The 144,179-nt window shown below is 35.7% G+C and overlaps 1 protein-coding gene and 2 pseudogenes across 1 annotated transcript in view; 1 reads left to right on the top strand and 2 right to left on the bottom strand.

Annotated features, from left to right (window-relative positions):
* The window catches only part of LOC131027005 (L-ascorbate oxidase-like), a 946-nt gene extending 375 nt beyond the window's left edge, over positions 1–571 (bottom strand). Inside the window, exons 1-2 of the mRNA XM_057957007.2 lie at positions 275–571; positions 1–86 (exon numbers count right to left, since the gene is read on the bottom strand). The exon at positions 1–86 is cut by the window's left edge and continues 7 nt beyond it. Of these exons, the coding sequence (XP_057812990.2) occupies positions 1–86; positions 275–550 (362 nt within the window). The 5' untranslated portion in view covers positions 551–571. The remainder of the gene's footprint in view (positions 87–274) is intronic.
* Positions 572–18,997: 18,426 nt separating this feature from the next.
* Positions 18,998–21,213, bottom strand: LOC131027036 (L-ascorbate oxidase-like; annotated as a pseudogene).
* Positions 21,214–29,226: 8,013 nt separating this feature from the next.
* On the top strand, positions 29,227–130,786 carry LOC131027006 (L-ascorbate oxidase-like; annotated as a pseudogene).
* The last annotated feature ends 13,393 nt before the right edge of the window (positions 130,787–144,179 follow it).

The following is a 144,179-nucleotide window of genomic DNA, read 5'->3' as shown; positions in this document are numbered from 1 at the left end:
ACAACGAAGGTATAGTTGTAAGTCTCGCCGGCGAAGATGGGACATTGTGATACGGACGCCGTTCCGTCGTTCCATGGAGTTCCAATCTGCACATCGGCTATTGTTAGCATTCACCGACTAGCAGTGACATAATTTCCAAGAGATACCCTACAGACATTAGGCAACGTCTAGCGAGCACCCAAAATTTACCATTGACCATGTTTAATAATTAGTTGAAAAAAAAAACTTGTTTTAACATAGACAATGGCTTGTGCCGAACTTAGAAGCAGCTTACCTGATGAATGCCATGCCAGTGAATGACCACATTCTCTGTTGGCAATAGATTCTCCACTTCCACTACAATGATGTCCCCCACTTGGGCTTTGATTGCCGGTCCTGGGTACTGCCCGTTTATGGCGATCGCCGTCTCTTTCACACAGTCAGGTGACCACTCCAGGTAATCGATCTTCCACTTATGGCTGTGCACTGAATGTGCTTCACTACCCCTCGCTGATATAAATAACATCACCTGCAATCCCATAAACACAAGCCATCCCATACCCAAATCCATATTCAAATTTCACGGTGTGGCCGATAGCTAATACCGCTTCCTTTACCTCACGGCAGCTCACTATTGACCACCCGCTTTCCTCATTCCTATTCATTCAAACCTCCCACTCTTTTTATAGGCCTTGTAAAACCAACCTGAGATATTTGTTCAGGCAGTCAAACTTTCGAGTTCAAGGACTCTTTGAACCTCCCATGAATTACAGGCAATTGACTAGGAGAATCTTGCTCATGTGCCTGCCTTGTATTGGGCGTCTACCACTTCCAGCTGTGTGCATCGATTCCCCACTTTTGTCTCACGTTACAAACAAACTGGAATCATTAATGCTTCGCCCAGTTCAAAAGCTACCCCAGTGAATCGCTCCGTTTGTGCATTTCAAACCTTGACCCGCTAGCTACTGCACTGGCTTCTTCAAACCTTTTTCTTCTTCTGTGTGGTCGTTCGCCGTTTTGCCATGTGGCAGTGAGCACTGACCAGTTCCCACCATCCGCACCCAAATGTATTGTCATGGCATCTGCCCTTTGCGATAACTCTTACTACTTCCGTCAAATTTATACTAAGCACCGCCAAACGTGACTTTTAGAGACAATAAACCTTGTTTCCTAATTTGGGTTTAGACATCGCCACCGAATCCCTAATCAAAGAGGTTGCGGTGGTTCGATGTTTGACAGCCATTCGCATACAATTCTTTAAAAAATAAATTAATCAGGAAAGAAGTAATCGTAAAGCGAGTTCATTTAGATTTATATGTTTAAGTTGAATGTTTTGAAAGATTGATTGCGGCTTACTGTTTAAGTTGAATGTTTTGAACTATTGATTGCGGCTTACTTTCCTTTTAAAATGAGTGTCCATATTATTAGGCTGCGGTTGAACCAGTTTCAAAACTGCAGGACGTCAATGATACGAAAAAAAAATTATTATTATACGAGAGGCGTAATACTCCATTGACATCCATCCATCTTTTTTATCAGTATAATTTTAATGACTAGAAATTTAGAAATATTTTAAAGACTAAAATCTAAATTAAAAAGAAACTTTCAATTATTATTATTTATTATGACTAGAGGGGATAATTTAAAAATAAGTTAAAGACTTATTTAAACTAAAAAGCAACTGTCTATTATTATTATTATTTATTAAATACAAAAAAAATTTAAATCTAGATTTAAAAGAAACAAATCTAAATTATAAAGCAACTTATTATTATTTATTAAATTAAAAAATTATATTTTTAAATCTACATTAAAAAAAAACTTATAATTTTATTAAACAAAAAAAATCTAATTTAAAAAATTATGTTTTTAAATGTAGATTTTAAAGAAACCTCTATTTTTTATTTTTTTAAAATCTAAAATTAAAGGGAACTTGTAATTTAAAAGAAACTTCTATTTTTTTTTTCCAAACAAATCATTTCATATTCTAAAATAAGACTGAATTCTAATAAAAATTTACGATACAAAACTAATTAATCTATGTTAAAAGGTAAGACTAAATTCTAATAAATATTTAACCATATGAGATTAATTAATGTGTGCTAAAGGTGAAATTTTTTTAAATTTGATATCTCTCGACGTCCTTGCACAAATTTCATTTATAAAATATAAGTATACTAGTTAAATAGAAACAATGTTATATACATCCAATAATAATAAAGGTGGGCGACAAAGGAAAGAGTTCTTATTTTTATTTATGAGTTTCAATAGGAGATATGCTATTATTATATGTATATGGTTTTTGCTAAATCGCTATATAAATGTGACTCAATATATGACTTTAATATTAATGGGAAAGGGAATAAGTTTATTTAATATGATTTTGGTATAGATTGTTAGTTAGAGAGCATGTAAAAAGGAAGGTTGTGTGTTTATGAGTGTTACATTTTTGAGTGAATGTTGGTAAAAAGTTGGAGTCTAGTTTGATTCTCTCTTCAATAATCTGAAGAATATGAACTCAACATACATTTTGTCATTTTTCTTACTTGGGTCATCTTCATGCAAATAAACAAACTTGGTCTAAATATGCTTGATACACAAATGACCTTAAATATTTCTTAATGCACAAAACGTGATCATTTATGCATTAGAATGTTGTATAAAATGGCAAGCCATAAGTCATTATCTACCATCCATAAGTCAAGAGAGAACCATATTAAACATTGCATTATTTTTAAAGGATAATGTGTGAGTGTGATATTGGCATAAAAATTCCTTAGGCATATTGCACAATGTGTTGTTGTGTCTTCGATCTTTGATATAAAAGATTTAAATCAAACCTTTTTGTTTCACACAAGGAGAGGATCCTCAACTAACAATATCCATAAGGAATGTGTGACTACTATTATTTTTAGACACAAATTCAATATCAAGATGAATAAAATGTTGCACCATGAAAATTAAAATCTATCCCTTATTGTTAATGTTTAAGCTATGTTTATAGCCCACTATTTCTAATTGATTAGAAATACTTGACACAATAGGATCCACTAATACCCTACTCAATCTCAAGCCATGTTATTGTACTTATATATTTTGCAAGATTTTATCGTTTTTATCTAACTTTAATATTGCAAGGTATTGCAACTTCCTTATTTTTATAGATATTTGTATATGTCATGTTTTATATATTGATCTTTGAGTATCATGTGCTTTATTTTTCCATGGTTATGCATCTAATGTCATAATCACTAGTTTTATCTTGACAAGAGTTTCATTTTGATATTTTTTCATCTTGTAGAATATTGAAATTAGAAGATTATATCTTGAAACATACTATCAAGAGTTGATTCAAGTGTTAAAGCTATGTTTGGAAATTTTTTGGTTTAGAATTTTTATTTGAAAATAAAATCTAAATTTAGAATTAAAAGATATACATACAAACATGTAAATGAGAAATCTACCAACCTAGGAACAAAGAAAATTATCTCTCATGGAATGAGGAGAAAAAAAAATATTAAAGAGGTTACTTGATGTTTGTACCCATTCTCAAGAATATTTTCTAGTCATCCATTCCATGTGAAAACAAAATATAAAATTGAAAGGAGAAAAAAATTAACACCTTCAAGAAACATGGACCCATATCGAAATGGGTATATGTTTGTAATGCACACCTATTTAGTAATGTTAAATCAAACCATTATTATTACCCATTTAGTAAAGATGCAAATCTAGGTTTGGGATTACATTGCTAAACTAGTACCTATTTTTAATAAATTGGCTATTGGTTACTAGCAATATTTTCCTTCCTTGCAAGACTTCCACTAAAAGTGTACTCAATTTATTACTCCCACAAGCTATTAATATGTGTTTCAAATTTTATCTTTCTTTATTTTATTTATTGAATTTCTAGAGAATATATTAAATATATGTATATAGATATAATTTTAGTGCATAAATATGGTTCATTTGTATTCTTAAGGCTACATTAATTTTCATGTTGTTGTGTTTAATAGCTATCAATCACATGAAATTATAAACCTATTTTAATCTTTACCAAGAAAATACATTTCTAATACATATTATGGGCTTATCATCTTCAATTATGAATCTTTAAATTATTCATGTAATTGAAAGTTTATACTATATAATGGTATGCATTAGTCTGGTAATCAAAAAAAGATTGTGGACTTGATGTGTACATTTATTTTGTGTAGCATTGTATCTGTTTACAATTTCACACTCACATTGGACCCATTTTGGTGGTTGTGGTTAATTAATTTTTTATTGTACTTAATTTTGGGACTATGTTTGGTAACTTGGTCCAATCTCCTAGTCACGACCTTTTTTCTACTTGAAGCTACTAGTACTTGGGTACCCAACACCCTTGTCATTGATTAGGGTTCCTAGTGCCCATGTCCAAGTAGATTGGAACCAAATTTTGAATTATGAATATCATCTATGCAAGTAACATGAAGTTGTCCTCCCATATCAACATTCCCCAAAAACTAAATTTGGAAAGGTGTAAGTTGGATATAAATACAAGCCCATCTCTCATTTTAACTCTAAGGATTTGCAATTGAGCATTCAATCATGTATAAGAAAGGAACTTAAGCATAGATAGATAATCAATGAGACAACAATTAAAGTCTACATCTTTGTTTTAATAATCATAATAAATTATCCCATGTTCCTCCATGATGAACACATGCATTAACTTTATTCAATCAACATTAAGCCTTATTTTAGACTACAAGTAAATGGTTTCATATCTAATCTAATACTTCTCAATTCAAGAATTTCCATTAAGGTTTCAACCTCTATCCTTTGTGAGGATAAGTTCTCTTGTCATCCAACATTGTTATAGTAGAGGTGGGAACACCAAGATAGAGTTTGACTTAGCCAAACCCCTATACAAAACAATATTTTTCCCATTCGTGTGTGCAAGTTTATATCTAACAAATGAGAGTGCTATAAGTGTGAAGAGTAGACAATGACAAATGATCCTATATTTAGAACAAGTAAAAGCACCTAAATTAGGGAACCTTTCAATTTTATTAAATACTCTTCACCTAAATTTTATAGAGAAAAAATTATAAGGTCTCCTAATCGACAATTCATAACTCTGTGCTAACACATACACCCTCAAATTGGGGTGCCCTCCAACCATGTCTAGAATTTTTAGGCCCAAATTGTAGCTATAGGTTCCTTTATGTCTCCTATTTCTATATCTAAGTTATCACGTTGGTTTTTTTATTTGTATTTAATTGTTATTAAAAATCATCATTTTATTATTTAACTTAGGTTATTTACACACACTTTAAAATCTCAATCCATTGCAACAAAATGAAACATAAATCCACAAGTGTTTAGCTCTCCTTTTAGGACTAAAGAAGAACCTATTTAGGTTCCTAATGAAATTGTGAGAATTCACCAAGAGCAAGGGCACAATGCAAAGAACAAATAAGAGAGACAATAGTTTGACAAGAAGAAACTGTATTCTCATCAATATGCAAATATAATCAACTGGATAATTTAATACAATGAAGATGAGCCTGTTTATATTTGCAAGGACAAATGGATATGTGAGCACATAATCATGACATGTGGCTCAATGAGAAATAAGGGTAGGTAAGAATATGTAGGGGTAGGTAGGAGAAATAATATAATATTCCACAAGAGATGGATCATTCACTGAATGTGGAATGTAACAACAAGATAAGACAAGAAAAGGTGGAATTTCTCCTACAAGCACCATCCCTATGTAGACACCTCCCTAAGTGTCTGATATCCAATCAAAGATGTGTTGGCATTTTGATGATGTTTTTGATTGTCATTGATGGACACACACTTTCTTGTTGTATGGTTTATGCTCAACTAGTAATTTCTCCAACCGGTATTGTATATTATTGAATGTATAGTTTTTAGACTATCAGTGTTTTGCAGAAAATGTTTACCGGTCATAGATTGACTGAAGAACTCAAGTAGTATGGAGACCCCAAGCAGTTCAAGGATCACAAATGGTTTGAGGATGCTAAGCGATATGAAGGACCCAAGCGGTAGTTAACATTTTCCAGTCTTCATTTTTTTCAAACCCGTATTACTCCATGATGAGTTACCAACCGGTAATATTATATTAACCAGTATTACTCTGTGATGAGTTACCAACTTTTATTTCTATACTGTGTGATGAGTTATCATCCACCCACACTTTAGCAGTAATTTTGTGTCGTGTTACCAAATGTGTCCAGATGCACTGAACCTAGGAACTTGTAATCTAATCCTATTGGACCGATATGAAATCAGATTATTTTATAAGGACATCATGTCTAGGGTTTGCATGTATGAGAGAATGTATGTGAGGTTATGTGCGATCATTGAAGAGAAGATTAAGTCTATGTGAAGAGATAGAGTGTGGAGATATTGAAGACTGAAGTAATGCTAAAATGCATTAGCAATGAGCTATCAAGGATCTAATTAAGTAGACTATGCTATTAGCTAGATCACTCACTCGTTGATTACTCACATCTTCGAGAAGTCTGAAACCCTTAACCAAGTAGGCCTAGCAAATCCTTTGTAAATCCTCTAACAAGGTGGTTCACAACTATGGATTTGAAATCCTCTTGCAAGGTAGTCTTTAACAGGACTTATCTCCTAATAGAGATCTAGATTCTTAACAGGATTTGTTCTAGTGAAGAACATTGTATGACCTTAACCAGTCTAGTTTCTATTCTACAGATAGTTACTTGTGAGTTTCTGCTCACCGTGGTTTTTCCCATTTGGGTTTCCACATCAAATATCTTGTGTTATGGTGATTGTGCTCTTGTGGGTGAATTCTTTGTTTGCTATTTTGTTTGCTTTTTTCTTAATCGGTTTATTAGTAAGTTTGTTGTACCGGTTATCTGCTAAATTGTTTAAGGGTTTGTTTACAGTATTTTTTGGTATGCTAATTCATTAGAGGGGGAGAAAATAGATTCACCGATAGTGGATAAGGAATATAAGGAAAAGGACACTGAACCGATAATAGTTTCCCTAGCAAAACATTTGGCAATTGACACTTCTCAAGTTGAGAAGAAATCAATTATAGAGATGAGTCCCACGGAGCTAATGATGATGGCTACTCAAAAGCTAATGAAGGAGGGATCTGCAGACAAAGGGATAATAAACCAATCAATAACGGTTTTGCATAAATTGATTCTTGATTGTATTATTGAAAATGAAGCAAGCCCTTCTGACAAGCTTAAGGCACTAACAGAGCATATATTTAAAAACTTTCAATCATTGCAGTAGATTTCTGACAAGAAGGCACTTGAAAGATTTACTCTAGCCAACAAAGATGCTTTTGACCATATTATTGAGACAAAGAAGAGGAAAGTTGAAGAGAAACTTGTACTCATTGAAAATTATTTGTAATAGTGTACTAACATCTACAGGGTCTATTGTAATATACAAATTCTTACAACTAATGTAGATCAGAGGTTAAAGGAATTACATGAAAAGATAGCTAATATTGTTAATTTTTTTGATGGACTAACTTCACTTACAACTTCCATTGATGGACAAATTTTGACTTTGGAGAACCAAGTTTTTTTCTTTTGAAAAGGAAAGAGAAAAGATCGTTCGGAGTGCAAGGCGTCTTAGAGGTTTGGTGAGTCCAAAATTGGATCACTTGGTGTACATAAGAAAGAATTTATGGATATGATTGCAAATCCCACACCGACAAAAGTCACTGAGAAAGAAACACTAGCACATTTACTAAGTGGACTTGTATCCATATCTAGAACACTTAAAACCGGTTGGGATACCCTATGTAAAATAATCTATAATTATTCTTTCAATTCTTTCACCTGTCTTTGACATTGATGCCAAAGGGGAAGTATATGTATGTGAAAAATATGTATGTAATCCTAAGGGAGGATAGGCATAGTATATTGCTAACAGGGTCAATCAGCTTAGGCGGAGCATGATTCATTTTCAGTTGAACTGACAGGGAATCCATTTTTCACATGAGTGTTGCCATCAATGCCAAAGGGGGAGATTGTTGGCAATTGACACTCATTGGAATCATATGTTGTCATTGATGGCAATAAGATTCTATTGAAGGTACATACTGGCATTGGGTATTCAGGGTCATCACTGGTACCGGCACTGGCATCCAGCATTTCAATGAAGTCGACATCAGTCTAGATCCAAATATTTTTATTGTAAAATCATTATGTAATTATTGTGTAAGGCCGACATGGAATATCTTTTGTACTATAAGCCGACATAAGGCATATTGTTTGTAAGGGTATATAAGTCAGTTTGTTGGGTCTTTTTGATGAAGATACAATAGGACATTGTATATGACATGGTAGCAGAACTGTGTGATGCAAAGGATATGTATGTAGGTCATTTTGTAGGCAAATGTAATAGCATGCTATGATTAGTAGATAGGTTGTAAAGCATTCTTGGAGGAAGAGGAGATACTGGTAGAATGTTAAGGGTTTATGAACTAGTACAGGACAAAGTTTTAACTGGAACTCTTTTTGACATTGTAGATGCACTTTGTGAGTTCACCAATACTGTCTTATTTCAGTAGAAGCTTGTAGTTAGTGAGACTCTTTTGTGTTGATCAGTGTGCCTTCCTCCATGTGCAGGCCCCCATGCTATGTATTATCTTTCATATGGCCAGTGAATTGATATTATGGGTCATAAATTCCACTGTGGTTTTTCCTCTTTGAGGTTTTCCACGTATAAATTCAATGTGTTATGGTGTTCATCCATGTGGCTGGTTTATTTACTTCAAGTTATATGTTTCTTTATTTACCAGTTTATATGTGTATATTATAAAAGGTTAAAATCTTGTGTTACTGGCAAAAGATTGATTCAACCCTCCATCTCAATGTTCTTGGGTTCATTGTTTTCCAACACTTACTGCAAAAGTATTATCTAACTATGGGTAGGCTTCCCATAGTGGTTTTTCCCTTTACCGGGTTTTGCATGTACAAATCTTGGTGTTGTGTAGATGGTTTTTATTTTGTGATTATTGTTTATGCTTAATTGATTAGTTGCTATTCCGATATTTTTATTTTGGGTTCTGGTATTAAAGTTTAATTGCAGAATGTTGTTGTAATCTCTAACAACTGATTCACCCCCTCCCTCTTTGTTGTCTTCTGGTTATGTGAACTATCTAACAGTTTGGTTTAGAGCTTCATTGCTATATCATTTTATGGGAGATTCTTGGTTGTCTTCCATAGGGAGAGACTTGTTTGGTATTTCTTAGCACTTGGATGTTATTCACATCTAGTGTTGCCATCAATGCCAAAGGGAGAGATTGTTGGCAATTCGGAGAAATTGATTATTTGTTGCATTGATGTTTTATCATTGATGGCAACACCAATTGTTTTGGTTGTTTACTAGTTTCCAGGTTGGTTCAGGTAGAGTGGTTAGATTATGATATTGATCCAGTATGCTCCGGTATGCTTTGGTTTGTTGAATTGATTTGGATCTTTCATTCCTACTATTCACATGCATATCATAATTAGTTGGTTCAGGATTTGATGACTCATATACTATAATTTTTTCTACTAAGCCTTTTGGTCACTGGTAAGGGCTTTACTGACAGAGCTTTTCTGAATTTCTTTTGAAGCATGTGATCAGTGGTGCTGCTGTGGATTCTAAATGGCTTTCAAGATGCTGTTGGTTATCATGTTTGTGATCCTGTTGATCGATGGTGTTGGATTGGGTCCGAACCTAATGATGTCTTATTCTACTAGGTTATGGATGGGCTTATGTAATGTGTTTATGGGTGATCCCATTGCATTACCTGATGGATTCATTGATTGGATTATGTTGTTTTAGTCTTAGGTTGACTTGGTTGGTCATTGGATTGCAGGTTTTATGTTATGAATTTATTGTATTATCTTTTAGGTGGCTGACCTAATTTTTAGGTCTCGGATTGGTATAAATGTGATGTAAGATCTCTTTGTAGACCATGGGATTATGTTTGCGGGCTGGTTATGTGATTACCTATGTGCGAATAATATTGCAATCATATGCAATATTTTTTGTTGATCATAGGTGATCAAATTGGGTTGGTAAGAGAGGTTTAAGACCTCTAGTACTGAGCTTAACCAAAACTGTACTCAGACATAGGAGATGTTATCTTTACAGTTCACTCTTATTTTTGGATTGTACTCTAGATTTATTTTGTAGTCAGTGAGGCTACTTTTGTGATGAGCAGTACGCTTTAGGCTATTGGACTTCCTGCATGTGCAGGCCCCTCATTTTGTAATCACATACTTATTGCAGAAGTATTATCTGACTGTGGGTAGGCTTCCCACCGTGGTTTTTCCCTTTACCGAGTTTTCCACGTACAAATATTGGTGTCATGTGTTCTGGATGGATGGTATCTATTCTGTGATTTATGTTTATGTCTAATTGCTATATTAGTTATTCTAGTATTTAGTTTATGCATTCCAAGATTGGGTTTATGTGTTCTGGTACTAAGGATTTGAATGCTTTAAGTTTTGTAATTTGTTGACAACTAATTCAGCCCCCCCCTCTTAGTTGTCCTTTGGTTATTTGAGTTGTCTAACAGGCCTCACTATAAATTGTTGACCAGCACTTTAGGGAGTATTAGTTATGTTTAATAAAGGGATCGATCTGGCAAGTTGTATTATGCTAGAAGATTGAAATGAGTCATATGGATAGCAATGGCTAGCAAGTTGCATTATGCTATATTATCCATAGATCATCAATGTTTCAAGGGATCAAACTAGTAAGCTATGCTACACCAAATTATCAAAACAAAGTTTATATTCCATGAAAGTTAGTAGAGATGGATTGGTAACCACACCTTAGGGGCATTATGCAACACAACAATACCATTTTGGGGGTACATCAATCAACATTATAGGAAATAAGGAGGCCTTAAATTCCCCCTCTTAAGATGTAAGAATATTGTCATGTTATATCTTAAGGAAGAGAAAGATCCATGTCAAGGATAAACAACTTCATTAGCAAGGTGGACCTTCTTTTCTTTATATCTTGCATTATAAGCTTTCACCAATTTCAAATCCTAAAGACATTTTTGTTTATCGAAGACCTTTGCACAACTAACATCTTATCAAGCTTATCTGAACTTATTTTAACTTTATCTTCTTATTTCCTTGATTACTGAAGATCCACTTTTAGAGTTGTGAATTCTTGTTCAAGCTTTCATTTTCTGATTTGCTCTCTTAATTTTTTGATGCATTCATTTGCCAATTGGAAATTTTCTTTTAGATTTTTATTTTCATTTTCAACATTCTCAAGGTCTTCAAGAGTAGTTATAAGTTCTCCATTTAAATCAAGGTATCTATAATGATCCAAAGTAGATCTAGGCACCATATGTCCAACTTTTTGGATCTCCTTCAAGTTATTAGACTTTTCTAAAGGACATTGCTCTAATACCAATTGTTGAACATCTATAATACTGAGAGGGGAGGGATGAATCAATATTTCCCTTACTCTATTAGAACTTTTAAAAAACCATCAACATAACATAACTAATATGCATGATTGAGATGATCAATAAACAAAATTACAATACACCACATAACACTAGAATTTATACGTGGAAAACCAAAGATAGGAAAAACCATAGAGAGGATCATGGGTACGTGCAGGATCATGGTGGGCCAAACAAGCCCTTAAGTGGCAATGAAAATAAGAAAAACAGAGTTAGGAAACTTGACATAAAAATTTGAATAAGTTACCAATATTATTTCAATAATACGTAAGAATTTAATTTATATCAAATTGAATTTAGTTTCTAAGCTACTAGTTGTGATTTGAAAATAAATAAATCTATTTGATGAAAACTTGAAATTTCAATGCAGTAGTACTAAAATTTTAGGAAAAAGATAAGAAGCAAGTGTGTGTCTGACCACCCTAACCACAATCAAATCATAATATTTTTTATAAGATTTTAGATATAAGTAGAAGTCTCATGTCCAGATGTGAAACAATTTTTTTTGTATGTTTTTTTAAATAAGTAATTAATTATGATTTTTTTACTACAACTGTTTAAAAATTTTAAAAACTCGTATGTCTGAGCACCATAACTTGGTCAAAAATTTATAAAATTCAATTTTATTTTTTTAATCCTATAATAGATGAAGCATAGAATGTGATGCTTTTTTTGGTTTCAAAAAATGTGATACCGTTCGAAAGTTATAGATATTTTTCAATTAGCCCATGAATCAGGATATCGCCACTTTTTGGCCCCTCATGATCCTGCACATACCCTCATCTCTCAATATTATGTAACTAGTTACAAAATACAAGGGTGGATCACTATTAGAGGACTCACTGCCCAAAATATGATGGCTCATTATCGGAGGATGTCTTAAAATCAATATTATTAAATTTGAACTATTAAGATTGCATCTATCATATGCACATTGAGATATAGTTCTAGTGAAGTACATAATCACTTTCACATTCATTGTACATAATCACTTTCACATTCACTATGCATAATCCCTTTCACATTCACTATACATAATCACTATAGATTGCATGATATGATCAAAAGATCAGAGTACCTATCCTTTGCAAAGCAACTGTATATATACCAAACTGAGTCTTTTTCAAGTTAGCTCAACCGGAAGAAGGGTAAGACCAAAAAGTCTTTATAAATTGTGGCTCAATTATTCTTCCCATACCAGATAAGTCGGCCAAAATAGAGAAGAACTTCTCCACAATCCACAGAATAGGTGAAAAAAATTGAACTAACATACAACTGATGATTCTAGAGAAGACCAGATTAAACCCTTCACACTGCACTATGCTGGTAAGCAAGGTATACTATTGCGAGACCCAAAATTGTGTCACAACAGAACATTATCATCTGAAATCGGATATCTAGATGGTATGCCAAGTACAAAACCTGCTCTCAAAATCTTACAGAGGTATCTAGCAATGTGGACCCAAAAGGATATATGCCAGACTCAAATATATGTCGAAGCCTATCAAATTCATACCAGAGTATGTCAGACTCATGTTGCTGGATCACAAAAACCATCAATGACAATATTCTAACAAACCTTTGAAGATATCTCCCTCTTAGGTAGCTTCTTTAGGGATAAACTGGGTTTCAATTGATATTTTAATTTATTTTTTGCATTAATATCCCACCTATAGTTGGTTGTTTCATTTTTATTATAGGATTGCTACCCTACAAGTTTGTTGGTGTGTTGTTTTGATCCTTTGTGTGTTTTTCTCTATTTTTGGTTACCCCTTTTGTAACCTCCTTATTTTTTCTAGGGTTTGGAACTTATCAAACCCACCTTAACATAATCAAAACCATTTATGCACAAAAAATCTCTTTGATATTTATTTAAATATATCAAAGACATTAAAAGTCCAAAAACACTACTATTTTAAGATTTTGTTGTAACTTAGGCCAATTTTTAGACATATTGATTATGTGTTTCTATTCAAACATGAAGATTATCTTTAATAGGTATACTTTCCCTTTTAATACAACATTTATAGAAAATTAGTCTAATATTAAACTATATAAATTTTATATTTCATTCATTTAAATTAAAATGAAACTATTATTTAAATAATTACAAAAGATGCTATATTTTTACATGACTATATTCAATGTTATGAAACCCCTTGAATATTGCAAAAATATTCTCAACAATAGAGTACATATTTCTACTCTTTCTTTAATTTTGATAAAGGATAAGTAGTTAATACTAATTAAGTATAAATAAAAAATAATAGAAATTTTTCTAAATAGAAATAATTATGATTATAGCTTGAAGGGAAAAATTAAGGGAGGTTTACCAAATACTAAATTTACCAAACATGATTAAACTAAATAAATAAAAAATAAATAGATTTAATAAAGGATTAGAATTACTAGATTGTCTGAAGACAAGAGATCTCCTTCTATAACAATTCAATTATGAAAATATTAGAGGTTAATTTAACCAGTTAGTTTGCAATGACTTTTCATTATATAAGAATATGAACAAAAGAGATACAATTAATGATTATTAAAGGGAAAATAATATTTTTTTTGTAAAATATGCCAACCTCCAAGAATATTCATGAGATCTTCATTATTCATAAGTGATACTTAAATCATGGATCTCCTATCATAACTCACCTTCATGCAATATAGTTCATTGTCTTTCTACATATCCACAAGGGTAGTTAGGATTAAGGTTCCACCTACCTTGTAAATCTCATGACATGGTTCCAACATCCATGGAAAGTAACCTAAGGCACTTAGGATGAATTGGGAAAATAATTTGTAATATTTAATTCTCACCATTATTTGTAATACATTCATAAGGGGTGAAGGGTTTCACTAGCAGCAGTTCAAGTGGGTTGTGAATACAATTATTTAATATTGTTTTCTACGCTTATGGATGTTTAGAGTATAAGATATTTAATTATTTAATAGAGTGGAAAAAGAGTGACCTATGGGCTTCTCCAAGTGGGAGCATGGAAGAGGCAATAGGTTTCTCTTGGTTTCTGCTCATTTGCTACATATAATGTAATATTTGTCTTGCAAGTATATGATGAGACCATAAATCATCTCATATTTAACCCATTAAAGTCATCTATTTCTTCTTAGTGTATTGTCATTATGGTAAAGTTAATTAATAATGTATAGTTCTTTAGCCTATTTAAGGTAGACTGTAAAGTGAATATTTTGTTTATTTTTAGTGAATAAATGAGATCCAAATTGCTTTTTTATGTCTCTATGAGTGTGCCAGATGTTACAATGCAGCTTAATGATTTATTAAATAACTCATGGAAAGAAGAAGATAAAATAATTGTTGTTCCAGAGAGCTCCAGACATAAATTCCAAACAACTACAAAAAAGGCTCTGAAGACATTATGAGAAGGTAGGTAAGACTCCTCTAGAATCCCAACATATTCCAATATTCTTTCAAAATCACGAAGCATCGTTCATTTCTAAATCAATGGACAAAGTACCTCTTTCATGCAAGTTACAGTTATAGACTACACTACAATGTCTTACTCCAACAACGATAACTCAATTTACCAAAGCACTCTAATGCAATTTTATGATTGTATCATATTTTCATGATGATATACCATGACTTTTTTGATTGAACTGAAGAATAATTTTTTCATTCATGTTGAGAGCTTGAAGACTTCCTAACAATCAGGCACCGAATTTTTTTGAAAAATGCAGTCTTAGTAAAAAAGTGATATCTCCCCTATTTCTCAATCAAATTTAAAATTTAAAAATAATCTGGAAAGTAGAATTCAAGGGCTAAAAACCTTTTGAGTGTTTAGAAATATTAACAATAGGGAAGGAGGAGCTAGGGATAGAAAATGACTAATACAAAGATGGTGTGTGAAGGATAGTAGTTTTAGTTTTCTCTAAGTTTTGTAAATGACCCCTTAAAAATAGGACCATGGATCCACATTCTTAGTGGATTGGGTGGTAGATATGAAATTATAATTATATAATATTATAATTAATCGAGCAAAACGGGGAATAAGAAATTCTTGTTTCAACTTGAGGAAATAGGATAGATCCAGTTTCATTTTTAATAATATATTGTAATCTAGTCTCTTGATTTGTGTGCCTCTTTTCTATCTCTCTTCCCTTCCTTTATATTGTGCTTGGTCTGTAGCTGCATACATCTTATTTGATTTATTTGGCTCTCACTATCCTGATGATGGATCACAAAGTGTGATCCAAAATTTTGATGCAAAAATATTATACACAATTGAATCTAATAACTACTTTTGCTATTTATTATGGATTGTGGAAATATCATAACATTAAATAATGTATTTTCCAAATTTATTAGAGTAAATTTAATTTGAAGCAAGATTTTCATTTGCAGCAAGAGTGAATTAGATTACATTTTTTCCTTTCCTGCAAGTATAAGATAGCTTAGAATTTCATTTCATGCAAGTGTTATTTAGATTAGCTATCCTTTTCTACAAGTGTGTTCTATAATAGATTGTCAAACAAGTTTTCTTCATTCTCTTTTGTATATAGCCATGGACATCATCTCGATTGATAGATTGAAAGATGAGAATTACAAAGACCCCAACATTTGTATCCTCATCATTTAAGCTATATTTTCTTACTAATACACATCAAATAGATATCCCAAGACACCAAAAGTGTAGAGGTAGAACCAAGAGGACCTCAAAAAATAGACCAAAATTTAAATAAAGAATTTCCAATAATAAGGTAATGATTCTAGATATGCCACTACTATCACAAAAGACTCTTAACAAAATAATAGTAGAGAAAAAGATCATCAATACACTCCCTATAACCTAACAAAAATACATACAGGATGACCTTTTAGTGGCCTCTTTCTTAAGTTTCCCTAGGTAAGATATTTGATATAAATGAATTACTTGAGTAAAAATATTGTATACTCTCATTTATAAGTAGTTTGTAACAAGTCAACCTTTATAACTCTCACCTAGCTTTATCCCCCTCTGGTGTAGTACCTTCTATTGTGGCAGGTCTACCTATGATCCAAATCTGATTGTTGATCTTAGTGATACCCATTCTAATTCTAGGAAATAGATTATGCCTCACTCTAGCTCTAAAATTTCCACTAGGAAAAATCCTACTAGAATGGCAAAATTCAAGGCCATTACTACTACCAAAAAGGATCAGGATGTGGGTGTCTAGTTTCAGATGCAACAAGATGTGGTTAATGAGATTGTTGATGATTTTGGTTCTGAGTCTCAATCCTTGGAGGATTCAAACTCTTCAGATACTCTGGGATCAGTCTGGTTCCCTACTAAAAATGGAGGAAACCCTAGCCCTCCCCCTTAAAGCCTCCCTTCCCTGATCACTCCAACTCTCAGGGTACTACTTTGGCTCTAGTAAAATTTGTGAAGGACTTGCACAAAGATGCCTAAAGACAAGAAGAGTTGATAAAATATCTCTTCACGTAAATGAATGTGGCTATCAAGAAGATCATTCGGTTGGAGATGGTAGTTGAGGTTGAGGCTATGGTCAGGTTAAAGAGTTACATGTATGCTAAAAGTGGAGAGTTAGAGTTAAGTTAGGGCATACTACCTTGTAAGTGAAAATATGATATTAAGTGGAAGATATGTAAAGATTGGGAGGCATAATAGGAAACTTGGACTGATGGGGAATCACATTTTTGTATAGAGGAAACAAAGTCAGTGTAGATATGTTTACATATAAATATAATATATTACTAATTTTTTGGCATACTATGAGATAACATGAATGTTTCCTCTCATCATTTTCTATTATAGTGATTTTGAATAATAATACATAATTAGTCTATATTTTTCTAAGGTGTTTAATCAATTAATACATAATTAGTCTACATTTGTATAGTGTACTTGGTTTGTTTCTCTATAGTAAAAAGATATCACATAATATTTGGAAAGCAATTAGTTAATAGAGGTTGAAGGTGTTTACATCAACATTGATATTGGCACATAAGCTAGAGAAAGAAATCACATATTGGCCAACAATACTTATCCCAAGGGCCAAGAATAAGATCCTTCCAATGATGAATATGACTTGATTTTTCACTAAGAAAGAAAATTTCAACTTTGTCACCTTAGACAACCAAACATCCATTTAATATTAGTCAAAGTGAGTAAAAAGGGAAAGAATGTTAGAATTAGGGGACAAAAAACCACATGAATCTATTTCAAAAAGAGCATTGTGGCTTGATTTTACAATCTAAAAGAGTGGCTAGTAAATAAGTGAAGTATCCCATTTTAGTAGTATTTTGAATTATTAAAGTTCAATCTATATGATCAAAACCAAAAAATTAGACTTTAAATTCGTTTAATATCTAATTATTCATGTGATTCTAATAGAACATCTAGAAGATCATTATTTAATATATCCCATAATTTGTGATAGACTTAAATAGGAAAGCTATCAAGATAGGGAGACTTTCCTTTTTGCATTTGAGAGATAATATTTTTTTAACTCCTTAAAATTAATAGGCTACATAAGAAGACCATTCGCTTCTTTACGAACCAAAGAGGGAATACTATATTTTCCTTAAACGAGGAAGAGAAACTAGGAACCACTTTCTTTTTAATCTTTCAAGACAAAGAAAGATGTGTTCCTTGGGAAGATGTGATAGATGATATGACATTACTAATTCTTCTTTCTCTAAATTAGAACTATTGAAAAATGAGGTATTTTGATCTCCCTCTTAAAGACAGCTAATCCTAAATTTATGCTTCCAAAAATCTTACCTTGGATTTTCATTTTGTGAAAATCTTTAGATGAAGATGACTTAACCTTAATTCTTTGCCTGGTCATACACAATTCTCTAATACAAAATGCAATGCTATTTAGTCTTTCCTTCTTTCAAAATAAATATTATAAAAAAAAAATGTATTCTATTCTTTAACACTAAACAAGCTAAATCATTTTAAGTAATGAGCATACAACATTGTGGGCTTTCCCTCCAACCACTTTAATACTATATTTTCACATATAACCCAATTATGAAGCCAAACCAGCTTAAACTTGAATGAGTTTCTTTAAGGTGAAGAAAAGAGATGAACATAGCTTTAATGGCTAGTTACATATATTCTTTACTAGTAAAATGTCAATGGAAATTTCTAAACTACTAGTGAAAAGCTAAAAGTAGAACATGTTAAAATTTGCTCCTCAAAAGAGTAGAGTTTCCTAAAAGGAAAATAATATTACGCTTGCGAAATATAATAAGATTTCTAACAGCTTCTTGTCAATGGATGTTTCTGAAAATGATTATATTTATTACATAAGAATGAATGATCCTATTTAATTATATTTGGTTTGTAATAAAGTCCTATATATATTTAATATAAACTAACATAATTTAAAAAATAAAACTTAATCATCTCTACTTCATTTCTACAATTTAAATGGCAGAAAAATCAGTGTTAGAAACACAAAACTTGGAATATCATTACTCATATCCGGAAGAGAACAAGATACAGAGGCAAAATGAGGAAATGCTAGGCTTTGTCTAGTATTTAGATTCTTTCGTGAGACCACATCCCATGGTGGATGTCGGTATTGTCCCGACTTTGTCTATACCCTCTGCAAAGATGATGCCCATACCCATAAACAAATGGGCCTCCAAATGGCAATGGAAAAGCCATGCACCAGGATTATCCGCTACAAATCGGACGGCCGTCCATCCGTATGGAAACAAGGGCACTGTGTTACGAAGGGGAGGATTGACAAGGTTGAATGTTTGGGGATCCTTCCGAGGATCGAATGCGCCTTCTCCGTAGCCAAGAATCCAGAAGTCGTGGCCATGCATATGCCATGGATGGACCTCGGAGTGATTGGGAAGAGGGTATTGGCGTTCTGCAGAATCACATCCACAACGGAGCTTAAATTGAAGACGTAGGCGCCATTCCCCGCATTGGCGTTAGTGTTGGGAGGAGGAAGAAAAATGTTGTAGCTGGTAGCGTCGTAGCTTTCGGGTGGCGGGGCAGTGTCGTAGGCACCCTTGATATTGTATTTCATGGCGACCAAATAGGGAGTGGGAGGAGGCACGAGCGAAATGTTGTTGATCGCCCACTTTATAGCCCCGTTTATGTAGTTCTGTGTGTTCAGTAAGAGCAGCTGCCTGTCCAATCGCAGAGGGGGAGGCTTTTCCATTCCTTTGAGCGCCACATATTTTTTGGCCAGATCTTTGCTGTAGGTAAAGTCGTTCCAGGGTGGGCTTGAGGGAGGCGCACCAACGGGGAGCTTGGTGGAGGGGTTGGGAACATAGTTGAGGATCGACAGTCCGGTGGGCGTCATGGGCACCCTGCTTCTCACGTTCACTCCTGACCAGTAGTTGCGAGAAGGGTCCTGGTTTGCTTTTAGCAGAACGGAATATGATTCTCCGGAATACACGTCCAGGTTGTCCACCTCGACGGGTTCCACATAATGCCCGTCTGCCTCTACCACCGTCATCTTGTGACCCTGTAATTGTATCATTCATCATCATCATCATCATATTCAAAAGCAGGCGATGGCGATGGATGAGAAAGAGAAGAAGCACAGAATTCTTTGTTTTACCTGAATGATGAAGTTGAGCGACGACAAGGATGCCACGCTGGCAATGCGTAGACGGTACGTGCTGCCGCTGTTCACTGGAAGAAGGGTTGGCGAGCATTGTGGATTGCTGGGGTTGCAGTCTCCTCTTCCTGGCTTCGAGCAATTGAATTTTCCTCTTCCCTCCATTAGGAGAGACTGGCATTTGTGGAACTCAAATCAATTCAGCATAAGGGAGGAGAAAATAAAATGTCAAATGCGTAACTGAGAATAAGGTGCAGTTGAAATACCTGAGGCTCCCCGACCCAGTGCATGGGGCGGGAAGAGAGACCATATGATTGCTCGTACACGCTCTGGTGCCACTGATCATTCAACAGTATTCTCAGCTCTCCATCGTAGGAGAAAGGTTCCTTCTCCGCCGCATCCACTATCAACCATCCATACAGACCAGCCGTCCGCTGCAGCCCATAGTGGCCATGATAGAAGTACGTCCCCGGCTGCATTACATCCAATATTAATATCACCAAGCTGGGCCTTTAATTAACACTCAAAATCATTATTAAAACGAAAGCATTCACATTTACTGCTATACCATGTCTACAACGAAGGTATAGTTGTAAGTCTCGCCGGCGAAGATGGGACATTGTGATACGGACGCCGTTCCGTCATTCCATGGAGTTCCAATCTGCACATCGGCTATTGTTAGCATTCACCGACTAGTAGTGACATAATTTCCAAGAGATGCCCTATAGACATTAGGCAACGTCTAGCGAGCACCCAAAATTTACCATTGACCATGTTTAATAATTAGTTGAAAAAAAAAACTTGTTTTAACATAGACAACGGCTTGTGCCGAACTTAGAAGCAGCTTACCTGATGAATGCCATGCCAGTGAATGACCACATTCTCTGTTGGCAATAGATTCTCCACTTCCACTACAATGGTGTCCCCCACTTGGGCTTTGATTGCCGGTCCTGGGTACTGCCCGTTTATGGCGATCGCCGTCTCTTTCACACAGTCAGGTGACCACTCCAGGTAATCGATCTTCCACTTATGGCTGTGCACTGAATGTGCTTCACTACCCCTCGCTGATATAAATAACATCACCTGCAATCCCATAAACACAAGCCATCCCATACCCAAATCCATATTCAAATTTCACGGTGTGGCCGATAGCTAATACCGCTTCCTTTACCTCACGGCAGCTCACTATTGACCACCCGCTTTCCTCATTCCTATTCATTCAAACCTCCCACTCTTTTTATAGGCCTTGTAAAACCAACCTGAGATATTTGTTCAGGCAGTCAAACTTTCAAGTTCAAGGACTCTTTGAACCTCCCATGAATTACAGGCAATTGACTAGGAGAATCTTGCTCATGTGCCTGCCTTGTATTGGGCGTCTACCACTTCCAGCTGTGTGCATCGATCCCCCACTTTTGTCTCACCTTACAAACAAACTGGAATCATTAATGCTTCGCCCAGTTCAAAAGCTACCCCAGTGAATCGCTCCGTTTGTGCATTTCAAACCTTGACCCGCTAGCTACTGCACTGGCTTCTTCAAACCTTTTTCTTCTTCTGTGTGGTTGTTCGCCGTTTTGCCATGTGGCAGTGAGCACTGACCAGTTCCCACCATCCGCACCCAAATGTATTGTTATGCCATCTGCCCTTTGCGATAACTCTTACTACTTCCATCAAATTTATACCAAGCACCGCCAAACGTGACTTTTAGAGACAACAAACCTTGTTTCCTAATTTGGGTTTAGACATCGCCACCGAATCCATAATCAAAGTGGTTGCGGTGGTTCAATGTTTGACAGCCATTCGCAAACAATTCTTTAAAAATAAATTAATCAGGAAAGAAGTAATCGTAAAGAGAGTTCATTTAGATTTATATGTTTAAGTTGAATGTTTTGAAAGATTGACTGCGGCTTACTTTCCATTTAAAATGAGTGTCCATATTATTAGGCTGCGGTTGAACCAGTTTCAAAACTGCAGGACGTCAATAATACGAAAAACAAATTATTATTACACGAGAGGCATAATACTACATTGACATCCATTTATCTATTTTATCCGTGTAATTTTAATGACTAGAAATTTAGAAATATTTTAAAGGCTAAAATCTAAATTAAAAAGAAACTTTCGATTATTATTATTTACTATGACTAGAGGGGATAATTTAAAAATAAGTTAAAGACTAATCTAAACTAAAAAGCAACTCTCTATTATTATAAAAAATTTAAATCTAGATTTAAAAGAAACAAATCTAAATTAAAAAGCAACTTATTATTATTGATTAAATTAAAAAATTATATTTTTAAATCTACATTTAAAAAAAACTTCTAATTTTATTAAACAAAAAAAATCTAATTTAAAAAATTATGTTTTTAAATCTAGATTTAAAAGAAACCTCTATTTTTTATTTTTTTAAAATCTAAAAATAAAGGGATCTTGTAATTTAAAAGAAACTTCTATTTTTTTTTCGAAACAAATCATTTCATATTCTAAAATAAGACTGAATTCTAATAAAAATTTCTTAATGCACATAAACGAACTTGGTCTAAATATGCTTGATACATAAATGACCTTAAATATTTCTTAATGCACAAAACGTGATCATTTATGTGTTAGAATGTTGTATAAAATGGCAAGCCATAAGTCATTATCTACCATCCATAAGTCAAGAGAGAACCATATTAAACATTGCATTATTTTTAAAGGATAATGTGTGAGTGTGACATTGGCACAAAAATTCCTTAGGCATATTGCACAATGTGTTGTTGTGTCTTCGATCTTTGATATAAAAGATTTAAATCAAACCTTTTTGTTTCACACAAAGAGAGGATCCTCAACTAACAATATCCATAAGGAATGTGTGACTACTATTATTTTTAGACGCAAATTCAATATCAAGATGAATAAAATGTTGCACCACGAAAATTAAAATCTATCCCTTATTGTTAATGTTTAAGCTTTGTTTATAGCCCACTATTTCTAATTGATTAGAAATACTTGACACAATAGGATCCCCTAATACCCTACTCAAGCTCAAGCCATGTTATTGTTCTTATATATTTTGCAAGATTTTATGGTTTTTATCTAACTTTAATATTGCAAGGTATTGCAACTTCCTTATTTTTATAGATATTTGTATATGTCATGTTTTATATATTGATCTTTGAGTATCATGTGCTTTATTTTTCCATGGTTATGCATCTAATGTCATAATCACTAGTTTTATCTTGACAAGAGTTTCATTTTGATATTTTTTCATCTCGTAGAATATTGAAATTAGAAGTTTATATCTTGAAACATACAATCAAGAGTTGATTCAAGTGTTAAAGCTATGTTTGGAAATTTTTTGGTTTAGAATTTTTATTTGAAAATAAAATCTAAATTTAGAATTAAAAGATATACATACAAACATGTAAATGAGAAATCTACCAACCTAGGAACAAAGAAAATTATCTCTCATGGAATGAGGAGAAAAAAAAATATTAAAGAGTTTACTTGATGTTTGTACCCATTCTCAAGAATATTTTCTAGTCATCCATTCCATGTGAAAACAAAATATAAAATTGAAAGGAGAAAAAAATTAACACCTTCAAGAAACATGGACCCATATTGAAATGGGTATATGTTTGTAATGCACACCTATTTAGTAATGTTAAATCAAACCATTATTATTACCCATTTGATAAGTATGCAAATCTAGGTTTGGGATCACATTCCTAAACTAGTACCTATTTTTAACAAATTGGATACTAGTTACTAGCAATATTTTCCTTCCTTGCAAGACTTCCACTAAAAATGGACTCAATTTATTACTCCCACCAAATATTAATATGTGTTTCAAATTTTATCTTTCTTTGTTTTATTTATTGAATTTCTAGAGAATATATTAAATATATGTATAAAGATATAATTTTAGTGCATAAATATAGTTCAATTGTATTCTTAAGGGTACATTAATTTTCATGTTGTTGTGTTTAATAGCTACCAATCACATGAAATTATAAACCTATTTTAATCTTTACCAAAAAAATACATTTCTAATACATATTATGGGCTTATCATCTTCAATTATGAATCTTTAAATTATTCATGTAATTGAAAGTTTATACTATATAATGGTATGCATTAGTCTGGTAATCAAAAAAAGATTGTGGACTTGATGTGTACAATTATGTTATGTAGTATTGTATCCGTTTACAATTTCACACTCACATTGGACCCATTTTGGTGGTTATGGCTAATTCATTTTTTATGGTACTCAATTTTTGGACTATATTTGGTAACTTGGTCCAATCTCCTAGTTACGACACTTTTTCTACCTGAAGCTACTAGTACTTGGGTACCCAACACCCTTGTCATCGAATAGGGTTCCTAGTGCCCATGTCCAAGTAGATTGACACCAAATTTTGAATTATGAATATCATCTATGCAAGTAACATGAAGTTGTCCTCCCATATCAACATTCCCCAAAAACTAAATTTGGAAAGGTGTAAGCTGCATATAAATACAAGCCCATCTCTCATTTTAACTCTAAGTATTTGCAATTGAGCATTCAATCATGTATAAGAAAGGAACTTAAGCATAGATAGATAATCAATAAGACAAAAATTAAAGTCTTCATCTTTGTTTCAATAATCATAATAAATTATCCCATGTTCCTCCATTATGAACTCATGCATTATCTTCATTCAAGCAACATTAAGCCTTATTTTAGACTACAAGTAAATGGTTTCATATCTAAGCTAATATTTCTTAATTCAAGAATTTCCATTAAGGTTTCAACCTATATCCTTTGTGAGGATAAATTCTCTTTTCTTCCAACATTGTTATAGTGGAGGTGGGAACACCAAGATAGAGTTTGACTTAGCCAAACCCGTATACAAAACAATATTTTTCCCATTCGTGTGTGCAAGTTTATATCTTAAAAATGAGAGTGCTATAAGTTTGAAGAGTAGACAATGACAAATGATCCTAAATTTAGAACAAGTAAAAGCACCTAAATTAGGGCACCTTTCAATTGTATTAAATACTCTTCACCTAAATTTTATAGAGAAAAATTTATAAGGTCTCCTAATCGAGAATTCATAAGTCTGTGCTAACAAATACACCCTCAAATTGGGGTGCCCTCCAACCATGTCTAGAATTTTTAGGCCCAAATTGTAGCTATAGGTTCCTTTATGTCTCCTATTTCTTGATCTAGGTTATCACGTTGGTTTTTTTATTTGTATTTTAATGTTATTAAAAATCATCATTTTATTATTTAACTTAGGTTATTTACACACACTTTAAAATCTCAATCCATTGCAACAAAATGAAACATAAATCCACAAGTGTTTAGCTCTCCTATTAGGACTATAGCAGAACCTATTTAGGTTCCTAATGAAATTGTGAGAATTTGCCAAGATCAAGGGCACAATGCAAAGAACAAATAAGAGAGACAATAGTTTTACAAGAAGAAACTGTATTCTCATCAATATGCAAATATAATCAACTAGATAATCCAATACAATGAAGATGAGCCTGTTTATATAGGCGAGGCCAAATGGAAATGTGACCACATAATCATGACATGTGGCTCAATGAGAAATAAGGGTAGGTAAGAATATGTAGGGGTGGGTATGAGAAATAATATAATATTCCACAAGAGATGGATCATTCACCGAATGTGGAATGTAACAACAAGATAAGACCACAAAAGGTGAAATTTCTCGTACATGCATCATCCCTATGTAGACACTTCCCTAAGTGTCTGATATCCAATCAAAGATGTGTTGGCATTTTGATAATGTTTTTGATTGTCATTGATGGACACACACTTTCTTGTTGTATGGGTTACAATCAACCAGTAATTGCTCCAACCGGTATTGTGTATTATTGAATGTATAGTCTTTAGACTATCAATGTTTTGCAGAAGATGTTTACCGGTCACAGATTGATTGAAGAACTCAAGCGGTATGGAGACCCCAAGCGGTTCAAGGATCACAAACAGTTTGAGGATCCCAAGCGGTAGTTAGCATTTTGCAGTCTTCATTTTTGTTGAACTGGTATTATTCTGTGATGAGTTACCAACCGGTAATATTATATCAACTGGCATTACTCTATGATGAGTTACCAACTGGTATTTCTATAATGTGTGATGAGTTATTATCCACCCACACTTTGGCGGTGATTTTGTGTCATGTTACCAAATGTGTCCAGATGCACTAAACCTAGGAACTTGTAATCTAATCCTATTGGACCGACATGAAATTAGATTCTTTTATAAGGACATCATGTCTAGGGTTTGCATGTATGAGAGACTGTATGTGAGGTTATGTGTGATCATTGAAGAGAAGATTAAGCCTATGTGAAGAGATAGAGTGTGGAGATATTGAAGACTGAAGTAATGTTGAAATACATTAGCAATGAGCTATTAAGGATCTAATTAAGCAGATTGTGCTATTAGCTAGATCACTCACTTGTTCATTACTCACATCTTTGACTAGTCTGAAACCCTTAACCAGGTAGGCCTAGCAAAGCCTTTGTAAATCCTCTAACAAGGTGATTCACAACTGTGGATCTGAAATCCTCTAGCAAGGTAGTCTTTAACAGGACTTATCTCCTAATAGAGATCTAGATTCCTAATAGGATCTCTTTTGGCAAAGAACATTGTATGACCTCTATTCTACAGATAGTTACTTGTGAGTTTCTGCTCACTGTGGTTTTTCCCATTTGGGTTTCCACATCAAATATCTTGTGTTATGGTGATTGCGCTCTTGTGGGTGAATGCTTTGTTTGGTATTTGGTTAGCATTTATCTAAACTAGTTTATTAGTAAGTCTGTTGTACTGGTTATCTGCTAAACTGTTTAAGGGTTTGTTTATCTAGTATTTTTTGGTATACTAATTCACCCCCCCCTCTTAGTATTCATCAATTGGTATCAAAGCCAACCTTTCTATAAGTCTAACCACTTGGAAGGAGATATAGGGGAATACAATGTGAGAGAACTTACTCATCATCTCACTCAGACTGAGAGAGCCTATGATGAACTCAAAGTCAAGTATAAAGCCTCTTTGGCCAAAAGAAGAGAGCATGCTGAGAAACTGATGGAACTTACTGAAAAATAGCTCTTCTGATGAATTTGACATGGATGCCCTGGTTGAAGAAGTTGAAAAATTAAATGAATCTAATGCCAACCTGAGCAGGGAGTTGGAAGGATTGACTATAAGAATGTGTCAAGAGCTTGAGAACAAAAGGAAAGTTGAAGATCTGGTAAAAGACAAAGATCATGAGATCTCCAAATTGAGGCAAGAAATTAGTACCCTTACCACTCATCTCCAAGAGAGTAAAGTAGAAAAAGAAGAAATGCAAGGTGAACTAAACATGACTATTTCTTAGAATGCAACCTTGAAGGAATCCAATGCTGCTATTTCGAAGGAACTTACTGAGTCAAAGGAGATACTTGCCAAATTCAATCAGAGTATTGCTAAGCTAGAACAAAAGCTAGAATTGGCAAAACTGGTAAACAATACCACTGGACTTGGTTTCTCTGGGTATGAGGAAGGTGAGACATCTTGAACAAAAGCTAAAGCATCAAAGAAGCAACCAACATCCAAGCATAAAGGTAAGAAAAAATTTAAACCTGTTTGCTTTAATTGTCTCAAAGAAGGACATAATGCTAATGTGTGTAGAAGCAAGGCCTACAAATTTTTTTCTTATTTTCTAAACAATAAGCCTAGATCCAATAGATTCAATGGAAACTACTATGCATGCAACAAGTTTGGGAATATAGAGCATTTGAATGCAGGTCAGTTTTGCACAACACTGGGAGATATCCTCCAAGGACTTAAGGAGTTATCTCGAAACCCTCTGTGAACCTGAATCCCAATCGGTATAATACCTATGACCATCGGTCAAGTGGTTATCAAGAGAAAACCAGTTGGAGAGAAATTGGTTTGATCTGTCATGGTAGCGGTCACACTGCTGCAACATGCAGAAGGAAGAATGGACAATGGACCATGGAGAACACCTGGAAGGGTATGCTATCATTGCAACAAACTGGGACACACTGCCAGAACTTGCAGACTGAGAAAGAACCTATTGGATGATATACCGATCAATCTAGAAGGGAAGATTGATGTTGAAACTGTTCAAAAAAAAATGAATAAAACTTGGAAGAAGAAATTAGAAGAAGTGTCACAGGATGAATAGGTTTCTGCACCTAGTGTGGAAGTCTCTGAATCGGCAAACTGAGCTTCGAAAATCTTAGGGGGAACACATTGGTGAAATGTTTTGAACCCCCGGTTTATATTGGTAAAGACCTTAACCAGTATATGTTACCTATCAATTCGGTAGAAGACTAGAAGCGGTAAAAGGAAAAGTTAGGGTTTGTGCCCTAACGATGATGCATTTATTATGGTAGGTCAAAAGTCTGTTTAAAAGGATTTTTGGTCATCATTTTCACTTATCTATTTTTGAGCGAAGAATTTTCAAGAGCAGAGCGACAAAGAGCAATTTGTCTAGAGATTTAAAGTGAATTCAACATCTTGCAGAGGAATCCAGTTACCTCTTTCAATCTATCAGTGAAGAACACTAAAGCGGTAATCAAGCAATTGAAGTGGTGTATTGTGGGAGACATTGGAAAACCCTAAATTTCAGATTGTGAAGGTATTTCTTGAGTCTCTTTCTTATCATGGCTTCTGCATTGCACTCTAGTTCTAGTGCACTTGTAGATTTAGTTGAATTTATTCAAAGGCAATGAAATACAATGCCCTATCCCAAATACCCGTCGGAGTTATCATTGAGGAAGATGTTTCAGGGTATATTGACTACCAACTGGAAGACCTAGGATCCCTAGTGATTCATTCCCAGTTAAGCTTGTTCTGTGAGGATGATAAGAAGATCAAACCTAAATTTAATATCCTTGAGAAGAAGAAACTGCACAATGCGGTATATTTTCTGGAAGAGTTCATAGAAGAACACATCCGCATCATCCTGAGCAGAGTACATGGTGATAAGATGTATCTTAAGAGGATGCATGACATTACACCAGAAGCAATTCATGTTGTAACTAGTTTCTATAACATTGGAGAGGTGCCAGCTCTAAGGAAGATCACCAAAATCGAAATGACTAAACTCACCAGTTCTTTGAGCGACCAACGGGCGATGACCGTCAACACCATCAAATATGATCTAGTGAAGTATGCTTGCATGGTGTTTGGTTACCAGATATTCTATGCCAGCAGGATGAATTTTGTCCCTGCTGTTGCAGTAAATGCTGCTTACAGAATGATCATGGAAAATGCTACATTTGACCTATGTACCTGTTTACAGAAGCAGTTATTGTTGAACCTAAAATTCATCAAATAGGATAGTGATTTAAGGTTCAGGTTTGGACAACTTCCAGTCAGCTTATTCTTCTACTTTCAAGGTTATTTCTCTATAGTAGGTGATGTGCAATGGTCTGCTGACCTACCGGTCTTGAGACAAATCAAGGAAAGCCTACAAATAGTGGGAACTGGATATCCTGAGGTTCTTAAAAAGTACTTTGATGAATTCAGGAAGAAAATAAACCTGAGAATGAGGATATCAGATGATATTGTGAAGAAGTATGAAGATGATATTTTCTTCACAATAAAGGTAGATGAATCTATAATGGAAGCGGTGGAACCAAGAAATGAAGTTGTTGAACCTATGGGTTATGAAGTGGTGAATGACATGTTGATCTGGTATGCCTCTACCCTACTTGCCTCACTGCTAGATTCTAAGAAGAAGAGAACCAACACTTACTTGGAGAGGGTAACACTGGTTGAAGAACCAAAACAAAAAAAGGATAAAGCAGTGCCATCGATATCTGCACTGGTTACCTCTGCCAGTCCAAAAGTGACCAAGCGGTTACTTGCTAAAAGTCTTTGAGAGGAAGCAGAAAGCCAAAACCAGCTCACTGGAGTCAAAGGATACTAAACCAAAAATTCAACCTAAGAAGACAAGACAATCAAGAAAGAAGGAAAAATCTACCGGTAATGCACCTGCAACCTCAACATCGATAAATATAGATATTTCCTCTTATAAACCGATGACACATTGTCAAAGGACTATTAAGAATATTAGGAGAAAAGTGCTTGATGATCTCAAGGAGTATTTTGATGATTTTAATGATAATAAGAAAGAAGAAGTAGAGCAGGAAATCATTAAATATTTATGTGTTAATGATCGGTCGCCATCAAAAAGTAGATCAGTTACAACAAATTCTTTATATAATTCTTTAGATAATAAATGGCGCATTGCCATTGAGAAAGAACAGGAGATCAGGGAGAAAATTTTTGTACAATATTTTCCTAATGCTTCAAATTCAGAATTATTTGAGATAATGGATAAAAACAAAGGCCTCTTTTTCATGAGAAGGAGAAGACTCAGACTGCTAGAAGGAAGAGCTTCTGAAGTAGAGAAGGACACACATTTACATGCTAAAGTTGTTGTTAGATTACACCAAGTTTCTGAGGCCAATAGGAAGGCTGAACAAGAACCTGACCTATCCTCAGCCAAACTGGATGAGGTATTTGACAATGAAGGGGAAAGAGTGACAAAGCAAATTGACACCATTGATGTTGATGCCTTGGATGTTGAGGATGTCACTCTTGAAAAAGAAACAACTGAGAAAGAGAAACAAGACAAGGAGAAGAAAGAGGAAGAGAAGAAGAAAGAGGAAGAGAAGAGAAAAGAAGAAAAGAAGAGGAGAAGAGGAAAGAAGAGGAGAAGAGGAAATAGGAAGAGGAAAAGAGGAAACAAGAAGAAGACAAGAAGAAGGAAGAATAAAGGAAGAAGGAGGAAGAAAAGAAAAAATAGGAAGAAGAGCAAAGGAAGAAAGAAGAGGAAAAGAAAAGAGAAGAAAAGGAGAAGGAAGAAGAAAAGAACAAACAAGCGGTGACTCCAAAGGCAACCGGTGACCAAACCAAACAGGTTGACACTGCCAGTCTAGTTGATCTTCAAACAATAGATGAGTATGAGCTACTTCAAAGCATAAAACTTGCACAGGAGAGACTAGAAGCATTGCGGAGGAAGAAGGAACAGAGTGTCATACAAACTGTTGTTGACACCCTTACCAATCTGATTCCTAGTACTAACCTCCCCAGTACTGATTCCTCTCTAGTCAAGCTTAAGCTTCTTTGTACCATAGTGGAGGACTAGGTAAAATGCCTAGAAGATGTTGTTGTAGCCACTGCGAAGAAGAATCATGAAAAGGAACTCAACACTAACTTCATCAAGAAAATGAATGAGCTTCAGTCACAACTTATAAAATAGCAGAAGGATATCAGTGTTGCTATGGATGAGGGCAAATTACTGTTAAGTAAAATTTGCCAACCCCATCTATTTTGAGATGATGTGCTTAAACAAAAAGATAAACTCCAATCAGAGTTACAAGAATATATAAGCAACTTCATGATGCCATATGATTCATTCACTACATATGGGAAAACAATTCATCAGTATCAACTTCAAACTGCCATAATGGAATCAAAAATCTGCAACCAGACCAAATATTTGTAGGAGCTTCAACTGGTCGTATTGCCAAGACTGTAGATTCTTCAGAAATGTTTTCTTAACCTAGAAGCCATCACGGTAACTCAAGAAATGAGTACCATTGATGTAATGGAAGAACTGGTATTCCAAATGCAGACTGAAAGTGAGGTTGCTACCTCATTACTTAAGTCATGGACATTGGCCATGAAAACTCTTATGCAGGACTTTAAATCTATTTTTGATAAGTTTCATTCTTTATTGTCATAAATATTTACTCTATTTTTATATATAAGGAAACAGGGGTTATTCTGTATTACTTTGTCATTGTTGGCAAAGGGGGAGTAGTATTTAAAATTTTGGTGAATGTTACCATTTCATGTATACTTTCATGTTACCATTTTGGGGGAGTAGTGTATATTGTAATTTCTATAGAAAGGGATAGTGTATATGCTTAGGGGGAGTAATTTTGATTCTGGCATTTTTACTGTCAAACACTTAGATGTCAAAATTTTCCTAAGTGTTGCCATCAATGTCAAAGGGGGAGATTGTTGGCATTTTGATGATGTTTTTGATTGTCATTGATGGACACACACTTTCTTGTCATATGGGTTATGCTCAACCGGTAATTGCTCCAACTGGTATTGTGTATTATTGAATGTATAGTCTTTAGACTATCAGTGTTTTGCAGAAGATGTTTATCAGTCATAGATTGACTGAAGAACTCAAGTGGTATGGAGACCCCAAGTGGTTCGAGGATCAGAAATGGTTTGAGGATCCTAAGCGGTATGAAGGACCCAAGTGGTAGTTAATATTTTCCAGTCTTCATTTTTGTCAAACCGGTATTACTTTGTGATGAGTTACCAACAAATATTACTCTGTGATGAGTTACCAACTGATATTTCTGTAATGTGTGATGAGTTATCATCCACCGACACTTTGGCGGTGATTTTGTGTCATGTTACCAAATGTGTCCAGATGCACTAAACCTAGGAACTTGTAATCTAATCCTATTGGACTGACATGAAATCAAATTCCTTTATAAGGACATCATGTCTAGGGTTTGCATGTATGAGAGAATGTATGTGAGGTTATGTGTAATCATTGAAGAGAAGATTAAGTCTGTGTGAAGAGATAGAGTGTGGAGATATTGAAGACTGAAGTAATGCTAAAATGCATTAGCAATGATCTATCAAGGATCTAATTAAGCAAATTGTGCTATTAGCTAGATCACTCACTTGTTGATTACTCACATCTTTGACAAGTCTGAAACCCTTAATCAGGTAGGCCTGGCAAAGCCTTTGTAAATCCTCTAACAAGGTGGTTCACAACTGTGGATCTAAAATCCTCTACCAAGGTAGTCTTTAACAGGACTTTTCTCCTAATAGAGATCTAGATTCTTAATAGGATCTGTTCTGGTGAAGAACACTGTATGACCTTAACCAGTTTGACCTTAACTGGTCTAGTTTCTATTCTGCAAATAGTTACTTGTGAGTTTTTGCTCACTGTGGTTTTCCCCATTTGGGTTTCCACGTCAAATATCTTGTGTTATGGTGATTGTGCTCTTGTGGGTGAATGCTTTGTTTGCTATTTGGTTTGCATTTATCTTAACCGATTTATTAGTAAATATGTTGTACCGGTTATCTACTAAACTATTTAAGGGTTTGTTTATAGTATTTTTTGGTATACTAATTCACCCCCCCTCTTAGTATTCATCAAGATGAGGTGAATTATCCTAAGTCAAATTAAGTAGAGTGTAATTATATCCTATAAGAATAAATAATTACACCAACACCTCCCCTTAAGTGCAACTTAGGGAAATGTAGACTCAAGCTAACCAATGCAAGATGGGTCTTAGATACTAGGCCATGATAGGGACCCATGTGTAATATGAAAATGCAAGTAAACCTATGCAATGCAATCTCTCACAAATGTTGAAAGGGATAACACTGCCCATAAGAGAGGAAGGAGAAGTGAACTGACCCCATTGATGAAATGTCTTGCACCCCCAAGGGAGCTCACAACTAATGATACTTTCCCTTAGTTAAAGGTTTGGTGAATATGTTTGCAACCTGCTATGTTGTAGGACAATACTGCAAGTCAATGACCTACTCCTAAATCAACTCTCTAATGTAGTGCATATGTATCTTGATGTGCTTGGTCCATTAGTGTTGGACCGAGTTCTTCAAGATCACAATAGCACTCTGATTGTTGCAATGTAGAACTATCAGTCGTGGAGTGGAGAACCCAAACTCTGTGAGTATATGCTAAATCCAAATAGCCTTAGTTGTTGTGTTAACAACCCCTTGATACTCAGCCTCAGTCAAAGAGAGAGGAATAGGGTGAACTCACAAAGCTGGTTCCCACTTTTTGGTATGTCCTGATTTTTGCTGAAATCATACATTTTTTAAAAAATATAATGATTTAAGCTTTAAGAGGTCCCATTTTAAGTAATTAATTGAAGAGAGTTAAATCAAAGGCTCTTAGGTCAAAATTTCTTGGATAGAACCTCTCTACTTCTAAATCATACTTGCAATGGAGTCTCCTTTGCATCTATCAAATGCTGATAAAAAACCAATTTTACATTAGCTTTTGGGGGGTCAAATTAATCCATTTAAAAGTTTTTTTTAAAAGTATTTAGTCCTTATTATAAGATTTCCAAATAGTATAACTTTTAATATATTTAATTTTATTAATATATTTTTATTTTATTTCTTATGAATGTAGGTTTTTCACCGAACATGAACTTCTTTATTCAATGCATTGGGAAAAATAGTAAACTAATTCAAAAAAATTCTAAAAATTATCTATGCACTAGGTATTGATGTTTTCTTTCTAACAAAAAAAAGAAAATTGAATTTTGATATATATAGAACAAGTTATGTGTTCAAACGTACACCTATATCTAAATTATAATTAGTCGAGATTCAACACTTTATAAAATGAAAAATGTTTAACATATCACTATCAAACCAACTGCATGCCCTGGGTATTGATGTTACAAACTAAAATTCAAAAGAATTAAGTTTTTATCATTTATAAAAAAAAAATTATGCATTTCAGGATGCACATCACTCTTAAAAAATGTGGTTTGCTATAAAAAACTACTTTTTGAGGGAGATGGAAAAATCAATAAAATTTTATTCAAACAAATTTGAAAAATATATATTTAGAATCTACAAACAAGATGTTAAAAATCACTAGTTTATATCATCTTCCAATTCTTAACGGTTTAAAAGTTATAGGTGTCGGAAAGTGAAGGTTTTTTTCAAAATATTCATATAAGTGTCAAAGTTGGTCAAAAAGTGGGAACCAGTATTGTGAGTTCACCCAATAGCATGTTGCTTATTGCTCTAACAACAAATGGGACCTGAACCAAGATGGAAGCTGTAACCTAAAGTAGACTTATAATAATCAAGATCAGCAACCCAATCAGAGTCTGTGTAACCAACTAAGCAAAGTCATGTACCTGTTATATAGTGAATCCCATAATGATGTGTACCCTGTGTGTAGTGTAAGATGTGTTTAGCGGTTTTCCAATGAAGCTCATGTGGTTCATACATAAAGTATGAAGCCATGCCAACCAGAAATGAAATGTGAGGGCCTGTGTGAGTTATGTAGATGAGACTACTCACAATTTGATGATACAATGTGCCATCAACAAGTGGAGTGCAACACTTATCCTCAATCTTGACTCCTAAAAGAAAGGGAGTCAATGCAAGATTACAATCAGCCATGTGGAATCATGCAAGTACATCACAAGCATACTTGGGTTGTGAAAGTGTAATCCCAAAAGGTGACTGTAAATCTTTATCCCGAGAAAGTAGTGCAAAAGACCCAAGTCAGTCATAGAAAATCTGTCTTGCAAAGCAGATTTGACACTGCTAATGATGGATGAGGTGGGCTCTGTAATGATCAAGTCATCAACATAGAGAACAAGTATCAAGTGTGAGTCATCCTATTGCAAAATGTAGATGTTTAGATCGGAATGACACCTGGTGAACCCTGCTGAGAGAAGGAAGGAATCCATATTGGTGTACCAAGCCCTAGGGGTCTGCTTAAGGCAATAGATAGATTGCCTCAATTAGAAAATCAATGAAGAATCATGGATGAAACCCTACGGCTTCTCCATATATATCTCCTCATCAAGATGCCCATGAAGAAAAGCACTCTTCACATCCATCTAATAGATAGCCCAATCATGAGTTGCGACAATAGAAAGTGTCAAGAGAAAGGAGTTCATCTTGGCTACGGGCGCAAAGGTGATGATACACAAGTTGAAGTAGAAGGGAAAGGTTTATTTTCCATGGATGATGGACATTTGAGAATGTTCTTTATGTTCCTAAGTTGTCTACCAATCTTCTCTCTATCTACCAGATCACTCACTATGGGAATGGGAAAAAGGTTGATGCCTTGTTAGCTATGAAGAACCTACTTTAGCCATAAATGCTTTCCCTTTTCCCTTAGAATGTGAGGAAGTGGAAGGAGATAATTCCTTTTTGTTGTAGGTGGATAGAAAATTGATTTTTTTCTTCTTAAGGAGATTTTTTAACCCATCAACCTTTTTGGCATGGAAATGATGCTGATCATGACCATACTTCTTGCAATCAGCACAAGTTGGTTTCTCCTTATTAGGTGTATTCCCCTTCTTGGAAGAGGATGAAGGTTCGCCTTGTGATGGAGAGGATGATTGCTCTTTTTCCTTTTGCGGCTTTGACTTAGATTACTTTTGCTTCTTTTTGGAACCTTTGTCTTGATTCCCTTCATTAGCAACCAAAGCCTTGGACTTTGAAGACTTAAGAATCCCCATGTTCAACAACTTAGATTGTTCCATCAACATTTCTGTGAAAGCATCAAATGTAGGCATGGTGTAGGAACTTCCTGTAATACCCTAAAAATGGTCACCTAAACCATGGGTCTCTAATCTCAACAGCATCACCAAGGTCCTAACCAAAGACAATTAAATCAACCTTGAGTACCTAATTAATTAATTCTTCAATCATTAATGTTACATGGCAAATTAATCACTCAATATTAATTAAATATTTATTTAATTAATTAATCATTCCAAGTAAAATATTTTGATCAATTATCCTATTTATTTAATTAAATATCCTAGCATATTTAATTAATAAATAAATTTGCTATTTAATCATAAAAAGAGGAATTAATTTACAAAAAGAGACTTATCACAAAAAGAGGAATTATATTACAAAAAAAGATTAATCATAAAAAGAGGAATTAATCTACAAAAGAAAACTATTAAAATCAAAGAAGAAATCAAACTTAAGATATTTCTTTTTCTAAAATCTAGATGACTTGATAAATCAGAAAAAACAATTAAATTGAATTAATCATTTTCTCTGAAAATTAAAACTCAAATCTTTTCTTGAGGAAAGAGGTTCAATTATATTGAAAAGACTTTTTCTAAATAAAAATCTTGAGCGAATTAAAGAAAAGTGTATGGAATCAACTAAATTTATCTCCAATGCAAACTCAAACTTATAATTTGAATGCATTCAATCAAGCTATAATTGGAATCTATCTCAAGAATAACTTAATCTAATCTCTCAATTATTTCAATTAACCTGGATTGTGCTTTTTCTTGAGAAATCTCAACCACTCATTGTTAATCGATCTTGACCATTGGTCTCTCTTTTGAGTCTCTATAAATTCAGCCTTCATCTCTCATTCAAAACACCTTGGAGATTTATTGTTATTGTCCAGTTTTTTCTCTAGAGTCATGGAAGATATTATGCTTTGAGATTATTGCATTTTAGTTTACTTTTTGCATACTTAGTTTAATTATTATTTTTATCTAGTTAATGAACAAATCAGTCTTTTGTGTTTTAAGAAAAATCTAAGAGGTAGGAGAGTATGCTCTTGTTTGCATAGACAATCATAAATCTAGACCCTCGAAGCTTTTTCTAAATTTGAGATTTGTGTACCTTTAGTGGGCCTGTCATAGTGGGAAAAAGTAATCACCATGTGAGAACGACCCAAGTGAGTATAGCTGGACCTGAGCATTCCAACTCACTATAATAAATAGGCCTCTGGTGATTAAAGTCTCAAAGGGCGGGATTATTTGAGTTTTCTCTTTGAGATCTCTCATATCGAGCATTTTGTAGGGCCTCATGGTCTCAATCATGTTTATGTGACTACAACGTGTTTTGGTACCTTGTCGAGTTATAGGCCTCAATCATGCTTGCATGACTTCAAGGGGTAATTTCAAATGGAATTCCTGACTAAGAACTATAAGATAGAGGCTAACTGATTACCCTCTGAAAGGGGGATAATCTTTGTGCAACAGAGATAGTAACTCTCCCAAGATACTTGCCATTTTGTGCCCCCATTAGCATTTGGCATAAGCTAATACAGTGTTGAGAATCCATTGCGTGAGACTCAATGGTCATATTATAATTATCTATTTGGTGTGTACCTGAGTCTACAAGCAAAGGTTTTATTCTCTAAGCCAACTTCCGTAGGGTTAGCATGTTGTGATTGAAGTCATTATACATCTTGCGTGTTTACTATGATTTCATCCCTGAAACTGAAATTGAAACTGAAATAGTGAAACTGGATAAAACAATCAACAATGTCAAAAACTTAGTGATCAAAACTCTGTCCGTATCAAAAACTAGTCTCTGTTAGTGATCAAAACTTTGTCAGTGATCAAAACTTTGTCCGTGTCAAAAAATAGTCTCTGTGAGTCATCAAAAGTTTGTATGTGTCAGAATATCATCTATGTTCATTCTTCTATCATACAATTCTACTGAATTATCATTTGGCTATATACTTGTTATCATACAACTCTAAATTGGTCCTATTAGTTTATCATCTGGTCTTATCAGAATTGTCATCCTGGTCCTCAGAATTGTCATTTTGTTCTTAGAGAATTATCATCTGGCCTTAAGTATATTGTCATACAAATATTATCCTCATCAGATTGTCATCTGGAGAACACTAAACTGTCATGCGAGTATAGGCACCAACTCCTACGAGAAATTGTCTGTGTCGTCTGGAAGCTGCAAAATTGTCGTCTCGGTCTTATTACTCTGTCGTATGAATTTCTGATTTTGTCATTCTAGAAACTTGTCTGTTTACACACTTTTCCAAAATTTTCATACTTTCCTAATCAGTCTACATCAAGCATAAATTTGGTCATCATAATTCTGAGCATAAACAAATTTTGATAGTGTACCCCTATCGTTGTGTTGCATGATTTTGTCGATCATCTTTCAGCTAGTTCAATCAAACTTATCAAACTAAGTTACTTAGATCACGTCTTATATAGGATAGATCATTCCTGAAACTAGACTGAGTCTTACTCACTTCTCTTAAAATCACTACGTTAAATGAGCAACTAGCATCAATTTGATCTTGACATCTGCATCACTCCTAGCTCTCAGTCACATCAGTTATAAATGCCTATTCAAACTAGAATTTCTTGTAAGAAAGCTGCTTAAGGTAAATGACAGTCCTTTTCATTACAAACGAATCCATTCTTCATGGAAGGCCCCCTCTCTAACAAACCTTCATCGTCAAATATACCAAATTTTTATCAATCCTTATCTCCCACCATGTCTAGAGAAAGGCAAGAAAGAGAAACTGCTAAACACGATACTTATGACAATATCAACACCCATGCTAATGACAGTGATTCCTCATCTAGTGAGTCTAAAGCCTCTAAACCTATAGAAGCTGTCATAAATAGCTGTCACAAGGATAAAGATTTTCGAAAAATGATGAAGATTATCATGGCTAGAGAAAAATAAGGTACTAAACTTACAAACTAAAATCATAGAAATGAAAAATAAGGATAAATCATCTACTCAATATTCTTTAGACACAATCTGCATGTTCCCGTTTGACAAGAACCTTTACATGCCTCCATTTCCTTCAAGAGTGGATATTCCTAATTTTGACAAATATGACGGTAAGGCAGATCGTCAAGACTATGTCAGAGAATTTTTTGCTTTGTGTATGGAATTCATGCATGAACAAATATATCTCATGTGCCTTTTCTTGAGGAGTTTAGGAGGACAAGCTATGAAATGGTTTTCAAGCCTACCTATGGGAATTAAATCTTTTGAGGAATTAATTGAATTTTTTATCCAATAATACTCCTATAACATTCATCATCCACTCACTATGATCGAGCTTTGCAATACAAAATAGAAATTAGGAGAACCTTTTCTCACCTTCTTTCAATGTTGGAGAAAGATGTTCTCTAGATATTCATGACCTATTCTAGATTCTAAGAAAATGGATATCTTTGTCAATAAATTGATCCTTGAATTGAAGTACAATATCCAAATGCAATTGTACCCTTCATTCAACAAAATGGCAGATAGTGCCCTTAGAATGGAAGATGTTGTTATAAAGAAAGGAGATATATCACTTTGGAAAGAAACACAACAAGGCCCTAGTTCAAAAAGAAAAGAACAAATACTGGAAATATAGAAAAGATAACAACATGAATATTGTTAATGATGGAGTGGTGGACACTGTTAAACTAAACTCAAAACCTATAATATTTAATTTGGCTAGTGGCACACAAGCTCTCAAAGCAGCTAAAACTGTAGTAGAAAACCCTCCAAACAAATCAAAAGAGTGGTTTAAAGAGAAGCCTTGGCTTTCAAATCCTAAACGCAATTTCACTCCTTTGGAAGAATCGTATGAATCAGCTCTTAAAACTTTATTGGCAAATGATCTTGTCACATTTCCTAGCAACTCTAGACCATATGATTTAGAAATTAAATCCAAATGGTGGAGGGAAAACAAGTACTATGAATATCATCGAAACAAGGGTTATACAATAAACAACTGCATGAAACTCAAACACAAGATTCAAGATCTCATCAATGCTAGAAATTTTTTTGTTGGAAATCACACGACTAATGTAAATCACAAAGCCTTCAAAGATCCTTTACCTACTTATGAACAAGGAGAATCCTCTAAATCTAAAGATGTGCCAAATTCAATTACATCTACGCCAACAATGACAATGTGATCAACATGATTGAATCTTCCCAATCTGAGTATTGCGACGTGATCGTAGTCGATGATAAACAAAATAAAATGCAAACTGCAAATGCTGTAACCCGTGCTCAAAAGAAGGTTACCCTCCAAGGAGCTAGTTCCTCAACTCCTAATCAAACAACATCAAACCTATCGACTTCATCAAAAAGACTACCAGATATGATCACAGATAAATCTAAGCAACTGGCTTCAGCATCATCTCCTAGTTATAGCATTGTCGAACAATTGAAACGTACTACCGCTCAAATCTCCATTTTTTAACTGCTTAAGATCTCTTCTTCTCATAAAGAGATCCTGGACAAATCTTTGCTCACTACTAATGTCCCTAAAGATTTAGATGTGGACTGGTTTCAATCTATGGTGGGTCACCTGACTTTGCCTCATTACCTCACCTTCTCTGAAGAAGATGACAATTCACTGAATCACTCACATAACCAGCTATTGCACATTGAAGCTATGATCCATAAAGACCGAGTCAAATGTGTTTTGATAGATGGAGGCGCTGGGTTGAATATTTGTACCTACAGTTTACTGACACAATTGAGATTTTCTGAACATGTCATTGGTCCAACAAAGAAAATAACAATCAAAGCTTATGAGGAAGAAGAGAGAACCTCTAAAGATCTGGTACTATTATCAATCAAGATAGGACCTATGGAGAGGGATATTATTTTTTAGGTGCTTGACCTTCCTCTTTCATACTTGACATCTTGTTGGGAAGGCCATGTATTCATGAAATGCAAGCAGTTCCATCTACATACCATCAGTGCTTGAAATTTCCTTATAATGGAGTTGAAGTTAGTATTCCTATTGATACAAGCTACACCTGTAATGCATTAAAACAATGTACAGATACCTTTGTTCCTCATAATAGAGCAGCCTCTGCACTTGAAAGTGTAGAAACTTTGATAAAAGACTTAGAAAAGAAATTGAAAATCACAAGTACCGACATGGATGGATATAAGATAGAACCCGTACTCTCACTAATGTCTCTTCCTCCATCACCAAGACACTTTGGAAAACCATCTAAGGCTATGAAGCCACAAACTTCTATTAGTCCCAACTGGTACTAAGAGGGGAGGGGTGAATAAGTACATTACCAGTTTTAACCAATTGAAACTTTTACTTTAAGTTTGAACTAGTTTACCATTCACCAATATAAATATTTATTACAGAGAATTAAGAATACATGAAAAGATACACAAAGACACACAGATTTATCTTGTGGAAACCCAATAGGGAGAAAACCACAGTGTGAGTAAGAGCTCACAAAATTTGTACTCTTCTGGAGTATGCCCGGTTAAGAGCCATCCTTGTTAGGAGATTACAAAGGCACAGTTAGGTGCCACCTGATTAAGGGATTTTGAACAAGGTCAGTTAGTGCCTTTACCCTATTAAAGGTAGCCTGGTTAAAGGACTTAGAACATCAATCAAGATGTTACCTAGTTAAGGGATTTTAACAATGGGACCTGTTAAAGTCCACCTAGTTAAGGGATTTAAGTTACAGTTATTAGAAAGCAACAAATTGATGATTTGCTAAAATTGCTACTCATTTGCCTTGTCAAATCACACCAAAGAATGACACTAGATCTACATTGGTTGTGTCTGTTCTACACAACTCTGATTTCTTGAATGCACTATCAGCTCTGCCTTCTGCCGATTTACTGATCCTTGAGTATCACACTACCGGTCCTCTATCACTTGAGTCACCACTCTACCAGTCATCTGTCATTTAGCTTTGCAGTCTCTTACACTCCCCCTGTGTCTACTTTCACATTCTCCTTTTTCACCTTGACACTAACCATCTCCAGAATGAGATATTTGCATTTATAGACCTTTTAGTCTATCACCAACTTTCCCTCAGAAACATACCTTTCAAAATTCTGTTGTCAGGCCTTAAATTATGCCTATGAAATCATGCAGGAATCTCTATCAGTATAGTTGAACATGCTTATAAGTCCACCGGTTGACTAGAGAAGACTCTCGATTTAGCTGGTTGTAACTAAAGGTTACTAGTCTATCTGTTACCGACTCTTCCAATGTACCGATCAAAACTTGTCTAGACAATTTCCTCTTGTATATCAGTCTATACTCTGCTTAGTCGGTGAACCTCTTCTCTACCAATCTACTCACCACTAGCTGATCTTTTTTACTGTTATTCGGTCTACTCATTTCTTGTCGATCTGCTCACTGCTTGACAGTCTACTCATTACCGATGAACTGTGAAGACTAAGAAGATGATTTTTCCAACAATGACAACCATAGCATTTACCGGTCATACAAATTAGTATCAGAATGCCAATAAACTCCCCCTTTGGCATTGGTGGCAAATACTACAAACCGCTACAAAACTCCAAAGTTCCAAAGCTCCCCTGATCCTGACAAGATTCTCCCCTGTTCCAAATACTACAAACTGCTACAAAACTCCAAAGTTCCAAAGCTCCCCTGTTCTTGACAAGATTCCAAAATTCCCCCTTTTGCCATCAATGGCAAAGACTATCCCAAAAGAAATTTGTCAAAATAAAGCAAAAATCTCTTTAAAGTTTTCTTGAGCCACTTTCAAAGAAGATTCCCATGAAGATTGAATTTGTTTCATAGTGGTGAAGTGGCCATGTAAGGCTGCAAGGAAGACCTCCATATCATCAACTATCTTACAGTTAGGTGCATGTATTAGGCGGTCTACTTCATTGATGTTCAGTTGCATGAAAACAATAATTGGCGCTAAATAGCATTGGAGCTCTAACAAACTAAGACTTCTTTTGTCTTCTTCATCCTTTAACTTTCTGATTTTATGATTGAGCATTTTGACTTTTCCAGTAAAGGTTGATGTTGAACTACTAAGAGGATCAACAGAGCTTACCAGATCTTGAATCTCCTTCCGAATCTGATTTCTTTTATCTTCTAAGTCTTTGATTAAAGCAGGAAAATTTGAAGATTTCATCAGTAGTTGACCAACTTGTTGTAGTATGGTTTTAACATCTTCTATTCTATTGGAAAGAACAACTTTTCCAACTATTATCTACTCCATTTGGTTATCTCCTTGCTTTGTTTCATATTGCCTTACTGCAACCTTTTCCAGATCAATTTCCTCTAAATTGGTTGCTTTAACCAGAGTATCCAACTAATCAATAATGGGTGCAGTATCATCAACTGCAATGTCCTGGATGAGATTAGAGAATTGTTTTGGCAGAAGTGAGGATTCTTGCCTTCTTTTTCTTTTCTCTTAGTTTTACCTTTTTAGCTTGGATTTTCAGTTTTTCTGAGGCTTTCATCAACTGCTTGGGGGTCAGTTTCTTTATATCAATAACCTAGTCACCTTCTTCTTCCTCCTTTGTTCCTTCTTCCCTTTCTCCAGTCTCAACTTCTGAGGCAGTTGTTGTGATGATTCTTACCTTTTTCTTTTTATTTTCATTGTCTAAGTCTAATTTTCTCTTTACCGAAGGGGTATTCATCACTACTGTGTTATCCTTTATTTTCTTATCTTCCTCTTTACCTTCCTCTTTTCCTTCCTCTACTTTCTACTCTTCCTCTTTTCCTTCCTCTGCTTTCTTTTCTTCCTCTTTTCCTTCTTGAGAGAGAATAGGATTGGGTGTCAATAAGCTTTTGTGAGGTGTATCCTCATAAGTAATGTCTTCAACTAACACTTCATCTTGACCGGAAAGTTTAGTTTTACCAGCTTCCTTCACTGATGAAGTATGAACCGATTGTTTGATACCCTTTGTCAGATTGGGGATGTCTGACACAACATTTCCTATGATGTCCTCAACTATGAAAGTATCAAATCCTTTAGTGGAGTCTTTTTCCTTACCTTTTTATTTGTCAAGGACAGCTGCACCTTTGTCTTGTTTTGTATCTTTTTCAATTTCTTCTTTAGCTTTCTTTTGTTGGTTCATAATTTCCTTCCACAAGGTAACACCTTCTGCATGTACTTCTCCTACTGCCACTCTCCTAGTTCTATTCCCTAGTTTGAAGTGTCGAATCCATGCTTCAGCCACTAGTGAAACTTGATCAAGGTCTAAGTCATGTTGCACTTCCATGAGTGCTTTTATTCTGAGTTCCTTTTTAGTAGATAGTGATGTCTTCCATCTCCCTTCAATTTGATCTAGCAAGTCTGATGGGATAATGCCATATAATTCACTAGGATTCCTACAAAAATTGTGCAAGTATCAAATCAAAGCATCCTCAATTTTCCTTTTGTCTACTTCATTACTAATGTAATATCTCCTTCCAACACCACCCAGACCTCCAAACTCCTTTATCCCATGCACCAACTCATCAATTGTTGGAGCTTTGTTCCTCCCACTTCTTCTAACCTCCTTTATTTCCACATTTGATAAGGTGTTAGTGACATCACCTTCTTTCTCATCCTTTTTAAGCCTTGGATCACTCTTTTTTTTTCTTGTGTAAGTCACTCCTATAGGTCTATCTTTACTTGGTGAAGATATCGGAGTACTTAAATCCTTTTCTTTTGAATATGTTGTAGGTTTGGTTGGTACAATCCCCTTAGGTTTTATCCTTGTCACTTTTCTCTTTCCACCTATTGATTCTTCATCTTTAGTAGGTGTGACCCCTATTTGTACACTTGCATCGGTGGAGGTTGTAGGATTTGAGAAATACAAATCCACAGAACCCAAAAGAAACCTGCATGCAAGAAACCTGTCACAGAGAAAGAGAGAGAACGAATACAAGGGTTTTGGCTCTGACAAAGAGAAAAGATGTATTATCAGAGAAAAATGAATCAAGAATATGAATAATACAAGAGATCAATCCTTATAAAGGAGATCAACACCAAAAGGAAAACCTAACCCTAAGGTGTGAGCATTTAATAATTAAATATTAATTATTAAATGACTAATGTATGCATAAAGAGAAATCTTAAGAGGAGAGCAAAGTTAATTAATTACTTTACTCTAACACCCCCCCTTAAGATGAGCTACAATGCAGCTACAAACAATGCAGAAAAAAGCAAAGGAACTACAATGCAAAAGAGGGTCCCGGCAACAAGGCCTGATGAGGTACCCGAATACAAGAAAATCTCTATAAAGTGGAGTAAAGGAGAAAACCCAGTGGGAAAAAACCCCTCTCCAAAAAGAGATACAGAAACATGCTGAAAAGAGAACATGAAGGAAGGATCATGGGAGAACCGAGAGACAAGGCCAACCGCAAAAGAAAGATCAGGACGAGAATGTGTCAGGTACAACAGACTGCCAACCAACTGCCTGTACAAAGTGGGGTCTACTGAAGGAGTAGAGCAAGTGGAAGACAAAACAACACCTGACTAAAATGGAGTGGGGGCAGACTTGCATGTAGAAGTTGAGAAAGCCAATTTCACAGACCCCGAAGATCACCTGCATGCAAATAACCTGTCACAGAAAGAAGAGATGGAGACAAACAAGCAAGGGTGCTCTGAAAGCTGAAAAATATATTCATTCAAGAGAGATAAATTACAATGATGAATCCTTATAAAAGGATATTGTGCAACCCTAAAAGAAACCCTAATAGGTAGACATTTAATAATTAATATAATTATTAAATGTCACAAATGCAAACTAAAGTGAAATCTTAAGAGAGGAATAAAGGTAATTTAATCAACATGATTAAATTAAAACCTTTACTCTAACACCCCCCCTTAAGATGAGCAAAAGTGCAGTTACAAACATGTGCAAGAAAGCAAAGGTAACTACAATGCAAGAAAGTAAACTTGGGTCCCGACAACAAGGCCTGATCAGGTACCCAATTACAACCAAATCTCTGTAAAGTGGAGAAATAGAGAAAACCTCATGGGAAAAACTCTACTCCAAAAAGAGATGAAAGAAATAAATGCACTAATAACAGAAGGATAGGAGGTGGATAACATGATACCCCCCATAGACAACTTCTATCATATAAGTACATATACAATGGTCTCCATAGGAGAAAAAGAAAGAGACTAGAAGTCCCCCCCACAATGAAGAAACTCCTGTCGCACATATGGATGCCTGAGGTAGAAGCCAGAAAGAGATCCTGAAGCGACATATAATATTCCTCCCCTTGGGAAGAAATGGATCCAAAGGACGAAGATGAAGAAACCCTGTGAAGAGAGAAGAATCAATCTGTCTCAAGATGTGTGCCATAATAGGATGCTGAAGAATCCCTCTGTCTGAACTGAAACAAAAGATGTCAAATCCAAACTGAACTGAAGACTCAAAAACTGCAACCTCTGAATGCACAGATGATGGTGGGCTAACAGCTGGAATATGGCTGTCAACAAAGAGGAGCTGAAAATCCTCAAAGTAATCCTCCAAGTCTGCAATATAGGACTCTACAAACAAAGATGAAATGCCTGCAAGATAAGAATCCCAAGTAGCCATGTCTGAAAGATGTGTGATGTCCTGCTTAGCTGAATCAATAGGAGCCAAAGAAGAGGCAATATCAAACTGATCAGGAACAAAAAGAGATGATGTTGATACATGTATAATCTCAGTCTGAAGAGTAGGAACTATGAGACAATCCTCTGATTCATCGGAATATGTAAGGGTGTCTAAATATTGAAGTTCCTTTAAAGTATCATGATCAAAAGGTGTGTTATTTCTCCAACCAATGGGTAAGGGACAATCTGAAGCAGGATCCTTTGGGAATGGAGAAAGACTGGGGTCTCCATAGATCTCCCAAAGACGTGTCCAAAGTGAGTGAGGACAATCAATGCCCGATATAGCCCACACAGTGTCAGAATCAACACTAGACAAAATAATTCCTACTATGTGATTTCTAATGATATCCCAAGCTAGTGTTCTCTCTAAAGTTGCTGGTTCAGGTATGAGATCATACAAATAAGGCAAAATATTAAGCCACCTACAGTGTGTAAGTATGCCCGTTGCCCATGACTCATAATTACCCCGTTCTAGAAATACAACTGAAGGGTGAGTAGAAAAACCCATGATAACTCTTCAAATTAACAAATCTGAGACTAAATGACTTTAATACTGATAAAGCAGATCAAATAAAGCCATCCCATGCAAACAAATCATTTCCAAGTCTGAAACGTCCAAGTAAGTGACAGATGTGTGAAAACACAAAGTACTAAATAAAATGTACCTGGTGTAGATTCTGGAAAAATAAATGATAGATCTAGAAAGATCACAGAAACCCCTTTCCAATGCCTATTCGTTTGCAAAAAACGGAGTCCGTATGCAAAAGATATGGCTCCTGGAGTGCAAAAAACTTGTTCTGACTTCGACTGGCAAAAAACACTGCAAAACGGAAAAATCAGAAAAAAAGATCTGCATCTTTTAGATCGGGCTCGGAACCAGCTTTCCAACACCTATTTTCATTCAAAAATCCGAGCTAAAATGCCCGAGTTATACCCGATTTAGTAAAACTGCTCCAAAAAAGCCCAAATAGGCCCTTTAAGCCCTCAAGAGCTTAAAAAAAATAAGCCCCTGGTCCTCTGGGCGACCAGGGGCGGGCGCAGGGGGCGGCGGCGCAAGGGCGGCGCAGTGGCGGCGGCGGCGGCACGTGGGCAAGGCACGGGCTAGGCGCGGGCGGCGGAGCGCGGGTGGCACGGCGGCTGCGGGCGTCGCCTGCGGCGTGGCGAGAGCTGCCTGGCCACGACCGGTGGTGACTGGCGGCGGCGGCGGCCGGGCAGTGGCCGCTGGGCGGCGCTGCGTTTTAAACTGGCTGCGCCCGCCGTTAAACACAAACAGCCTTTTTTTTTTTTGGATTTGCCTCGGTCTGCGTGCCCTGGGGCCGTACGGCCTTGGGGCATAAAAAAAATTTGCCTTCTGGTGCAACTGTGTCCAAATCGGATGAATTTTATATGGAAATAGGGGTTTTTGGGCGCTACGAGCTCAACGGTGAGGTCCGTTTGGGCTCAAAGTGCACCGAAAAAAAATACCCCTATTCCAAAATAAAAAATAGAAGACACACAGATCTGATGCAACCAAAACCGGAAAATCAGATCTAACCCTCGTAGCTCCAAATTCTTTAGAAGATGAACAGGAAGCAGCAGGTCTGGAGCTCTGATACCATGTAGGATTTGAGAAATACAAATCCACAGAACCCAAAAGAAACCTGCATGCAAGAAACCTGTCACAGAGAAAGAGAGAGAACGAATACAAGGGTTTTGGCTCTGACAAAGAGAAAAGATGTATTATCAGAGAAAAATGAATCAAGAATATGAATAATACAAGAGATCAATCCTTATAAAGGAGATCAACACCAAAAGGAAAACCTAACCCTAAGGTGTGAGCATTTAATAATTAAATATTAATTATTAAATGACTAATGTATGCATAAAGAGAAATCTTAAGAGGAGAGCAAAGTTAATTAATTACTTTACTCTAACAGAGGTAGTGGCACCGGATTCTTCACCTCCATATTTCTTATCAAGGGTATCAATCATTTTCCTTAAATTTTTTTTTTATGATAGGCACTTGAAGTTCCTATTTAATTTTAGAGCTTGCCTCCTCATATGTTCCAAACCTCTTTTCCTTCAAGTCTACTGGTTTAGAAAGAAGTATATTGATATGAATTTTAAAATGATCTGCTGCAACCTCATATTTGGGTTGAACTGCTTGAATAATACAACAATCTGTCTACAAGAAAACATGTGTTGTCTTTGTATTTTTGCACTATTCTAGTTGGAATTCTTTCTTTTTTGTGCATCCTAATTTGGAATTCCTTAAAATATCCCCACATTGCTTCTCCAAATTTATTTCCCAGATCCCTAATCATTTCACCTATCTAAACCATGATAGGCTTCTCTTGTGACCATACTACACTACCCTTACCAGGAAAATATTTTTGCACATAGAAAAATATACATACCAGTAGTGAGCCATATTGAAAGATTTCTTCTTGTCCTTCTTTATTCTTTCCATGTTCACCATGAATTGACTTTGAATCATCTCACATATATCATATGTTGCATCTTCTTTGATAATTCGATATCAAGCATGGATGGCACCACTCGACACTTTATTCATCCGTCTTGATTAATACTTTGTATCCCAACATTGCATAGGAAAATCTTACTTAGGCATCCTCAACATGGGTGATTGTCATTTCTCTACTGTCACATCGGGATTTGGTTAACCGAGTACCTTCAGTTGATGAAATCGTTCTTAGGGTTAATACTTCACCGGTTGCACTAAACCCTGTCACTCTTTGAATCACCTCCTTTGTGCTCTTAATCGGTGCATGACCTTCTAGACACAGAAATTGATCATGAACCCTACTAAATACATATCTAACCTAGTCACCATGAAACTGATCAAGAAAGTGAACAACATTAGCCAAACCCTTTGTCTTCAGAGGTAGAAATTATGTTTACAATTTAATATTGTCACAAAACCCATCAACCTCATTTTGATTGAACTTGTCTCCAAGTTATTTGAGCTTGAAATTAATGTAGGAGTGAAAATCTTCTACCAACAATACACTGGAGGGCACAGATGATAAAGCACTGGTCTTGTCAATTTCACCGACTTTCATCGGGTGCAGCTTGAATTTGGGTTGGGGTTCCTTGATAACTTCAACTAACACAAGAGTAGATATCGGTGCTTCCATGATGACCTTCAAACAATATTTTCTCAGATGCGGTTGAAAACCCTTTCATAGGGAATACCAAACACCACTATCACTCTGCTTGAATTTTCTGCACAAACAAAGCTTGGCAAATTTTAAATCGCCTTTGATTGCACAGGAGCTCAAGAAAGTTCTCAAGAAGTAAGGTAAATAAAAATGTGCTAACATTTTCTTATTTATCCATGGAGATATACTAGTGCTATGATCCAACGGTTAGATTTGAAACTCACAACTTAAGGTACACCGATTTGACTTTACCGGTTATATGTTACTGATACCGATACATAAATAAATAACTCACAAGACAAACTTAAATTAAGAACTTTTAGACAAGCTTTTATGCATCACAACTATACAGATAAACACATCCATATATTTTATGAGGGGATTCAAGAATAATCTTACCATATGTGCTCCCCCTGGTCATCAGTATGCCTAGTTAGAAGAGGAACTGTCATCACCGATGGATGATGACATGGTTTCAGAATTTCCTTGTCCTTCTTTTCCTTCATCCTTCTTGATCCATGTCTTTTTCATCTCATATCTTATTTCTTCAGTTGTCTTCTTTCCTTTTAGATCATTTTTCTCTTTCTTCTTGCTAAACCGGTTCTTGTCTATAAACCGGTTGTAGGATCGGCTCCTACATTCTTTGGCTAAGTGGCCAATCTTATGGCAGTTAAAGCATGCCATACTAGTTGTCCTCCATGGTCCTGAGTTGTTTCTCTGACCCATTCTCATTCTACAGTTCCCTGCAACATGACCAAGATTACCACACGTGAAACAAGTGGCATTCAATTGATTGCTCCTTTTGTTGGAACTGATCAGTTTGAATGATGATCTTGATACATTTATCTTGAACCTCCATTCTTTAGATCTGTGTCCAAACTTATTGCATGTGAAGCAATGTCCACTAAATCTTCTTCCATTTGACATATTGTTGGATTGAGATCTGTACTCATAAGTAGTGTGGCCATACTTATGACAATTATGGCAATAACCATCAAAGGTGAAAATCTTCTTTTGACTAACCAGTTTGTTTCTACAGTCATTGGTCTTATGACCCAGCTTACCAAAATGATTACAAGAGAATTTGGAAGACTTCATACCTTTTGCTTCTAAATGATTTATTTTATCATCCTTCATCTTTTTGGATTTAGATGATTCTCCAGTTTCCATAGGACCTAAACTGGGGTAACCAAGTCCGATTGTATCCTTTGTTCTTCTCTGAGCTTTCAACTATTTATCTACCTTCTCAGAGCTTTCATTGAACTTTCTCAGTTTCTCATTTCTCTCATTCTCAGTTTTTAACTCACTCTTGAGTTGTTCAATCTCCTTCATCAACTTCTCCTTTACTTCTGCATTGTCATTCAGATGTTTGAGTATATATTCATTCTCTTGAGTTAGAACTTGGATTTATTGATCTTTCTCAATCATGATTGCATCATTTTCTCTCAGGGCATCTTCAGCAAGCCTCCCGACTCTTTCATCTTTTGACAGTTCTTCTTATGCCTCCCTTTTTCTTTTATCAGCACTTCTGCTGGCTTCCAGTATCTCAGTAATTCTCAAGGCCTAACCTTCTTGTTCTCTTTTGAGATGAGTAATTTCTTTGGTTAGCTTCTTGTTCTTTTTCATGAGTTCTGAGGATGCTTCTTCAGCTTCTTCAGATCCACTCTATTTGGAGAGTCGATCTATGATATCTTGACTCTCATTTAGCTATAGAGATAATTCCTTCCTTTTTGCAAGAGATTTTCTCAGTCTCTCTTTCAGCTGAGAAATGATTTCATTGGCTTCATCAATCTTCTTCTAATACCAATACTCTTTCATGATATTTATCCTCAAGCTGTCAACCTTCACTTCACTTCAGAGGAACTGAGCTCTGATACCAATTGTTAGCCCCAACCAGTATTGAGAGGGGAGGGGTGAATCAATACATTACTGATTTTAACCAATTGAAACTTTTACTTTAAGTTTGAACTAATTTACCATTCACCAATGTAAACATTTACTGTAGATAATTAAACATACATGAGAAGATACACAAAGACACACAGATTTATCTCGTGGAAACCCAATAGGGAGAAAACTATGGTGTGAGTAATAGCTCATAAAATTTGTACTCTTCTGGAGTACGCTCGGTTAAGAGCCATCCTTGTTAGGAGATTATAAAGGCACTATCAAGTGCCACCCAGTTAAGGGATTTTGAACAAGGTCGACTAGTTATGTTACCCTATTAAAGGTATCTTGGGTAAAGGACATAGAACATCAATCAAGATGTTACCTGGTAAAGGGATTTTTACAATGGGACCTATTAAAGTCCACCCAGTTAAGGGATTTAAGTTGTAGTTGTTAGAAAGAAACAAAATGGATGATTTGCTAAATCTTCTACTTATTAGCTTGGTCAGATCACACTGAGGAATCACACTAGATTTGCATCGGTTGTGTCTATTCTACACAGCTATGATTTCCTTAATGCACTATCAGCTTTGCCTTCTACTGATTTGTTGATCTTTATCACACTGTCAGTCCTCTATCACTTGAGTCACCACTCTGTGAAACTCCACTCTACCATTTGTCTATCATTCAGCTTTATAGTTAAACTGCCCCTGTGTCCACTTTCACATTCTCCTTTTTCACCTTGACAACAACCATCTCTAGAATGAGATATGTGTATTTATAGACCTTTTATTCTATCACCAACTTTCCCTCCAAAACATACCTTTCAAAATTTTGTTGTCAGGCCTTAAATTATGCCTCTAAAATCATGCAAGAATCTCTATCAATATAGTTGAACATGCTGATAAGTCTGCCGATTGACTAGAGAAGACTCCCAATTTAGCTGGTTGTAACTGAACATTACTAATTTTTCAGTTACTGATTCTTCTGGTGTACCGATAAAAACCCATCTAGCACATTTCCTCTTGTATACCAGTCTGTACTCTTCTTAGTTGGTAAACCTCTTATGTGTTGATCTACTCACCGCTACCCGATCTTCTTTACTATTAGCCAATCTACTCACTTCTTTCCAGTCTACTCACTATCGATGAACTATGAAGACTAAGAAGATGATGTTGCCAACAATGACAACCATACCATTTACCAGTTATACAAAACAGTATCAGAATGCCAACAACGTCAACTCCAAATGTCATTTATGATGGTATTTTTGTACAGTCCTCTACTTCCCTAGTAGATGAAACAAATGAGGAGGTTGTGATGGTATGATGAAAGAACAAGGATATGGTCAACTACTAAGAGGGGGAGGGGTGAATCAATAGATAGAAAAACTGATAAACTTCACCAATCTCAAAATCAATCTCTCAAAGTAAACTTAGAACTATCAATGCAATATCATTGCCAAGATAAAACTATCAACCTAAACCGGTTGACCGTTACAATAGATTAAAACAATAAACAACTTGAAACTCTCAAACATCCAAATACTTTTACTGACATAAGTAAAACTTCATTTCACGTTGCTGCTAGTTATCATGACATATCAAAGTGGATTAAGTAGTTAAGAAAATCAACCATAGAAAAAATAACCACAAAAAAATTCACCACTTGACACAATATTTTTGACGTGGAAACCCAAATGGGAAAAACCACAGTGAGATGAAACTCACAAGATAACTATTTTAACTCTTCTAAACTTCACCCTGTTAGGAGCCAAGCCTATTAAAGCTTTACAAAAAGTCCTATTGAGAGCACATCCTGTTAGGGACCACCTAGTTAAGGGATTGACTATAATCCCTTGTTAGAAACAATACCTTGTGAGGAGTAACCTTTTTAAAAGATTTAGAATCCAAGATAATGGATCACCTTGTTAGAGGATTTGAATAGCACCAAGTGTTGGTATTTTGGATATGTTGATATGGTTTTGTCATTGATGTCAACACTTGTCATTACTTGTCAACACTTGGAGATTTTGGTTATGTTCACCGACAAGACAAAGACTTATGCAAAACATTGGTATTTGGTTCACAGATAGATTATATTGTTCATCGACACTTGGAATGACTTGGAAAATACTTAGTTATGTCGAAGACATCATTTTGACAATTTATCTTGGAGATTTGTTCATTGGAATATTCGAGTTTGCATGTTTGCAGTTACCGACAAATAGGTCCAGGATAAGCACCGACCAGATTTTCTATTCTAGATCAGCATGACATTCTTTGGAGATGATTCGTTGTTATTGTAAATGCATTAAGCTGACATGTTATATCAAATATTACATTAGTTATTGATTTACCTATAAATTGTTTTTATTGTAATATCTTTTTGTAAAGCTGACCTACACATTTTGGTCTTAGGCTTAAGTATAAATGTAAGATCTCATTTGTGAGATTAATATGCGAATATGAAAAGGATTGAATTAAGGTATATGCGAGAATAAGCAGAGCTATACCCACAATATTCACTTACTGGCCAATAAGAAAATATTAATTACAAGAGGGGCCTACACATGCAGGAAGGCCAACTGCCTAGAGCTCACTGCTCAAATGCAAAATGGGAAGTCCCATTGACTTACAAAATGGATTATACAAATCCAATATCTTGTACTGCTTTAGAATAGCATCTAAAATGCTAGATCCAGTACCGGTTTCTTCTCTGCTTCTTACATAAACCCTTAACCTATAATTCGCATAATAGGTCTGCTTTATTTTGCCTAAATATATTCTTCTATCTTACTTACAAATGTTCTATAATGATCTCTTATATATATGAGTCATTTTACAATAATAAACAAAATATAATACAACAAAAATCTTGTCGGCCTCTATGTCGGTATGCTTCCTTTCTCTGCCAGTGCCAGTGGTCTGAGTGCCAGTGTAGAGTCTGATCTTGCTAGTGCCGATGTAATGCCTTGCCGGTGCCATAGGATTGTAAGGTTGCCATCAATGACAAAACCTTCAATCACCTACAATGTCTCATTGGAGTGTGCATATGCGAACAGGTTACACAAAAGGTAATGTAGACAACAACTTATACTACAAAGTGACTAATGATGACATCTTGGTTATTGAAGTTTTTGTTGATGATATAATCTTTGGAGGAGAAGATGGTTTGTGTAAAGATTTTTCTAACAAAATGCAACAAGAATTTGAAATATCTATTATTGGAGAGATAAAATTCTTTTTAGGATTGTAGATTTCACAGACTAATAAAGGTATATTCCTATGTCAATCTAAGTACTTGAAGGAATTACTAAAGAAATTTGGCATGGAGAATTGTAAACTGGTAAGCACACCTATGACTACAAATGATAAATTATCTTTGAACGATGAATCTACACCTATTAATCTGACTAGATACAAATCCATGATAGGAAGTTTACTGTATTTGACACAAACAAGACCTGAGATTATGAATGCAGTATGTATTGTTTCAAGATTTCATTGTAATACTAAAGAAAATCATGAATCAGTAGTGAAAAGGATTTTCCAGTACTTACAAGGCACTACAAATCTTGGTTTATGGTATCCTAGAGATGAAAATTTTGACATATATGCATACACAGATGCTAATTGGGAAGGAGATGTGGATGACAGAAAAAGCACCACCAACGGAGCATTTTTTCTTGGTAGTGGACTAATTTCATGGTTGAGCAAGAAATGGAGTTGTACAAGTTTATCAACTACAGAATCAGAATATGTTGTAGCAGCAACTAACTGTACACAGGTATTATGGATCAAGAAAATGTTGAAGAGCATAAAGGTAAATTGCAAGGAACCTATAACTATTTACTGTGACAATACAACAACAATTGATATATCAAAGAACCCGATACTTCACTCTAAAACTAAACATGTTTCTATCAAACTGAACTTTCTAAAGGAGAATGTTGAAGCAAAAGAAGTGAAATTGGTTTATGTGAATACTAAAGAGCAGATTGCAGATATTTTTACAAAACCTTTGCCTAAGGAAACATTTGAGTATCTTAGAGAGAAACTTGGAGTCCTACCCCCACCGGTAGAGACTTACATAGTTGATGTTTGTCATCAACCCACAGAATTAATATAGAAATCTTTATTCCAGCTTTGATGAGGAGAGCTACTTCTCAAAGGGGGAGAGATTATTGCTTTGGTATTGCATGAGTTGGTATTTTATATTTGGTTTTGTATTATTTTTGCATTTGATGTGAAAGGGGGAGAGATTGATATGGAAAAACACATGGATAACACATCCTAGGGGGAGAGACTTTATCCCCAGGGGAGAGATTATTACTTTTGAGTGAGATGATATTATGTATTGGTTATTTTTGGTTAATGATCTCTTTGGGAGATTGTTGGTTTTTAGTTTTTGGCATTTCTGTTTTGGCACTTTGATGGTTTTTCCATCTTGTGTTGCCATCAATGCCAAAGGGAGAGATTGTTGATATGGTTTTGTCATTACTTGTCAACACTTGGAGATTTTGGTTATGTTCACCGCCAAGACAAAGACTTATAGAAAACACTGGTATTTGGTTCACCGGCATATTATATTGTTCATCGGCACTTGAAATGACTTGGAAAATACCTGGTTATGTCGAAGACATCGTTTTGACACTTTATCTTGGAGATTTGTTCATTGGAATATTCAAGTTTGCATATTTGTTGTTACCGACCAATAGATCTAGGATAAGCACCGATAGGCTTATCTATTCCAGATCAGCACGACATGCTTTGGAGATGACTTGTTGTTATTGTAAATGCATTAAGCTAACAGGTTATATTGGATATTCCATCAGTTATTGATTTACTTGTAAATTATTTTTATTGTAATATCTTTTTGTAAAGCTGACCTACGCAATTTGGTCTTAGGCTTCGGTATAAATATAAGATCTCATTTGTGAGATTAATATGTGAATGCAAAAAGGATTGAATTAAGTTACATGTGAGAATAAGCAGAGCTATAAATGCAGACATCATCTGAAGGTTGGAGGAAGGTTTAGAAGAAGACATATTAGAGCTAAACCAGTATTGAATCCAACATATGAAGATGCTATTTTGTGCAGTACATCTTTATTGGATTTAACCATCCAATTGTAGTCAGTGTGACACTCATTTTGTGATTGAGCAGTGAGCTCTAGGCAGCTGGCCTTTCTGCATGTGCAGAATGCATATTGTAAACACATACTATCTGCAGTAGTATCATTTGATTATGGGTAAGGCTTGCCACTGTGGTTTTTTCCCTTACAGGGTTTCCACGTACAAACATTGGTGTTATGTGTTGTGGATGTTGTTATCTTTCTATTTTATACATTAATCTTTATCGGTATTGCAATTAACTATTAAGACTGTCTACCGACATAAAGTTTGGTACCAGTATTAAGCATTAAGTTTTGGTTAAGTAATTTTTGGTTGAATTTATAAGACAACTAATTCATGCCACCCCCCCACCCTCTTAGTTGTCTTCGGGACCTAAAAATTGGTATCCAAGCTTAGTTCTCTTTTTGTAGAAGTTTAACAACTTGAGGAGATCCAATGTCTACCAACTATTTTAGGAAGGATAGTCTGAAACTTGATGGAACTAACTATGGCATATGCAAGATCAGGATGGAGACACACTTGAATTTCATTGGAAAGGATATATGGGATGTTACAAAGAATGGCTATACTACTCCTACTCAAGGTCAACATAATCCACCTACCTTGTCTAAGGATGAGGAAAATGAATGCAAAGCAAGAGAAGCACTTTTGAGCGCATTGTCAGATCAGCAAGTCATGGGATTGTTAGATAGATCTAATGCTAAAGCTATTTGGGACAAACTGGAAACATGGAATTAAGGAGATTCCATAGTCAAAATTGCAAAACTTGAATGCTTCCAGGTCAGGTATGAAAGTTTGAAAATGGAAGAAGATGAAAGAATTTCTTCTTTTATGGAAAGAGTAAATGAAACTGTTTTGGGTATACAATGTTGTGTAGGAACCTTAAGTGAAGATGATATTGTTTCTAAAGTTTTAAGAGCTTTGCCACCAGCATATAAAATGAAAGTTACTTCTATAAATGAATTAAGAACAATGCCTAATGCATCAGTATCTAGAGACACTTTGGATGGAAAACTTTCAACTTTTGAGCTTGAGGAATTTGGTCATGTTACTAGTATCAAGATAGATCTAGCTTTTAAGACATCATCATCAACTTTAGCACCATCATCATCATTATCTGATAAATTTGATTGGAAAGCCTTCTATGCAAGAGAACTTGAAGAAATCAGGAGAGAAAATGAAGATCTTGAAGAACTTGAAGCACTATTTGGAAGGAAAATGCCTAAAGGTCCAATTGGAAATAAGTACGAAGGTAAAGCACCCTTTAAATGTTTTAACTGCAATAAGATTGGTCATATGGCATCTAGATGTCCTAATAGACATGCAAGATTAAGAGAAGAAGCTAAAAGAACATATAAGCTTAACCCTGACTATCAGAAATACAAGATTAAGAAGAATAGAGACAAATCTTGTTATTATGTTGATGAAGGAGTTACTGATGATTCTGATGAGGATCCAACAAATAATGGATGGGCTTTTGTTGCTATAACAAAACATCAATCGGCACCTACTGTTCAACTGGTAGAGCAGGCCCTAGCAGCTAAAGTTGAAGATAAGGATGAATGGATTATTGATTCAAGATGTTCACATCATATGATTGGAGATAAGAGTAAATTATTAACCTCTTAGGATTACAATGGAGGTCTAGTAATATTTGGAGATGATAAAGCTTGTTTGATCAAAGGAAAAAGTACTATATCTTTTGATGGTAAGCACAATACTGATAATGTTTACTATGTTGAAAGTTTGAAGCATAATCTTTTGAGTGTTGGTCAATTAGTTGAGAAAGGATTTCAGTTACAATTCAAGAATGGTAAATGCAAAATCTTAAACAGAAATGGTTTGGAAATTGCAACTGATAATCAGACTAGAGGTAATATCTTTCATTTGAACAACAATGAGAAAGCATGTTTGATTGCACATATTGATGAAAGTTGGTTATGGAATAAAATACTTTGTCATGTAAATTTTGATTGCATTGTGAAAATCAGTACTACTAAGGCAATTAGAGATTTACCTAAGATTGTTAAACCTCACAATCCGGTATGTAAGGAATGCCAATTTGGAAAGCAAGTTAGAGCATCTTTCAAGAGTATTCCAGAAAATTCTAACAATGTTCTTGATTTAATTCATACTGATTTATGTGGTCCAACAAGAACTAGAAGTATACAAGGAGATAGATACTTTTTGCTAATCATTGATGTCCATTCTAGAATGTGTTGGGTTACTTTTCTCAGAGAAAAATCTGAAGTATTTGGGAAATTCAAACTATTCAAGGTAATGGTAGAAAATAAAACCGGCAAGAAAATCAAATGTTTGAGATCAAATCAAGGAGGTGAATTCACATCTAAGGAATTTAATACATTCTGTGAAGTGAATGGGATCAGAAGACAATTGTCAGCACCCTAAACACCCTAGCAGAATGGAGTTGTGGAAAGGAAAAACATAACTATCTTGGATGCAGCCAGAAGTATGATATCAAAAGTAAATCTACCTCATATATACTAGAGAGAAGTGGTCAATATAGCTATTTATACATTCAATAGAGTTCACATCAGAGGAGAAACTAGTAAGACCCCACATGAACTATGGTTTGGTAATACTCCTACTCTTAAATATTTCAAAATATTTAGAAGTAAATGCTATATTAGAAGAGATGAGTATATTGTTAAATTTGATCCTAGAAGTGATGAAGGAATATTTCTTGGTTATTCATCTAAGAGCAAGGCCTATATATGTTTTAACAAGAGATTGCAGAAAATTGTTGAGAGTGCAAATGTGAAGATTGATGAACAGTTTAGAGGAAATTCAAGGTACACAGACTCTGAACCAAAAATTGAGATAATCACAAATGGACCTATTATGAATACACCGGTACAAAATGATGATCTAGTTACACTGACATCATCTGGAGATTCAACAGTCACTGAAGAACAACATCAAGCAAAAACACCCCAATATGTAAGATTGAATCATTCTGAAGATCAGATAAATGGAAACAAATTTCAAGGAGTTATGACTAGAGGAAGATTGGCAAATGAGGAGGTATGTCTTATTTCTCAAATTGAACCTAGATCAATTAATGAGGCATGTGAAGATAAATATTGGATTAAAGCAATGGAAGATGAATTGGAACAAATTGAAAGGAATAGCACTTGGTCATTAGTTTCCCGGCCTAAAGACAAAAATCTAATTGGAACTAAAGGGGTTTTAGAAAATAAACTTAATGAAGATGGCATGGTAATCAGAAACAAAGCAAGATTGGTGTGTAAGGGATATTCTCAAAAAGAAGGAATTGATTACAATGAAACCTTTGCATCGGTAGCTAGAATTGAGGCAGTAAGACTTTAGTTAGCTTTTGCAGCACACAAGAACTATAAAGTATATCAAATGGATGTTAAATGTGCATTTCTGAATGGAGATCTTGAAGAAGAAGTTTACATTGAGCAACCTGATAGATTTTCTTTGAAAGATAACAAAGACATGGTTTGCAGGTTAAGGACAACTTTATATGGATTGAAACAAGCTCCTAGAGCTTGGTATGCAAGATTGGACAAATATCTTTTGAAGCTTGGTTATGTTAGGATTCCCACAGACACTGAGAGGGGGGGTGAATCAGTATCTAACTGGTGAATTGAATTCCCTAACTTAAAACATGTAGAACATATTATAACAGTGTACCAGTATGCAAGAAATAATGCAATAAACAGGATTAAAAGCATCCACATGAAAAACACACCATAACACAATGTTGTAATGAGGAAACCCAGTGTGGGAAAAACCTCGGTGGGATTTGTGACCCACAATATTCACTTACTAGCCAATAAGAAAATATTACTTACAAGAGGGGCTTGCACATGCAGGAAGGCAAACTTCCTAGAGCTCACTGCTCAAATACAAAATGGGAAGTCTCACTGACTTACAAAATGGATTATACAAATCTAGTATCTTGTACTACTTCAGAATAGCATCTATAATGCCAGATCCAGTACCGGTTTCTGCTCTGCTTCTTACATAAACCCTTAACCTATAATTCGCATAATAGGTCTGCCTTATTTCGCCTAAATATATTCTTCTATCTTACTTACAAATGTTCTATAATGCTATCTTATATATATGAGTCATTTTACAATGATGCCAAGTCGGCTTATAGAGATTTTACAATAATAAACAAAATATAATACAACAAAAATCCTATCGACCTTTGTGCTGGTATGCTTCCTTTCCCTGTTGGTGCTAGTGGTCTGAGTGCCGGTGTAGAGTTTGATCTTGCTAGTGTCGGTGTAATGCCTTGTCAATGCCATAGGATTGTAAGGTTTCCATCAATTACAAAACCTTCAGTCACCTACAATGTCTCATTGGAGTGTGCATATGCCAACAATCTCACCCTTTGGCATTGATGGCAACACTCATGAGAAAATTCAAAAGAGTATACAAAACTTGTAATCCAAAAATGTTTTCAAAAATATGTTACCAAAAATATAAGAGCTCCCCTTGAGTAGATAGGTCTTCTACTGATTATTTTCTCATACTACTACTCCCCCTTTGGCATCAATGACAAAGGTTGTCAAGATGTCAGTAGAGTTGTAGTCTCAACCTTGTAACTGGGTGGTTACAATTTGAAAAAGATCTGCCAAAATCAAGTTTATACTTTCCATAAACTTCTTGCTATCCTTTATTGCTGTCTCTATTATTTGAATTGTACTGGTGAGGTGTTGCATATGCTCTACCGGTGTTCTCTGTCTCTGTACTAGTGCCTCAGATATTTCCTTCCGTAATGATGCTAGATAGTCCAATCTTGGACTCAATCTTAGTCTCAAATTCTTTGCCTTATTTACTATTCTCTCCTTTTCTCTTTCTAACTTAAGTAACTCTTCCTCAGAAATTGTTATCCTTTGTTCAAAAATTGATAATGTATCAGGTGAGTTAACAAAATTGTCAGCAAGTTTATTGATTTCATCCTGTACCTTGCTCATTTTCTTATCTATGTCTACTGTCAAAAACTTTGTCTTGCAAGTATCTTTGTATAGAGTTTTAAATTCCTTCAATAAGTTACATAGTTCTAGTAGAAGTGTGTCAAATTCCCTAGTACACTTCTTTATCTAATCTTCAAAGAATTTTTGGTTTTCAATTTCTAACTTATCCTTCAATGCCTCTTCCTTTATTTGCTCAACAGTCACTGTGTTCTCAGTGATGTATTTACACAAAGTGTCAAGTTGGCTTAAAGAATCCTTATTGTCTATATTACAGTTAGGAGCTATCATCTTCAAAATTGGGATTGTGTCATCTATAGCTTTATAAGCCTGTGAACTACACTTTGTTATGCTTTTGATGGAGTCCAAAAGTACTTCAGTTACATTTGTTGATTTTTAGCCTACTGAGGAGGAACCAACATTCTAAATTCTACTGGTGGAGGAAGTAACCAAGCTTGTAGTGACCTCTGGTAGGTCAGTCTGTGTTTCCATTTCTTTAAGCAATGGTTTTTGATCTTCTCCTGTTGCCGGTGGCACTATTTCCACATGAACCTATTGTTGTTCCAGAGCCTGTTGCTTTGCTTGTCTCTCTGTTTGTTGCTCTATTTCAGTCTCAGTCTGAGTCTCTACCTGTTGCTCTGTGTTATCAACTTCAACTTTTCTTTCAGTATTGTCAATGTTGTCAGTTGCTGGTGGCTCACTAGCCATATCTATCTTGTCAGTTATATCTTTGTCTATCATAATGTTGACCTTTTGTGTATCAACATCAAATGTGTATAGTACCTCAAGGTTAGGATTTGTATCCTCTATGTCCATTCTCTCATATGTCAGTTGATCTTTAGTAGTTGTTACCGGTGATGTAATTGGAGGCGGTGGGAGTAAGTTGTCTTTTACTTTGATGCTCAGAGGTCCACCAACCTTTCCTTTTCCTTTGTCCTTCTCCTTCTAGTATACCTTTATTGGTTTGGGGTTCCTGTACTCTTCCTGTTTTTCTTTCTCAACAAGGAATATGTCCCATTCATTTTCTATTTCCTCTGTTACTTCATTCACTCTTCCAACCATTAATGCAATATGTCGATGTGTAGTAGAGAATACCAATCAATTGGCTTCTGCAATTAAGTCATCTATCTCCTTAGGTGAGTTTACTAGGTAAACAACAAGTAACTTTTCAATTTTGATTTTCTTATCAAGCTCTACAACAACTTGTCTTCTTGATTCCAGTCTTTTGAATAATTCATCTGGTAGCTCATCTATCACTTGCATTAAGAACTTCTTATAGATGTCCATGTGTAAAATGACACTGTTTTCAACTTGTTCTTTTTCATCTGCTGACAGTGTATCATAGACCTTTCCTATGTTCTTGAGTTTCCCTTCCTCTGTGATTTCATTTAGCAATTTGTCAAGAGGGGCCATGTTTTGTATATTCTTCTACTTCTTTGGTGTTAGCTTTTTCTTTGGTATTGTCTTTCTAACCAGAGACCTCACTGCCTATTGTTTTTGTCTAGTCCTTCTAGGCGAGGGTGTGGATGCCGGTGAAGGATCCCTTTTCCTTACAACTCTTTTGAAAGTTGCAAGCATGTCATTCTCTGAAGAAGTAGCTACCGGTGATAGGTGAGTCTTAGGCTATAGAGTTCCTAATTCATCCTTAGTGATACCGGTTTGTTTCAGTACATCTTCTTTAATAGGCTTAGCCTATCTAGAACCTCTTCTCACAACTGCTTCAACCTTTTTCACTCTCTTCTTAGATTGAATTTGACTTTCTATGGTCTTAGCACTACCAAATACTTCTTCCTTAGGTTCATTTGGTGCTTCTAGAAGTGCTTTAGCATAAGTCTCAATGATATGATCATTGGTCTCATAACCCATCTTGGTTACCCAAATTGTTCTTAGGATGACTGCTTCCATCCAGATCTCATCCTTTTTTATCACAAAACATATTTCATCCTTGTATTTGTTGACAATCTTTTGTGACAGTCTAATCCTTTTGTTCATCCTAACCTTTAGTGCTTGAAAATAGTCATGAATATTCTTTTCTTTGTTTTCACCCATGTTGTTGAATAGGTTTGTTAACTGTTTTCCTACCCATATATCGAATCCAAGGTTCTTACTACCTATATTGGGAACCTGTTTGGTTATGTGTAGCATCAAGCATACAAGTAGATTTCCAAATCTAAAAGTTCCTTTCTTATCCTTCTTGATTTTGCCTAAGTTATCAATCAACTCATCTTTTAACCATTCACATACATCAATTTTTACATTGTCTTTAACCATGTCATAAGCACTCTTAATGCATAAACTAGAAACTGAGTTAAGTTTATTTGCATGAGTTTCTTTGTACCCTAAAATCATGCTAACAAATCTCACATTTATATCAGTCACATCATTAACCCTTAGAGACCTTCTGTCTGATGTTGCACTAGTTAAGTTCATTACTAGGTCATTGGACACCTTCTTAGTCTTGTCTGGTCTGTTACCTATGGAAGGTAACCCTGTTATTGCTTTCACAGCTTCCTTTGTAATTTTGTGAACTGAATCAAGCTAAAAGAATGAACCGTGTACCCTGCTTAAAACTATCCTAACCACTTCCTTGGGAAATTCAGGAATGTAGAGGATTTCAGTGAATCCTAGGGTTTCAAAAACATTATGTTCAGGTTTTACATTTCTGAAATTGTCACATATAATAGTCTTATACATGTTTTTAATTTCTTCATCACCTAATTCCTCTATGTTGCAATGAATGTATATTCTGGGATCTTCTGCAAAAACAACTCCTTTTGGAATTTGGGAAAAAACACCTACATTGTCATCTTTCTTAGCTACCTCAGGAACTAGCTGAAATACGGGCCCAGGGCATTTTATAACCTCAACTACTGTAGGGTTTGCTATGAATTCAAGTGCAGAGGAGGATGTCATAATGATAAATACCTTTTCTGGCTTTGGATGGATTGATTTCTGAAGTTCTTTGCCTCTTTGCTTGAAATGCCTTAGCTCTGCAAATTTCGTGCTCTTCGAATGTTTGAAATCTTGGTGAAATGAAATGGAGCCAAAACAACAAATTTATAATGTTTATTTTCCATCTACCACATTTAATGTATGCCAGTTAAGTAGTCACTTAACACTGTCTACCAGTATAGGAGTAATTTCCAACTTCTCACCTTTAACAAAGGGAATTATAGCATATGTCTCATTTGATTGCCAAACCCTCAAGAAAATTTTCTTCAATTTGATGAAGAGCTTCCTGCTGGTGGAGTATTACTCTATCTTGCCGGTGAAGCACTACTCTGTCTTGTCGATGGAGTGTTGATTGGTTCTACCACTGGAGGAGTATTCCCAACAATATTTAGGTCTGACTTTCTAATCCATTGTTTTGAGAATTCTTGCTTAACCTCTTCAACTTTTTCTTTTCCTTTCAAACTAGGACCTTTGTTGTCTGCCGATGATCCTTTACTTCTACAGAATTTTGCAATATGCCCAATCTTGTTACATGCATAGCAAGTCACATAATTCTTTTGAATAGCTTTCCCATAACTTATGCCACTATGTGTTCTACATTGATTAGATAGGTGTCCAAATCTTCCACAAACATAACATCTCACATTCATTCTACAATTTTCAGAGTTGTGACCAACTTTGTTGCATTTTGAACATTGATCGGTGGGTGTGTTGATATTCTCATAATTTCTAGATCTACATTGATTTTCTCTATGACCATACTTATTACAGTTAAAGCATTTTCCATTGAATTTAAAAGCATTAGGTTGCCTTACCGGTTTGCTATGATCCTGAGTGTTTACAGTACCAAAGCTTTCACCAACTTCATAGCCAATTCCAGAAGTGTAACCTTTAGGTTTTTGATTTTTCAGCAAGTTACCAAGTTCCTCTGAGCTTTTCTTGAATTTCTCTTTATGTTGATTTGCAGTATCTAGTTCTCTTTCTAATACTTCTTTCTGCCTCATCAGTTCATTTGAGTCATTCTGAGTGTGCATTAGATCTGTCTTCAACAAACCATTCTCATAGCTAAGTCTTGTGTTCTCATTTGCAGCATCACTTAGTCTTCTGGTCAAATCTTCTTCATTCTTCTTTCTATCCTTAATTTCCTTACAAAATCTCATAGTCATATCCTGCATCTCATTCATTGTTGTCATGTTCTCTTATTCTAGCTTGTTTATTTGATCATTAAGTTATTCTTTTTCATCATTCTCATTTTGCATCTTTTCACATAATTCTCTTCTCTTGTTTCTTGCAATGGTAAAATTTTCTTGAAGTGCCTGAATGATATCCTGGGCTAGCTTTAGATCTTCTTCTAGTTTCATGTTTTTCAATTTCTCTACATCATAGTCTGAGAGAGCTACTTCTAGTTGCTTCATCAGATTTTCCATCTCTACCATTGTCAAGATCTTCCTCATGCTCTTAGGATTCTGAAAATAGAGGACCAAACTATGATACCAATTGTTAGGATTCCCACAGATACTGAGAGGGGGGGTGAATCAATATCTAACTAGTGAATTGAATTTCTTAAGTTAAAACATGTAGAACATATTATAACAGTGTACCGATATGCAAGAAATAATGCAATAAATAGAATTAAAAGCATCCACATGAAAAACACAACATAACACAATGTTTTAACGAGGGAACCCGGTATGGGAAAAACCTCGGTTGGATTTGTGACCCACAATATTCACTTACTAGACAGTAAGAGAATATTACTTACAAGAGGGGCCTGCACATGCAGGAAGGCCAACTTCCTAGATCTCACTACTCAAATACAAAATGGGAAGTCTCACTGAATTACAAAATGGATTATACAAATCCAGTATCTTGTACTGCTTCAGAATAGCACCTATAATACCAGATCCAATACCGGTTTCTGCTCTGCTTCTTACATAAACCCTTAACATATAATTCGCATAATAGGTCTACCTTATTTCGCCTAAATATATTCTTCTATCTTACTTACAAATGTTCTATAATAATCTCTTATATATATGAGTCATTTTATAATGATGCCAAGTCGGCTTACAAATATTTTACAATAATAAACAAAATATAATACAACAAAAATCCTATCGGCCTCTGTGCTGGTATGTTTCCTTTCTCTGCTGGTGCCAGTGGTCTGAGTGCCGGTGTAGAGTTTGATCTTGCTAGTGCTGGTGTAATGCCTTGCCGATGCCATAGGATTGTAAGGTTGCCATCAATGACAAAACCTTCAATCACCTACAATGTCTCATTGGAGTGTGCATATGCCAACAGGTTACACAAAAGGTAATGTAGACAACAAGTTATGCTACAAAGTGACTAATGATGACATCTTGGTTATTGAAGTTTTTGTTGATGATATAATCTTTGGAGGAGAAGATGGTTTGTGTAAAGATTTTTCTAACAAAATGCAACAAGAATTTCAAATATCTATGATTGGAGAGATAAAATTCTTTTTAGGATTGTAGATTTCACAGACTAATAAAGGTATATTCCTATGTCAATCTAAGTACTTGAAGGAATTACTAAAGAAATTTGGTATGGAGAATTGTAAACCGGTAAGCACACCTATGACTACAAATGATAAATTATCTTTGAATGATGAATCTACACCTATTAATTCGACTAGATACAAATCCATGATAGGAGGTTTACTGTATTTGACACAACCAAGACTTGATATTATCAATGCAGTATGTATTGTTTCAAGATTTCATTGTAATACTAAAGAAAACCATGAATCGGTAGTGAAAAGGATTTTTCGGTACTTACAAGGCACTACAAATCTTGGTTTATGGTATCCTAGAGATGAAAATTTTGACATATATGCATACACAGATGCTAATTGGGAAGGGGATGTGGATGACAGAAAAAGCACCATCGGCGGAGCATTTTTTCTTGGCAGTAGACTAATTTCATGGTTGAATAAGAAACAGAGTTGTACAAGTTTATCAATTGCAGAATTAGAATATGTTGCAGTAGCAACTAACTGTACACAAGTATTATGGATCAAGAAAATGTTGAAGGACATAAAGGTAAATTGCAAGGAACCTATAACTATTTATTGTGACAATACAACAGTAATTGATATATCAAAGAACCCGGTACTTCACTCTAAAACTAAACATGTTTCTATCAAACTGAACTTTCTAAAGGAGACTGTTGAAGCAAACGAAGTGTAATTGGTTTATGTGAATACTAAAGAGTAGATTGCAGATATTTTTACAAAACCTTTTCCTAAGGAAACATTTGAGTATCTCAAAGAGCAACTTGGAGTCCTACCCCCACCGATAGACACTTATACAGTTGATGTTTGTCATCAACCGATAGAATTAATAGAGAAATCTTTATTCCAGCTTTGATGAGGAGAGATAATTCTCAAAGGGGGAGAGATTATTGCTTTGATATTGCATGAGTTGGTATTTTGTATTTGGTTTTGTATTTCTTTGGCATTTGATGTGAAAGTGGGAGAGATTGATATGGAAAAACACATGGATAACACATTATTCCCAAGCGGAGAGACTTTATCCCTAGGGGAGAGATTATTACTTTGGAGTGAGATGATATTATGTATTGTTGATTTTTGGTTAATGATCTCTTTGGGAGATTGTTGGTTTTTAGGTTTTGGCATTTCTGTTTTGGCACTTTGATGGTTTTTCCATCTTATGTTGCCATCAATGCGAAAGGGGGAGATTGTTGATATTTAGGATATGTTGATATGGTTTTGTCATTGATGTCAACACCTGTCATTGCTTGTCAACACTTGGAGATTTTGGTTATGTTCACTGCCAAGACATAAACTTATACAAAACACTGGTATTTGGTTCACTGGCATATTATATTGTTCATCGGCACTTGAAATGACTTGCAAAATACTTGGTTATGTTGAAGACATCATTTTGACAATTTATCTTTGAGATTTGTTCATTGGAATATTCAAGTTTGCATATTTGTTGTTACCGACAAATAGGTCTAGGATAAGCACTGATAGGCTTATCTATTCTAGATCAGCATGACATGCTTTGGAGATGATTTGTTATTATTGTAAATGCATTAAGATGACATGTTATATTGGATATTCCATCGGTTATTGATTTACTTGTAAATTGTTTTTATTGTAATATCTTTTTGTAAAGCCGACCTACACATTTTGGTCTTAGGCTTCGATATAAATATAAGATCTCATTTGTGAGATTAATATCCGAATGCGAAAAGGATTGAATTAAGGTACATGTGAGAATAAGCAGAGGTATACATGCAGACATTATCTGAAGGCTGGAGGAAGGTTTGCAAAAGACATATCAGAGCTAAACTGGTATTGAATCCAACATATGAAGATGCTATTTTGTGCAATACATCTTTATTGGATTTAACCATCCAATTGTAGTCAGTGTGACTCTCATTTTGTGATTGAGCAGTGAGCTCTAGGCAGCTGGCCTTTTCCTACATGTGCAGGATCCATATTGTAAACACATACTATCTGCAGTAGTATCATTTGATTGTGGGTAAGGCTTCCCACCATTGTTTTTCCCCTTACAGGGTTTCCACGTACAAACATTGGTGTTATGTGTTGTGGATGTTGTTGTCTTTCTGTTTTATGCATTAATCTTTACCAGTATTGCAATTAACTATGAAGACTGTCTACTGGCATAAAGTTTTGTATACCGGTATTAAGCATTAAGTTTTGGTTAAGTAATTTTTGGTTGAATTTATTAGACAACTGATTCACCCCCCGCCCCCCCCCCCCTCTCAGTTGTCTCCGGGACCTAATACCAAGTTTTTTAGAGCTTACCTAGTTAGGGGATTAACTACTTTAATTGTTAGAAAACAACAGGAGTTTTCTGATCTGTTTGAATAGCACTACACTTGCTTGTTCAGATCCTTTTCATGCTCCTATCTGCCTTTACTCAAACGACATATACACCATTCAGTTCAACAAGCACACACTCAACTGAAACTTTGCCAAATCTAAAACTAAACAACTCATTGACCTCATAAACAAATCAACTAGGTCGATGTTGGCCCACTTGTGGTCCACCCAATTGAAATTTTAAGTCGGGCCCCTCTAGTTGTGTATCATGTCTCTATAGACTTTTTCCCTTTAAAGTTCTATGTTAAATTCTAGTTAAGTGAAAAAGAATGTCTTTAAAACTCTCTGAACCATTCAACCCCCTTGAACTAGTTCAATTAGGTTCATTCAGTTCAATCAAGTTCAAAAGTTCAATCGGGTTCATTCAGTTCAATCAAGTTCAAAAGTTCAATCGGGTTCAAAATGGTTCAAAGTAGTTCAACAGGTTCCAAATTTTCAAGCAGTAACTCATCAGATGCTTTGCATTACATGCAATATACTTTCTCATTCTGAAGATAAAAACCATTAGCTTAATGCACCAAAAACACTTTGAAACTCTCTTCATACAATATGCATATGTGTCATCAGCATACCACTCATCAACATATCATAAACCAATATAGCCAATTTACCAGACTTAATTGGTTAGGGTTTATCAAAACAACAAGTAAGGTTTACCAGTTCAACTCTATAATACTTAGCAATACCTGTTCACTCCACAAACTTACCTATCAGTTACAGTTTCCTTTCACTAGCTCTTCCTACCGGTTACAAAAAAATATTAGAACAATATCATTACCAGTTATGAAAACATAACAAATCATTAATTCAATCTTCATGCAAATGCCAACAATCTCCCCCTTTGGCATTAATGGAAATACAAATATCAATACCATTGATTGTTGTGATTGTGAATAGGAATCTTGGTTTACATTTTACCATGTACTCTCCTTGTCTTCAGCTTGTCACTAGTTTTGTTACAGTTTCTTTTCCACATAATCACATAGTTTTTCTCCCCCTTGTACAACAATGCCAAATTGAAAGTGAAACATGCAATTTAAAACTTCACTATTCAGCATCAACAACCTACAACTTGATGCTCCCCCTATGGAAAAACTCCACTTCTACATCAATCCAGTTGTTAAATTCTGCAAGTAGCTCCAGGACTGATGTACTCTACATCATTCTCAATTGACCTCATGAAGGGGTACAACCCCTAGCTGACTTCTAAGATACTCAAAATTAGTCTTAGGGAGAGGTTTAGTAAAGATATCTACAAGTTTCTCCTTGGTAGAAACATGCTCTAAGATCACATATTTACTCTGGACTTTTTCCCTCAAGAAATGATACTTCAATTCAATATGCTTGGTTCGTGCATGCAAGATAGGGTTCTTTGAAATAGTTATGGCACTGGTATTGTCACATAAGATCTTTACAGGTTCAGTAAACTTCATCTTGAAACCTTCTAAAATGTGCCTCATCCAGATAGCCTACGTACAATTCATATAAGTTGCAACATACTCAGCTTCGGCAGTAGAGTGTGAAATACAACTCTGTTTCTTGCTACTCCATGAAACAAGTCTTCCTCCCAAAAAGAATGCTCCATCAGTTGTGCTTTTCCAGTCATCAACATTACCTACCTAGTCTGCATCTGTGTACACCTTAAAGTCAAAGTTTCCTTCATATGGATACCATAATCCATAGTCAACAGTACCTTTCAAATAGCTGAATATCCTCTTGGTTGCTATCAAATGTGTTTCCTTTAGATTCTTCTGAAATCTAGCAACTAGACCAGCTACATGAGCTATATCTGTTATGTTGTGAACAACATAGTGTGATTTTCCAATCATTGACCTGTACTCCTTCTCATCAACAAATGGCCTCATCTTGCTTAGACAACTTACAACCTATAACCATTGGTGTCCCAACTGATTTACAGTCACTCATACCAAATGTCTTTAATACCTCCTTCACATACTTAGACTGTGTAATGAAAATAACACTCTTCATTTGTTGTATTTGCAAACCTATGAAATTTTTATCTCTCCAACTAGAGACATTTCAAAATCACTTTTCATTTCATTTGTAAAGTCATTTATCATGTCATCATTCCCTCCAAATATGATATCATCTACAAATACCTCACTAACTAGTATTTTATCTCCTTCAGATTTGAGATATATGTTGCTATCTTCACTGGTTCTTTGAAAACCTATCTTCATCAGGTGTGAATGAAGCCTTTCATACCATGCTCTCGGTGCTTTCTTTAATCCATATAATGCTTCGTGCAACTTACATACCATGTCTTTCTTATCAGTCAGAGCATAACCATCTAGTTGCTCAATGTATAGTTCTTCCAATATTCCATTTAAAAATGCTGACTTTACATCTATCTGGTATACTTTGAATCCCTTGCATGCTGCAAATACCAGTAAAGTTTTGAAACCTTCCAATCTAACCACTAGTGCAAAAGTCTCACCATAATCTTCTCCTTCTTCTTGTGCATAACCTTTGCAAACCAATCTAGCTTTGTTGTGAACTACAACACCATCTTCATCCAGCTTGTTCCTGAAAACCCACTTAGTACCTATCACATGTTTATTTACTAGTTGGCGTACTAGGGTTAATGTGTTATTCTTCTCAATTTGTTCAAGCTCCTCCTCCATAGCTTTAACCCAATGATCATCTCCAAATGCTTCCTTAGCAGTTTTAGGCTGAATAGTGGAGATCATGCAAGAATTCTCTCTGATTCTTCTTCTGGTTAATACTCCAGTATTCTTATCTCCAATAATCTATTCAGGATTTTGATTGAGTCTCACATACCTCAGAATAACATGATCATTATCTTTAGGTTCTTCTTTAGTATTATCATCATCTTCTTCTAAATCTACTTGTTTTGGTTGAACTGGTACAACAACATTCTCTTTACCGATTTCAGGTTTCACAAGTTCTGGTTCCAAAAACAAAATGGAAGGATCTTCATCCATTTTCTCCACACTAGTTTCCCCCGAGACTTCAAGATACTCATCCACTTGAACATCAGCACTCTCAATGATTCTCTGTGTCCGATTGTTATAACATGTCTAGGCCTTACTCTTGGTGGAATAACCAAGAAATATACCTTCATCACTTTTAGCCTCAAACTTTCTAATATAGTCACCTCTCTTAATAAAACATTTTCTACCAAATATCTTGAAATAACTAACATTAGGTGATCTACCATACCATTATTCATAAGGAGACTTGTCCTTACCTCTTTTTACAAAAAACATGTTCATAGTGTAGACAATTGTGCTGACAACTTCTCTCCAAAAAGTCTTTGCTACACCTCCTTGTATCAACGTCGTCCTAGCAGCTTCAACAACTAACTGGTTGTTTTTGTCTACAATACCATTATGTTGTGGTGTCCTTGGTGCAGAAAGTTATCATTTGATACCATTGTCTTCACAATATCTAGTGAATTCCTTAGAAGTGAATTCTCTGCCTTGATCAGTTCTCAGACACTTTATCTTCTCACCACTCCCCTTTTCAGCTAAGGCCCTGAATGCCTTGAGCTTACCAAATGCCTCTATTTTATCTTTCAAGAATGTGACCCACATCATCCCTAAGCAATCATCAGTGAAGATCATGAAATATCTGTCACCTTGAATACATTTAGTCCTTATTGGTCCGCACAGGTCTGTATGAACCAAATCTAGCAGATATTCCATTGAAAAATATTTGCTCTTGAAAGTTAAGGATGTCATCTTTCCTAACTAAAATTCCCTACATAGAGCATTAACTGGTTTGTCCAGCTGAGGCAAACCTCTCACTGTCTTTGACTTACTCAGTTTAACAATGTTATCAAAATTCAAATGACAAAATCTCCTATGCCAAAGCCAACTTTCATCTATTTTAGTAATTAAACAGTTGCTAACTTTAGGATTCAGGTGAAACAGGTTACCTTTAGTCTGCTTGCCAGTTGCAAATAGTTCACCTTTGCTCCCATAGATTCTGTACATACCATTCTTAAACTCCAATGGGTATCCTATGTCATTGAGCTGAGCAACACTCAAAAGATTATGATTTAGACCTTCAACCTAGTAGACATCATCTGCACTGCTCTTCCCATTAAGAGAAATAGTTCCCTTACCTTTACCCATTTAGGGTGAGTCATTACCAAATCTTACAACTCCCCCATCAAATTCATTCAAAGAAAGAAATTTGTTCCAACCACCCGTTATGTGATGTGAACAACCACTATCAATGATCCAATCATCAAAATTATCCATTCGTGAAACTAAAGCCTTTTGATAAGATGTTTCCTCTTTAATGGCTACAAACACAATGTCTTCATTAGCATCACCATCAGATTCCTCATAAGTGATACCACCATCAACTACAATAAGACAATCTCTTTTTCCTTTTCCTTTGTACTTCTTGAATGTATTTCGCTTGTGCTCATTATCACCATTAGGACAATTAGTATCTACATGTCCAATATTGTTGCATGCAAAACTATTCAAAGGTAATTTACCTCTATATTTACCTGTACCTCTAGGAAACCGCTTGGCCAACAATGCTTCCAGCTCAACCAAATTGTCTTCATCATCAAGTTCTCTGATGGATCTAAATTCATAACTGTGACTAACATCTCTACTTTTCCTCATAGATTGGTTAGAAATAGAATCTCTAAATGCTGATTCAGATTTATGAGCACTACCATCATAACCATTTAATTCAAAAGAAATTATCTTACCAATGATTGAGTCAAGGGTTACCTTAGTTTTGTCAATAGATTTCAACTCCTGAATGGCTGCAACTCGGATAGCATAGACTGGTAGCAGGGTTCTCAATACCTTACTAACCACTCTGGCATCTTCCACTTTACCACCAGCACTCTTGATCTCACCAACTATCTCTTTTATCCTCTGACCACACTGTTGGATATTCAAACCTTCAGCCATCCGCATGTCATCAAACTCTCCTCTAAGACTCTCTTTCTTAGAAATCTTCACATTTTCATCACCACTATAAATCTCTTCAATTTTCTTCCATATCTCATATGGAGTCTCCAGAACATCGACATCTACAACTACATCAGACAAAGAACTAATAATAGCCTCCAATGCTTGATTGTTTTCTTATTGCTCGCTCTTTTGATCGTCAGTCATAATCCCACTAGGTGCAACATATTGAGTATTAACATGTTCCTAGTATTAATTTCCAAAACTTGATATAAATCTTCATTCTATCACTCCATATCCTATAGTTCTCTCCATTAAACTTTGGACCTTCCTTCTTCATCATATTCTACAAGATCTTTACCTCAAGCTATTTCGCTTAAACCTTAGAGGACCTGAGATGCTCTAATACCAATTGATGGTATGTGAAACAACAAGGATCCGGTAAAATACTAAGAGGGGGGGTGAATTAGTAGATAGAAAAACTGATAAACTTCACCAATCTCAAAATTAATCTCTCAAAGTAAACTTAGAACTATCAATGCAATATCACTGTCAAGATAAAATTGTAAAGCTAAACCAGTTGACTGTTACAACAGATTAACAGTAAACAACTTGAAACTCTCAAATATCCAAATACTTTTACTGACATAAGTAAAACTTCATTTCATGTTGCTGCCGGTTATCATGACATATCAAAGTGGATTAAGTAGCTAAGAAAATCAACCATAGAAAACATAACCACAAAAACATTTACCACTTGACACAATATTTTTGACGTAGAAACCCAAATGGGAAAAACCAATATGAGATGAGACTCAAAAGATAACTATTTGAACTCTTGTAAAGTTCACCCTATTAGGAGCCAAGCCTATCAAAGCTTTACAAAAAGTCCTGTTAACAACAGATCCTATTAGGGACCACCTGGTTAAGGGATTGACTATAATTCCTTGTTAGAAGCAATACCCTATGAGGAGTAACCTTTGTAAAGGATTTAGAATCCAAGCTAATGGATCACCTTGTTAGAGGATTTGAATAGCACCAATCTTGTTAGAGCTTACTTGGTTAGGGGATTTAACTACTTTAATTATTAGAAAACAACAAGAGTTTGGTGATCTGTTTGAATAGCACTACACTTGCTTGTTCAGCTCCTTTTCATTCTCCTATATGTCTTTACTCAAACTGTAGATACATCATCTAGTTCGGCAACCACACACTCAACTGAAACTAAACAACTCATCGACCTTATAAACAAATCAACTAGGTTGGTAACATAACAAAGACTTAATTCACATAGAGATTACAAACAAGTTGGTTCAAGTATGACCATTGGATTACATAACAATCTCTACACATCATTCAAGAAATCCTCAATTGCTCCTTGATCACCACTTCATCAAACTTAGTAACTCATCACACACTTTGTATTACATGAAATATACTTTCTCATTCCCGACACAAAAACTGTTACCTCAATGTGCCAAAAACACTTTGAAACTCTCTTCATAGAATATGCATACATGTCATAAGCATTAGCACTCATCATCAGATTATAAACCAATATAACCAATTCACCAAAACTTAATTGATTAGAGTTTATCAAAACAATAGGTAGGGTTTACAAGTTCAACTCTCCAATACTTAGCAATGTCGGTTCACTCCACAAACTTACCTACTGGTTACAGTTTCCTTTCACTAGCTCTTCCTACCAGTTACAAAACAACATTACAACAATATCATTATCGGTTAATTGACATCAATGACAACATAACAAATCATTAATGCAATCTTCATGTAAATGCCAACAGGTTGTTCTCAAATGGATTTTCAGAGAAGAAAATGAAAATAAAGAAGTGCAACACTATGAGATTTCTCTTGAACAATATGGTCCAAGCTATAAGATGATTCAACGTATGGGATTTTTAGGTACTGTCTATTTAGCAAGCATCAAGAAGGAACTATTGTACCTATTTAGATACAAACTAAGTCTACAAATGATAAAGCTGGACTTGGATATCATTTAGAGGAGTCATGAAATCAAAAACCCACTTCTCATCATCAGTCAAAGTGGAGGAAAAAGATACTACATCTAACATCACAGGAAGTAAACACTCAGTAAACTCAGGAAGAGTATGAAAAAGAACAAGAAGAACTGGAAATCAAGAGAGATGAAGCAACTTGTAACCAAGTTCCAACTGTACTAGTAGTAACACTACCAGGAGTAGAAATCCTAGAAGATATGAGGGAAGAGATAGAAGGAATTAAAGAATTGTTGGCACCACTCAACATTTCGGTCACATATTCAGGAAGAATGCAAGTAGATGATCTAGAAACTGATTCGAATGAGTATGAATGAGGTCCAGAGCCTCTGTCTGATGTATTTTTTGAAGAAACTTTTGAAGAACCTAGTGATATCATAGATGAAGCACAAGAGATAGTGCGCTTGAAGCTACAAAAGGAAATAGAGGAAATCAGACTAAAAAGACAAGAAGACTATGAACAATAGTTGAAAGAAAGAAGAGCACAAGAAAATTATTCACCTACTATATCTCCCTCTAATGAGATAGATCAAATCAGATATGGGATGACAAATGAAGAATTGGAGGCTACAGAACTAGGACGAGTCCTAGAAACCAGAGGAAACTGAATACAAAAGACAACAGAGAATAATAGAGTCATCAAGGTTATGTCAACAGGTATGTCAAATACAAATGATCATTGAACCAAATCATGAAGGACCTTGCAGCATCAAAGATGTAGATATTGATACTATACATGCTCTCACTAAGCCACTTGAAAAAGAGTTAGAGGCTTCATCTTCTAACTTTGATCCTTATGAAATAAAATCTATTTATGACGTTACCTATTCGACACCAAACTATGACTAGTTTGTCATGAATGTTAACACTCTCTTTGTTGAACCTGTTACTGTCAAGCCACAATATGTAGTCCAGTCTGAAGTAGAGGATGGTGCTCGTGGTAGGTTTGTTGAGTTAGGTTCCCCAAATACTAACGTAAACTTTGATAATCCTATTCTAACTCTTCTTGATCTCGAGACGCTTATGCAAGGTAGTCTTCTAGAACTCGACTTGTCAGTCTGAGGTTATGATGACAATACCGTGAATTCTCTTAATACTGTTAAAAATTTATCCCTGGTACATCCTGAACTTATTGATTGTACTCTCCGAGATCAACCTTTGAATATACCTATTGTAGACACCCAAAATTGTCCAGTCTAATTAAAGAAATATTTTATTTATTTAATTATCTAAGCTTAATTCTTCTATTAATTAAATAAATCTTTATTTATTTAATTAATTCATTTATCCTCTTCTAGCCTTATTTCTCATTTAAATAAATACATTTATTTATTTAAATTATCCTTTTCCTAAATTAAATAAATATCTTATTTATTTAATTGATCCCACTCCTTCTATTAATTAAATAAATCTTTATTTATTTAATTAAGTCATTAACCTTTTCTACCTATGACACATGTCATTCATCTCTTAATTCATACACTACCTACCGCTTTCATTATTTTATTATTTTTTTTACCTACCCTCTAATCATAGCTGACCTCCTTTTACACATCTCAATTTTATCCCTCCATTTCATATAGTGTCTTCTATATAAGGAGATGCTTCCTTCATTATCAAACCCTAACTACTTGATCAATTGACTACTTGGCATATGCGATCCTACTTGCAACCACATTCCGTTCTTTGTTGAGCTCTTGTGCACATAAAATCTGAGAGCAAATATATCAAGCAAGATCAATGGAGATAGGAAGAATGGAGATCCAAACCCTATTGGACATGTGATGGTATAATCTTTGTGATTTCATTTGATTTGCATTGTCTTAGGTAATCTTCATATGTTATGGTGGATCTTTGTTGTTGTTAGGCTAGGGTTTTGTGGTTGAATTCATTTAGCCTTTCAATATCGTTATTATTGTTTTATCCATTTTCACCATAAACACCTATCTTTGCCAATGACCATACATTAGCATGTTATCTTAATGCAATTGAACAAATGGACTTTTCCACCAGTAAACAAAGTGAGAACATGATGTTGGCATATGTGTAGAGCTAGTTGACATTATGATATTGTATGTTGTCATTGATATCAATATGCTGAAGTATGAACTGGTATATTGAAGAAAGCAAATAGGCAAGAGAACCGGTATGATGGTATGAAGTGAACCGGTATGATGGTATGAAGTGAACCAGTATGATGATGTGAACCTATATATGTGAAAAGGTGAACCGATATGTTGGAATGTGAACCAATATATGCAAAGTTTGTATCGGGGTCTCATTTGGTATGACTACCAGTTGGTAGTCTTAGCCTCAGGGTTTCTGGTTGATGCATTCCAAGTCTATGTGATTCGACCGATGACATCCTATGATGAGTTAGCATTGAAATGAAGATCAAATCGTGTTGCCACATCAACCTTGTGTGTGTGAAGAATCTTATTGAAGATCTTGCATGAAGAAGATTGATTCTATCCACCTCGGGAATATGCATAATCACAGTAAACGGTGGAGAGTGCGTGATGGGTTATCAGCTTCTAGAAGCGGTGAAGAACGAACGATGCAGAATGTCTTGAGATTTGTTCAAGATTATTTTATCCTATGTAATGTGATTAAATGGTCAGGATTGAACTGATTGTATTGATAACCTAGATGCTTAGGGTTTAGGGTTTATGCTACCGACCTAATTGTTCTCTATAAGGTCGATGATGTTTGTTATTGAAAAGTTATTGGCAAATGTTGTGTGTATCCAAGTGAAGAGATACTTGATTCTTGCCAGACCAGAGAAGTGAGTAAACACGTACAAAGTATGATTGCAGATGTAAAGGAACTGAAGTGGATCTTCCTTGGCATTAAGTGTTGTTATCAGATTAGTGTATTACATGTTGACTTCTAACCATTTCAGCAGTTGGAAAATCCCTTTACCGGCTAGCTTTAAGAGGCTTTTTGTAAATCCTTTAACAGGGTGACTCAAAATAATTGAGTTCCTAAAATCCTCTAACAAGGTAACCATTAACAGGGTTTTAACCTCTAACCGAGTATTTAGCCATCCCTTAACTGGGTGATCCCTAGGAGGATAGGTTCCTAGCAAAACCTGTTGTAAAGTCTTTAACTGGACTAGGCTCCTAACAGAGAAAACATTAGAAGAGTTCAAGAACAACTTGTGGGTATTCATCCCCACTATGGTTTTTCCCAATTGGATTTCCACATGAAAAATCAGTGTGTTATGTGTGATGTTTTTTCAAGCGATGTTTTAGTGTTTTCTGTTAAGTGGTAAAGCATGCTGATCCAATGATCATTGTATTTCTGATATATTACTTGCTTAAGCATATGGGTGAAGTTCAGATGAGATGTTAAGTCTGAAGATGATCTAGATGAACCGGTAGTGCCTTGTTTTAGATCAGTGATGTTGTTTGCCAGTCAGTGCAGTCTTTGCAGTTTAAGTTGTTGAAGAATTTTTTGTCCATATTGATTCAGCCCCCCTCTTAGTATTTGTTGAGTATTTATGATTCATCATTATTCATCAATTAGTATCAGAGCATCCTCTAGTTCCTCTGTGTTGTAAGCTTAACCGCTTGAGGAAAAGATCCTATTCTAATGATGAAGAGGGTAGGTCCTAAGTTCAACAGAGATAACTTTAAGATATGGAAGGACAAAATAAAGATATACATTAAAAGCATGGGTGCTGAACACTAGAACTATGTTGAGAATACTTATGTTTTCCTTGCAAGTACTCTCATCGATGATCAAAGAAGAGAAATTAGGAGAATGGGCAAGTCATGGAAGCTCTTATCAGCAATTTATCTAATATTGAGTTTATAGATGTTCAGGATAAAGACAATCCCAAAGATGTATGGGATATTCTAGAATCTATCTATGGTGGTGATGAGCATGTGAAGCAAGCTAAGGAAGAAAACCTTAGAGGAAAGTTTGAAGACATGCAGATGGTTGAAGGAGAGACCATTCAACAATACGGGATAAGAATTAAAACTATTGTTGGAGATATCAAGAGTGTAGGAGGTACAATGGATGATTCCATCGTTGTTAGTAAAGTTTTGAGATCCTTATTACCACTCTATGCAATAAGGGTTGCCATTATTGATGAGTTGAGATCTATTGACACGACAACGATATCGCTTGATTCTATCATTGCTAAGTTGACTGCATATGAGCTAAACAGTTATGATGGCAATGTTCAGAAGATTGAATTAGCCTTTAGAGCATCTACTACACCATCTAGAAAGGGAAAAAAGGTTGGTACCAGTTGTAAACCTAGACAAAGTAGAGATATGGATGATGAGGAGATCCTGATGGAGTTTGAAGCTCATCTTGCCAAGAGACTTCCTAAGGGAACTAGAAAATATAGAGGTAAGCTCCCTTTGAAATGTTTTTCTTGCAATAGGATAGGACACATTGTTGTCAAATATCCTAACAATGATAATAAGGACAAACCAAAGATGTCTAAAAGGTTCAAAGGAGGAAATAGGAGAAACTGTCTTGTTGCAGTTGATGAAGGTGTCACTAATGATGAATCAGAAGATGAAGAAAGTGAAGACATAGTGTTTTTAGCCATTAAGGAAGATGTGTCAAACAAGAAGGCTCTTGTCTTCCACTTTTATAATTCTAATGAGTGGATTATTGATAGTGGTTGTTCTCACCACACGACTAGTGACCGGAGAAATGTCCTGTCTCTGGAAGAGTATGATGGAGGTATAGTCCAATTTGGTAATGATGCACCACGTATGGTAAAAGGCAGAGGGTCCATTTCTCTAAATGGAAAAAGAAGTGTTGATAATGTGTATTGGGTAGAAGGTCTTAGGCATAACCTTCTGAGTGTTGCCTAGCTGAATGATAATGGACTCACTCTAGAATTCAAAGATGGAGTGTGCAAAATAAAAGGAAAGAGTGGTGAACTGATGGCCACTAGTATGCAGACCAAAGGTAACTTATTTCAGTTAAATACAAATATTAGTCAATGTCTAATGGCTAAGTTTTATGACAATTGGATTTGGCATAGGAGACTCTGCCATGTAAATTTTGATAATATTGTGAAGGCTAGTAAGATCAAGGTAGTTAGAGGATTGTCTGTGATGAACAAACTAGAGAATCCTTTGTGCAGAGAATGACAACTAGGGAAAATGTCTTCCTCAACCTTCACTGCAAATAATTTACTTGATCTTGTGCATACTGATTTGTGCGGTCACATTCTTGAAAGACAACTTTTAAGATTTTGGAAAGTTTGAAGCCTTCAAAGCACTAGTTGAAAAGGAAAGCAGTAAGAGGATCAAATCCCTTAGAAGTGACCAAGGAGGTGAGTTCACTTCTAGTGAGTTCAATAAGTATTGTGAAGAAAATAGCATCAAGAGGAAATTGTCTACCCCCTGGAATCCATAGCAGAATGGCCTTGCAGAAAGGAACAACCGAACTGTAGTTGAAGCAACCAGAATGATGTTGATTCAAGGGAAGGTTGGTCACACTTTTTGGAGAGAAGCGGTGAGCATTGCAATCTATACTATGAACCGGGTACTCATCAAGAAAGGTAAGAATAAAACTCCTTATGAGTATTGGACTGGTAAAACTCCTATAGTAAGCTACTTTAGAGTGTTTGGTAGCAAGTGTTATATCAAGAGGAGTGAGCACTAGAGCAATTTTGATGCAAAATGTGATGAGGGAATATTCCTAAGGGTATTCCACCAAGAGCAAAGCTCTCAAGTGTTTTAACAATAGGACTCAGAGAATTGTTGAAAGTATCAATGTTAGAGTTAATGAAACCTCTGAGAAACCTGAGGAAACAACAATGAGTGAGTGGTAGATGAACCGAATATAACCTTCTAGGAACCAGTTGCAAAACAACCAAGTACACGTAATAGTGCTCCTACACCGATAGATGTTGATGAAGATGAAGATGAGGATGAAGAGGAAAAGCAAGAGGAATCAGTTAAGATCTTTCCTAGGTATGTAAAGCTAAATCATGATCCAAAGCAGATCATAGGGGATAAAGATGCAGGAATAGTTACAAGAAGAAAGGTCAGAGAGAATTCTTGCTTGATTTCTGAATTTGAGCCCAAAACATTTAAAGAGGCACACAAAGATGAAGATTGGATTAAGGCTATGGAAGAGGAACTTGACTAGATAGAAAAAAAAGGTACATAGTCTTTGGTACCTAGACTGGAGCACAAAAATGTTATTGGCACCAAATGGGTTTTTAGAAATAAGCTGAATGAAGATGGCATAGTGGTAAGAAACAAAGCAAGATTGGTATGTAAAGGATATGCTCAAGAAGAAGGAGAAGACTATGGAGAAACCTTTGCTAGAGTAGCCATATTGGAAGGAGTTCAAATGCTACTTTCATATGCCACCTTCAATGGATTCAAAGTGTATCAGATGGATGTAAAATTTACATTCCTAAATGGAATACTTGAAGAGGAAGTGTATATAGAGCAACCAGATGGGTTTACCCTATCAAAAGACAGTGATATGGTGTGTAGGCTACATAAAGCCTTGTATGGATTAAAGCAGGCACCTAGAGCATGGTATGAACATTTACACTCCCATCTTGTAAAGATTGGATTTGAAAGAACAAGTGAAGATAGCAATATCTATCTGAAGTCAGAAGAAGATCAGATTTTGATCTGTGAAGTGTTTGTTGATGACATAATTTTTGGTGGAGATGACAAGATGAGTCATGCGTTTGCAGATGAAATGAAGAAGGAATTTGAGATGTCACTAATTGGAGAGATTAAGTTCTTCATTGGACTATAGATTCAACAAATGAAAGATGGTATCTTTATAACTCAGTCCAAGTATGTCAAAGAGGAGTTGAAGACCTTTGGCATGGAAGACAACAAACCGGTTGGTACACCGATGGTGACCTCTTGTAAATTGTCAAAAGAAGATGACTCAGTGTTAGTGAATGAGAAGAAATACAAGTCAATGACTGGTAAGTTGCACTATGTAGTACATAGTAGACTAGGCATTGTACATGCAATGGGCATTGCTGCACATTTTCAGAAAAGTCCAAGAGAATCCCACTTGGTAGTAGTCAAGCGGATTCTTAGATATCTAAAGGGAACTATAGATTATGGATTGTGGTATCCTTATAGTAATACTTTCAATCTCAAAGTGTTTACTGATTCCGATTGGGCTGGTAATGTGAACAACCGAAAGAGCACAACTGGTGGTGCATTCTTTCTCTATGGTAGACTAGTCTCATAGATGAGTAAGAAGTAGAGTTGTATCTCTTAGTCCATAGCAGAAGCATAATATGTAGCAGCATTTATTAACTGCACTCAAACAATTTGGATGAAGCATGTATTAAGTGGTTTCAAAGTCCCTGTATCTGAACCGATACGTATCTTTTGTGATAACACAAGTACAATTAATATTTCCAAGAATCTGGTGTTGCATGCTAGAACCAAGCACTTCAAGCTCAAGTATCATTTCTTGAGGGATAAAGTTCATAACAAAGAGGTTGTATTGGAAAATGTTTCCAATAAAGAGTAGTTAGCAGATATATTCACCAAGCCTCTACTAAAGGCTACATTTATCTATTTAAGAGGTGAATTAGGGGTGCTGCCCCTTCAAGAGGTGAACTAAAGGTATGTGCTCCACATCAGTCAAGTATTGCATTGTCAAATCTTTTTTAGGATTGGTGTGTTCAAGGATGCTACTCCTCAGGGGGAGAAGCATAATAGATCATGGATGTTTTTGCCTCCACTTTGGTATTGTTGTCAAAGGGGGAGAAGATGTGAAGCAGAGAAGATATCTGCAGTATTGAAGACATAATATGGAAGAGATTGGGGAGAAGATGTGAAGTAGAGAAATATCTTTGTATATTGCCATCAATGCCAAAGGGGGAGATTGTTGGCATATGTTCAAACTTGGATGACATAATGATATTGTATGTTGTCATTGATGTCAATATGTTCAAGTATGAACTAGTATATTGAAGAAAGAAAACTGGCAAGAGAACCGGTATGATGGTATGAAGTGAACCAGTATGATGATGTGAACCAATATATATGAAAATGTGAACCGGTATGTTGGAATGTGAACTGGTATATGCAAAGTTTGTATCGGGGTCTCATTTGATATGACTACCAATTGGTAGTCTCAGCTTCAGGGTTTTCGGTTGATGCATTCCATGTCTGTGTGATTCGACTGATGACATCCTGTGATGAGTTAGCATTGAAATGAAGATCAGATCGTGTTGCCATGTCAGCCTTGTGCACATGAAAAATCTTATTGAGGATCTTGCATGAAGAAGATTGATTCTATCCACCTTAGGAATGTGAAAAATCACAGTAAATGGTGGACAAGGTGTGATGGATTATCAGCTTCTAGAAGTGGTGAAGGACGAACGATGCAGAACGTCTTGAGATTTGTTCAAGATTGTTTTATCCTATGTTATCTGATTAAACAGTCAGGATTGAACCGATGTTATTGATAACCTAAATGCTTAGGGTTTAGGGTTTATGCTACCAACCTAATTGTTGTCTATAAGGTCGATGATGTTTGTTATTGAAAAGCTGCTGGCAAATGTTGTGTGTGTATCCAAGTGAAGAGATACTTGAGTCTTGCCAGACTAGAGAAGTGAGTAAATACCTGTAGAGTGTGATTGCAGATGTAAAGGAATTGAAGTGGATCTACCTTGGGATTAAGTGTTTTTATCAGACTAGTGTATTACCTGTTGACTTCTAACCATTTTAGTAGTTGGAAAATCCCTTTATCGGGTAGCTTTAATAGGTTTTTTGTAAATCCTTTAACAGGGTGACTCAAAATCATTGAGTTCCTAAAATCCTTTGACAAGGTAACCTTTAACAGGGTTTTAACCTCTAACCGGGTATTTAGCCATCCCTTAACCAGGTGATCCCTAGCAGGATCGGTTCCTAGCAGAACCTGTTGTAACGTCTTTAATCGGATTAGGCTCCTAACAGAGCGAACTTTAGAAGAGTTCAAGAACAACTTGTGGGTATTCATCCCCACCGTGATTTTTCCTAGTTGGGTTTCCATGTGAAAAATTAGTGTGTTATGTGTGATGCTTTTTCATGTGATGTTTTAGTGTTTTTTGTTAAGCGGTAAAGCATGTTGATCCAATGATCATTGTATTTCTGATATATTACTTGCTTAAGCATATGGGTGAAGTTGAGATGAGATGTTAAGTCTGAAGATGATCTAGATGAACTGGTTTATGTCTTTCATAGTCATACTGGTTTTTATCGGTAGTGCCTTGTTTTAGATCGGTGATGTTGTTTGCCAGTTAATGCAGTCTTTGCAGTTTAATTTGTTGAAGAATTTTTTGTCCATACTGAATCAACCCCCCCTCTCAGTATCTGTTGAGTATTTACTATTCATCATTATTCATCACATGACAGCAGCAAATGTCAAGTATCTTAGTCACAAAAATTAAAAAAAGAGTTCAGATGGCGAAAACCACATAGTGGAGGTGTTAGAATAAAAAATAGTAAAAATAAAGGATGTACCTAATGATGAAAAGCTCTCTAAGGCGCCTGAAGGTGAGATACTTGACATTTTTCCTGATCACTTTCAAGAGCAATCATTAGTGCTAACTGAACCTACACAACTAGTAAACATTGGAACAGAAGAAGTTCAACACACCATACATGTAGCTCAATCCTTGACACCTGAAGAACTAAAAGAATTTGCTGATTTCTTCACGGAAAAAGAGATTAATTTTTCATGGACATATTTTGATATGTCAGGTCTAGATCCTAATCTCATAATGCATCATCTTTCTATCACTTCTGGAGTTAAACTTGTTAAGAAAAAACTCCAAAAAATGCATCCTTGTGTTGCATTACTTGTTAAAGCTAAGATAGAAAAATTACTAAAAGTTGGATTCATCAAAGCAATTTATTATGTCGAGTAGATATCTAATATTGTACCTATTTCCAAACCTGACAAATCAATACGTGTTTGTACAAATTTCATAGATTTAAACAAATCTTGTCCAAATGATGATTTTCCACTGCCCAACATAGATATGATAGTGGAAATGACTGTTGGCTATGAAATGTACTCTTTAATGGATGGTTTTTTGGATACAATCAGATCAAAATTGTACTTGAGGATCAAGAGAAAACAACATTCACCTGTGCATGGGGAACCTTCTTCTAGAATGTAATGCCTTTCGGCTTAAACAATGTAGGTGCTACGTATCAGAGAACTGTAACAACAATTTTTCATGATATGATGCACAAAAATATGGAAGACTATGTTGATGATACTCTAGTTAAATCTGTGAAAAGATCAACACATCTATCAGAACTAGGTCCAATATTAGACATGATGGAAAAATTCAAACTCAGATTAAATCCCAAGAAATGTGCATTTGGGGTTACATTTGGTAAGCTCCTAGGATATATTATTTCAGTGAAAGCAATTGAAGTGGATCTAAAGAAATTTAAAGCTATCATGGAAATGCCACCTCCCAAGAATGTCAGTCAAATGAGAAGTTTACAAGGGTGGCTCCAATCAATCAGACACTTCATCTCTCAGCTAGTAGATAAGACTCAACCATTCACAAAGGCATTACAGAAAGGAGTTACATACAAATCGGATAAAGATTATGAACATCATCTAAAACAAATCAAGGAATATCTTTCTAATCCACCTATATTGATGCCACCAATTCAAGGCAAGCCCTTGATTCTCTACATATCAGCTCCTGATACATCACTGGGGGCACTTTTTGCACAACAAGATGAGAATAAAAAGGAAAGAGCTATATACTATATCAGAAGGATCTTAGTGTCCTACGAGATAAACTATACTATCATAGAGAAAGCTTATTTGGCATTGGTCTTTGCATCACAAAAATTGAGACACTACATGCTAGCACATTCTATCAAACTCTAAGATTGATCCACTCAAATACCTTCTCAGCAAAGCAACGCTTATAGGGAAATTGGCTAAATGGGTCATGGTTCTTACGGAATTTAATATTGAATATATAAAACACAAAGCTATCAAAGGAGAGGTCATTGAAGATCAACTTGATGATGCTCCACTTGAAGACAATCAACCTTTGCAGGTAGAATTTCCAGATAAATCCATCATGCACCTTACTCACCAATCCTGGAAAATGTTCTTTGATGAATCTTTCACTCAACAAGGTTCTGGTACTGGAATAATTTTTATCACTCCTTAGAGATATTCAATCCCAAAAGTGTACATGATTCTTTTTCCTTGTACCAACAATATTGCAGAATGTGAAGCCTTGGTAAATGGAATCAAGCTAGCTATTAAGTGGAAGGTTGTTGAGATATACATCTATGGAGACTCTCAGCTGATTATCAATCAAATCAATGATATATATCAAACTCGAGATGAAAAAATGATGCCCTATAAAAGAATGGTTGAGGACCTCAAGAAATACTTTACCTTTGTATTATTTCAGCAGATTACCAGATCAGCAAATAGAGCAACAGATGCTATGGCTATCTTGGCATCTGTACCATGGCTACAAGAATCTGAGTTCCACTATGAATTCCTGGTGGAAGAGCTACATTATCCTGCTTATGATTCTCCTGAGTCCTAGATGGTCTATTCTATTATTGGACATGACTCATCTCTCTATAGCCACATTTACTCTTACATGCATGGCCAAATTATCCCTAGTAATGTTACCCATAATGAGAAAAGAAACATTATTCAAAATGATTCATGTTATGTCATCATAGATAATGATCTATATAGGCAAGGTTTGGATAGTACTTTTCTTAGGTGTCTAGAAATAGAAGAATCCCAATGCGCGTTATCTAAAGTCCATGAAGGTACTTGTGGATCTCATTCAAACGGTCTTACTCTAGCTCGAAAATTTCTAACGGTTGGCTACTACTGGCTAGATATGGAAAGAGATGCTATAAAATTTACTAAAACTTGTGAGAAGTGTCTGCTACATGGAAATCTCATACATGCTCCAGCAAGAGATCTAATACCTTTCATCACACATTGGCCTTTTCAACAATGGGTGTTTGACCTCATTGGCCAAATCTATCCTGCATCTTCTAATGGACACAAGTTTATCATAACTGCCACTGAAGTGGTTTCACTAATCAAAGAAACTGGTAAACAAGTATCTTTGTTCATCCTTAACTATATCATCTGCAGGTATGGGGTACCTTCTTCAATTGTGACTAACAATGGGGGGCAGTTCAAAAAAAAAGATCTAGATGAGCTTTGTGAAAAGTTCAAAAGTCATCCATATACTACCCTCAAGGTAATGGACAGGCTGGATCATCTAACAAAAATCTACTGACTATTTTGCACATAACAGTAAACAAATTTGGAAAGGATTGACATCTGTAGCTCAATCTTGCACTATGGGCTTATAGAACAAGTATCGAAACACCTACTAGGGCTACACTTTTTACTTTGGTGTATGGATCTAAAGCAGTCTTCCCTATTCAGGTGGAAATACCTTCTTTGAGAGTTTCTTTGCAAGGTCTTGTTACTGACGAAGACTACAAAATATCTATATTGCAAGAGCTCGAGTTGCTAGATGAACATCGACAAGTGGCATTTGATCATCTGAGAGCATAACAAAAGAGGATGTCTAAAGGTTATAACAAGAAAGTTCGACAAAGAGAATTTCACGTTGGTGACCTTGTTTTGAGAGAGAATCCTAAAATTCAACAGTTTCGAGACAACAAAGGGAAGTTTGAACCCAACTAGCTAGGCCCCTACATTGTTATTATAGTCTTTGGCTATGGTGCTTATCAACTCTCAACATCAGAAGGAGAAAAGCTTCACGAACTGAACAACACCATCCACTTGAAGAAATTCTTCACCTAGTATTCTCTTCTTCAACAACCTATATAGCTATAAAATAAAAAAATAAAAATACAATATGAAAAAAATCAAATGCCCTGGTGAAAACCTGGTAAACAGGCACCTTGGTAAAAAAAAAAAGAAGAAAGGATCTTGGCCAAGAAGGTGAAAACCTGGTAAATAGGCACCCATTGTACTCAAGCGCTCCATCTATCAACGCTATTTCCTATTTTCATTCCCGCTTTCCTGCATCTATGTTTTAGCTTGTATATATTTTTTGGTCACTTTTGTGACATCCTAATTCTTTTGGAACCCTCATGGCTTGAAACTCATCAATGTTCTATTCTTATGGTAATCACCTGACCAATTTACATGTCCTAAGTAGTTTAATCAAGTCATCTTTCTATCGGTAGTACAAGGTCACCCACTCTGAGTCAGTCACCTATCTCCTATCCACTATAGAGTTTTATCACTAAGTAAACAAGCATAAACAAGACTATTGAAAACAATCACTAAATTGTTTGAGATATGATTGAAATTTTCTTTGTGTGTTGTCTTTTAAATCTTTTTTCGATTATTATTCCCTTTGAGTAACTCAAGGAAGTCTATATTGACTAAGAGGAGCAAGGATTGGGGGCATAATACTTTTTTTGTTTTCTGCTTGTAGGAATGATTTTGATGATCTGGAAACATCTAATCAGCTAGGTGTCTGTGATAAGTTCCTTGACATCAAGGTGAAATCACCACACATACCTCAACTCCACTTATTTGTATGCTACAGGGAGGTTGGAGTCATTTCTTTGTCTATTTTGAGGGAATTTCTTTAATGTGCAATCTAGATGCATGTGTAATTTGTCCAAGAATATGAACAATAAAAGGGTCATTGTAGACAAGATAATTAATATTGCACATATAAAAGAAGGAACTTTGTTTTACTTGCTGTGTTTGTAAAACGCTTAGTGATGAAAATTAATCATACCAAATCAAATGACTAAGTTTAGGTTGCATTCATTCTGAATTTTAGGCATTTCAAGTGATTTCAGCATGGTAACAATGATCTATTTATCTTTTGAATGAGAGTCTGAAGCAATCATCATTTCTCAACTAAGTGGTATGTTTTTCATCACCATTTCTCCAATCGAGTACTTGTGTATTGAGATATTAGCTGCATACATGAACATCTTATATATATCCATACATTTCATTATATATTTATTTGCATTCATATTATTACATGAAAATAAATATTTGCATTACTAGTTACTCATTTTCATCATTTATTTGCATATGAAAAAGATAAAAACATAACATCCATATTCATCTCTTTTGCATGCATTCATACTAGAAAGATATGCATACATATAGAATAAAGCATATAAAAAGACATCTCATAATCAATCAACACAAGTATGATGAAATCAAATCAAGAGCTCATATATCTCATCATAATCTCAGTGTTCAAGAGTAAAAATGATATCAAAGGTCATATACAATGTCTCATCGGATCAAGAATCATATAGGCTATAAAAATGGGGTATATAACAAAATCTAGGAGATATAACAAATCTAACTCTCTTCCTATCCCTCATCGCTAGGTAGAGGAGGTGGTGCCTGTTGACCAACATCATGTCTGGGTACCCTAGATCCCTCAAATCGAGCCATATACTGAGAATATGGAACAACATGTTGGGCTACTCGGACCACTACACTATAAGCTACAAAGTAATAAGTTGCATGGCTCATCTGATGCAAAACCTCTCATTGAAGAGCATCTCACTCTGCTCTCACCTCAGCAAGTTGTCGGTCTCACTCTGCCAACTGTGTCTGCACCACTATCAACTGTGACTGCAAAACTGTCACCCTCATCCTCAAAGACCATAATATGTCTGGCACTGCCTTCTCTCTCTCCATCTCCCCCTCTCCACCTCCCTGCTCATCCCTCTGCTTCCTAACCTGCCTAGGAGCTGCTCTCTCCTCCTCACCTCCAACCTCTGTTTCCCTAGAACTACGAGCCTCAACACCAATAGCTCCTAAGGATCCCTCCTCCCCTCTCTGTCATTGTCGACCTCCCACTGCTGCCCTGCTCCTACTAGCAACAGGATCACCTCCTGTCTATCTAGGTACATCCTTTTTCTATCCCTGTACTTTCCCTCATCTATGTACCTGACCTGGTACCTGGGCCTATGCTGGTACATCCTCCTCAACATCCTTTATAAGAGGTGCATACTCTCCCGGATCTGTAAACCAAGAAAAAGGATGTCTCTTAAACCAATCTCTAAACTGGGGCAATACCCCCACGTCTACCACATCCTCTAGGCAATCCCATCTCTGTAGTTGTAAACCCACTAACTCTTGCATGCTCAATGCATATGATAGTCTCGGTGCCTATCCTTATCTATCCTCCTCCCCATATCTAAGATAGGTTGTCAACTCTTGGGATATACTCTATGGTCTCCCATACTGTCTTATCACTCTAGATACAACAAATCACTCAATAATAAACACCAATCTGCCAATGAGAGTTCGAGTCATGAACATATCCTTCCTCTGTGCTCTCCAATAGTCCCATAGCTCTAGACCCCTATACGATCTCCATACTACAATGATGAAATCATCCAACTGCCTCCTCTAATAATTAGTCTTGCCCAGGTGGGGCTGTGTAACATAACCTAAGTACCAGCATGCAATAGGCTAGTGCGCCTCTCTAGAATCATCTACAATAGGTCTACATATTAGGATATGCTCCCATGCCCATATCTGTAAAACTAAGACACCTGCTTCCATGTTGTTCCCCTCCCAATAGACAACCTCATGCATCTCATGATACATATGGGAGAGTAAGCATGGTCCCCACCCTAATCTCACTAGATGAGTCAACAACCTCTCAAGAATCCTGCTCGAACCACATAGAAATCCCTTCTGTCCTCTGTTAGGCATCACAAAACAACCAATCATACCAACCAATAGGAAAGCCAGAGAGTACTCTGCACCATACTTGCTCATTAAATCATCCCAAGTGATGGCACGATCAAGGATAGTCTCATCATGGAATATCCATCTAAGAGCCAAAATACTCTATTGTGGAGTAGAATCATAATCTAGCTTGTTGCATTGGTTTTGTCATTGATGTCAACACTTGTCTTCTTGGAAGTCTACATTATGTTCACCGGTATGGTTAGTGACTTATGCACAGTCATCGGTATATGTTCACCAGCAGGTTATATGGTTCACCAGCAGCAATGATAACTTGGAGATCATTTGGTTTTGTCGAAGACATGGATTGGATGTTTGGATTTAGTGTTTTGATTATTGGTCTAATCGGGTTGACAGGTTTGCCTTTGCCAGCAGATAGGTGTAGGTTATGGACCGATACATGGTATCTATTCTCGATCAGCATGATACTTTATGGAGATTATTTATTGATTGGATAATATGGTAAATGTATTGAGCTGACATGTTGTATCACATCAAGACTTATTTGTAATTGATTTAATTGTAATATCTTTAGTGAGTCGAACTATACATTTGGTCTTAGGTTTTGTATATATGATTGTAAGATCTTATTGAAGATAGAGATATAATATATGGTATGAGTGTGCTCGAATATTGAAGAGCAAAAATAAGAAGATCCTTGTGTGAGTCACGCAAACATTATTCAAAGGTTGAAGGAAGGTTATGAAGGTGTTTGACACTCGTGTTTAGAGCTTAAACTGGTACTGAATCCAGCATTGCAGATGCTATTTTGAGTAGTACATTATCATTGGATTTAACCATCCAATTGTAGTCAGTGTGACTCCTATTTTGTGATTGAGCAGTGAGCTCTAGCTGGTTGGCCTTTCTGCATGTGCAGACTCCATTTGTATACACTTACTATCTACAGTAGTATCATTTGATTGTGGGTAAGGTTTCCCATCGTGGTTTTTCCCCTTACCGGATTTCCACGTCAAAATTTCTATGTCATGTGTTGTGGATGTTGTTTCTGTTTATGTTTCATGCATTAAGTTAAACCAATACTGGTATAACTATTAATCTATTTTGCCCGCACTTAAGTTTGGTTTACTGGCATTAAGTTTAAGTTGGAATAATATGTTTTGATTTATAATTTATTGATAACTGGTTCACAACTGATTCACTCCCCCCTCTCAGTTGTCCTTCCTGGGTCCTAACAACCTTATCTCCTGCAAACGGAATCCTCAATATCCTATATATATCATCTGGCATGATGGTCATCTCTCCAACTAGCAAATGAAAAGTGTTATGCTCAGAATGAAAATTCTCAACTAATGCGGTCAACATACCATGATTCACAGGGACATTGGGCCTCTGTAGAAAAAATCTAAATCCACACAACCCTATATGACCCCTCTGTGTGTCTGATAAATCATATGCTACTCTCATCGTCGATGGATATGTACACCGAAACTGAATATCTGGCAACTGAATTGGCAAAATCGAACACACTTTTTTATCAGTACGTGATCAAATTTGTGCTAAGAATAAGATAAACATGCTATAGAATCTAAATATACAACATTCAAAATCAAAAATTGTTGTTACACCCTCAAAAATATTTTTTGTTTTTTATACGAGTTTCCATAGACAAGTAGAAACTCATACAAGCATAAATTACAAGATGAACGACTAAAAAGTCTCATACGATAGACAGTATCATGTCACTCGACAAAATGGTCTCTTATGCACACTCTCATACGATACTAGGGTCGACACCAGATGACAAACCCTACTTGTCCATATGACAAAATACAAAAGTATAGAAACTTGTATGACAAACAATAACGAACCGCATGATAAAATGACATAAACAACTTTAAACGAAATTAAAAATGCAAAAATTCAACCAAAAATTCAAAAATTGATAAATGCAAAGGCTAAATATTAATCACTTACTGCTGGGGCATATTTTTGCAGTCGATTATGTTGTCTCTACCACTCGAATCGATGCTCTTGAATCGGGATTGCCATTTTTTTCCTCGCAAGAGGATTTTCAAATTTTCACTTTGAGAGGTAAAAATGAATTGACAATGACACATTCAACCCCTAATATAGCCCAAACCCTAATTTTTAAACTTGGTCCGATGGACATAAAATTTGTACCCTTCATGAAATCGACTGTCCTAAGTCCATTTTTGAGATCGAAATCAAAATCTGACATAAATTTTCTAGTCAAAAATTGATAATGTTTACCACTTAGCACTTTTATCCTCAAGTCAATTTTAGACTCTCAAAATTAATTCTTACATCAATCTTCGTGCTCAAAAAATTATCATCGCTAAATGTTTTTTATCTTCTCAAAATTACCTACAATCGTTATACCCTTGCTATCTTTTGATTTCACTCTCAAGGGGGTATACTCATTACATCTTTCTCATCACATCTTTTTAGTGATCATTACATCATCAAAAGTCGAGAAATTTTTCTTCATATAAAGTCGAGCAAAAAAATCTTTTCAAACAAAGAAAATCAATTAAAACTTGTTACTAGGGGCATCTTAACTAAGTCATGTCATATCAAGCTGAGATTCTTTGATGTCAAATAAAGCAATCTCTACGAGCATATCAATTTTTTGTCCTTATCTGAATCAATCTTCAAATCGGTGTTTAGTTTCATCATATCAAATCAAGCTAGACATTCTCTCTCACTAGTCGATTCTTGTTCAGTCAAGTTCGAAATTAGTTTTATCGCTTTGCTGAGTCAATCCTTGTTCAATCAAGTTCGGAATCAGTTTTATCGCTTTGCTGAGTCAATACTTGTTCAATCAAGTTTGAAATCAGTTGTGTCTCTCACTCAATCTAGTTCAATCAATCTAGTTCAATCAAGTTCTAGATCGATGCTTGTTTCTTGATCAATCAAGTTCAAGAACAGTATCTTGCTCTGCTCAGTCCTAGTTCAATTAAGTTCAGGATCGGTATCGCTTTAATTAAATCTGTTTAGTTTCATCTCTCAAATCAAGCTGAACATCTCGCTCTTCATCATTTTGTGATCCATCAAGTTTAGAACTAATATCTATTTGACATCAACTATTCTTTGAAACAATGTGCTACTCGCACATTAATTCAAAGAGGGGAAAATGTAATACACTAAAAATGGTCACCTAAACCATGGGCCCCTAATCTCGACAACATCACCAAGGTCCTAATTAAAGGCAATTAAATCAACCTTGAGCACCTAATTAATTAATTCTTTAATCATTAATGTTACATGGCAAATTAATCACTCAATATTAATTAAATATTTATTTAATTAATTAATCATTCCAAGTAAATAATTTTGATCAATTATCCTATTTATTTAATTAAATATCCTAGCATATTTAATTAATAAATAAATAAATTTGACATTGATCATAAAAGAGGAATTAATTTAGAAAAATAGATTTATCACAAAAAGAGGAATTAAATTACAAAAAGAGATTAATCATAAAAAGAGGAATTAATCTACAAAAGAAAAACTTAAGTTGAAAACAAAAGAAAAGAATTAAATTGAGAGAAGGAATCAAACTTAAGATATTTCTTTTTCTAAAATTGAGATAACTTGAGAAATAAGAAAATCAATTAAATTGAATTAATCATTTTCTCTAAAAATTAAAACTCAAAACTTTTCTTGAGGAAAGAGGCTCAGTTATATTGGAAAGACTTTTTCTAAAAAAAATCTTGAGCGAATTAAAGAAAAGTGCATGGACCCACCTATTTTTATCTCAAGTGCATGAAATCAACTAAATTTATCTACAATGCAAACTCAAACTTATAATCTGAATGCATTCAATCAAGCTATAATTGGAATCTATCTCAAGATTAACTTAATCCGATCTATCAATTATTTCAATTAACCTGGATTGTGCTTTTTTTTTGAGAAATCTCAACCACTCATTGTTAATCGATCTTGATCGTTGGTCTCTCCTTTGAGTCTCTATAAATTCAGCCATCATCTCTCATTCAAAACACCCTAGAGATTTATTGTTATTGTGCAGTTTTTGCTTTGGAGTCATTGAAGATATTGTGCTTTGAGATTATTGCATCTTAGTTTAGCTTTTTCCATACTTAGTTTAATCATTATTGCTTGAATTCATCTAGCTTAATATTCATTCATTTATCTTAATATTTATTCATCTAGATTAATATTCATATCTAGCTTAATCTTGCATCCATTTAGCTTAATCTTGTGCTCATATAGATTAAATCCTTTGTCTTGGTGTAGTCGAGTCACTAGTATTTCTTACACAACTCTGAGAACAAGTCTATACTCGCATCGTTTAGAAGGCAATAGGTCAATTTGCTATAGTTTTTATATTCATAATTATATCTGTCTAACCATGCATGCAATGACTTAATTGAAATGTTAAGTCTTACAGCTTGTAGACTTTATCCACTTTTCACACATAGACTTCCCACTATCAAGTGATGGGTTTGGAAGAAAGAAACAAATGTTTCATATTCAGATGGAAGCTTATCCAACAAGTTGAATATCAATTGACCATCCTTTTTGTCAATGCCACAATCCTTAAGCTTTGCTCTTAGCTCATTAGCCTTAGTGACATAATCTTGGATTATATCAAAATTATTGGGATCCAAGTTGGTGATCTTATTGTCAATCTTGTAGTCTCTAATTTCATCAACTTGACCATACAATTTTTGAAAGATATTCCAAGCCTCTTTGATTGTGGTACACTTCTCAATGTAAAAAATGAGATCATTTGATACATACTTTCTCAAAGTTCCAAGAACCATACAATTTTTAGTGATTCATTCTAATTGAGCATTAGGATCAGCCTTTGGATCCGCTGGTGCTATTATTGTTCCATCTATGTAATGTGTGAGTCATTTTTCCATTAGTTTATTCCATGATTTAATTTTCAATGATGCATAATTAGGTGGAGTCAAAGGTGGATATTTATGAGGACCCATATGAACAAAAATAAAAAAGCACAAGGAAAGAGAGACACAATCACACAAGACACCCCCCAAATTCACTCAATCACCCACCCACCCCAAATGATGATTTGGCACTTTATACTTAGTGTGTGTACAATGGGCCACTTACAAAAAATGGCAAAGTGGACTTATGATTTCAACTTTACAACTGCCTCAAATAGGCCAAAGTAGACTCAAACTGATAATGCAAGAGATCTGAACTAAGATCCAAGCAAATTACAAGTACCAAGTAGGCCAAAATAGACCAATTTCTGAAAGTATGATTTCTACCTAATTTGGTGAAAAATTGATAGCACCACATGAAAGTAGACAAAAATTATGTACTTTAGAAAAAAAAACCTGAAAAGGAGGTCATATGAACCCGAACGAAGCATTTGAAGTTGGAAAATTGAGGATTGGACAAGTATAGTTTTGAAAAAATGGAAATTCCAAAACAACTGCCCACCAAAATCAAAAAATTAGCCCAAATAAAACAAAATTGCACTGAAAAAGGCCTCAAAATGACCAAGTTATGAGCTTTCAAAGTTGGACCGTATAATCAAAAAATCAAATGGAGAGGGGGTATTTTTCTTTTTTTAAAGTGCTGATGTCAGCAAATCATTGTATTAAATTTGATGGTCATATGACCGTCACTAGACCATCGCACTATTTTTGTTGATCGTATGGATTCTGATGTGGCAAGTGACGTGGCAAGGTGACATGGCAGTTGATGTGGTAGGGTGATGTGGTAGTTGACTGGGCAATACAACCGATGACATGGAAACCACATCTCACTGTATGGAGTTGACTAGGTGCAATGACGTGGACTACTAAATCGGCTGGTTGACTGGGTCCAGTCATACGCTGTGTGACACTCTTTGTTGACTGCGCTCAGGGGCTTGCGTGGCATACAGTGGATCACACATGGTAGACACTGTGGGTGCCTGCATGGAACACAAGAAGCCCGGGAAGACGACATCAGTGGAGCACAGGAAACCCGAGAAGATGGCGTTGGTGACTACAAGAAACTCGAGAGCTTTCTGGAGCAAGAGTTGTGGAGACCGGAGGTATGGTTACGGTGGCGGGCCTACAATAAATTATAGAGTATGAGTATGGTGGGGGCATGGGTATACAACCCTGCCAATATAATATTATTTTGATAAAAAAAATTTACAAACAATTTATTTTTAAAACTACAAAATATAATAATATGAAAAATAAATATTTTTTTTGTAGAAAAAATTTATATTATTTAAAAAAAAAAATGTACTGTATTACCCGAATTGGGTAAAAAATTCCTCATCCGAAAGTGCACTTTTTCCAAGTATAGGTGAATTTATACTCATTTTTTTATGGAAACAGCCTCCCAGATGCAATGGTGAGATCGAAAACATTGTAGGATGCTTTCAAAACGTGCAATATCTCAGATCCAAAAATGAATCCCTCCATGATGTCTCCCAAAAAGTAATCAATGAAGCCCCAATAGATCTAATACCATGTAAGAATCTGCCAAGATCAAGGGCACAATGAAAAGCACAAATAAGAGAGACAATAGTTTGACAAGAACAAACTGCATTCTCATAAATATGCAAATAGAATCAACTGGATTATCCAATACAATGAAGATGAGCCTGCTTATGTAGGCAAGGCCAAATGGATATGTGAGCACACAATCATGACATTTGGCTCAATGAAAAAGAAGGGTAGGTAAGAATATGTAGGGGTAGGTAGGAGAAATAATATAGTATTCCACAAGAGGTGGATCACCCACCGAATGTGGAATGTAACAACAAGATAAGATCACGAAAGGTGGAATTTCTCCTACAAGCATCATCCCTATGTGCACATTCCCTAAATGTCTCATATCCAAACTACAATGAGGTGCATTATCCCAAGTCAAGTTAATTAAAGTATAATTATATCCTATAAGAATAAATAATTACACCATCAAAAATGCCAAATAAAAAATTGAGATCTTAGTTGGCATAATTAGACTAGAATATCAATTTCAATTATTTTATTTTGGTGAAGCCAATTCATCTTACATTTTACATAATTTTTTATTTAGATTTTCAATCAGTGAGTTTTCTTTTGCACAAAATTTTAGATTACATGCAATTTATTTATTATACACTTGCATTAATCAACTGGTTACAATATTTCAACCTTATATTACTCAATTAAGTGCCTTATGTATCAAAATAGTTTAATCATTTGGTTAATCATCAATATCATTTATATCATTAAATATCACTTCATTAAATAGTTTTTTATTACATCATTTTTATTTATATTTTCATTTTTAATAAACTGTGAGTTATACTAGGCCATTGAGAGAATAAAACAATTTTCATATTTTTGTTGAGCTAGTTCTCGTGTATCACTTTCTATAAAGAAGTATGTATTTTGAAGCTTATACATGTTTATGAGTTTTATAATACAATTTTTAATTTTGATATTCGTATAGGAATATGTTACAAACTCATCACTTCTCATTCTTTAACTAGTAATGGTATTGATCCTAAGATGTATGTTGACTTGTTCCAACCAAGAAACTTATGAGAGACATTTGTCATTAGTATAGCACACATCTTGCCTAGTATACCTTAAGATAGTTCCCTTGATGCTTCTAATGATGAGGATATCCTTTCAATACAAGTGTGTAATGAACAATTGAAGAATATTGACCAATAATTGGAGGGTTTTCAACAATTCACGAGTACATAACACTTGGCTAGAGAGGTAGTCCCTTTGATTGAGAGTCTAAGAAAGTTGATAGAAGGTTATTCGCATGATATGAATGTTCCACACATTCTCCATTATGTCTACCACTATACAGAATTGTAATGTCATCCATTTTAATTATGGGTTTAATCATATTAATCAATATAATTATGTGGCACTTTCAACCAATATCCCTTTTATTTCTAAAAACACCGATCAGCCATCTCCATCTATCATGTACAATAATGCTTCATATACTTACCATAATATCCCTTTCAACCCACCATCACAATCATATTTTCACAAAACAACTCACTGATTAATTCTACCATAAACCCATTGTTGCAAAATATGTCGTCATTACAACAAGAATTGGTCAACATAAACCAAATCTAATCCCAAAAGTTTTTTGCATCATATTGCATGAGTTTCCCGCTATGAATATTTATTCTTAAGACTTCCATTCCATAACATATAAAACATCTTGCCTAATATACCTAAAAATCACTCATGTCATGCTTCTCATGATGAGGATGCCCCTTCAATACAAGTGTGTAATGAACAAGCGAAGAATATTAACCAAGGATTGGAAGGTTTTCAACAACTGGTGAGTACATAAGACTTCGCTAGAGATGTATTCCTTTTCATTGAAAATCTAGGGAAGTTTATACAAGGTAATTCACTTGGTATGGATTTTATACACATCCTCTAATTCCATCCATGTTAGTAATGGGTTTAGTCATATCAATAAATATAATTATGTTGCACCTTCAACCAATATCCCTTTTATTTCTCAAAACACCCATCAACCATCTCCACCTCACACTTTAAAAAAAATCTTCATATAACTATACTAATATCCCTTTCAACCTACCATCATAATTATTTTTTCACAAAACAACTCACCTACTGATGCTACCATAAACCCATTGTTGAAAAATGTTTCTTCATTACAACAATAATTGGCCAACATAAGACAAACCCAATCCCAAACAACTCCCACCATATTTCATGAGTAGCCCACTTTTAATTTTCATTATTAAGAATTTCATCCCACAACAGATAGAGATAACTCATTTTGAGAAACATAATGGGAAACGTGATCCTAATGCTCACATGTTGGTATTTACTACATTATGTAACAATTTTAGTTTTGAGGATGCACTTCTTAAAAAAAATCATATATCCTTGAGAGTAACTATCATGGATTGGATTTTCTCTTTAGCTTATAACTCAATTAATAATTTTAAAAAATTTTGTAACATTTTTAAAATAATATTGGCTTGCAAGTTGAAATAACTATTTTGGTGCATTTCAAACAAGGTGTGAAAGAGAAAATGACTGATTTTATTGGTATATATCAAACTTTATATTCACAAATTTCTTATTCCCTTTTTTATGCTAATTTTCAAAGAGTTTTCATTAGTAATTTACAACTACATACTAGAGATAATATTTTGTTTATGAAGTTTTCATCAATCACATAGTTGTGCATAGAACTTCATGATTATCAAATTTCAATTAGTCAATGTGAAGACTCTTCATTTATGACTCTAGTTAACAAATCCAAAGAGGCTCCTCAAATTTACCAAGGATTTAAGAAGCAACACAAGAATTTGATTAAGATAAACACTCATTCCTCCAATAACATTGAAACTCAAGTTGTATCTATGTAACATCTCTTAGTTTAGCTTACTTTTATTCTAGACCAAACAATTACAACTTTACATACATTTTGATGTATTTTTCTTTTGATTGCTACTATAGTGCTCGCAGGTAGCCTTCCTTAGCTTGGTGGAGGAATGTCCTTTTTGATCATCTCACCATTTTGATAGATGATTTTTCTATAAATGATTTAGATATTATTTCTATACATACAAGACCACCCATTCTAGATGCTTCTCCTCCTACCCTATTTGTTGTGTCTAAGGGTTCAATATGTAATGTTCCCTACTAGGACACTGCCAATCTCCCAATAATTAATCATCTATTACTTAATACTATCATGCCTTAAATTAATTTATTAAACTAGATGGCCATATTTATTCATACTGTAATTGATAGTGGCTATATTGAAACCCCAATTCTTACTTCCTTCCTAATTTCAACTTTAGATGGGGATTTACTTGTTTAGAGGACATTGGCACAACCTCCATAAGTGGGCCCAGGTTTCAAGAACATCTATCCGAACCACCCTTAGGCCTCACCTAATTTGGTATAGATTTACCTCGCCTCTCCCTAACTATACCATGCCTCTCCTTATGACTCAAGAAATAGAAATGATTAAGTAATTGGGCTATAAGTATACTAAATCCTCACATATTATGAATACATCTGAAATTATGTATGTCAGTCATACATATTGGAGTCTGTATTAATATTACTAATAAATTTGGCATTGGAACATTATTAGGATTAATATATTAAGCATATCTCCATTCATACCACAAAGAACAAATATGTTACTACCTAAAACCTATTAAGAATTATGATCTGATCTAATCCATGGTGATTTCATTAGATGATTTAATTATTTTCCTTTATATCTCTCAATGTGAGGGGGAAGTTAGACCTCTTCATCATGTATTCCTTTTGAAAATAGACACACCCTTTCACCATTAGCACCCTTTGAAAGAGTGCAACTCTTCATTATTTCTACCCTTTCAAAGTGACACAACCTTTCACAACTAGATATGTACTTCTTATTGAAATCAAATTTACACTTTTGACTTTGAAATTATAATACCTCATTCAAATGAGTTCTCTTCTCCCTTTCATATATCACATTTGGGAGAGTCACACCATGCCCTTTGACCATTCATTAACTTCAGTCAAATTTTAATTATATATAGTGATATTCCTTTATATTTTAGTTCATTTTTTATTTTGTATTCTATAATATGTTAAATTATATTATTATTTATTGTTAACTATATTTTAAAGTGGGGACACTATAGTCCACCTCACCCAATATTTCTTGTCTTCAAGCAATGATGATGGGGTGTTCAAAATGACTTCCAATATGAAATGGCCTTGGAAACACACATGGAATAAACGTGTTGGAAATATAACTAGTATAAACAAAACATGGAGAATACACAAAAAAATATGGAACATACACATGGATATATGCAAACAAGGAGAAAACACATAAAACTATGGAGCATACATGCAAATACATGTATTTTTGGATTCCTTCTTATTGACTAGAATGGTTCATTGATTCATGTTTACCTTGCAAGTTGGCAAGATCAAAGCTCTAATACCATTTGTAATGTCCCCTATTAGGATGTTGCCAATCTCCCAATAATCAATCATCTATTACCTAATACTATCATGCCTTAAATTATTATTAAATTAGATAGCCATATTTATTCATAGTATAATTGATAGTGACTATATTGAAGCCCCAATTCTTACTTACTTCCTAATCCTCAACCTTGGAATGGGATTTACTTATTTATGGTGCACTGACACCACCTCGATAATTGGGCCTAGGTTTCAAGAACATCCATCTAGACCACCCTTGAGGCTCACCTAATTTAGGATAGATTTACTTCACCTCTCCCTAACAACACCACACCTCTCTTTATGGGGTAAATAGAAATGATTAAGTAATTAGGATATAATTATACTAACTTCTCTTGTAATATGAATATATAAAATTGAGTATGACGATCATACATATTGCAGTCTATATTAATATTACTATTAAATTCTACATAGGGAACATTATCAGGCTTCATATATTAAGCATACATATTAAGAACATCCCAATTCATACAACCAAGAACAAAGATGTTATTGTCTATAACTTAATAATAGTTTTGACCAGATCTAATCCATTGTAATGTCACTTGATTCTTTGATTCCCTTCATTTATATTGAGTGAGAGGTCACACCTCTTCATCATGTATTCCCTTTGGTAAGAGACACACCCTTTAAAAGATTGCAACTCTTCATTATTAATTCCCTTTGAATAGGACACAACCTTTCACAATCAAATTTACACTTCTTAGTTAAATCAGATCTGAATTCCCAAATTATAACCCCTTCAAATTAGTTCTCTTCTCCCTTTTATACCCCATGTTTGGAGGAGTCACAACCTATCATTTTATGCCTTTCGATCATTCATGAAGTTTAATCAAATCTTAATTATATTTAATTATATTCCTCAAATTTTATTTTAATTTTAATTTTTTATTCTTTAATTCTTTTATATTTTAAATTTAGTTGTTATTATTTATTATTAAATTGTATTTCAAAGTGGGGACATTACATAGTGTGTTGCTTGCTTCTTTAGTAGTTACTTTCCAGCCATTGTCAAGAATGAAAATTTTTAACTTTCGGTTTGTTCTAGTTATTTCTACTCCTATTCATTCTTCTATAAATTTACTTTCTAGTAATTATTATAAGGGGTTCTTTTGCTCCTTTTTCTCTTTAGTTTCAAATTTAAACTATGACTCATCTTGGGCAATTATACAAAGGAGGAATACAGATCCTCTTAAGTTTACTTCTCCTTTTCCCTCAAAGTCTTTTCTTGTGAAGGATTTTAATTCTATCTTTGGTGAAGGTTTTGATGTGTTTTTTTGTTCATACTATTTCTCAATTTCTATTTTTGAGCCCTTTGTAAAAGGTTTTGGGTCTTTCAAAAACCTACTTAATAAAAAATTTCATATACTTTTAAGTCCTTACATTCCATTATGCTTCAATTATTAACAAAAATCCAACTAAGCTTCCCATTGATCAACCAAGTACACACCTCTCCAAACTCATCAAACTAAAAAAATAGTAACAACATTGGGTAGTCAACAAAAAACTCTCTCCAACGGCTCTTTAAAATAAAAAAAATGATTTCTTATGCAAAAGTTATGACCAAAATCATGTAATAAAGAACATCTAGCTTCTAGGATATAAAAACATATCAATACTACAAAGTTTGGTAACCAAACCTTTTCTATTGCATAGAGATCAAAACTAGATTTTTGATGAGTATAAGAAGTCCAAAATTTGACAATTTGGGTGAAAGTTATGCCCATTGGACAAAAAAAAATCCAATTTGACTATATAGAGGCACTTTGGTGGACTTGAAACAAAACTCCAATTTTATTAAATTTTTCTTTCAAAAGTTGAGGAAAAAATATTTCTAGGGTGGGCCAACAAGCTAGACCCACCCCAAAATTAAATTGGTTTAATATTAACTAGTGGTTTTATTAAATGTATTGCACTACATATAAGAGTGAATTTAATAATTAACAATGTAGTTAAAAGATTAAATTGGGTAGTTTTAATTTTAATTTTATTTGGTAGTTTAAAATTTGGCTGACATGATTGAACCCAAACGCAACAAATGAATAGTTTTAAAAAAAAAATTACACCCTTTGGGTGAGCTAGAGGTGGTGGGGTTGGCACCATAGGACTATGGAGTATCACAACCTATGGTGCTTGTATATTTGTGGGCTATAGACTATCGTATCTATAGTCCTACAAGCCATAACCTGCAATCCATCAGGTTGAGTGGGGGTACCTCCCTCAAGACCTTATATAATATATATATATATATATTCCTTCAAACACCAAAATCAACCCCACAACCTATTCAATTTTTTTTATTTGTATTTTTGTAGGTACAAATTTTTAGTTTGATGGTACAATAATTTTTTTATATATATATTTGGAGTATAGACACCATGGTTTGAGTCGTATGACCAAGGCTAGGGTAAAAAAATATTCAAAATTTTTAAACTTTTTGAAACATAGTGAAATTTAATATCAATCTTCAATTTTCAGCTAACCTGAAACCAACCATAAGGCTTATTTTTGTTTAGTAGGTCATTTTTGCAAACACCCTCCCAAAACCATCATTTGAATGCACAACCAAGAAACCCATTTGATACAATATTTTCCAAACCCCAAATCTGCAATCAATATCCATGACTTTCACTTTGCAACTTCTCCTCTTAAGCTATGGTTATAACTCCAAAACAATCATGAAATCTCTTATACCACTTGTTAGGAAATAATGATCATATGTAGTTAAATTTAGCCTATTTCTTACATAACCCATGAGAGAAAAGAATGCATACAAGTTTAAAAAATTACCATTATGCAAAGATTAAATAGAGAATCTGCAAGATAACGCAAGATATGCCTTAAGAAAACCCTTAGAACGAAATAATCCAACCTCCAAAAGAATCCATAGTCCATGTATTATTCTATCATAAAGTAGTACAGACCATTTATAGAGCTACAATGAATACTCTTGAATCATTGAGCCCTCCAATGCATTAGCATGTGTCCAAGAATGAATCCACATCCCATGCCATGCTCCAAAAATGCAATCCTCCAAAGGAACCAATACAATGACAGTCCAAAACCATGAGCCAACCTTAACCACTAAAAATGTGCTCGCTTTTATCAACTCAAGCTCACAAAAATACAACAAAGTGGTAAAGTAAAACCATGTACTCATAACACCATTGACCCTATATTCAATATTGGGTACTATATTTTCTCTTTTTAAATATCTTTCTCCAATATTAAATAATTACAATATAATACTACAATGTTACAATACACCCCATCAAAGTAGCTCTTACAATATTTCAATAGAATCTACACATGTTACAAGTCCATGTCCAAATGAAATAATAAATAAATATTACAATTATAAACATTATTATTTAAGGTGTAAAAAACTTTATTTAAGAAAAAACACATTTAAGAATGTTTAGATGTGTCTTGAAGGTGTTAATTCTTTTCTCCTTTCCAATTTATATTTTGTGTTCACATGAAATAGGTGACTAGGAAAGTTCTTAAGAATGGGTACCGGCATTAAGTAACCTCATAGGTCGGTAAATCCAAGAATCCCTTGGCCCCTTCCATTACTAGATGCATTGTTAAAGAGATGGAGGTAGAGGAGAATGTTTTTGAGGACTCTACTTCCTTGTGGTCTATTGGGTCCAAGTGGACTCTGTGCAAATCTGTCCCTCATTTGACTACCCTCCCCCCTCACTTGCAAGCTCGTCGAGGAAATGGGATTTCCCTACCTTTGATGATAAGTTCAATGAGTTATGTGATTCCTATAACGAATTGGAAATTATATTGCATTGGCTTTTGGGGTAACTAAATGCGGCAAAAAAGAAAATTAATAGGCATAAGGCCCTTGCCAAAATGGATTCTAGAGTTTTCAATTGGGCAATAGATAATAAAGATCAAAGGATTTGGATGACAACAAAGGATTTATTAGAGAATCTTGAGAAGTGGGAAGGTATGGAAGAGGAATTGAAGGGATCTATGATAAGATGGATTTAAAGGAGGATAGAAAGGAGACAATGAAAGCAATCGAGGTTCTCTAGGACAACTAGGTATTACTAAAAAGGTGAGGAAATGATAGCATGTAATAATGAAATGTCAAAGAAGAACTATGCAACTCTATAGGTGATTTAGGAAAAAATTGATAGAAGGTAGGCTAAAAACAAATGCCACTTGGATTCTTCGCCTACTATTGGATTAGAGCCATCAGTGTCAAGGGTGAAAGCAACATTGGAGCACTCTTCTATTTCTTCAAGTAAAGGTTCGAACAAGAGGCTCTCCTTCTTTGAAAAAGTGAAAGTTATGAGCTAGGATTAGAAAATTGAGAAGTCCCTCACCAAGTAGGCCATCAGTTCATGTCTTTAGTGGGGGGTGTTTTTTTCTATTCGTCTAGTCTAGTCTAGTCTAATCTAGTCTAGTTTAGTGTAGTCTTGTCTAGTGTAGTCTTGTCTTCTAGTTTTGTGGTGTTTAGTTCTGGGTATCAACTGGGCTCTTTACTTTTTGGTAGTTGGCCTATGGTTTGGGTATCTCACTCCTCATGAGACCCTAGGTTTCTTCACTTTAGCAACTATGTAATTGTTTGGGCCTCACCTGGTTTAATCTAATTAGATTATTAGGTAACCTCATTAATGTTGTTTTATCTCCTCATTCTATGAGAGCTAATTTCTTTTGTTCCTAGCCTAGTGGGATTCCCATTTACATGTTTGTATGTATTTCTTATATATTTTTTTTAATTCTAAATTTAAATTTTGTTTTCAAATAAAAAATTCTAAACCAAAAAAAGGAAACATAGCTTCAACACTTGAATCGACTCTTGATTGTATATTTCAAGATATGTGCTTCTAACTTCAATCTTCTATGAGACTAAAACATATCAACACAAAATTCTTGTCCAGACAAAACTTGTAAATATAACATTAGATGCATAATCATAGATAAAATAAAGCACATGATACTCAAAGATCTTCACTTAAAACATGATATATAGTAATATCTATAAAAATATTGATGCCCTCCTAAATGGCACAAGATTAGTCTATGATCAACAACACAAAAGACACGAAACCGTTAGTGTTAGTTAATCAAAAATTAATCTAAAAAGGCATACCAAGAGAGACACTAAAAAGCATGCTAATTTATCTAATAAACAAAAACACAGATTATGAGGCATCTCCAACTGCCTCTTAGCATGGCCTTAGCTCCTTCTCCCTTGTTCCTCTCCTCTCCAAGTTCCAAAATAGTGTAGCTCTCAGCAGCTTTTTGCACTATGGATGCTTATGGAGGATTGAGATTGTAGTATAGCACTAAATGTGAAATAAAAAGCCAAATACTATGCTATTGATGCTAAAATGATTGATTCTACCAAAAGACAAGATTTTAGTTATACTATGCTAAATGCTCTCTAAAAATGTCTATAGCTTAAATGCATACAAGTTTTCAGGATCTGGATTATGAAGGAATGGGCTCTATTTATAGAAAAAATGGAGCAATGAATGGCTAGGATTGAAGGGTTTAATCAAGGGTCAAGCTTGAAAGTTGGGGATCCATGTGCACAATTTGCACCAATGAAATGGTGACAAGTGTCAACACAGGATTGGGTTGAGAGAAGAGGTTGGAGGCATTAAAGGCTTGAGAAGACTTCATGGTTATCTAAAGGCTAAGGGTCAAATCTAAATTAAGATTATCACCTTGATTAAGAGTTAATCCAAGGATAAATCTTTGTGCAAATGATTAAGAGATAATCATGGTCAAAGCATTAAAGGCTTGATGAGACCCTTGGGTTGGGTAGAGGTTGAGTCAAAACAAATGTTTTAACCATGTGGAAGGGTTTGGGTTAACCATTAATGGTTATTGGAGACTTTGGGAGATTAAGTGGTTGAAAGTTGGAAGCCTTTAATGGCTATCAAAAACTTTGAGGAATTAAGTGGTTGAAGGTTGAAAGCCTTTAATGGTTATCAAAGATTTTTTGGCTTTGAGAAGTGACTCCATTTTGCTTAGGAATGTGACAATGTTTAGGGGAGGGATTAGGCTAATTAGGAAGGGGTTAGAAGAATCTAGAAGGGGATTAGATTTTGCAAGTGGATCTGGTGGGTGAGGGAAAATAGGATTTTATTAAAATAAAAATTCATTTATTTCAATAAATGTGTGCAACTTGCTTTTGTAAGAAAATGCAAGTGGGGTGGGGATAATGATTTAAATAAATGTTTTATTTAATTTATTTAAAAGAGGAAAAGGGGATTTAATTAAATAAATTGATTTTATTTATTTAATTGATTGAAATTTGATTTAATGAATTAATTAAAATAAATTGAATAATTTATTTAATTAATAGAAGAATGTTTGGGGATGAATTAATTAAATATTAATTTAATTAATTGATGGCTAGTGGATTTTTAATCAAATAAATACGAAATATTTATTTAATTAAAATGGACAGATTTATGTGACTACATTTGCCCCTCTTTGAGACGGTGCGGTTTATCGCATTGTTTCAAAGAAAGAAAAACTGGTGTGAAGAAATGCCCCATAAAATATAAATTTAATGGGTGGTATGCCCCCTCGAGAGATGGGCTGGAAAATTTCAAAAAATCGGGCAATCTCTCGAAAAAGAATGAAAATTGGCAGGGTGATAGAAGAGAAGAAGTTAGGTATACTGGTGAAAAATAGAAGAAATCAGGGGAAACATGGAGAAATGGGGGGCTCGGGAAGTTCATAGGGACTATGGCGATGAGCGGGGCGAAGTTATGGTGACGACAAAGGGTATAAATGGGGTGAAAGGGGTGAAAATAGGATCATTTGTAACCACGACCAGTTGAAAACAAGAGCTCTGATAGTGACATTTGGAGGAGCAAGGAGTAGCTACGATGCCAATTTCGATCACCGAGCACAGATTTGAGCGAGCCCGACGGTTTCAACGGCCAGAGGACTACGGACCAGCTGTATGCAAATTCGAAAACTTAATTTTCATGCATTTTTGATAGGTTTTTAGTTGAGTCCAAGTCAAGTCGGAGCAAGAGCGCTGGAACTCTGGTTTTGGCACTTTTGCTCCATAAACTAGCGCTATTGTACCACAATGGCGCTATTGTGCTCTTGTTTGAGCGCTTTTGTGTTTAATTAGCGCTATTGTATGCTAGTTTTAGCGCTATTGACTAAGTAGCGCTATTGGAGGGTGAATTGAGCGCTATTGTTGTGAAGGAGCACTATTGTATAGCTGGTTTAGCACTTTTGTAGTTGTAGCGCTTTTGTTAGGGTTGTAGCGCTATTGTGTAAAACTAGCGCTTTTGTAGGTAAAATAGCGCTTTTGCTTTAGGATAAAGAGATTCCCCAGTTTGGACAAAACAAATCTCCTGATGCTAATGATTGATGGATGGTGAGGTGAAGTGGGAGTTGTTTTGAACCATAGCAGCCCAATGAGACTTAGGTCATTTGTTAGGATAAATACCCGTTGAAGTCTAGGTGGCTATGATTGCTTACCTATTGAGACCCGAAGATACTTGATCAAAGTATCTGATGATAGTCTAGGTTTAAACTTAAGAAAGTTTGAAAACAAAACAAATGATGATGATTTGATGAATGTCGATGTGCAGAAGGATCTGCGCGTGTTGCAGTTACGCGAGCGTCATCCTGCGACATAGGGGTTGCGGGACCGATTGACTCAGACTGAGATAGACTGCATTGCGGCGACTAGTTTGTATGAGGTGATGCACATGCCCGTGATTCATATGAATCACGGTTTGATTACAGCATTGGCAGAGCGGTGGCACAGTGAGACGTGCACCTTTCATTTGGCATAGGGAGAGATGACTGTGACCTTGGAGGATGTGTGGCGCATCCTTCGGATTCCGATTCGAGGGGAGCTAGTCACATATGACAGATCTTGGGGGACGGTTTCATGTCAGAGGATTTTTGATGATGATGTATATATTGACGATGGCTTGATCACATGGGAGGATATAGTGGCACTTTATGAGCCCCTTCCAACAGTGTTGTCAGGGATTATGGGAGGACTTCTGTGTCCAGACGGGCGGTCACATGGATTGGTAGTGGGATGGGGACAGGTGATAGAGATGATGATGACCGAGGGGACTCGATTTGCATGGGGGTCGTGCGTGCTGGCGCACATGTATCAGGAGCTCCACGAGCTAGTGTACCGAGGGAGGGGTTCTCTAGCAGTAGGCATGGTGTTGCTACATGTTTGGGCATGGGAGCACCTACCAGTGACTCGACCAGTGAGTCTCAGATTCTGAGCCGTGGATCAGCCATACATGTTTATGTACAGTGGCATGATGAGTCAACCCCACTTGGGGAAGTTAGAGTGGTGGTGGCGGGCATTGGATGACTTAGATGCAGTGATATGGCGGCCATACTTGGAGTGTGAGCCATGGGATGATGATGCAGAGGCACTACCGTATGTGTTCATGACCCGATTCCTCATTGGAAGGACCTCATACCATGTGGAGAGACAGGTGCCTAGACGAGTGATGAGGCAGTTCAGACGACAGCAGGGACTGCCTAGTGGATTTGGAGAGTATGCACGGGTTATTTGGGAGCGGTATGCATGGGGTCCAATGCTACCGTATGATCAGGCACTGGCAGAGTTTCGGACACTACAGGCGAGGCCATGGGACCTACGACCGAAGGTCGTTGATGTAGGGGTGACAGCAGAGTATACACAGTACCGAGCGGCACACCCGATCCGACGGATATCAGACCCGGCAGAGTCGATCCCAGCTTTTGAGGATGAGGGGGGACGGGGACGAGGACGGAGAGCAGGAGGTCAAGGAGGAGGAGGAGGAGGAGGAGATGGAGGTGGCGGAGGAGGAGGTGGGGGAGGAGGATGTAGGTTGGGGATGCCGAGGCAGCGGAGAGGGATAGGTGGACTACCTCTTCAGATATCACAAGGACCTTTGATGCAGGGAGGAGTGCAGCTGAGTGCGAGGGGGATGGAGAGGGAGATCCCGATGGATAGAGGAGAGGGGATTGCTAGAGAGGGTGGTGCAGGGGAGGGACCTCCTGGAGAGGGTGATATAGGTGAGGCGGCGATGGACACGGGAGAGGGAGCTACTGGAGATCTGCGGGATCATATGATAGTTTATTTGCAGACCCGGATAGAGAGGTTAGAGGAGGAGGTAGCAGCTAGGGATGTGCAGCTATTTGCACGAGAGTTAGAGTTGACGATGGTGCTGCGGGAGAGAGATACTGCGGTGGAGAGATTGGCTGAGCTGCAGGAGAGGGTTCGGATTGGAGTAGGAGTACAGGGTCCTACATGGGAGGTGATGAGGGAGATGCGGCGAGCGCAGGCAGAGATAGAGTACTGGCGGGGCTTATATGAGCAGGTTGTACCAGTTAGCCAGCGGGCTCTCAGCTATTCGCAGATGTGGCAGGCCAGATCCGAGCGATCACAGAGGATGCAGAGCAGTGGGGGTGTGATGGGTCCTCTACGACAGGAGAGATCAGGGGATGCAGGAGGGAGTGGGGGTTCAATGAGGCCTCCACAGAGAGATGGATCAGGTGGTGTAGGCACCAGTGGTGGAGCAGGTAGAGGTGGTGGTGGTACAGCATCTGGCCAGAGCGGCATTTGAGAGAGCATTTTTGCATACATATATTGTATCATTTGTTTATTCAAGGACTGTATCTTGGATGGCTCTTGGTAGCCGATTTTGTAGACTTCTTTGTACTCTGATATATGAGATGATATATATGAGGAGATCCCATATTGTGATGATATGCATTTGATTACGTATGGATGTTTATGCATGATTATGATTTATTGCGTAGATGGATGTGTGTATATGTAGGCATTTTGATGAGATGTTTCTTTTATGCATGTTTTTATGGTGATTTATGATGTTGGATACTAACATATGAATGCAGGTTTATATATGTATGATTTGTTTTTTGATTTTTGATGTAATGCTTTATGTATGTAATGCCATGATGATGATATATGCTTATGCTTGATGCATGAACAGGATTTTGGTGTTTCCTATTGCGATGTAATGATGAGATAATGTTAATGCAATGGTGGAATGAACGATGTTATGTATGAGTATGCATCTAGATGTTTTTTTGTTTTTTTTTAAATGAATGCAATATGGATAAACCAAATGTTAAGTACAAATGTTTATTTTGATAATGTGGTAAATGAATGTAATATGGATAAACAAAATGTAAAGTACAAATGTTTATCTGATAGTGTGTTAAATGAATGTAATATAAATAAACAAAATGGAAAGTACAAATGTTTATATGATGATGTGTTAAATGAATGCATATGGATAAAAAAAATGGAAAGTACAAATGTTTATATGATGATGTGTTAAATGAATGCATATGGATAAAAAAATGGAAAGTACAAATGTTTAGATGATGATATTATAACTGATGGGTTTAATAACTGCACCTTAATGCAATTTATAAAGAGGATAATGAATGCGATGTGAAATGAATCCTAAAATGAGCATAAGAAAATACTTTAATAACTAGATGAATGAATGCAATGTTTTATTTATGAATGTATGCAATGATAAATAATAAGGGATAATGAAATGATGATGGATAATTGACATGATATGAATGTTTAGTAAAGGACTAAATATAGTCAAAGATAATTTAATCCTATGAATAAATCAACCTATTTATGATTAATGCAATGATGCAAAATGATTGATGAAAACTAATGTCCAAAATGAACTATATGCAACATTTAAAAAAAAAAGAGGACATGAATGTTTAATGCAAGATATAACTAAATGTTTAATGCAAGATGCAACTAAATATTTTAATGCAAGATGCAACTAAATATTTTAATGCAAGATGCAACTAAATGTGAGGATGATATGATCATGAGGAATGCAAGGTTTGTAAGACTTTGCGTGATGCATTGATTGATGTATCAGAGTACTCGATCGTGATTGTATCCAAGACTAGCTTTATTGGTCATTTTCGCATGTAGATCCTACATATATGAATGAATGAATGGATGGGTGATATGCAACGGAATGCAAGATATAAACAGATGAGGTGAGATGACGATCCATAGTGCTCTATTTTCATCATCAAGCTTTAAAATGTTGGAAGAGAATACAAGCATCTTGACACAATGATTCAAGATGACCTGAGTATTTCTTTCATGGATTTTAATATAGCAAGTTAATACAAATGACTTGATATAAGGGTCAAGTCGACCAGAGTATTGCTTGCAGAACAGAAAAGGATTATCTCCCTTCGTGCATGACTTGGATCGTCCTCCTTGATCTTAGGCTGATCAGATCCTGAGACAAGTGCATACCGTACTAAGAAAATAAAACCTTTATCCAAATTGGATGAGGAGGAACCAAAGAATGAGCATTGTATCTATAAACAAACAGTATATACATAAAGAAAAAAAGAATATGGATCCTTGGCAATGGTTCATGCTCATATGGTCGAGGTATACGTTGTAGTCAGCAAGCCGTAGTGATCTATGACTGTATTTTTGCGTATGATCACATAGCTTAGTGAACTTCCCACGTAGACACCATTAGTACATGCCCCAGAACTTCATCGGAAATAAATTGCAGAGGATACAAACAATTGTGGCAAGAACATAAAATAAATCAATCAAGTATATGATAGCTTAAACAGAATTTTCTTGTCAAAGAAAATGTCATCTTGTCTTTGTTTTGGTAAGGAAGGATGCATCCTTGTTGAAGACAGTTTGTTGTGTAGATTGTTGATGTTGTTTGGTTTGATTGATAAATGGTCATTTAAGTATGTCGCAATGTTTGTTTGGGATCTGCTCAGATGGGTATGTACAATGTATTGCCATGTTTTTTTTGTTTGATTTTTTGATGTTGAATTGTTTTGAATGTTTTTGGATTTTGTGAGTCATTTTTGAATGTTTTTTTTGGATTTTTTGAAATAGTTTTGAATGTTTTTGGATTTTGTGAAACAGTTTTGAATGTTTTACCCAATGAATCACCAGTAATGTAGAATTCACTTCCACCAACTAGATTTAAGGGCATTGCCCCCAAGTGTAGACATGACTATGACAAAGTGGGATGCAAGACGCATGAAGTACTTTCTTTGATTACAGATCAAATAACAAGCCATGGTTTAGATGGATGGATGTGTGGATGCATGAATGTGATTGCAAAGAATCTAAAAGATACTGGAGCCATTGTCTTTACGAGTGGCCCCTATTTGCCAGGTTTTCACCATCGTACTTACCCAAGGTGCCACCAGAGTGGTTGTTCACCGTTTGGATGCATGATTTTTCTTTACTTTTTGAATGTTTTGTATTTTCTTCAGGATATTTTCTGATATGCAGGGGAGCCTGATGCTCTGTACACCTTAAGTATAAAACCGTTTAAGGTGCATGCTGTTGATTGGATCTGCAAGCGGTTCTCCTTCTAATGTAGCCAACTGATATGCCCCGGACCCGAATACAGCAGTGACAACATATGGGTCGAGCCAGTTTGATTCAAACTTGCCTTGATGTTCTCTGTTTGGTTGGTTGCGAGGATTCTCTCGAAGAACAAGATCACCTACCTCAAATGTATGAGATCTAACTTGGTGATTGTAGCTTCTGCTCATGCGCTGCTGATAGGCTTTGAGATGGTTGTATGCAGCTTGTCGCTTTTCATCAAGTAACTCCAAGTCCTGAAGATGGGATACTCTGTATGCTTCATCATCGATGAGATTGTGCAATGAAACCCGTAAGGATGGTATCTCGACCTTAATAGGTAAGATAGCTTCGACACCATAAACCAATGAATAAGGAGTGGCACCTATAGGGGTTCGAATGCTAGTTTGATATGCCCATAATGCTGGATTCAATTGAACATGCCAATCACGACCGACATCATTGACTGTCTTCTTGAGGATTCTTAATATGTTCTTATCTGATGCTTCGGCCTGACCATTGCCTTATGGGTAATAGGGGGTGGAAAAGCGGTGTTGGATATAAAACTTCTCACAAAGCTCACGGACATCCTGATTTTTGAAAGGAAGACCGTTATCTGTGGCAATGGACATGGGCACACCATACCGACAGATGATGTAGTTTAGAATGAATGAGGCGATCTGCTTGCCGGTGACTTAGGTAAGTGGAACAGCTTCGATCCACTTTGTGAAATATTCGGTGGCGGTAATAATGAATTTATGGTCGTTGGATGAAGATGGATGAATCTTACCCACAAGGTCAAGGCCCCATTGACAAAAAGGCCACGATGTCGTGATTGGTTGCAGTTCTTGGGCTGGTGCATGTATCAGGTCACCATGAACTTGACATTTCTTGCACTTTCTAACAAAGTAGTAGGAGTCTTTTTCCATAGATGGCCAGTAGTATCTAGCTCGCATGATCTTCTTGGCTAGTGATGGCCCACTTGAGTGAGTCCCGCAAATTCCTTCATGTACCTCTTCTAAAACCTTTGTTATCTCATCCTGTTCCAGACATCGAAGGAGAGTACCATCAAGACTACGTCGGTATAGGATTTCGGCAATAATGGTATATTGAGCAGTTTGGTGAATGAAGGTTTTTCGTTGGTTATTCGATTGGTCGGGAGGCAGGGTATGATCGCGGAGATAGGTGTAGAATTCACCGTACCATGGGGATTCAGAACCAACAAGGTGACATATCATTTCAAATTCAGGGATATCATAAGCGGGAATCCAAAGTTGTTCTACCAAGAACTCATAGCGTGTTGAATTCTGTGGAAGATCTAGGAGAGATGTGATAGTAGCCATAGCATCAGTAGCTCGATTCTGATCTCTTGGTATCTGCTCAAAAGTGATAGTAGTAAATGATGTCTTTCGAGTGTCCACCATTTGCTTGTATGGCATGAGTTTATCATCCTTGGTCTGATACTCATCTGTGGCTTGTCGAATGACCAGTTGTGAGTCGCCATATACTTGCAATTCTTGTAATTTCCATTGTATGGCTAATCTGAGTCCTGTGATCAAGGCCTCATACTCTGCTATATTGTTGGTGCATGGAAATGTGAGCCTGTAAGACTTTGGGATGCTATCACCTTGAGGTGTAATAAACAGAATGCCTACCCCCGAGCCGTGCCTAGTGTATGAACCATCAAAATATAGTTTCCATGGTTGTGCTTTTGTGATCATGAATATCTCTTCATCTGAAAAATTGGAAATGAGAGGATGATCGCCTATGAGTGGTGCATCGGCCAACTGATTTGCAATAACTTGACCTTTGATAGCTTTACGGTCTACATACTCGATGTCAAATTCACTTAGAATCATCACCCATTTGGCCAAGCGACCTGTCAATGCTGCTTTGCTAAGTAAGTACTTGAGTGGATCAATCTTTACGATGAGTTGTACCTTGTGTGTCAACAGATAGTGCCGCAATTTAGTGGCTGCTAAGATCACTGCTAGGCAAGCTCACTCAATAGGTGTGTAATTGAGTTCATAGCCAACCAGTGTGTGAGAGATGTAGTATACAACACACTCTTTGCCTTCTGCATTATGTTGTGCCAATAATACACCCAATGCTGTATTTGTTGCTGAGATATAAAGTAACAACGGTCTACTTGGATCTGGTGGTATCGGCAATGGTGGATTCATGAGATAGTCTTTAAGCACCTGAAATGCTTGTTGGCATTTGTCATCCCACTGAAAGTGGATGTTCTTGTGTATCAGGTGTGTGAATGGGTGACACTTATCAGCCAATTGTGCAATGAATCTGTGGATGGATTGAAGCCGTCCTTGTAGTGTTCTTAGCTGACTGATATTCTTTGGAGGTGGCATGTCCATGATTGCTTTAACCTTTGCTGGATTGACCTCAATGCCTTTGCTTGAGATAATGTATCCTAGAAGCTTCCCGGAGGTCACTCCAAAGACACATTTCTTTGGGTTGAGTCGAACATGGTATTGTTCCAGTCTATCAAAGATTTGATCTAAGATGTGGAGATGCCCATCTCTAGTGAGTGATTTTGCTAGTAAGTCATCCACATAATCTTCCATCATAGTATGCATCATGTCATGGAAGATGGTGGTCATTGCTCGTTGATAGGTTGCTCCTGCATTCTTTAGACCAAAAGGCATTACATTCCAGCAGTATGTGCCCCATGGACATGTGAAGGTTGTCTTATGTTGGTCCTCTGGTGCGATCTTTATTTGATTATATCCTGAAAAGCCATCCATGAGTGAAAGCATGGCATGTCCTGCTGTCAAATCCACTATGATGTCAATATTTTGTAGGGGGAACTCATCCTTAGGACATGCTTTATTCAGATCTCTGAAGTCAGTACAAATGCAGATGCCCCCTTTTGGTTTGCCAACTAGCACAATATTGGAGATCCATTCTGCATAATCAATTGGTCTAATGAAACCAACATCCAGGAGTTTCTTGAGTTCTGTTTTGACTAGCACTGCAATCTGGGGATGCATCTTATGAAGTTTCTGCTTGACAGGTTTGGCTCCTTCTGCTACTGTGAGGTGATGCATAACTAAATCTGGATCAAGCCCAGGCATGTCTGCATATGACCATGCAAAGTTGATCTGACGCTGCTGGAAGAACTCTATAAATTTAGGTTGTTCCTCTGGAGTGAGAAGAGATGCCAGATGTATAATATGAGGATTTTCAGGAGTCCCCACATTGTATTCATTGGTTTCCTCGATAAGAATCACTGATCATTCCTGTTGTGTACTAGTAGGGAGAATGTCAAACCCTTCATCCTCAGGCACCTCAGAGAGGTTTTTACCGTTGGATAGACTCTTTTTTTTTACTTTTGTCCGATCAAACAGCGCCACAGTGTGGTTTTCACTGGAAGATCCATGTTTTATTGTTATATTTTTGCAGCTGAAGGGTTTGGCATCCACCCTGAAGTATGTTGCGCTATTAAGTTCAATGGCGAATCTAGCTTTGTGATCCCCGCTTGGTAGATTATCCCTTAATTCCAAAAAGTCAATGATAGCCTCATCGTTTTGGAAGAGGTCAAGACATGGGGGATTTGGTTGGTTCCATTCGATGAGTTCAGGGTGGATAATGGGCATTACTTCATCGATTAGGTTAAGTGCAGGAGATGTATCAGTGAGGGTTAAGACATTGTGGTGAAGGTTGTTGATGGTACATTCCCCGTCAGAATCAGGCATAGGATGAGACGTAGGGTCTGTGGAAGATATTTCCAGCTCAGGTACCCAAGTGGCCTTTATCTGTACTTCTCCGTAAATAGGGATGTCTTTGCGTGGCAGAGGTGGTGATGTGTCTTCCTCATCTGAAGTGTTAAGCTGTACAAAATCAAATTCCCACTCATGTGAGTCGGTCTCTGAATCACTCTCCAGCATCCGATTGCTATACCATACTGGGATGTCTTTGGAGTTAAACACGACAGGTGTGATTGGTTTATGTATCTTTGTAGTGATCGGTGCTGCAGGAACTGTGATGGGGATTAAAGGATTTGTCACTGGAAGTATCGGCAGTGTTGATTTAGTGGCTTCTGTTGGAATGGCTGGTGCCATAGATGCTGCTGCGGGTTCTGATACAGTTGTTGCTACAAATGGTGTTGCTGATGGGATTACTGGTCCGTTTGGTGGGATGAATGATATTGATGACGGTTGCGGTGGGGTTGTGAGCCTCGATGGGGCAGTGGGGATAGTGTTTGATGGTGCTTTGATTATGAAAGGTGTCCTCTTTGCAGTAGGTGGGCAAAATGGTTTGCTGGGTTTGCCTTTGAATCTGAGTTTAGGAAGGATCTCTTTTTCAAAGCCTAGGCCGGTATTACCTTTGGGCTTGAATTCTGGTAACAGAGGTTCATGTCGTCCTTGTTTGCAATATCCCAAGGCACTCTGACCATCATATCCCATTCTTTGCATAATGAGGAGGCCTTTGCCATACTGTTCCATAGGAAGTGTAACTCGTGGTTTATCAGTGGTGATGGGATCTTTATAGATCCATTCCGCTAGGTCCTCATCTTGTGTCTCTTCCTCTTGACTCTTTCCAAGGATGAAAGGCGTCAAGGCACATGCAGGCATGATTAGTGGTTGCTGGAGTAACTGCTGTGGTTTACCATGTGTTCTAGGAGAAGTGGGCATTTGTCCCACATAAAAAAGCTGACTCAAGTTGTATTCTCCAAGACCTTCCTCTGCTACTTTCATCTTAAGCTTTTCTTGCTTGGGTATAGGGGTGTTTGAACTGGCAAGAGAGGTAGGACTTACATATTATGTGGAGGAAATGGCTTCCCTATTATTAGGAACAGTAATTTCTGGTTGATGGCTAATATTATGGCAATACGCAAAAGGATTTGCATCGCCCAGGATTGTGATCTCTGTACCGTTATGTGGGAACTTGATACATTGATGGTAGGTAGATGGAACAGCTTGCATGGCATGTATCCAAGGTCTCCCTAATAATAGATTATATGGCAGAGGAAGGTCTAGAACCTGACAAATTATGTGCTTTACCACAAGGCCGACTCGGATTGGTAGTACCACAGCTCCTTTGGATGAACGCTCTGCATCATCATAGGCCTTGATGGTGATCTTCTTGCGAGGATCCACTGATTCTATTGCATATCCCAATGCTGTGACCAACTGTAGTGTACAAATGTTTAGGCCTGCTCCATTATCTACCAAGACTCGCTTGATCCTGTATTGGTTGATAAAGCCCTCAATGTGTAGCGAAGCATTATGAGGTTGTTGGAAGGAAGAGTTGTCACTTTTGGAAAAAGTGAGACAAGGTGATGACTTTAGAGTTCCAACCATGGCTTGAAATTGGTTCGTATTCAGGTTTGCGGGGACTAACGCCTCTTGGAGTGCTTGATCCAAGATTGTTTTATGAGATGGCAATAGGCGCAATAGCTCTAAAATGGATATAAGCGCAGGCATTTTATCTAAGTGTTCCACAAGATTGTACTGCTTTGGGATGGAGGTGGTGCCCTGTGGAGCTGCCTTGATGGTGACCTTGCCACGATGTGTAACAACATTGCAATTTGAGGTGGGATTTTTGAAGGTTATGGTTGCAATTTGTTCACTGGCATCATATAGGTGATTTACAGTGTAGTTATACGCAGCCTGCGTATAATCAGTGGTATCAGTGCCTCGCCGGGAAGTGGAAGGACCCCTTTGATCTTGTGATGGAAGTGGATTCTTGAACATTAGATGATCATTATTGGTTGTTTTTGGGTCATGTCCTTCAATTTCAATTTCTCCTCGATCAATAAGATCCTGAATAAGATCTTTCAATCAGTGACAATTACTTGTCTTGTGTCCTCTTCCTTGATGGAACTCACAGTGTTCAGTATCTCTCCACCATCCCGGTTTGACCTGAGGCTCATAGTTTGATAGCTTAGGTAGAGTGATCAAATTCTGAGAAATGAGTTGTCGCAACACTGTTTCAATGGGTTCCCCTAAGGGAGTGTATGCGCGTTTTTGTTTTTGTGGACGAGGTCTTGGTTCATCATGAGATGTGATGCGACCTTGATTGGAAGGAACATTTGTGTTATTCTGAGGTGGAGGATTTTGTCCTGCAAACTGAACCACAGGTTGTGCATTTTGGATAGTTCGAGCATCCACAACCCCATTGTTGATGATATTCTTATTCTTGTTCCAGAAGTTTGGTTTATCACTATTGAAGCGCGGGTGAGGACCATCTTTTGGTTCATTAAATATTTTGATGAGTCCTTTCTTGATGAGTGCCCTTTCACATTTTAAACCCTTGGTGATCATATCGTTAAAAGAATCTGTGTCTTTGACATCCAGGTGAAATTCCATTTCTTCGTTTAAGTTGGAAATGAAAATTTCCACTAGTTCTCGTTCAGGTAACTGAAGAGAACGTCTGCTAGACATTTGGCGCCATCATTGCAGGAATACTGAGAATAGTTCACCTGGTTTTGTTTGGTATTGCACAGATCAGCCATGGTGATGTCGCGTTCAATATTATAAGAGTAGTGAGATAGGAACTTCTGTATGAGTTCCTCAAATGTTCTAATGCCACCTGGTAGTCGGGAAAACCATGATGTGGTTGTTCCTCCCAAGCTTTGGGGAAAAAGGCGCATTAGGTATGTGTCTTCATATGCCACTTCAAGACAAGCGGAATGAAATTCTCAGACATGATCACGGGGATCCCCCTTTCCTCTATATTTTTCAAATTTGGGTGTTTCGAATCCTCGTGGAAAGGGTGGCATATAAAGATTTCTATCAAACGGATAGGGACAGATGTCGTTAAGTGAAAATTGATTGGTCTTAACACCACTATGAAGTTGTTGGGTGAGATTCTCAACTTGTTGCCGCAACATCTCCATTTCATTTGGAGGAGGAGGTGGTGGGTTACCTCAAGGAATGTTATATCTGATGTGATTTCTTCCACTTTCCTCCTCATGGCAACTTTGTCTTTCTGATGCTTGTCTTAATTGGGCAAGATCAAAGTCAGAGGGGAGTTTGGCTCCTTCTTGAGCGAGTTTTAAAAAGTGAACATCCGCATTGCTCCTGAGTATTTCATCAAACAATCTGTTAAAGTGAGGGTTATGCTGAACCCTTTCGATTGTTGAAGGAGTGGGAGTACTTGGGTTTTCATCATTTATATTTCCTCCAAGTGCTTCTTGAAATTCATTGAGATTTTCGTCTTATTCTTCCTCAATTTCTATTTCTCATTGCCTTGATCGTGATCGGGTTTGAGCCATTTTTGCTTACAAGTTTTTGTTGAAGCTGATTGAAGATGATGATGAGTTTATTGATGAAATGAAAGATTGATGATTGGTGATTTGTGTTGTATGTGGATCTCTAGCACTTTAAGGTAGATGTAACCGAAATTCCTTCTTTGAATTGCTTGTTTGTTTGAGGAGTTTGGATGTGATAAGGTGTAGAGAAATCTGAGATGTGTTACAAATTTTGACTACCTAGCAATGAGAGGATTCACTCATGAACTAGTTTTAACCTGCGTAGATGTGTCTCTTAGGATGAGCTTATCCTAGATGTAGAAACAATCTAAAAAGTGATGTGATGTGTTTGATTTCAAGCAATATCTAAAAGAGAACTTGGGACAAGAACCTCTTAATGTTTTGAGAGTTTGGGATGGATTGATGATGGAATAATGATGTATGAATGAAATGATGGATGTTTTTGTTTTCAACTTTAATAAAAACTTTGTGTTACAAATGGGACAAACTCTATCTCTTCCCTTTCAGGTGTTGGTGGCACTTCTCGAGCTATGTTGTAGGTGATGCAGACGTTTGGGAAGAAGTTGGGATTAATCTTTCCTCCTTGATTTTTGTGATAACTCAGAGCTCTATATTGCATAAAAGCTCTACGATTCAATGATTCTGAATCAAACTCGTTTGTTTTACCTTGAAGGTATAGACGCATGAGATGTAGAAAGACTCTATGTGAGACAAAGATTTGTCTATTTAGATAGAAGAACTTTCTTCTTTTGATCAAAGCCTTTGAGCTTAATGGTCTTCTTTTCAAGGTGATATTCTGATGACACTTCTTCTTTCGCAAGATGTGAAGAATGGTCATAAAATTTTGACTCTTTGTTGTTTGTGCTTTGTTTTTGGTATTTTGTTTGTTTTTGAGAAATGTTGGATGAATACTTTGTTTTTGGGATTGATTTTCTGATTTTTCTTTGACAAGAAAACAAAGCAAGCACACAAACACAAGAATGTTGCCTCAAAGGCACAAATGAGTATGGGTCTAGATCAACCCAATCCTTGGACTTGTTTTTGACCCTTCCTTTAGATGTATTTTAAGGTGTATTTCCAAAGCCTGAAGTCGGCTCAATTTGCACTAGGTCTTTAAAATGAACACACTTCAAACACTTTTTCTCCCTAAGGTCAAATGGCTAGTTGTGATAAATTTAGCCCACATCTTGATATTTCTTCGACTTTGGTACTACATACCTTATGAATCCCGTTGTGGTAGGTAAGGATGTGATATACTAAGTCTTGCACGAGCATAACAAAATAGATGATCCCTATGATGGGGGAGTCATCACTTTTATCGAGCCACAAGTAACTTTTCAAAAAGCTATGTTTCTACTGAAGGAAATATGTATGGTGAGTATCTTGGGAGCAAAACCATCTATGCTCTTGCACTAAATTATATCTCAAATATCCTCAATTAATAGAACAGGTGGGCTACTACTTAAAGGTGTTTAGTCATGTTCGATGTTTTTGGACATAAGTTCATTCTGCAGTGACTCACTTAAGAGCCTTGTAACTGGTGGTGGGGCCCATTTGTCCTTTCGGCTAGTTACACTGTAGGAATAGCTATACCCAAGGCTATAGCTTTCGCTCTCACCTGATTTCTATAGCGGCTCGAAGGATTTACCGCTCGAGGTCGTTCCCAAGAGTATCGATCCCTTGGCAGGCCTCTCTTAAAAAGATAAAATTTGAGCATTACTAACACTTTTCTCTTGCACCTAGGACCACGAGAGCCAAGGGAGAGGATAGTGTGTGTTAGAGGTAGGTCCACTCGACTGACCTTTGTGCACAAGCGTGCCAAACATGAAAGACACTTGTTCTTTTTAATCCATTATTGCAATGTGATTTAACTATTTGGAGATGTTGCTCCAACAGTCATGGTGTTCTTTTTAACTTCAAAAACAATGTGTTTTGTAATCTAGAATTCGGAAATCCTAGTCAACTTAATGAAAACAAGTTTGCTTGAAGTAAAATTTGTTTGCAAAAAATCAAAAACAAGTGGTTTGTTTTTTTTACTTGCCCAAAATTTTGAAGTGTGGATTGTAAATTTTAGGTCTGAATTGATGCAAGGAAATCAAATTTGTGTTGTTGATTTTAAGCACCAAAAATAAAGATGAATCCTAACTAGAAAACAATGGAAATTTGATTTTGTTCAAGTTTTAAAAGCACCAAAATGAAAATTTTATGATTTTTAGGGGTTAGTTTTAACCTGCAAAAACCACAATTTGTTAGTAAAATTTATGTCCAAAGGAGGGCTTCCACAAGCCTAAGATATTCAATTTTTCGGTTACAAGGTGACTTGGACAACACTCTGTCGCAATAGCGCTAGTCTGTGTTTTGACAGAAGCACTATTTTATACAGTAGTGCTAGTCTGCGCTTAACTGAAGCGCTAATTTAGATAGTAGCGCTGAAAGAATAGAACAGACAGAACGGCAAAAGTGCTAGAAGTGTTTCAATAGTGCCAGAATAATCACAGAAGCGCTAAAACAATTTCAAAAGCACCGAAACTTTTACAATAGCGCTATTATAAAAACAATAGCGCTAAAAGAAAATTGTTGGTAGTGCTAGAACGTGTTCAATAGCGCCGAAGCACGACCTGTGTGGCACTTTCAACAAGCAAATATGTTAGTTTTTAAAAAAAAAGGATTTGTTTTTGGTGGTTCGATTCACGTCGGGTTCACCAAATGATGCCCTCCTAAATGGCACAAGATTAGTCTATGATCAACAACACAAAAGACATGAAACCGTTAGTGTTAGTTAATCAAAAATTAATCTAAAAAGGCATACCAAGAGAGACACTAAAAAGCATGCTAATTTATCTAATAAACAAAAACACAGATTATGAGGCATCTCCAACTGCCTCTTAGCATGGCCTTAGCTCCTTCTCCCTTGTTCCTCTCCTCTCCAAGTTCCAAAATAGTGTAGCTCTCAGCAGCTTTTTGCACTATGGATACTTATGGAGGATTGAGATTGTAGTATAGCTCTAAATGTGAAATAAAAAGCCAAATACTATGCTATTGATGCTAAAATGATTGATTTTACCAAAAGACAAGATTTTAGTTATACTATGCTAAATACTCTCTAAAAATGTCTATAGCTTAAATGCATACAAGTTTTTAAGATTTTAGTTATACTATGCTAAATACTCTCTAAAAATGTCTATAGCTTAAATGCATACAAGTTTTTAGGATCTAGATTATGAAGGAATGGGCTCTATTTATAGGAAAAATGGAGCAATGAATGGCCAGGATTGAAGGGTTTAATCAAGGGTCAAGCTTGAAAGTTGGGGATCCATGTGCACAATTTGCACCAATGAAATGGTGACAAGTGTCAACACAGGATTGGGTTGAGAGAAGATGTTGGAGGCATTAAAGGCCTGAGAAGACTTCATGGTTATCTAAAGGCTAAGGGTCAAGTCTAAATTAAGATTATCCACTGGATTAAGAGTTAATCCAAGGATAAATCTTTGTGCAAATGATTAAGAGATAATCATGGTCAAAGCATTAAAGGCTTGATGAGACCCTTGGGTTGGGTAGAGGTTGAGTCAAAACAAATGTTTTAACCATGTGGAAGGGTTTGGGTTAACCATTAATGGTTATTGGAGACTTTGGGGGATTAAGTGGTTGAAAGTTGGAAGCCTTTAATGGCTATCAAAGACTTTGAGGAATTAAGTGGTTGAAGGTTGAAAGCCTTTAATGGTTATCAAAGATTTTTAGGCTTTGAGAAGTGACTCCATTTTGCTTAGGAATGTGACAATATTTAGGGGAGGGATTAGGCTAATTAGGAAGGGGTTAGAAGAATCTAGAAGGGGATTAGATTTTGCAAGTGGATTTGGTGGGTGAGGGAAAATAGGATTTTATTAAAATAAAAATTCATTTATTTCAATAAATGTGTGCAAGTTGCTTTTGTAGGAAAATGCAAGTGGGGTGGGGATAATGATTTAAATAAATGTTTTATTTAATTTATTTAAAAGAGGAAAAGGGGATTTAATTAAATAAATTGATTTTATTTATTTAATTGATTGAAATTTGATTTAATGAATTAATTAAAATAAATTGAATAATTTATTTAATTAATAGAAGAATGTTTGGGGATGAATTAATTAAATATTAATTTAATTAATTGATGGCTAGTGGATTTTTAATCAAATAAATACGGAATATTCATTTAATTAAAATGGACAGATTTATGTGACTACAAATATTATAATCAAAAGAAATATGTGTGAGTGCAATGAAAATAAGGAAGTTGCAATACCTTGCAATATTAAAACTCAATCAAAAAATAAAAGCTTGAAAAATATATAAGGACAATAACATGACTTTTACTTGACTAGGGTGTTAGAGGATCTTTGTGTCTAGTATTTTCTAATCAATTAAAAATAATAGACTTAAAACAAAGCTTAAACGTTAAAAATAATAGACTTTAAACAAAGCTTAAACATTAAAAATAAGACATAAATTTTCAATTTTATGGTGCAACAATTTATTCATCTTGATATTGATTTTTTGCCTAAAAGTAATAGTAGTCACAAATTCCTCTTGGAGATTGTTAATTGGGGATCCTCTCGTGTGAAAGTAAGTCGCTCGCAATCATCTCTCAAAACACTCAATTTAAACATATAAATCTAAATAAACTCGGTTTACAATTACTCCTTTCATGATTAAACTTTTTTGTCAAGAATTGCTGGCGAATGGCAGTGAAACAGCGAATTAGGGAAGTAGGGACCAAGGTTTATTGTCTCCTAAAAGTAACGTTTGGTGGTGCTTGGAATAAATAAATTTCATGGAAATTTCAGCAGGACCAATTAATTTGATGGTAGTAGTAAGAGTGATCGCAAAGGGCAGATGGCATGACAACACCTTCGTGTGCGGATGGTGGGAACTGGTCAGTGCGGACTGCCACATGGCAAGATGGCGAACAACCACACAGAAGAAAAATGTTTGAAGAAGCCAGTGCAGCAGCTAGCGGGTCAAGGTTTGAAGTGCACAAACGGAGCGATTCACTGGGGGAGCTGTTGAAGTGGGCGAAGCATTATTGATTCCAGTTTGTTTGTAGGTGAGACAAAAGAGGGGGATCGATGCGCAGAGTTGGAAATGTTAGACGCCCAATACAAGGCAGGCACATGAGCAAGATTCTCCTAGTCAAGTGCCTGTAATTCATGGGAGGTTCGAAAAGTTCTTCAACTTGAAAGTTTGAGTGGCTGGAAAATATCTCATGTTAGTTCTACAAGGCCTATAAAAAGAGAGAGAGGTTTGAATGAATAGGAATGAGGAAAGCGGGTGGTCAATAGTGAGCTGCTGTGAGTTAAAGGAAGGGGTATTAGCTATCGACCACACCGTGAAAATTGAATATGGATTTGGGTATGGGATGGCTTGTGTTTATGGGATTGCAGGTGATGTTATTTATATCAGCGAGAGGTAGTGAAGCACATTCAGTGCACAGCCATAAGTGGAAGATAGATTACCTGGAGTGGTCACCTGACTGTGTGAAAGAGACGGTGATGGCCATTAACGGGCAGTACCCAGGACCGGCAATCAAAGCCCAAGCGGGAGACACCATTGTAGTGGAAGTGGAGAATCTATTGCCAGCAGAGAACGTGGTCATTCACTGGCATGGCATTCGACAGGTAAGCTGCTTCGAAGTTCGACACAATGTGTGTAGCGTATCTCTTGGAAATTATGTCAGTACTAGTCAGTGAATGCTAACAATAGCCAATTTGCAGATTGGAACTCCATGGAACGACGGAACGGCGTACGTATCGCAATGCCCCATCTTCGCCGGCGAGACTTACAACTATACCTTTTGTTGTAGACATGGTATAGCAGTATATAAGAATGCTTTCGTTTTAATAATGTTTTTGAGTGTTAATTAAAGGCCCAGCTTGGTGATATTAATATTAAATGTAATGCAGCCGGGTACGTACTTCTATCATGGCCACTACGGGCTGCAGCGGACGGCAGGTCTGTATGGATGGTTGATAGTGGAGGCGGCGGAGAAGGAACCTTTCTCCTACGATGGAGACCTGAGAATACTGTTGAATGAGCAGTGGCACCAGAGCGTGTACGAGCAATCATATGGTCTCTCTTCCCACCCCATGCACTGGATAGGGGAGCCTCGTGTATTTCAACTGCACCTTATTCTCAGTTACGCATTTGACATTTTATTTTATCCTCCCTTATGCTGAATTGAGTTAACTTCCACAAACGCAAGTCTCTCCTAATGGAGGGAAAAGGAAAATTCGATTGCTCGAAGCCAGGCAGCGGAGATTGCAACCCCAGCAATCCACAATTCTCGCCCACCCTTCTTCCAGTGAAGAGCGGCAGCATGTACCGTCTACGCATTGCCAGCATGGCATCCTTGTCGTCGCTCAACTTCATCATTCAGGTAAAACAAAGCATTCTCTGCTTCTTCTCTTTCTCATCCATCGACATGATCACCTGCGTTTGAATATGATGATGATGATGATGGTGAATGGTACAATTACAGGGTCACAAGATGACGGTTGTGGAGGCAGACGGGCATTATGTGGAACCCGTTGAGGTGGACAACCTGGACGTGTATTCTGGAGAATCATATTCCGTTCTGCTGAGAGCAAACCAGGACCCTTCTCGCAACTACTGGGCAGGAGTGAACGTGAGAAGCAGGGTGCCTATGACGACCTCGGGAGTGTCGATCCTCAACTATGTTCCCAACCCCTCCATGAAGCTCCCCGTTGGTGCGCCTCCCTCAAGCCCCGCCGTGGAACGACTCTACCTACAGCAAAGATCTGGCCAAAAAATATGTGGCGCTAAAAAGAGTGGAGAAGGCTCCTCCTCTGCGATCAGACAGGCAGCTGCTCTTACTCAACACACAGAACTACATAAATGGGGCCATAAAATGGGCGATCAATAACATTTCGCTCCTGCCTCCTCCCACTCCCTACTTGGCCGCCACGAAATACAATATCAAGGGTGCCTACGACACTGCCCCGCCACCCGAAAGCTACGACGCTACCAGCTACAACATTTTCCTTCCTCCTCCCAACACCAACGCCAAAGCAGGGAATGGCGCCTACGTCTTCAATTTGAGCTCCGTCGTGGATGTGATTCTGCAGAACGCCAATACTCTCTTTCCCAATCACTCCGAGGTCCATCCATGGCATATGCATGGCCACGACTTCTGGATTCTTGGCTACGGAGAGGGCGCATTCGACCCTCGGAAGGATCCCCAAACATTCAACCTTGTCAATCCTCCCCTTCGTAACACAGTGCCCTTCTTTCCATACGGCTGTACGGTTTGTAGCGGATAATCCTGGTGCATGGCTTTACCATTGCCATTTGGAGGCCCATTTGTTTATGGGAATAGGCATCATCTTTGCAGAAGGCATAGACAAAGTCGGGACAATACCAACATCCACGATGGGATGTGGTCTCACGAAAGGTTCTACATACTAGACAAATCCAAGCATTTCCTCGTTTTGCCTCTGTATCTTATTCTCTTCCGGATATGAGTAATGATATTCCAAGTTTTGTGTGTCAAACTCTGATTTTTGTGTCATTTAAATTGTCGAAATGGAGTAGAGTTCATCGATCTTTCTCTTGTTATTCATGTCCTTTTATGTTTTCATATTTATGTTAATTATATATATATATATATATATAGTAATTTATTATAATTTAAATATAATTAAATGAGATTATTTATTCTTATATGACGAATATGTCATATGATGGGATACAAGCATTTTCAAAAGGTTGTTTGAGATTTTACTATAATTTATAAGTTTAATATTACTTTCTTTTAGGAAATTAAAGTCTTTGTGGAACAAATGTTAACAAAATCTAGTTTTAATTTTTGACTATTAGTTTAGGAATATTTGGGTTAATTTTTTTTACATGTATATATATATTTCATAAAGCTATCTTCATCCCTTTTCTCCATCCTAAAGAAACCTTATTCAACTTTAAGTTGATATGGCTTTCTGATTAGGCCATATGGACAAGGTGAAGAGGACCCAGTTAGGAGGGTATGATCAAGGTACTATCACACCCTTTAACTCTGAAATTGTCGAGGTTTTAATGAGGTATTTCAGCTTAAATGGTTGTTTTACTAGTTTATTTAATCACCAATTCATTTTGAGTAATTATTTTTGTCATTAATGGGTAGTTTTGTTTCCTTTATATCTCTTATCCTCTCTAATTATTAGTATTAATGATCATAAGAAGAGCTCTACCATACCTATGCTTCATGAGGGTCTCATTTTTCTTTTAATAGAATATCTAAATTTTCTCTATTCCCTTGAAGCCTTCACAGTCCAAATGCAAGATTGAATTCACGAAAAATGTTAGGGTCTATTACTTTGATATGTCTATGGATGTAGAGGAGGAGGAAGAGGGGTTCGATTTAGGTAATAAAGGGGAGTCTGCCTCTAAGAAAGGCTCGAAGAAAAGACCCAAACCTAATATTTCATGGTCTTATTGTTTCTCCACTAATGATTATGATTAGGAGTACATCTCTCCTCTAGCTTAGAAACTTAATCTTGATATGATGGCTAAGTCTTTGGTTTGATAGGAAGGGGAAGAAGATAAGGGATGATTAGAGCATGGAGGTGGGAGTCTCTTCTAGACCCTATACTACTAAGAAAGGGAAAGTGGGAAAGAGAGAAAAAAGACATGATGTGGCTATGGGGAAGATTGGTGTTATAGATAAAGATAACTAGATTGTGAGGGATGATCTGAGTGTCAAGGAAGTTGTTGTAAAGTTGATGTGAGTATGGATGAACATTTTACAATTGGTAATGAGGATTTGGGGGTTGCCGATGAGAGGTGTATTGAAACTAAATGCATGAAGCCCACTGAGGATATCATGGTGTTGTTAAAGAAGTCTACAAAGGGCCATATTTTTGGCCAATTGGTTTATCTTTCAAATTAGCCTTATTTAAAGAGACTGTGAATTCCCTTTTCAACAAGGTTGATGTTTTGCAAAGAGATGGTAATTAAGGCATGGACAAGAAGGACAAAATGGAAATGTTAGCTTTAGTTGAGGAGATGGACAAGAATATCAAGACCATGAAAATGTATCACAAGAAAAGAATCATGTTGTTGAAAGACACTATCAAAAAGGTTCACAAAAACCTTAACACTATGGTGAGTGTCAGCCAATTTGCTATCAAGAATGGTGCTAAGGGTCTCTACATCCTTAACAAAAAATCCTAAGCCTTGAGGATGGGTAAGAAAATTTTAACTAAATTTTTTTTTAAAATATATTGTTTGCAATGTATTAGGTAGTATCTTTCACCTTTATTGTAATTAAATCATATATCTTATCTATTATTTCAACATTCCCATAAACTAAGGGTAAAAGCTAATCATGATTATACCTATATGGCCCATAATACAAAATTAATTAAACTTTTCGATAGATATTTATAGAATAATAGTTGTTAAATATTTCTCTCATTTAAGTTAGTGTCATGTATACCTAGTTTTCAAAAAAATTAATTACCTTGTTAAAATGTCACAAAATTGCTCCAAACTTTCAGAATTGGAATCCGTAGATTCAATTTGGAAAGCTAGGAGTCTATCCTATATAAACTAGAGTGCATGTACAATGTCTCACATAATTTATTTAAGAGGTTTAAATATGCTTATTTTTATTTATTTAAAATTATGTTATATATGACTAAATTGCATAAAAATGTAATATCATTTGTTTTCTTTTCTTTTTTTTTAACACCTTCATTATGTAAATCTTAGTGTATGAGGTGAATAGGAGAAATTTGAATTTAAATTTCAAGTTTCTAAAGTTACAATTACAATTTGTTAAAAGAGATATTTTTAAGTCAACAAAATAAAATTTTAATCTTTCTATTTAATTCATAAAAATATATAAAATAATTTTTAAATAATTTAATTCTAAAATAAAATAAATTTGTACTATATAGAAATAGTTTTATAAAGTAAATAATAATAATAATAATAAATGGAAATACAATATTTTTTTAAATAATTAAATAATAAAACTATTGGTTAACAGATTTATCTTTTCCAAAATGTTATGAAAACATAGACTCTTTCCCCCAAATTAGCCCATTAACAATAGTTGGGTAAAGTAAAGGTATTTTCCCTCTGAATTTTGAAAAGAAAGGTACAACTCCCTTTGTAAGATAAAATTTGATCTTTTTGAATATGTAGTTATTTTGGTATACTTTTAACTAGCAAGTAGGAAAGGTTCTAAAATTTTCCCACTACTATGAAACAAATGCAATGAGAAGAATCAAAATGGAAATAACTCAAAGAAATAACTTATAATTGATAGATTATTGAAGTTCACAAAAAGAAGCCTTAACATTAACATAGTCAAAATATTGATGATTGATTCAAATGTTGGTTAAATTTTGAGAATGATGAAAGATAGCCTATACATGAACGTTCTATTTCAAAGAAGATGGCATCCAAATCACACAAACTTACATGTATGAAAATCTAATACACAAAGACACCAAAACTTTAAAAACCAATAATATGTGTTGACTTTCAAGATTTAGATTGATTCACAGTCATATATCCAAGCACAAGGAGGACCCAAAAATTGTTGATCCCTTTCCATCTCTATTACAAGCATATTTGAAAAAATTAAAATGTAACCATCAATATATCTTAAAACAATGAGCATAACATAATTAATTCCATGAGATAATAACAATAAAATAAAATAGAAAATAGACAAATGTTCATGTTAGTATTGGAAGGCAGTTTACTTCATCCATTAGAGGCACCTCCTGATTATGTGTGTTGTTGTCTTGCCTACCTATCCTTGTAATCTTGTAATTCTTTAAGGACACCAGGGATCTTCTGATTGCACGTAATGGTCACATTACTTGTCCATAATGACCATAAGGATTTCTCTTTCTCGATGGCCTCATTATTAGACATAAAAGTTTTATAATGCTTAGCACACCAAATTAAAGATGCATTGATCCTTGCTATTTTATCATGTTTTTGTTCATTAAAATATTTTGTGTTAGACAAAGTATCTATATTTTTTTAGAATTCTACCTTCAATTCATCATCTGTAGCAAATCTAGTAATATATTTCCTTTTCAGTTGGCATCTAATGTCTCTAAATTCTTGTATTACCCATGTGATCATCTTATTAGCTTCCTTCAACAATCTACTCTACTCCCAAATATCTTGTAGCAAGAAATTACATTTCTATTTTAGGCTCTTGACACATGCGTGTATACTTGGACATAATTATCTTTTAAATAATAGAAAATTTGAAGCCCATTCCAATAATTTATTTAAGCCTCTTAATGTCTTGTACGTGTGAATATTCTTTCAGTTTAGCATTTCTTATCTCAATAGCCACACTATTCCTTGCTACCACCAACTAGTTGTAAGATCTACTCAAATTAACAATGAAAAAATTCCCTTTCCCTTAACTTTCTTTATCCATTCCTATGTGATTCATCCAAAGTGGCTATTTGTTTGTAATTTTGTCACTAATTCTTTATTAGCAATATTTGTGTAACATTATCCTTATATGGTTCTCTAATACACTCAATATTTCTCTTATTAGATAATCATACTTCCATCCATGTAGGAGATAGCATAAGGAATAAACGAAAGAATCCTCTTCACTAGAGGAGTTTTATCTATATTCTATAAATTAAAAGAAAATAAAGATTTAGGCTTACCACCAACAACATCCTATTGTCTTGCTTCTTGAAATGAATCATTTCCTTTATCTCCATCCTTTTTAGGCTCTTCCATTATTTTTCTTCTTCTCCCTTTTCTTGTTCATCCTTTTTAATATATGGTAATGAGCCATCCTCACACATTTTCTTGGGAAGTTGATCTTTCTTTGGTGGTTATCTATATCTATTTCCTCTCAAGTTGGCTAGGTGTGTTGTTTGTGTAGGTGAAACTATGAAAGCAATGTTTATATTACTAGTGCTACTTTTCCTATTAACTTATTTTTCTTTGTCTGGGAGGGATTAGAGGCATCACCTTTCTTCTTGGGTACCCATACTTTAGCTTTTTTAGGACTGCTATAGTCCTTCTATCCAAATCATCTTCCTCAGGCTGGGTCCAAGGGTTGCATTTGTATATGAGAGGCATATCTAGGGTAGACTATATGAGACCCATTGTCAATAACACCATTCACATCCCATAGAAGGTGGTAGTCTAGTATTTGCTTCAAGGTTATCCTTAACCAATCTCTTTTCATCACTTCAAAATTATTAATGCAATATTTCAGTAATCTTTGAGCTTAGGTACACAATATAATGCAGAGCCCAAGTATAAATTATTCCTAAAAAATTATTTACTATCAAACATTAACCTAAAGGCACCATAACTATCCATACCATATTTCTCCATTGCCTTTAAAATATTCAAGGTATTTAATTGTGTCTCACAACTATTCATCCCCAAGTTGATGGGGAAGTGAATTCCTATTTTCTTAAATTTGCCACACCTCTTGTTGATTTCACAAATTTGTCTATATAATTCATTCAAAATTAACTTATCTTTCACATACATGGGAAATTTTAAAGGAAAATCATCATAGCCTCCTATCCTTATATATGTGAAGATAGAAAATTGTAGAAAGTAATTATCATATACCTTTATCAAAGTGGCTAATTCAAGTGAGATCCTCCACTCTAGATGTCCTTATTGTTGATTAGGTTAAAAGAACTGGAATACTAAGGGGGGGGGGGTGGGGGGGTGAATCAATATTACCATAGTTTAAAGAAAAAAATTCCACCAATTATAACTATCCATAAAAATATCAAAGAAACTTGATTGATGTAAAGGAATTAGTGCAGAATAAATATGAAGAACATAACCACAAGATGAGCACCAGATTTTATACGTGGAAAACCCAAATGGGAAAAACAACAAAGAGTGTTAACTCTCAGGAGAATATAACTAGTTATAATTGTGTTTACAAAGGGGTGGCTCACTGTCGGCTGGCTCATTGTCAGACTGCTCACTGTAGATATACAAAGAGATGGCTAACTATCGAAATGCTCACTTCAATTGAAAAGGTTGAAGTGAGAAGGTTTGCATCTCCAAATTCATGGGATCAGTTCCAAGTTTAAGCTTAAATTACAAATCACAAACTCTACAACTATCCTATAGCAAGTTCGATAAATGACTACTACACTACTACAACACTATGTACCTTTATTGTCTGAAACTCACAGTTCACACACATTGCAATCCTTGCTGCCAGCTTTCTTTTGAATAACACACACACCTTCACTCACTCAATCTCTTGTTCCTTTTTTCTTCTACTTCTACTACTACTTCTATATTATGTTACTACATATGTTTATGTATATATACTAGAGGGTACAAATACAAAATAGTGTGTCAACCAAGCACAACATGTTATCAATATGTACATGTCTTTGGCCTCCGCAAGACTTCTACATGCTTCCTTTACATACTCTGATTTCCAATGCATATATCAAGATTACCAGAAAGGGATAGGGTCATCTGGACCCAAGAATATCAACCGATAACCACAAGATCAAGCCCAATATCTCCAAAATGTAGGCTCCACATGTACCAAGAATACTACAACATGAAACTCGAAGAGATACTTCTAATAATTACTAAAACTTCTAAAACTAGGATACATAACTAATGCCAAGATCAATGAGAACTCCTAACACTCTGATATTGGGATCAATGAAACTTAATGAAACCTCTAAAGTCATCATCTAGGGTTGTCCATGGTGCATAATAACTTTTGACCAAAACCTCAACATCTAGACTACACATCCATATTGATTGCATACAATCCTCACATACAACAACAATCATAACATCTAGACTAATGTATGGACCTCATACACTGTCTGGCCCAAACTAGATGGCTGGTTTGATATTAATGAAAATATTATTTACACAAGTCTAACAATATCCCCCTTTGTCATTGATGGCAAAATATATTCAAAACATGACTACACAACTCCCCCTTATGCAATTCTTCAAAGTCAGATTCCTTGAAATCATGTTCTTTTCTTCCCCTTTTGACATCAAGGATAAAGGATTCTAGAAATAAAGAAGGAAAGAACAGATATATACATCGAAAAATGTCAAAAACTAAATCTTACACAAGAACTTTCAGATGATCTTATTTGGAAATAAGAACTTCTCAAGAATGTATAGCCAGTTTGATACTCAGTGAAATACTCTTGCACTCAGCTAGTAGATCAACTAAATTTGAAAAATTATTTGGAGTAGTTGGACTCTACTCATACTCAACTGCATTCTCAAGCAATACTGAAAATTGCACTAGCTTAGCTTCAATAATCTTCTTAACTTTCTAAAACATGCTCACAAATTCTTCTTTCTACATTTGTAGCAGAAGGAGCTCATATTGAAGAGAATTAACTCTTTTCCTTTGCTAACCATCCTTATCACTCAAAAAATCAAAAGAATTCCCTAAACTTGTCAATTCATCTTCAATAGCATCAATCTTACCTTTATGCTTCACTGCAGTTGTCGTCCAAGAGATACAATACTTGTAGATTCTGCTAGCACTACGGATACAATATCTCAATTCCTCAATACACGTTGACAAGTTCTTTTATGCAATAATACATTCACTCAATGAATTTTTTATATCCAGGCCTTTTTCTTCAACTGATTGCTTAGACATTCTTTCCTTCAGAACCTCATTCAAAGATTCTGGGAGCAGATTATCGATATCTTTAGGTCTCAAGTTTTTTAGGATTAAATGCTTCATCAAAATGCTCTCAATTTTATCTAGCTCTATTGAATTCATCCATTTCACACCAATTTTCTTGATTCCATCTACTATCAACCAATTTTAGCAAATTAGACTCATCATCTAAGTCTCCCACTTCCTGCTCATCAACTTCTAAAACTCCTCTAGCTACAAGGGATTTTGGATAATCAATCACCACGGCATTTTCCACCTTGCTTCTCTATATCTTAGAAATACTAGGCAGAAAAGACCATCTCCTTTTCTTCTTTTTGGAGGAAGAATCTCCAAAACCAAAATAGAAAGACACAAATGCTAGGCCAACACTCCACATATCCACAAATGACTTGAAATAGCCATTGCAAACTTCTTCTTTGTTAGCCAAACTATTCAAATGTCTAAATATCTATCTTGCAATAGGAACACTAGACTCTCATATGACATTATCTTTTACCAGAAGGGATTCTAAGTAGTATATAACCAAACTTACAAGTAATGACCCAAACCAAAAAGCACAATGCTCCTTCTTTGTCATCTTAATGTTCTCTAACAACAATTATTTTCGTAATTCACACAAGTTGAATGATTTATTCTCCATCACAAGCATATGTTCCATATATATTGCAATTGCCAAGGTGGGACCTTGCCTAATTTTGAAATAGATTTTATAAGAGATGCCATAGGCAACATACCTCACCATAGGGTTGATGATTGTGTTAATGATTAGAGCTCGCTGATCACCCTTCACATCGGTCAAGGCTTCCACTTCTCTATTCAAAATCAACTTCTTTGCTAGAACTTATGCATCATTGCATAAGTCGATGACCATAGAAATGATTTCCTTCATAATCGGATAGGGTTTATCCAACATGATGCAGTTATCTCATACATGACTAAGAATTACCTTGATAACCCTCTACATTGTTGAACCAAGAGAATTTGGTCCAAATATTCATATCTTTGCCTTCCAAACCTTTGACCCTCTGCAATTCATTATTATTCAAACTAGCTTCAACAACTCTAATCTTCTCCAGGCTAAACTCATCTAGGAGCACCTTGTCCATAATCTAAAATTGTTTTCTGCTTGATTCTCTGAAGATCAATTTTCCTTCCATGATTTCTTTCACTCCTCACTCTGCTACTACTCTACTATTCACAATATTATCAAACACAAATGACGGATATGAAAGAAATCAACTCAAAAAAGTGATATTTATCTTGCTAAAGATACTTCATTAGGGTTTTACCACCAAGAACTATCTTATCAATGATGACAGCAAGATTTCTCTGATTGCCAGATACCACTCAAGCATTGTCATTTCGCATTAGCGACATGATCCACTCAAATGGGGAGTATAGAAGATTTTTCTTTCAGATCAAAACTCCCCTTGACCCAAAACTCTAGACTTAATTACCAGAGGAAGATGTGTCTGTACCGAATTCTGGTATATCAGGCTCACTTTGTTTGTTCTCATTCTTCTTTTTCGAGAGCAAATTTTCTTTCTTCTTTGATTCACCATTCTTCATCACATTCTTCTCAACATATTTCTCCATATTTTCATTCTTGCAATGATTAGCATAATGTCTGGTCTACTTGCATTTGAAACAGCTAACAATTTTTCTCTTAGATCTTATTGGATGTGATCTATAATTGTATTGACTAGCCTTATGTCCATAGTTATTGTGAATATAATAGTATCCATGAAAGTTGTAACTCTTCTTGTTTGCAACAACTGGATTATAATTTTGATTTAGAACATTATTTTTACAAAGACTTGCTATATGTCCGAACATCTTGCAACCATAACACTCAATGCTTCTATAGTTTACTACCTCGTGTCTAAAGTTTTTACATTTAAAATAATAGCCATTAAAAGATGGACACCTATGTGTATCAGGCTTTTGGACTAGTAGAATTTTTGTATTTGATTTCTGATTCTAAGATTTCTTCTCTTCTTCTCACTTCTTCTCTACTTTACCTTTGACTTCTTTGTTTTCTTCTTTATCATTCTGATATGGGCACATACTGGGTTGGAAACCAAGGCCAGTTTTGTCTAAGTTAACTTGTTTCATGCTAATCAAATCTTCTAGGGGCTTACTACTATCAAGGATCTTATTCTCTTCCTTTGGATTCTTCACCTCTTATTCAAGGTTTTCACATTATCAAGACTTCTACGTTATTGTCTTTTTCAAGAGCTGTTCTATCTCGTCCCTTTCCTCAATCTTCTGCATTAGATCTTTAATAGTTTCATTCACCTATTTCAATGGATTGTTAACTTCCTTATGTCTCAACATGAAATTCCATATTTTCTCTCTCAGCTTCTGAGCACATTCATTTTCTATCTTCACATTCTCCTTCGATTATTTATTCTTTTATTCAATGCTTTCCAAATCCTCAAGATCTATCTTCAAATATTCATCCATCTCAAAATCTTCAGCCAAGCATATAGGTGTCATGACTTCAACCAAAACATATCTCCCTCAAGTGGTTAAGATTTCCTAGCAAGGAACCAAAGCTCTGATACTAATTATTGATCAGATTGAAAGAACCAAAATATTGAGAGAGGGTGTGAATCGGTATTCCCATAGATTAAATAAAAAACTTTTCACCAATTATAACTATTCATAGAAATATCAAACAAACTTGACTGATATAAAGCAGTTAGTGCAGAATAACCATGAAGAACATAACCAAAAGATGAACACTAGATTTTATATGTGGAAAAACCAAATGGGAAAAACCACAAAGAGTGTTAACTCTCAATAGAATATAACTAGTTATAATTGTGTTTACAAAGGGGTGGCTCACTATCGGGTGGCTCATTGCAGATATACAAAGAGATGGCTAACTACTAAAATGCTCACTACAACTAAAAAAGTTGAATTGAGAAGGTGTATATCTCCAAATGCATGGGATTAGTTCCAAGTTCAAGCTCAAATTATAAATCACAAAATCTACACCAAATCCGATTAGAGATCTTTGTACAATTGTCCTGCAGTAGGTCCAGTAAAGGACTACTGTAACATCATATGCCTTTGTTGTCCACCACTCACACTGCTATCCTTGCTGCCTACTTTATTTTATATATCACACACACCTTCACTCACTCAATCTCTTTTTCGCTTTTTTCTTTTACTTCTACTACTACTTCTACATTATGCTAAGCTACATATGTATATGTATATACCAGAGGGCACAAATACAAAATAAAGTGTTGACCAACCACAACAAATTATCAATATTCTCGTGTCAGCCTCCGCAAGGCTTCTACATGCTTCCTTTACATACTCTTATTGCTAATGCATATACCGAGATTACCAAAAAGAGATAGGGTCATCGAGACCCAAGAATACTGACCCATAATCACAAGATCAAGCTCAATGTCTCCAAAATATAGGCTCCACATGTACCAAGAAATCTGCAACACAAAACTCGAAGAGATATGCTTGATAATTACCAAAACTGTTAACACCAGGACACATAACTGATACAAGAGATCAACAAGAACTCCTAACACTAGGATACTAGGATCAATGAGAGCTAAATGAAATCTCTAAAGTCATCATCTAGGGGTGTCCATGTTACATAATAACTTATGAGCAAACCTTCAACATCTAAATTGCACATCCATACTAATTGCATACAAACCTTGCATACAACAATAGCCGTAACATCCAGACTAATGTTCAGACCTCATACACTCTCCGGTCCAAACCGGATGGTTGGTTTGAAATTAATGACAACATTATTCACATAATTTTAATACTTGTAATTTCCTTACCAACCACCTTGTAAATAAATCATATACCCTCCTGAAATTTACATTACTCTTGCAATCCTAGATCAAGATAAAATTCATAAATTTGAATATTATTGTCAAACTCTTCTACATAATCAAAACCTAGGCAATATTCAATATAATCTAGAGCATAAAATAAGTAGTCCATGATATATAGAAAAATTACTTAGCCTAAAATGAGTTATCGTATAATGCAACCAATCACTGATATAACCTACCCAGTGCAAGTACGATTCCCTAGCATAAATGACCTAAATAAAGAAAACATCCATTCATCCATGTTGAATACATTTACATCCCTTGTTAGTCTATGTGATAAGACAATAATGTCTACAATCTCTCCTTTCAGAAAGGATTTGTGGATGGTTTTTTGAGATTTAGACTACCCCTTTCCAAGCATAGAAAAGCATTCATTTGCAATTACATTCTTGTAAATAACCTTCTTTGCATTAAATTCTCATTGGGACTATGTAAAACCTCAATGAGCATATTCCACTCTCTTCGGGAGCCGAAATAAATTTTGGATTGTATTTTGATCAAGGGTTACAAGAACCCTATTAATTTGAGTCTTAATTTTCCTAGTATTAGGGTCATATTTATTAATGCACTCTAATACCAAATCTATACTATATATGGTGAAAATGGATACAATAATAACAAGATTGAAAGGCTAAATGAATTCAACCACAAAAACCCTAGCCTAACAACAACAAAGATCCACCATAACATATGAAGATTACCTAAGACAATGTAAATAAAACAAAATCACAAAGATTATACCATCACATGTCCAATAGGGTTTTGATCTCCATTCTTCCTATCTCCATTGATCTTGCTTGATATATTTGCTCTTAGATTTTATGTGCACAAGAGCTCAACAAAGAATGGAATGTGGTTGCAAGTAGGATCATAGTGTAGCCAATTGATCAAGTTGTTAGCATGTATAGTGATTAGGGTTTGATAATGAAGGAAGCATCTCCTTAAATAGAAGACACAATAAGAAATAGAGGGATAAGATTAAGAGGTGTAAAAAGGAGGTCGGCTAGGATTAGAGGGTAGGTAGAAGAAATAATAAAATAATGAAAGAGGTAGGTAGTGTAGGAATTAAGAGATGAATGACATGTGTCATGTGTAGAAAAAGATAATGAATTAATTAAATAAATAAATATTTATTTAATTAATAGAAGAAGTTGGATCAATTAAATAAATAAGATATTTATTTAATTTAGGAAAAGGATAATTTAAATAAATAAATGTATTTATTTAAATGAGAAATAAGGCTAGAAGAGGATAAATGAATTAATTAAATAAATAAAGATTTATTTAATTAATAGAAGAATTAGGCTTAGATAATTAAATAAATAAAATATTTATTTAATTAGACTGGACAATTTTGAGTGTCTACATTTTGCCCCTCTTTGAGACAATGCGGCTTGTCGCGTTGTTTCAAAGAAGATAAGATGAACTGATACAGAGTTGCCCCAGTATGGGAATGATATGCCCCCTCGAGAGATTGGATGAAAATGTCTGAAAAGATTGCAGACAATCTCTCGATAAGAAGAAAAGGCTAGAATGGACTGATCGAATAAAGTGACAAAGTCACGGGATAAAGAAGACTAACTCGGGAAATGAAGGCTAAAGCTAGGGTAGGCTATAAGATAGACCACAGGCAAAAGACATCCTCATTGTCATCTACACCTTCACAAGATCAAAGTTCAGAGCGAGAAAAGAGCAGCAGCAGTCAGCAGTGATGGCTTTCGTGCACAGATTCGACTGCGTTTGCCGATTTCAGAGACCAACAGAGGCAGGGGAGCCGGTAAGTACCACCAAACCTCCTCATACTTTGACGCATTTACTTTTGTCATTAATGCATGCTAGTTAGAGAAATAAATGCGCTTAGGAATAGGGTACAAAAAAGTGCAAAACCATGTAACCGCGTCTGCGTCGGTGTCAGGCGCGTCTGTGTCCGCCAGGCGCATCTGTGTCGGTGCCAGGCACGTTTGTGTCTGGAACCACGTCTATGTCAAATGCGGGCGCGTTTACATCATTAAGGGGCGTTTGTGTCACCAAGTCGCGTTTATGCATATTATAGGCACGTTTATGTCATATAGGCACGTCTGTGTTGTTTAGGCGTGCTTGTGCAGTCTGTAGGCGCGTTTGTGAGATAAAAGCGCATTTATGTCCAAAAAATACAAGGTTTTGTCTTCTAGGTCAAATCGACAATTTTGTGATGAACATACACTGTCGATTGGATAAGCTGCTGAGAGGATACACTCAAGCAGGTCCTCTAGGAAGACTAGGA

Source organism: Cryptomeria japonica, chromosome 10 (genome assembly GCF_030272615.1).
Source record: "Cryptomeria japonica chromosome 10, Sugi_1.0, whole genome shotgun sequence".
Lineage (NCBI taxonomy): Eukaryota > Viridiplantae > Streptophyta > Pinopsida > Cupressales > Cupressaceae > Cryptomeria > Cryptomeria japonica.
Note: the sequence above shows the minus strand (reverse complement) of the source record. Positions and strands in the feature narration are given on the sequence as shown.